Source organism: Oryx dammah, unplaced genomic scaffold, assembly GCF_014754425.2.
Source record: "Oryx dammah isolate SB20612 unplaced genomic scaffold, SCBI_Odam_1.1 HiC_scaffold_9, whole genome shotgun sequence".
NCBI classification, from domain to species: domain Eukaryota; kingdom Metazoa; phylum Chordata; class Mammalia; order Artiodactyla; family Bovidae; genus Oryx; species Oryx dammah.
In genome coordinates, this window is record NW_024070193.1 from 48,081,077 (window position 1) to 48,223,066 (window position 141,990).

At 46.1% G+C, this 141,990-nt stretch overlaps 1 protein-coding gene and 1 non-coding gene across 4 annotated transcripts; one reads left to right on the forward strand and one right to left on the reverse strand.

Moving 5' to 3' along the window:
- The first annotated feature begins 9,955 nt into the window (after positions 1 to 9,955).
- On the forward strand, positions 9,956 to 98,301 carry SCN10A (sodium voltage-gated channel alpha subunit 10). 3 transcript variants are annotated; one of them, XM_040246208.1, is made up of 27 exons: positions 9,956 to 10,225; positions 11,931 to 12,058; positions 16,043 to 16,123; positions 33,852 to 33,980; positions 35,971 to 36,062; positions 38,595 to 38,816; positions 39,203 to 39,266; positions 43,298 to 43,439; positions 43,587 to 43,784; positions 44,516 to 44,686; positions 48,789 to 49,082; positions 51,675 to 51,783; positions 57,072 to 57,310; positions 60,766 to 60,939; positions 69,118 to 69,477; positions 71,551 to 72,003; positions 73,306 to 73,440; positions 75,025 to 75,148; positions 76,131 to 76,285; positions 80,224 to 80,397; positions 84,765 to 84,887; positions 86,102 to 86,386; positions 87,114 to 87,167; positions 88,015 to 88,152; positions 88,407 to 88,511; positions 93,611 to 93,881; positions 96,557 to 98,301. In XM_040246208.1, the coding sequence occupies exons 1-27, from the start codon at positions 9,956 to 9,958 to the stop codon at positions 97,816 to 97,818; spliced, it is 5,952 nt and encodes a 1,983-aa protein (XP_040102142.1). In that variant the 3' UTR covers positions 97,819 to 98,301. The 3 variants fall into 3 exon arrangements, with proteins under 3 accessions (XP_040102142.1, XP_040102143.1, XP_040102144.1); XM_040246209.1 differs by having other exon boundaries at positions 71,551 to 71,997; positions 73,303 to 73,440; XM_040246210.1 differs by lacking the exon at positions 48,789 to 49,082.
- A 32,273-nt stretch (positions 98,302 to 130,574) lies between these two features.
- LOC120868490 lies at positions 130,575 to 130,681 on the reverse strand. The gene has a single exon (XR_005722234.1). It is a non-coding gene; the product is annotated as a U6 spliceosomal RNA (small nuclear RNA).
- Between the last annotated feature and the right edge of the window lie 11,309 nt (positions 130,682 to 141,990).

The window sequence follows — 141,990 nt, forward strand, 5'->3', positions numbered from 1 at the left end:
AGGATTTTAGAGTGGTCTTAAGAAATAATTTATGGGTTCCCTAGCCACTCACTTAGCAATCAAATCATGGTGATAAAAATAATAAATAAGCATTTAATGTGAAACATCAGCATTTTTTTTTTTTTTTGCCCCAGGTATATATAAGAGTGGGTATTTGCAAGGATGGTTTTAAGAAAATCGTCATCAAAAGGAAATGGAAAAAGAGAACGGCCTGTAATGATACATACAGATAAAGAGTGGATAAAGAGTCTTTCACAAATAAATACTGCCAAGGAAATGCTTTTCTAGGAGGAGGAAAAACAGTGATCATTGATCTGGGTGTACATTCCTTTGTGTCAGAACCCAATCACATCAAAAAGACTCCTGAGACCTCAGCTTTTTCACGAGCATCGGCCCATGGATTCCACTGGTCCCTCTGTCTCAGAACAAACCCAGCCTGGGTCCCACATACAAACTAATATCATGAGCTCAGAGTCCATGCCTCCTGAGCCCATGAAAGAATGCTATTCCTTCCCCCTCTGCGATTTCTGTGCCATTTCTGAAACATTCCTCATTACTGGGCTCACCCTTTCTGTGTAATCACTTCCTGCCCAGATCTTACCTGCCCTTCCAAGTCCTGGATAGACCTCATTCTCCCACAAGGCATAATGCCCTGTCTTCCCTTCTCTGCTTCTGCCTCACCACTTCACTTAATGTCTCTTTGTATGACACATGTCCCTACTACAGAGCCCACCAGAGTGTCAGTTTCTGAATGGCAGGATCTCAGCCTCCTTGATTTGCATACCCCCGTCACAACTTCGTACACACTGGCCACTCAGCAAGTGCTTCCTGAGTTAAAAATCATGGCTTGGGGTTCTGGATCATATTGGGAAAAAGATTCAAACACAAAAGCATTCTCTCTCCCACTTCAACCACATGTGTTGTCTCCCTTGCCTGCTGGCATCAATTCTGGGAGCTTAGAGCTGTTTGTCCTTGGGGAAGATGTCACTGTGGTCCATCTTGCTCATTAGACTCCCGTGGTCACTCCTCTTTTCTTGCTACTCATTGTCATGCTTTCCCCTGGGGCTCCAGAGAGGACAAGAGTCATGTTTCACAAACTGGATCAGAAGAGTGGGAAGAGGTCACAGTGACCACAGGTGGGTAGAGAGTACAGGGGCTAAGAGCACAGGCCTGCTGATGGAGCCAGACCTCGGGTAGTATCCCAGCTTTGTTATTTATTAGCACATCAGGCAAACTCTCCCCGCTTCCTTTTGTTTCCTCAACTGTGAAATGGCCATAATAATACCTATTTCACAAGATGATGGTGACGTTTAAACAGCAGAATGTGTAAAGGACTTAGCCTAGCCTATTAGCTACTATTCCTAGAATCATTTAGTCCAGCGCGCTCATTTTATAGATAAAATTCCAGGTCTCCAGTGGGACCTGCAATTTCAGTTTTAGTGACTTCTTCTGAAAGCCCACCCATTAGTCAAGTTTGCATAGCTGGTTACTGGCACGAAGAGCACTGATTGGCTTTGAGAAGAGATACTTTGTTCACGTTCTATAGGGAAGGGCCAAGGCACTCAAGCCGAGCATGCATGCATCAGCAGGTGTAAATCTGACCTTGCCTTAGACACAGAGTGAGTCATGGTATTATTATTAATTGAAAGGCTCCTAGAACTGAGAGGCAGGACAAGTTACAGATGCTACATGAAGAGGAAGGCCTTGAATAGTGGGTGGGCTTTAGATAGATGGAGAAGGGGGCAGTTACTGAGCTTGGGGAGAAGCGGGGAGCAGCAAAGACATAAGCAAAGTGGTGACAGAAGTCAGAGTAGTGGTTACACGGGGAGTCTTCTGGGTCCCAGAAATGTTCTCCATATTGGTCTTGATACTCTTTACACAGGTGTTTGCATATGTTAAAAAAAAAAAAAAAGCATCAAACTGTAAAGTTAAGATCAGTGCCTCTTATTTCCTTCGTATGCTTGTTAAACCTCTATTTTAAAGAGATCAACAAAAATAATACCCCGCAAAAGAATCCGTGTTGGGACTTCCCTGAAGGTCCAGTGGTTAAAACTCCATGCTTCTAATGCAAGGGTCGTGGGTTTGATCTCCAATCAGGGAACTAAGATCCTACATGTCATGCAGTATGGACAAAAAAACCAGAAAGAAACAGTGTTAATACTTCTATTCTTCACCTTCTGGGCAGAACAGATAAGAATAATGACTTAGGTCTCCAATAAGCTCTGATCTTGGCTATGTCAGACTCAAGGCTTTAGTGCCTTATCTGTCGAAATGGGTTAATGATAGGGTCAGCTTGGAATGTCCTGGTTGGCCTGCTAGTTCAGTGCTCATCCAGGCACTGCACATCTTCTGTTCCCATCTATTCCAATCCTAGCTCTGTTGAGCATCAGTATGAGGGCAGGAGAGAGTCTCCTGGGGAGACTGACAGCATGATTGGTGGATATCTGGGTTGTTCTCCCAACACTGCTCCTTTCTAGCTGGAGGACTTGGGCAAGACCTGTTATCCACCTGAGTCTCAGAGTCTTCACCTGTCGACTAGAGATAGTTGTCCTTCGGGGAGATTGTACAGTTTGATATGAAACCAGATGGATTGTGTAGCACTTCTGGGTCAACTACTTAATAATTATGTTCCCTTGGGGAATACTGATATTAACAGCAAAATTAATATATGCTTCCAATGTTTTAGTCATTGCTCTAAGCAACTATAGATAAGTGTTGTTCTAAGCACTTATTTAATTCTTATGATAACCTCATGGTGCTTTTATTAAGCTAGCTTTATAGATGAGAAAACTTAGGACAGAGTAGTCGAGTAACTTTTCCAATGTCCCACAGCTAGTAATTTGTAGACTAGGGATTTAAACCTAGATAGTCTGGCTCCAGAATTTAAGATCTTAACCATTACACATTGCCTCTCTACTTATTGGTTTCTTAACCAATGGAAAATACATAGTGCATTTTGAAATATCTGAAATAACTAAGCATATGTGATATAGGTTTTAAAAGTGACAATTTCACTGAGATCTCGTTTTTATCCAGTGACAATATTTCATGCTGTATACTGTGCCAGGCACTGAGGGGCACAGAACCATGGATGGAATAAATTTGTGTCTGTCCTCACAGGAGTTACAGTCGACTAGGGCAGACAGATATTAAACAAACACATTAATAAATAAAATTATAAGCTATGATAAATGTCAGAAAAGAATAGGATTCTTTGGGAGATCACCTTGAAGTTATCAAATTTAGAAAGGCAACATCACAGAAGGCCTCCCCGAGGAAGTGACATTTAAGCAGTGGCCTAAAAGGAGACATGCCATTTATGTCAGAATTTGCCTTTTGAAAGCAGAATTTGAGGACCAAATCAGAATGTGATTTGTGGACAAAAGATGGATTCATTCAATGTCAAGAGCCACGCAGCAGCACCGGATTTTCTGAACACCTTTCGCTTCCCTGGAATAAACCAATGGGCTGCATTATATTGGTTGGCATTTACATAATATTCACAGTTCTCTTGCCTTAGAAACTTGTCCAAAATCCATTTCTACCTGTCAACATTTGCATATATTTTCTTTAGAAACTTGGCAAAGAAAAAAGGGGATTATTGTTCATGAGAAACATATTTGATTCTAAAATAATTAATGTTTAAGAAGAAGATTGACAGCCATAGAACTGCCTCATGGGAAGGGGCCTCATATAGGTGCCACTGTTTTGGGGAGGTGTTCAACCAAGGCCAGACAAAGGGAGAAAATACTCCAGTGGGGGCTGTCAGCTTGGGTGTGAGTTTGCATATTCTTTACGGTCCCTTAGCCCGGTGTGCACTTGTACCTCTCCCAGCTAGAATATGTGACATTCATATTATAATACAGTCATAAAATTTCTAAAAACAGTAAGTCTTCACCAACTTCTCTCATCTAGGTTTGTCCTGTTCTTCTTCAATACCTTCAGGCGCTTGCCTTTATGATTTAAAACTCCATGGCCAGAACCATATAATTTAGTGCCCCCCCTTTTTTTACAGTCATCTCCTAATTGTTAGGATTCTTTTTTCCCTGAAAATACTCAAAGGCACCCAAAGCAAGAAACATGACCTTTTGTTAGATGGGAAGGTCTGAGTGTATGCTTAGACCAATTACCTCATTGTACAGAGGAGAAAACTGAAATCCAGAAAGAGAAAATACCCCAAGAATGAACAAGGTTTATTATAGACCTGTGACTGGGGCTCCAGTCTTCTAATTTTTGGCCCAGTGTTTTTTCCTCTGTACCACTGTATTATCCACGACACCTTATAGGGCTAAATACACATTAAGCCTTAACAGTTAGCAGTTACTGAGAAAGGAAGAATTTTTGAGTATTTGACAAAATGAGAAAGAGCAAAATCTTCCAGGCTCACCCTGAAACCAGCAGCTCAGTTGAGCACTTCCAGGCTATGGCAATTTCAAGAGAACCCTTGAACCTTAAAGGCACAGGGCAATGTTCATATTTGACTCTAGCCAAGAGATGTGTTGCTTCTCATTCCCTAGAGAGTCAAGAAGCAAAATAAATATGAAGGACCATCATCTTATTCCTCAAACAGTTGCATCCAGAAGGCAACTGAACAGATCAGTCATGTCAGGGAGAAATACTTCTTCCAGGTGCTTGATCAAGCCAATTTCTGATGTTTTCTGCTGCAAAGTTAACTTGTCCTTAACTAGACAAAACCTTAGTTTCCTCACAAGATCACCCTCAGAATGAGTCAAAGCCAGCTTTACTTCCAGATTCATAAGACATCAGCACTCACAAAATCTCTAGCTTATTTAAATGTGCCTGGGCATGTTTTAAAAACTATAAGAACTCACAGTGCTTGCCAATCTCCCTCACCCAAGAATTCTGAGGGTCTGTTAATGATATACTCTGTTAATGATATACTCTGACCCATTGAATAGGATAGGGATTCTGTTGAGGAGAAAAATAGATTCTATATGTTTTTAATAAAAACTCTTATCCACAGCACGGATTCCCTTCAAATTCTTGAGTATATTGTAATATATATTATCTCAGTAAATAAACACTTTTATTTTGGGCAGCTGAACCATATTCAAAAGTATCCATTCACTAAAGGTGGGGGATGGAGAAATAAAGTGGAAACATTATGAGTTTTTAATACTGTGTTTAATTGTAAATGATCTCAAATGTTTCTTTCAATTGTATGCAGAGAACTAGTGGTGCAGAACTGAAATAGACTAAGTGGCTATTGGCTATTAAACCACATGTGTAATGGGAAATATTAAAGTTACATTGTACATTTGCATAGCACTTAGCTTACAAAATGCTTTCACATATATTATTCGATTCTCCCAACAATGGCATCAGATTAGCAGGGCAGATGTTAGCATCTCCAGTTCACAAATCATAGAAATGAGGGTAAGAACAGTTCAAAAAAACCTAGTTAGTGTCAGAATTCAAACTTCTTTCTCCAATTCCAGTGTTGTTTTAACAAAACCACAATACTTCTCTCTCTCTTTTTAGTAACTATAACTTGGAATCTCTAGAACTGACCAAATCCACGACCCTGAGTTTCTGGTTCCATAATACTCCAGATCATGTGATGAGCAACTTGGTTTCTTCCTTACTGTAAAAAAATGTTTCTCTCCTCATTTTATTTTCCATGGGTTCAGGTTGGAAAACGAAGACTCATAAGGAAAGAATATTTTCCTCCTCTTCGACTTTATTTGGATCTCTGTTCTAGTGGGCAGAGATGTTTTGATTAAATGCTTAGTAGGCACTTTCCCTCAAACTTTCAGATTTCTTTCTTCCTTGAATTACTCCTTTCTTCCATTTTATCTCCCACCGAAATTTGATTATTCTCAGCACTATAGGCTGACTCACTCATTGAGCACTACAAACAGGGCAGTTGTTCCCCAAGCCTCATAGAAAACCATTCTCACTCGGCTCTCACCCATCCCCACAGTTCTTTTTCAGCACCGCGGACAGCTCAAGGACATGCTAGGTATTACTTCGCTCTTTCAGCACCAAAGATGGTACACACCATTTTCTCCACACTGTAAATAGTTTTTGTGGTTCTCCATCCCTGGACAACAGATCACCTAGCTATTATCTCTGAATCATTCAGAGATAAATTATACTCAGCAAGGATTCCCATAGCCCTATTCCTTTAGCACCAGGGGCAACTTAGGACTATTCAAGTTCAAAGACAATACTGATATTTTTTCTGATGTCCCAGATATCTGAGGCTCAATCTCTGACTATTGAGCAAGAGCATTCATAATGTGGTCTCACTTTCATTACCACAAACAGCTTATTGCACTTTCCCAGTGGCATTGCTACTTCAAATTCTGTCTCTTCTCTGGATACCTTACTGGCATGTCCTGTTTCCTTGTTGCTCCAATCAGATGCCTAACAATTAAATTTTTCAGGCCAGTGGGCATCTCAGATAGACACTTATCAGTATCACAGCTATCTAAAATGCTGACACTTTAGAGACTACTCTAAATCTTGACTAGTCTGGCCACATCCCTTGAAACAGGAGACATTTAATTCCATGTTCCTATTAGTATGGAGACGCCAGCAATATCTCCAGTGCTAAAGTTAGCTAGGCTGCTCAAGACACTAACAAAGAGCCTCACCACACTCTCAGCACCATGTACAATACAGTTTCACTCAGATGTGTCAATGGCTTAGTTACTACTTCTGAGCACCAGCTTAGCCACATTCACAATCTATCCATGAAATGTCCAACCATCTTTTCTATTCTAGTGACATCCTGATAATATTTTTGTTGTTCTACCAGGCAGCCAAGTCATGGCAGCAGAACCGGAAGCAGCTTATTATCATGGTCCTACTCTTTGGGTAACCTCACCGTTAGTTTAATCATGCCTGTAGTTACACCCATACCCAACTACTCTCGGCAAATCAGGCAATCTAGTCCCATCTTTTATACTCCACTGTACTTACTCATGCTCCCCCTGAGTCCCCATGACTAAAACCATTCCCATCCCCAAACTGAGGTTCAACAGTTCTTAAAACGTCTCTTCCTGCTTTTCTGTGACATTGACAGACCCTTGTTCTTCCCCCTTTCTGGCTGTAGCATCTCTGTAATGTTCAACACCTCCTTGCCCTCACACCCTCCAGTTTTCAGTCCTCACTGTTTTCCTTCAACCTTGGAGAACAAATTTAATCCAAATCAGGATGGACTTTGGGAATGCCTGCCTTAAGTTGTTAATGAACAGAAAAACACTTGCACTGCCCCCCCTACCCCACCGCCACCAGTAACATGGGATATGGTAAAAGTCTACCCATCCTGGTCTTACTGTCCCAGTCCTGGTGCTTTCTCTTCCCTGTTTTCCTAAAACTCAAAACCACTATTAATTTAATAAATATCTACTGAGTGTTTACTAAATGCCAGACACTATGCTACATGCTGGAGAATCAATACTGAACAAGATGAATGTATTCCCTCACTGAGCTTACGATTTGGTGAGAGAAATAGAAAAGCAAATAGCAATTATGAATCAGAGGTTTATAGAGAAAATGCAGCAAGTTAGGCAACATGAAATGGAAAAACCAGCACAGATTTCATATAGGATCAGAAATAGAGGATTTATCCCAAGAGTTAAAGAAGGAGGGGAGATTAATCAGGCAAATCAAGGTGGAGGAGTAATTTTAGGCAAAAGAAACAGAACATGGAAAGGTCATAAAATGGGAAAGAATGTATTAGATTTAAGGGGAAAATAATAAAAATGGTATGCTTGGCAACCACAGTGATGGAGAGGTAAATACACAGTGAGGGTTACCTTGAGTGTTGTAGGGAGCTTTAGAAGGAGTTTAAATAAGAATATAATATAGCCAGATTTTCATTTTAGAAAGATCATTTGGATACAGTTGGAAAATAGATGAAAAAGGACTAAAGAAGAAGAAAAAGGGATACGTAGAAGGTCAGTAATTGGATGACAGTGATTTAACCACAGGTATGACAGAGAGGCTAAAGAGAATGAAGAGAAAATACTAGGCAGGTGGAATTTATAGCACTGGATGTCTGTTTGGATGTGGGAATGAAATAGAAAGGACATTATGGTGATAGCTAAGTTGTGGACAGGCACAGAAATAGGCTCTTGGGTACCATTCACAGAGGCAGAGAGCTTTGAGGAGAGGCAGATACTAGAAAGGGGTGAAGAGATGATAATTTCAGTTTGGGTCATGTTGAGTTTGAGGTGCCCAGTATACATTCAAGTAGAAATACCAAATTAGAGTCTGATCCCCATGGACGTAATAAGAGCTGGAGATAAAGAGTCAGGAGTCATCTGCCTATAGACGAGAACTGAAGCCATAAGTGGCTGAGATGCTCTAAGGAGGTGGTGTCACACAGACCTGGGACTGAGTGCCTGTCCTGCCACTTATTAGCAATGTGGTCTTGGAAAAGTGAACGTTGCCACTCTGGTTTCTCATTTACATGTTAGAGATAATACCCCACAGGGTAAGTGATGGTCAATACGTTAATGCATGCAAATTGCTTAGTTCAGAACCTGAAATACAGTGAATCTCTATCAATGCTATTTGCATTATTATTATCACTATGCAAAAATTTTAAAAGCATAATGTAGACCCTCTAGAGACACAGTCACACATGGGAGAAAGTGTGGAAAGGGAGCCTGAGTGTGTCACAGCAGCTGAGGAGAGACTGTGTTTCCAGAAGGAGGACGTAGGCAAAATGGTCAATAACCTCATCAAGACAAGAACCGAGAAGTTCTGCCTGAATTTATCTAGAAGCAGGTCTCTGCTGTCCTTACAAGGAGGCATGTTAGTGAGGTAGTGGACATAAAGCTGCTAAAACTGAAGAATGGCTGGAGATAGTGAGCAGAACTCAGCAGGGAATGGTAGGAGAGAAGAGGGAAGGACTGGATGGGCTGTGTACAAGGTAAAAAAATTTAAAGTTGAAAGAGACTTGAGCATCTCTAAATGCTGATAGGAAGGAACCAGCAGACAAGTCAGGAGAGAGAGATGAGGTAGTAAGGGAATAAGGTCCAAAGCAGAAGGAAGACTGGTCTCAGCCAGAATGAGAGGTGATGTTCTCCTGACTGTGACAGGAGGGAAGGTAGAAGGGTTCAGATGGTAGGGATGTCAGAGGTTTGGGGGCATGAAATTAAAGGAGTTGCGTGTTCTGAATGAGGGAGGGAATGTGGTTATTGTCTTACTGGAAGGGGAAGTAGGAGGAAGCAGTCGGGGAAGATGAACAGTATTTGAAATATCAGACTAGGAGAAACTGTTGCCTAGGGAAACCATATGACTCCTAAGTGGCGCTGATGTTTCTCATCACTCCTCAACAGTCCTGATTCATGGAAACCTGAGTTAGACTCATCTAGGTTGACCTAGGCTGGATATTTAGCATAGGGACAGGGGAGTGGTTGTTCATGGAATTCTTATCTGGATATGGAGAGAACTGTTCAGTCATGGACAAAAAGAGAAAGCAGTGTGGAGGTCCAGATGGAGTTCAGAGAAGGGGAGAAGCATCAAAATTGTCAGCAGATAAAAGGTGGTGACCAGGAAGTAGGATAAGACTCAAGATAAAGTAAATCATAAACCAAAGTCTTTGATGAGTGCAGCAAAGTGCCTATACTCAGCGGTCATAGAAATGGGGAGAGACGGCAATGTGGCTGGATCTGGTGGTGGTGGGATACAAAAACGATAAACAAACAGTGGCTAGAAGCTCATGAACAGCACAGAGACTACTCTGAGGTACTGGCTGAGAGTGGACTGAACAGCCTCCCTCAAGAACACGGCAGAGCAGTGGAGTCCTGGGGAGCTCAGTGTGAATTAAGGAAAGAACTAGAGAGGTGGGGGGAGGGTGGGGGAAGCTGTTCTAGCAAGCAGGGTTGGAGGGGGTGAGCTAGTAGGCAGCCTGTTACCTCTCTGTGGTTGTGTTCACTCTCATAAGAATACATTCTTCCTAAAGAAGAATGAGAAGATGGAATTCCCCTTTGGGTCCCTGGAAACTACCAACTTCCGTCGATTCACCCCGGAGTCCCTGGTGGAGATTGAAAAAAGAATTGCTGCTAAGCAAGAGTCAAAGAAAGTCAAAGAGAAGTTCAGGAGGCAGAAGGACCAGAAGGAGAAGCCTCGGCCCCAGCTAGACTTGAAAGCCTGCAACCAGTTGCCCAAGTTCTACGGTACGCTCCCGGCTGAGCTGATCGGGGAACCGCTGGAGGATCTGGACCCCTTCTACAGCACACACCGGGTAAGGGCTCCTGGCGGGAACGGCCATTCTCGGCTCTGGGAGAGGAGGCCTCCGTCCCACCCAGTCCAGGAGTCCTCCTGCACCCTGGGTGATGTGGCTGTCAGCTGGACTCAGTTAGCGAAAAATCTCTCTAACGCACCTCCTCAATGTTTCCTTTGAATCCCTATGGTGTTCATGGTGGAGGTTAATTAAATTCAGATCCTCTAAAGACAGCTATTGTGGAGTTTTCAGATAAAGTTGGCCATTCCCTTGGTTGAGTTCTAGCCTCAGATCTCTAGAGGTGTTGGCTGTCTATGCAAGTAGGGAGCAGAGATCTTCAGGCTGGAGTGGGGGCAGTGGGTAGAATCAGGAAGGGGAACCAAAATCAGGATGATTTAAACCAGTGGTCCTCAAAGTAGGGTCTCAAAACCCCTGGGGTTCCCAAAACCCTTCTGGTGGGTTCAGGAGTTCAAAACTTTGCCTTAAAGATCCTTAGAGGTCATTTGTCTTTTCCACTCACATTCTCTTGTGAATATACAATAGTGAATATAGAGGCTATTAATAGAGGATCACATCAGTCTAACAGCTGCAGGAATGTATGTTTGTATACTCTTGTGTTTACACAATTAAAAAAGGCCCTTTTTATTTCTGATATTGTATATAAATATATATATATACACATATATGCATGCACATATACAGACATATGCATGCTTGCTAAGTCGCTTCAGTCATATCCAACTCTTTGTGACCCTATGGACCATAGCCTACCAGAGTCCTCTGTCCATGAGATTCTCCAGACAAGAATACTGGAGTGGGTTGCCATGCCCTCCTCCAGGGGATCTTCCCGACCCAGGGACCAAATGCATGTCTCTTGTGTCTCCTGCATTGCCAGGCAGGTTTTTTACCACTAGTACCACCTGGGAAGCCTGTACCCACACCCACCCACACCCACCCACACCCACCCACACCCACACCCACACACACACACACACACACACACACACATTCACACACATGGTATAAGAAAAAAGTATAAACATTAACAAAATATTTTTAAGGTTCTCAATAATTTTTGAGAATATAAAAGGGCCTTAAAATTAAAGTTTGAGAACATCCAGTTTAAACTAGAACTATCTCAGACATTCTACACTGCTGAAAAAGGAGTGTGCGTTTTGGAGCTGGGAAGGGCAGGAACCAGCCATCTTAAATATGGTTTGTAGAGAAAAATAAGAAGGCACTGGAATGCCTTTCTCTCTCCTCTCAGTTGCCAAGAACCTACATCCTTCCTAGATGTTCAGAGGAGTGAACCAGTAGAAGGTTTGAAAGGGGAGCCCTAGGAGGTAGAGAACAGAAGGACCATTCCAGGGATGTTCGACTAATCAGAAGAGGAATTAAATGCAACCAGAACTCCACCTCCCTGCTGCCAGAATCCTCCCCCTTGTATGATATATCTCACCAGCCCTGGGTCAGTTTCCTATTCACTAGGCAGCCTCCGGGGCCCATCTGATGTACAGTCAGCCACGGGAGCCTGGGGTCTTTCTGGGAGTGAGGATATGGCTTTTAGTTCTTGATCCTCTCTAACTGTCTGCCCCTCCATTTGCCTCTCATTGACTCATGGGTTTCAGAGCCCTTCTCACGCATGAGCCTGAGATAATCTCACTTACGTTGGGTGAGGATGTGTGTTTCTCACTGGAGGTCTGCCTTCTGTTGTGTTTTGTTTTAGACATTTATGGTGCTGAACAAAGGGAGGACCATTTCCCGGTTTAGCGCCACTCGGGCCCTGTGGTTATTCAGTCCTTTCAACCTGATCAGAAGAACAGCCATCAAAGTGTCCGTCCACTCATATCCTTTGCACGGTTGCTTCTTCCACATGTTAGATTCAGATGCTGCCAACTGTGTCCTGTACCTTCTTCAGGGGTTAACAATGGGGCCTTCCTCCAATTGAATCCTCAAACAATGGGATCATTAAATTGAAAAAAATAGTTTGTGGTTTTAATGTGTTCAACACCTGAAAGCAGTCCCAAGACAGAGGAGGTATTCATGTAACCCACAGGTGGGTTGGGGATCATGTAGACCAGTCTGGGCCCACCTGTGGATGTACAACTTGTAAAGGGCACCATATGTGGCCTGCTCTTCCCACAACATAATAACCAGGAAGGCTTTATGGTTTGGGCAGATGAGACAGTGGTAGGTTGGTTCTCTGTGGTCTAACCATTCTGGACAGTGACTGCTTATTTGGCAAAAAGCAGCCCTTCTTAGTGGGTGAAGAGAACAGACTGTAAAGGGCAGAGTGAAGATTGTCTCACTGGGATCCCACTGGTCATGAGGCACTGTCTAGAGCATCAGTTACCACCCAAACTACCAGCAGGTTAAAAATGTCAATAGTCTGAGGTTCATGCCATTGGGGAATGTAGTAGTGATTAGAAACACACTGGTCAAAGGTCTGTAATAAATTAATTGCTTTAGGTATCTTCAGAAGCTGTCTCCAGGTTTTGTTTTCTATTCTTTTTTTTTTTTCAAGGCAAGTCAAACTAGGACAAACGAGATTTTGGCTTGGTTTCCAAGGATCTTCCCTGGTGACTGTCCAAATTGGAAGTTCCTAATAAGGAATTCAGCTGCGTCTTCTAAGAGGTTGATTTGCAAGAACATCCTTGCCTTGACTGGCCTAGCAGATGGTAGCCAGCCTCCTCTGAGTTGGGGGAGGACAGTAAAAGAGCTCTCATATCATACTCTGGGGCAGCTTGTTAGATTGCTGGGTGGCATTCAGTGAGCTGGTAGCACACTACATTACATTTAGCCTTTACGTGTTTCGCCTTTATGGCCAACCTGTGGCAATAAATTTCTTAATTCAGTCTTGCTGTTGTTTAGTTGCTAAGCCCTGTCCAACTCTTTGTGACCCCATGGACTGTAGCCTGCCAGGCTCCTCTGTCCATGGGATTTCCCAGGCAAGGATATTGTACTGGGTTGCCATGCCCTCCTCCAGGGGATCTTCCTGACCTGAGGACCGAAGCTACATCTCCTGCCCTGGCAGGTGACTCTTTACTACTGAGCCATTAGGGAAGCCCAATTCATCCTTAACTTTCCTAATACGATGGAAGGGCTTCACAGGTGGTGATACTGGTAAAGAACTTGCCTGCCAGTGCAGTAGACACAAGAGACACGGGTTCAATCTCTGGGTTGGGAAAATCCCCTAGAGGAGGGCATGGCAACCCACTGCAGTGTTCTTGCCTGGAGAATCCCATGAATAGAGGAGCCTGGTGGGCTACAGTCCACGGGGGTTGCAGAGTTGGACAGGACTGAAGCGACTTCTTAGCACAGCACAGCACACAATGCTGTGAAAGAGTATTTACTGAAAATAACAGCCTCCCACTGCTAAATACTTGCTAAGCATGAACACTGTCGTAGGTACAAGAACCCTTGAAGAAGGGATTAGCATCTCCGTCTTATATCTGATGAAACTGATACTGAGGCGTTAAATTAATTGTGCAAGGCCACATAGCAAGTTAAAAAATCCAGACTGCATCCTGCTTAGAGTAGTGTCAGCAATAAGGAAGTAGGAAGTTAATGGAAATGAATCAGACTAATTTTTTCTCTAAGTATGTCATCTCTATATAGGTGTTTTTAAAAATATAAATTACATAAAAATTACAAATAAAGAAAAGCAGCAAATATGCAAACTCTTTGTCATCCATTCTGGTTGATTTACATCTATTTAAGTAAGAAACAGCTATTTAGAAGTAAAATCCCATTAAGGAACCAAGTGCACTAGTAAATATTCTTTTTATCTTGAGATTTGATGAATTGCTGGGTAGAGTCACAGCTGGACAGAAAAGCTGTTAAGCGTCTCTTTCTCACTAAAGACTGCACTGATATATTTAAATCTCATGAACTTGGTAGCTCCAGCCCCCAAAATATTCTTCCAGGTATGGAATTCTCAAAGTCCTATTATTACTATTTCACCAGAATTATAATTCTAATCAAATTTGCCTTGAGCATTTTCACAAGTAATATTATCAGAATATATCATCATTCTTTTAAAGGTTTGTGGAGTTGGAGATATAATTTTAATTTAATCCTTGGGTTAACATTCTCCCCCCACATGAACACATTTCTTAATTTAATTGCAAGTCAACAGGAAAATGTGGTTTAATTAGTAGAATTTCCTTTTTCGAAATAGATGGGTTCCTGAGTAACTGTAAAACAGAGTACATTAAAGGCATTTACAGAAAACTAAAATAGTTATAGATATTTCTGCTCAAATTGAAATTATGGAAGAAGACTGATTCTCACCCTCTCTGTAAATCAAGCTTCTCCTCAGGTGTTTTTTTGTCTTTAGGAAGTAACTAGTCCCCAGAAAAATGTCCAATGGGAGATATTTATCTTTGGACTTTGCCACCAATATTTCTGCCCCATATATTTACCCTCTTCCACTCACCTTCCTTTTCAGTATCTTTGTCCCTTTCTTGCAATTTATTTGCCCCTTTAATATTCTTTAAAGGGACAAAGATATTTTCTTTGCCTTTAATATTCTTCCCTCTTGCTTACCGGAGTTCTCCTTGATGGCCTAATCCTGTTTGGAATCTTCTCCTTAAGCAAATATTTTACCCACCTGTGCCTGCCTCCACCATTCCTAACCAGATGTCCACTTCCTCAGTATGACTGACCTCAGCTAAGTTAGAAACACAATCTGACTACCCTAATTCCCATGAAAGCATGTGGCCCTCCCCTTATCTCTAGCGTCCTCGGAGTACAGATGTCTCCCCTTCCCCTAATCCATAGGATATACATTCCAAGACCCCCAGTGGATGCCTGAAGTCACGGACAGTACTGAACCCTCTGTGTTTTTTCCTATACATACCTACCTATGATAAAGTTTGATTTATAAATTAGGCACAGTAAGAGAGTAGAGCAGTAATAAAGTAGGAAAATTATAACAAAATACTGTAACAAAAGTTAGGTGAATGTGGTCTCTCTCTAAAAATGTCTTATTGTGCTGTACTCATCCTTCTTGTGATGGTGTGAGATTAAACACCTACAATGATGACATGAAGTGAGGCAAATGATGTAGCCACTGGGACATAGCATTAGGCTACTATTGACCTCCTGATGATGTCAGAGGGAGGCACGTCTGCTTTGGGGGTGACCCTGGATCATGGAGCCATAATGATGTCAATGCTTGGGTGTCGGAAGCAGACAATGTTGATGGTTGGGGATCCCTGGCAGGATGGAGTTAGAAGGCTGAGATGTCACCACGCTAACTGAGACTGGTGGGTAATTTCATGCCTATTTTCAGACTGCCATTGACCACAGGTAACTGAAACTGCAGAAAATGAAACCATGGTTAACAGGGGGTGGGGGTGGGGGCTACTGCATTCTCTCTGTTTTTTAGGGAAAAAAGAGACATTTGCAGATGAAATTTCAAGCCATACTCTGTAGTTAAATGCAGGTGTCAGGGAAGAAGGACGTTTTGGAGAAGGGATTCTGTTTCCTTTCGTCTTGCTCAGTTCTGTTTTCAGATGATTTGAGCCCACATCTCAACACCATCACTGACTAGCTGTATGACTTTGGAAAAATATGTAAGCTTTGTCAGCCCATTTTCTTAGCTCCAGTGTGTAGATAATAATATCCACCTATAGGTTAGTTGTATTAGAAATAATGTGGACGAAGTATTCAGCGAGAGCAGGCACTCAGGGTTAGCTGTTATTATGTGACAAGCCGATAAAGTTGATCCTAGCAAAAGAGTTATTAATTTAATCAATTCAGTGTCAAGGTGATCAGTGGTGACCTCAGGAAGACACGGTGACTTTCAGCTTCTCCTTAACACAGCCCTCTCAGGTGGTTCAGTTTATTTATAACCATCACTATTTTGGTCAATTGTGTGGGCATGACCCGAACAGAACTTCCAGAGAGAATGGAGTGAGTAGATTTTCTGTCATTCTTGTGCCTTTCCTTTCTGTCCTCTCTCTTCCTTCACTGGGTGGCTTCTCTCTCTTATTCATCCTGCTGGGCCTCATTTGGGTAATGTGGAATCCTATTGCCTATCTGACTTTGCCATGGATAGATATCTTCTTCTCTATGGACTCTGTTTCATAAACACACATATGATTTTCAGCTTCAAAGAGCTATAGATGAGTGGTTCTCCCTGGGGAGATTTTAAAAATTCTAATACCTGGGTCCAAGCCCCAGAGGGTCTGATTTCACTGGTCTGGGGTGGCCTGGGTAGATGAGACCCCCTACTTCTCCCTGCCACTGCTACACAGACACTTACCTGCTAGGTGTGCATCTGAATGAAACTGAGGGAAGTCCTACTTGGAAAGAGAGGATGGAGCATAATGAGGCAGAGCTAAGAACAAATGGTCCTGCAACATATTCTAAAAATAGCCATGAATAAAACTGTTTATGTTATCATGGGTCATATAACTCAAAGTGACTATAATATTCCTGAGATTATTCTATCTCCCTAGGTTAATGATGGAATCTGTAGTTTCAGATTTGGGGGCCTTTCTAAAAACATCCTGCACCAACATATCTAGGACAGTTGCCCCTCACCCAGTTCAAACATGACATATTTTTGGTATAATAACAGGAGCTCTGTAGAGTGTTCTCTTTTTCCAACTTTTAGATTTTTGCTTTTTGCTGACTATAAAATTAAATCATGCTACAGTTGAAAATAATTTCTATCTATATTTATCAATTTAAGAAGAAAAATCAAGTGGTCATCTTAATTGATGCTAAAAATAATTTTATATAGTTTGACATCTGTTTATGATTAAAAACTCTTGGAAAAGTAGACGTATAAGGGAATTGCTATACTCTGATAAAGGAAACCACTTGAAAGAAAGAAGCAAACATCATACTTGATGTGAAACATGGCAAACTTTCTCTTCACGATCAGAAAGAAAAAAAGCAAAGATGTCTTTTTCATCAGTTTTATTCAGCTTTGTAAAGGAGAACCTAACCAGTGTAGTAAGGCAAGAAAAAGAAATAAAAAGTATAAGAATAAGAAAAGAAGTATTGAAGATGCCATGATTTTATAGATAATATAATTATGAACATAAAATAGCCATTGTAATCTACAGGTAAATTATTAGAATTAATAAGAAATACAGAAAAGGAGTTAAGTACAAACTGACACACATAAATCAATTATCTATATATTGCAAGAAACAGAGAATAAAATAGTTTTTTAAAATACCATTTACACTGGCAGCTAAAAATAACAAGTTTCAAGAAATAAGATTATCAAAGTACAAGTAAAATCCCTACAAAGAAAAATATAAAAATGTTAAGTAGTATTACAGAAAACCCAATAAATGGAGAGATATATTGTAATCTTAGATTCAAAGTCACAATATTGTAAGACCCCCCAAAATGTTAAATTTAATGTGATTCCAATCAAAACCCCCAACAAGTTTTTTTTATATAACTTGACAAACTGACTCTAAGATTTATATGAAAATACAAAGAACAAATTCCAGCCAAGACACTTTTGAGACAGAAAAATGAGGTGGGAGAGAATAACGGGCTCTACTGGATATCAAGATTTGCTATAAAGCTCCAGTAATTGAAACAGAGTGCCATTGGCATCAGATTAGTCAGACCAGTGGGAGAGAATAGTTGGCCCATAAACAAACCAGTGCACATACAGACCTTGAATTGGTGACAAAAACAGCACTGCAAAACAGCAGGGAAAGGGCAGTCTGGTAAATGATGATGAAGAATTAGGAATCCCAACAGAATAATTATATTGAACATCCAGTTCAGTTCAGTTCAGTTCAGTCGCTCAGTCATGTCCGACTCTTTGCGACCCCATGAATCGCAGCACGCCAGGCCTCCCTGTCCATCACCATCTCCTGGAGTTCACTCAGACTCACGTCTATCGAGTCAGTGATGCCATCCAGCCATCTCATCCTCTGTCGTCCCCTTCTCCTTCTGCCCCCAATCCCTCCCAGCATCAGAGTCTTTTCCAGTGAGTCAACTCTTCGTATGAGGTGGCCAAAGTACTGGCGTTTCTCTACACCAAATACAAGAATCAATTCTAGGTGGATTAAAGCCTAAATTTCTTTGTGAAAGACAAAGACATCAAGCTTTTAGAAGGTTGAGAAAACCCCCAAAGAAGCAAACACAAACAGAAGCACAGAGAAATCTTCATGGCTTCAGGTTAGGGAAAGATTTACTACATGTAATACAAGGCACACTAGCCACAGAGGAAAAAAACAGATACGTTTTAGGATGTTAAAGAATTTCTGTCCATCAGAAGACAACTTTATGAAAGTGAAAAAACAAGCCTAGTAAGTAGAAGATGGAACACATATACCTCAAAAGTGTTTATATCCAGAAAAATGTGCCCCTACAAATCAATTGGAGAAGGAAATGGCAACCCACTCCAGTACTCTTGCCTGGAGAATCCCATGGATGGAGCAGCTTGGTGGGCTACAGTCCATGGGTCACAAAGAGTCGGACACGACTGAGCGACTTCACGTTCACAAATCAATTAGAAATATGTCAGAGCAACCAATTGGAAAAATGAGAAGATAAAGTAGATATTCCATAAAAGTAGAAATCCAAAATGGTCAGTGAGCATACGAAAATATTCTTAACCTTTTTCTTAATCAAGGAGATGTGAATAAAATAAAATCATACAGAGAGATTCTAAATTGTGACTGTACCAAATATTGAGAAAGATATGGAGTAGCAGAAACTCCTGTCTTTTTGGTGGGAATGTAGATTTGTACAACCCCTTTGGATGGCAGTGAATATTAGCAAATAAAGGTGAAAACACACAAACACTATGATCCTCTAAGTATACTGTTAGGTACATACACTTCACAGAAATACGTACTTATGGACATCAGGATACTGCTGCAAGAACTTTCATGAACATTCCCCACAAAAATCAAAAATTGGAAATGACCAAAATGTCCATACATTTTTTTTAATGTGGACCATTTTTTTAAAGTCTACTAAATTTGTAACAATATTGCTTCTGTTTTATGTTTTCATTTTTTGGCCACAAGATCTTAGTTCCCTGACCAGGGATTGAACATTCACCCCTGGCACTGGAAGGCAAAGTCTTAACCACTGGACTGTCAGGGAAGTGCCTTATATAATTTTTAATGTATTAATTATCTCTGTTATTTTCTTAAAAGGGGATAATGTATAGCAATGGATATGAATAAAACTATAATTCCATACAACAGTCTTAAGAACATCAGTCAATTCAGTCACTCAGTCTTGTCTGACTCTGCGACCCCATGGACTACAGCATGCCAGGCTTCCTGGTCCATCACCAACTTCTGGAGCTTGCTCAGACCATTGAGTCGGTGATGCCATCCAACCATCTCATCCTCTGTCGTCCCCTTCTCCTCCCTTCTTCAACCTTTCCCAGCATCAGGGTCTCTAGAACATAATATTAAACAAAAAAAGCCAGACACAAAAGATTCAAATATATGATTTCATTTATACGAAATTCAAAAACAAGCACAACTTAACTACTTTGGATGCGTACTCAGGAGATAAAAATATAAACTAAAAACACAAGAAAAAAGTACCAAAGTTAGGATAGTAGTAACCTCTAGGGCAGAAGAGGGAAGGAACTTGTGGGTGTTCAAAATGTTCCATTGTGTGACATGAGTAGTTGTCATACAGCTGCTATGGACTGAATAGTGTCCCCCGACCTGCATTCATATATTGAAGCCCTAATTGCCCCCACCATGTGACTGTAAAGGAGAAGGAGCCTTTAAGGAAGTGATAACGGTTAAATGAGGTTATAACGGCAGAGCTCTGACCCTGGTGCCTTTGTAGGAGAGGAGTGGACACCACAGCTCTCTACCATGTGAAGACACAGTAAGAAATTTCCATTAGCAAGTCAGGAAGAGGACTCTCACCAGTACCCGGCCACACTGGCACCAGCCCCTTGAACTGTGAGAAGATAAATATTTGTTGTTTAACCATTCAATCTATAGTATTTTGTTGTGGCAGTCTAAGCTGGCAGATACACAAGCATTCATTTTACAGCTAATTTATATTTCAGGTGTGTTTTCATTCTGTATGTTACATATTGGGCTTCCCAGGTGGCATGGTGGGAAAGAATCCACCTGCCAGTGCAGGAGACACAAGAGACTTGGGTTTGATCCCTTGGTCAGGAAGATCCCCTGAAGTAGGAAACGTCAACCCACTCCAGGATTGGTGTCTGGGAAATTGGAGGGCTACAGAGCATGGGGTCGCAACGAGTCAGGCACATATCAAAATGAAAAGCTTTAAAACAAAATAAATTTAAAACAAATAACTGTTGCATTAAATGCAGAATACTGAAAAATAGAAGACAGTAGCTAGGTAGAAAAATTGCGGATAGAATTTTAGTTTATTCTTTCTCTATATATAAAATACATATACATATATACAGAGATGACATAGCATTATAGCATGTAAAATTTCTATCCTTTTTAACTTTTAACGCAAAAGCATTTTCTATCAAAAGTAAGAGTTATTTGGGGATTCTGGTTAAATATGGACGATAGCATGAATATGTTTTACCCCAGCCCTCTGAAAATGCCAGTGGAATGACAGCATGGGAACAGTATAAATATACACGAACAAAAAGAAGTAGAAAAGAAAGCACAGAGGACAAAAGATGTCAAAACACTCCCAGAAAACCAGAAGTGGATGGAGGACGGTAATGACTCAGCAGACCAGGGCTTGTTAAATGACAGTGCCTGCAGAGAAGGATAAAAATGAAGACCAAGGCATTTTACCCTCTAAAACGCCAGAGCCCTGAAAGTGTTGATGTGGTACAGGTGGCAAAAACAGACTGGAATGAGAGAAGAACATGGGAGCAGACAATGTTCGCTTGTTTTTCTAACAGCAAGAAATTAAAGTTGATACATAGGAGTGAAAAATAACTATGTTAAACAGTGCAAAGGTAAAAAGGAAAAAAATATTAAATACAGTCAGATGATGGATAAAACGGAGGGGAAAGAGAATTAATGAGAGAACATAGTAAGGGCACTGTATTGTATAGCTTTATTATAATTATAAACGTATATTTTCAAGCAAGTACTAGAACTGAAATAAAAACTTCTAAATTCAGAATCATACAGAAAAATAAAGCAAATAAAACACATCAGACAATGAAATATTTTAAAAACTATTAAAAACATAACAAAGTAATATAAGTAAACTGAGATCAAATCTATCATGTCAAGAAATATAAATGTATTTGACTCATCTGTTTAAAAAAGTCATATTATATAACAAAGCAGTACTGAATTCTATGCTGACCAAAAATATACCACTCAAAGTGACACAGAAAGGTCAAAATTTAAAAATGGGCAAGGATATAGTGAAGGTAGGTAGAACAGGAAGCAAGATCTTAATATCAGAGAGGGTTTAATTTAGCCCAAAACTTAATAAACAGAATTAAAATGACACTGCTGCTGCTGCTGCTGTCGCTTCAGTCGTGCCCGACTCTGTGCGACTCCACAGATGGCAGCCCACCAGGCCCCCGCATCCCTGGGATTCTCCAGGCAAGAACACTGGAGTGGGGTGCCATTTCTTTCTCCAATGCATGAAAGTGAAAAGTGAAAGTGAAGTCGCTCAGTTGTGTCCGACTCTGCACGAACCCATGGACTGCAGCCTACCAGGCCGTCCATGGGATTTTCCAGGCAAGAGTACTGGAGTGGGGTGCCATTGCCTTCTACATAATGCTAAATAATCCATAAACAATAATGTATATTTCTGCAACAAATAATGTGGCAACAATGTTTGTAAATCAAAAATTATAAGAGTATTAGGGTAAATAGACAAGAACATTGTAAGGGGCATTCCCTGGTGGTCCAGTGGTGAGGATTACGTGCTTACACTGCAGGGGGTTATGGGTTTGATCCCTGTTCAGGGAACTGAGATCACACATGCAGTGCAGAGCTGCCAAACAAACAAACACAAATCCACGTTGTAGGGGATTCCAGTTCCAGTTCAGTCGCTCGGTCATGTCCGACTCTTGGCGACCCCAGGGACTGCAGCACACCAGGCCTCCCTGTCCATCACCAACTCCCAGAGTTTACTCAAACTCATATCCATTGAGTCAGTGACGCCATCCAACCATCTCATCCTCTGTCGTCCCCTTCTCCTCCTGCCTTCACTCTTTCCCAGCATCAGGGTCTTTTCAAATGAGTCACTTCTTTGCATCAGGTGGCCAAAAGATTGGAGTTTCAGCTTCAGCATCAGTCCTTCCGGTGAATATTCAGGACTGATTTCCTTTAGGATGGACTGGTTGGATCTCCTTGCAGTTCAAGAGACTTTCAAGAGTCCTCTCAACACCACAGTTCAAAAGCGTCAATTCTTCATCCCTCAGATTTCTTTATAGTCCAACTCTCACATCCATACATGACTACTGGAGAAACCATAGCCTTGACTAGACAGACCTTTGTCCACAGAGTAATGTCTCTGCTTTTAATATGTTTGGCTGCAGTCACCATCTGTAGTGATTTTGGAGCCCAAAAAATAAAGTCTCTGTTTTCATTGTTTCCCCATCTATTTGCCATGAAGTGATGGGACCAGATGCCATTATCTTAGTTTTCTGAATGTTGAGCTTTAAGCCAACTTTTTCACTCTCCTCTTTCACTTTCATCAAGAAGCTCTTTAGTTCTTCTTCAGTTTCTGCCATAAGGGTGGTCTCACCTGCATATCTGAGGTTATTGATATTTCTCCTGGCAATCTTGATTCCAGCTTGTGCTTCATCCAGTCCAGCATTTCTCATGATGAACACTGCATATAAGTTAAATAAGCAGGGTGACAATATACAGCCTTGACGTACTCCTTCTCCTATTTGGAGCCAGTCTGTTATTCCATGTCCAGTTCTAACTGTTGCTTCTTGACCTGCATACAGATTTCTCAAGAGGCAGGTCAGGTGGTCTGGTATCCCCATCTCTTTGTGTATTTTACACAGTTTATTGTGATCCACATTGTCGAAGGCTTTGGCATAGTCAATAAAGCAGAAGTAGATGTTTTTCTGGAGCGCTCTTCCTTTTTCGATGACCCAGCAGATGTTGGCAATTTGATCTCTGGTTCTTCTGCCTTTCCTAAATCCAACTTGAACATCTGGAAGTTCATGCATGGTTCACGTATTGCTGAAGCCTGGCTTGGAGAATTTTGAGCATTACTTTGCTAGCGTGTGAGATGTCTGCAATTTTGTGGGAGTCTGAGCATTCTTTGGCATTGCCTTTCTTTGGGATTGGAATGAAAACTGACCTTTTCCAGTCCTGTGGCCACTGCTGAGTTTTCCAAATTTGCTGGCATATTGAGTGCAGCACTTTCACAGCATCATCTTTTAGGATTTGAAATAGCTCAACTGGAATTCCATCACCTCCACTTTGTTCGTAGTGGTGTTTCCTAAGACCCACTTGACTTCACGTTCCAGGATGTCTGGCTCTAGGTGAGTGATCAGACCATCATGATTATCTGGGTTGTGAAGATCTTTTTTATATAGTTCTTCTGTGTATTCTTGCCACCTCTTCTTAATATCTTCTGCTTCTGTTAGGTCCATATTATTTCTGTCCTTTATCGAGCCCATCTTTGCATGAAATGTTCTCTTGGTATCTCTAACTTTCTTGAAGAGATCTCTAGTCTTTTCCATTCTATTGCTTTCCTCTATTTCTTTGCACTGATCACTGAGGAAGGCTTTCTTATCTCTCCTTGCCATTCTTTGGAACTCTGCATTCAAATGGGCATATCGTTCCTTTTCTCCTTTGCTTTTTGCTTCTCGTCTTTTCACAGCTATTTCTAAGGCCTTCTCAGACAACAATTTTGACTTTTTGCGTTTGTTTTCCTTGGGGGTGGTCTTGATCACTGCCTCCTGTACAATGTCACAAACCTCTGTCCATAGTTCTTCAGGTAATCTGTCTATCAGATCTAATCCCTTGAATCTATTTGTCACTTCCACTGTATAATCATAAGGGATTTGATCAAGGTCATACCTGAATGGTCTAGTGGTTTTCCCTATTTTCTTCAAGTAGGGAAATTTAAGTCTGAATTTGGCAATAAGGAGTTCATGATCTGAGCCACAATCAGCTCCCAGTCTTGTTTTTGCTGATGTAGAGAGCTTTTCCATCTTTGGCTGCAAAGAATATAATCAATCTGATTTCAGTATTGACCACCTGGTGATGTCCATGTGTAGAGTCTTCTCTTGCGTTGTTGGAAGAGGGTGTTTGCTGTGACCAGTGTGTTCTCTTGGCAGAACTCTATTAGCCTTTCCCCTGCTTCATTCCATACTCCAAGGCCAAATTTCCCTTTTACTCCAGGCATTTCTTGACTTCCTACTTTTGCATTCCTGTCCCCTATAATGAAAAGGACATCTTTTTGGGGTGTTAGTCCTAGAACGTCTTGTAGGTCTTCATAGAACTGTTCAACTTCAGCTTCTTTAGCATTACTGATCGGGGAATAGACTTGGATTACTGTGATATTGAATGGTTTGCCTTGGAAACGAACAGAGATCATTCTGTCCTTTTTGAGATTGCATCCAAATATGCATTTCAGACTCTTTTGTTAACTGTGATGGCTACTCCATTTCTTCTTAGGGATTCTTGCCCACAGTAGTAGATGTAATGGTCATCTGAGTTAAATTCACCCATTCCAGTCTATTTTGGTTAGCTGATTCCTAAAATGTCGATGTTCACTCTTGCCGTCTCCTGTCTGACCACTTCCAATTTGCCTTGATTCATGGACCTAGCATTCCAGGTTCCTATGCAATATTGCTCTTTACAGCATCAGGCTTTACTTCCATCACCAGTCACATCCACAACTGGGTGTTGTTTTTGCTCTGGCTCCGTCTCTTCATTCTTTCCGTAGTTAGTTCTCCACTGATCTTTAGTAGCATATTGGGCACCTACCCACCTGGGGAGTTCATCTTTCAGTGTCCTATCTTTTTGCCTTTTCATACTGTTCATGGGGTTCTCAAGGCAAGAATACTGAAGTGATTTGCCGTTCCCTTCTCCAGTGGACCATGTTTTGTCAGAACTCTCCACCACGACCGGTATGTCTTGGGTGACCTTACACGGCATGGCTCATAGTTTCATTGAGTTAGACAAGGCTGTGGTCCATGTGATCAGATTGGTTAGTTTTCTGTGATTGTGGTTTTCAGTCTGTTTGCCCTCTGATGGAGAAGGATAAGAGGCTTATGGAAGCTTCCTGATGAAAGAGACTGACTTGAGGGGGAACGTGGGTCTTTTTCTGGTGGGCGGGGCCATGCTCAGTAAATCTTTAATCTAATTTTCTGTTGAAGGGCAAGCCTGTGTTGCCTCCCTGTTATTTGACTTGAGGCCAAACTTGTAGGGGATAGGGAAGTGTAATTTATTTCTTTCAGCCCTATGACAAATCAAATATATAAAAAGTATGTAGGGATGCAGATAACCAGAGTAGCACAATTAATAAGATAGATCTAATTAATATATTTCAAACTATATTCCTTGAAAAATAACTGTATAAATTGGCCAAATATTAAGCAACAAAACCTAGACAAGATCCAAAAAGTAGAAATAATAAAGAAAATATTCTCTGATCACACTGCAATAAAATGAGAAAAAACAAAATCAGGGGAAAAAATGATCCTTCCATTTGATAATTTTTAAAACCTTTCTTGGAGAACTCTTAGATGAAAAAAAAAACAGTAAACCAAAATCATATAATTTCTAGGGAAGAAAAAATATTTTTAATAGCACTTTGTATGTATGTATGTATCCATAGCATAATCTGTACTGCTATACAATATTCTATACTATATTCACCTGTATTTCCTTCTTAAAGTCTTCATATTTCTTTCTGTATTTAGATGATTCATCCCCTTAGATGCATGTGTGTGTCTGTGTGTGTGATATGTGATAGGCTTCTAATATTTTCCCATAAAGATTATTCCAACACCATTCTTAGTAGGTTATCATTTCTCTTGTAATTCCTCCTACCACCTCTGTCATACACCTAATTCCCATGCACACTCAAGTCTGTCTCTCTTACTGATCTATACCACATAATCTAAATGCTTTATAGTAGGATTTAATCTGGTTGATCATTTGACCCCTCCTTACTTGTCTTTGGGGCTTCCCTGATAGTTAAAGCATCTGCCTGCAATGCGGGAGACCCAGGTTCAATCCCTGGGTTGGGGAGATCCCCTGAAGATGGAAATGGCAACCCACTCCAGTATTCTTGCCTGAAGAATCCCATGGATGGAGGAGCCTGGTGGGCTGCAGTCCACGGGGTTGCAAAGAGTCGGACACGACTGAGTGACTTCACTTCACCTCACTACTTGTCTTCGTAAAAATTATCTTGGTTCTTCCCATTTCTTTACTTTTCCATATCAATTTAAGGGTCAGATTTTCAAGCTCTTTTCTTACAACTCTTAAAACTTTGTAAGTGCATTGAATTTATCTATTACGACAGGGATTCCCTGGTAGCTCAGATGGTAAAGTGTCTGCCTGCAATGCAGGAGACCCAGGTTCAATCCTTGGGCTGGGAAGATCCCTTGGAGAAGGAAATGGCAACACACTCCAGTACTCTTGCCTGGAAAATTCTATGGACGGAGGAGCCTGGTAGGCTACTGTCCACGGGGTCATAAAGAGTCAGACATGACTGAGCAACTTCACTTTACAGGAAAAATTGCCACTTTTATAACATATATAATTGTATCTTCCAATTTTTATAAGCTTTCTTTTATAGTCTTCCATAAGAGTTAACATCTTCTGTAAAGTTCTTACATATCTTGTCTCTAGGTACATTACCATTTTGTTACCCTTTTGAATATTTCTATTGCTAAAATAAATTGATGTTATTAAATTTATGTATATTGATTTTGCATTCAGCAACCTTGCAGAACTCCTTAACAATTATTATTCAAACAATTATATCATCTGCAAATAATGAGGAAAGTGCTTCTCTCTTTATGATTCTTATACCACTTGTTTCTTTTTCCTGTCTTATTAAACTGGCCAGGACTTTCAGGACAATGCTGAATTGATGCTATAATAGTGACCATATTTCTTTTGTTCTTGGTTCTAAAGAATATGCATTTAATATTTCACTATTATCATGATGACTATGGGATTCTTATCCCATATCAACTTGATACTTCCCTTATCAAGTTATGGAAATTTCTTTTCACTTCTAGTTTAAGAGCTTAATTTTGAATGAGTATTGGTTTTTATCAATATTTCTATTCTTATTATCATATAGTCTTTTATTTATTAATATAGTAGGTTACTGTAATAAATTTGCTAATCTCTTTTAATGGTTCTAGCTTGATCAATGCTGGATTCAGTTTGCCAACATTTCATTTGATCTGTCTAGGTAAATGAGGTTGACTTATAATCTTCTCTCATGAGCCAACTCTTTGGGTTGCTTTTCCATCTCTGCTTCACTGTCTTCCTTCTATATTTGCCCTGAGAATTTCAAATTCTCACTCTGCTCTACAGAACAATTCACCTCTCCATCCCCCCATGGCATTTCTCAATAAGTGATCAAAGAATTTTCACTAAAATTCTCTCAGTAGCTCCTAAAACATTTGACAGATTCAGAAGAAAAAGCAATGTAATCTTTTTACACACAGATCATTTAAAAATCTGAAATGTAAAATTAATTGTCATTTACATAGAATTTCTGACTTTTCGTGTTTTTTAGAGCAGTGTATGAACTTTAAGGACTGACTTAGTTCATACTGGTTAACGTGGAGTTAGTTATGGAATTAATCCTCTATCTTAATTAATGTATTTTATTGTCTTATGACATTACATTTACATTTGTTGTTTACTTTTGTTAAACTTGCATTTGTCATCATTACCATTGCATAGTATCACAGTTCAAAGAATGAACTATCATCGTAAAAGTGGTTTGCAGAAATATAATAATGACGAAAATAGAAAAATAAATCCTATAAGTAATAAATGGACTTCGTCAAAGCAAAAAGCTTGAACCTGTATGTCATAAGTGGACAATCAGTGTGGATAATTGCACAAAAGCAGATAAAAATAAATAAGAAAACAGGGAGATGACAATGATAAATAAATTTTATTGGATCAATGATCCTTTCAGTCAAGTGTGTGTGTATTAGTCCCTCAGTCGTGTCCGACTCTTTGCGACCTCGTGGACTGTAGCCCTCCAGACTCCTCTGTCCCTGGAATTCTCCAGGCAAGAATACTGGAGTGGGTTGCCATTTCCTTCTCCAGGGGATCTTCCCAATCCAGGGGTCAAACCTAGGTCTCCTGCATTGCAGGCAGATTCTTTATTGTCTGAGCCACCAGGGAAGCCCCTTTGTTCTAATATCTAATTTATTATCTCTTAACATTTTATCAAATAATAATAGAAGACTTCCAAAAACTTCCTTACTATATTCTAATTTATCAACCTCACTTTTAAACCAACTGACTGTCCCTAGTACAAACGCAAAAACAAGGATTTCCAGTACAAAATTGTCAAAATTCCATGTTAAAGGTTGAAAGATATAAAAACTATAAAGTCATCATTTGCCTTCATAGCAAAAATAAGCACAATTATACCTTTGCTGATAAGATATAAAACTAGCTTCAAAAATAACAAATATTGTAGTTGGAAAGAAAGCAAGAAATAATCAGTAGAACTCTTTTATCAGAGCTATTGGATTTCTTATAATGTGACTGGCATTTAAAAATTGATGACTGTTATGTATGTAAACAAGCAGACACTGTACTTCATAGCTGAGAAAATGATTGAATAAATCAGTTGTCAGTATAGATTCACCATATATGTGAGAGAGAAGTATTTGATAACTTTTTGTCCTATTTATCATGAAGCTGATTTTAAAAGAAGAGATTTCTGGTTTAATTAAACTTAGTTTGTCAATTATGAAATAGACTTTAAAAAGTACATTAACTCCTACACAAACGTTCATAGCAGCATCATTCACAAGACTTGAAAGGTGGTTTCCAAATATCCCATCAACAGATAAATGGACAAATGTCCAAGAAATAAATGGTAAACAAAATGTCTGTGTATATATGATGAAATATTATTCAGGCTTAAAAATGAATGAGATTCTGATATTTGCCACAACACGGATGAAGCTTTAAAATACTATGCTAAGTTAAATTTGCCAGATACGAAAAAGGACCAGTATTGTATTGATACGATTCCTCTTATACGAGGTACCTAGAATAGGCAAATTTATGGAGACAGGCAAGGTAGAATAGTGGTTTTCAGGGAGCAGGGGAAGGAGAAATGGGGAGTTGCCTAATGAGTTTCTGTTTGAGATGATGAAAAAGTTTTAGAGAGGGATATACTTTGGTGATGTTTGCACAATCTTATGAATGTATTTAATGCTGCTGAATTGTGTACTTTAAAATGGTTATTTAAAGTAGTAAGTTTTTTATTATATGTATTTTACCACAGTGAAAAGAAAAGATAGTTAAATTGGTATTGAAGCTCTAGCTACATGAGCAGCAAGGAAAGGCCTCACTATACCAATGGACGATGTTGCTTCCAAATGCAGTATGGCACTTATTGGTGAAATAGGGGAGCTCTGTCTATAGCATGCCCCCAGACCCTGATCTGCTGTTGAGGGACATCATGGAAGTTGTGATTATAAACTGACTGTGGTTACTTAGTATATGTCTCCTCAGCCAATAGGACTGAAACAAAAAGTGAGTACAGGATACTTTTGCACACTGAATTGCTCTGGCTGGCAAACAACAACAACAAAAGGTTTTACAGTGTTTTCTAATAAGAAATCAAATCTTTTAAAATGAGTATTTCTGTGGCTATGCATGGCATGTCTCAGTAATATATTTAGGATGTTGAATCGTCTCGATCTTTGACTTCAAGGTCTAAATACCAGAACTTTTAAATGATTAAATATCACAACTTCTTAAAACTGAACAGTGGTGCAGATAGCTCAGTGGCTGAGAGTTCGACATTTTCCCAGTACCAATGATTTTCTTCACTCATCAGGAAAAGCACTTAAGGTATGTCTTTGCATATTAAAAATCACATCCAAATGCTGCATCTGAACATGCAAAAATGCCTTGTGAGGCTAATGTCACCAGAGAGAGATGTGACTTCGTCAGCTGCTGTCTGCCCAGCTGAGACCTTTTACCTAGCTTGCAGTGGCACTAAGCTGGGGCTCTTGTCCTCTGGTGAAACTCTGAAAATAGTCTTTAGAGAGAGCTCTCTCCATAATTTCTAGATCTGCATTGGATGTGAAAGGCCAGAAATAATCTGTCAAAGCTTCCCAACAACCTATAATTCTGAGTTAAGATTTTCTAATTTAGAAAACATAAAGAGCGGGGGGAAACCCAACAAGCTTTGGCAGCTGACAGCTCAAGCAGCTCCCCAGCCAGATATAGATTTCTTCGTGAATGATTTCAAACAGCCTTTCTCCTCTCACAGATAGGAAAGGAACATTACTGCTATTCGCTTTTTAATCTGGTTTTTACTTTTAGTTAAGATACACAGATACATGGTTTAAAAGGTCACATAGCTCCATAAAGATTCAAACAAAAACAGCAATTTCACGTTCCTCATCTCCTCACGCCTAATCTGTACTTTTAGAGGCAACCACTGTGTTTCCTTTTTTTTTTTCCCTACTGCTTTCTTTGATACCTCTCATTCTCTAATAATATATTCAGACTACTATTTAAAATTTTTTTTTCCACATTAGATATTATCTATTGGCTTTCTGTTATAGAAAAGAAAGGGATTAAGTCCACATATAAACACTTATTTTCTCTTTCTGTCTCTCCTCTTCCCATTATAGCTATAATTTTTGGTTAGATAATCGGACAATATGTACACTGCCTGACTATATATATGATTATAGAATAGTATTGCTAAGCAAATACTACTCACAGCTGCATCATGCAGTATATATACACATACACATATATATTGCTTTCTCTGGAGTGAATAAGGACTTCATTTCTTCCTTTGCTCAGTTTTCTATATATTTCTCACTAATCTGTACCCAAAGTCTTCTCCAGAGGTTTAATTAGTGCTTAAGTTTACTTGAATGTATCAGATTATCCATGTTTCCATTTTTCTTGGGAAAATCCCTCTTAGAGTCCCTCAACTGCTGCCTCAGTTTGATCTAGATGTTTCCACAGTGTGATGAACAGATCTTTTCCAGAGGTTTTTCTTTCTCCATCCTCTTTTGGATTCCATCTGTCACTTCCCTACATCCCATATTCTCCTCTTTATCAGTTGCTTCCTTGTTTTGGTGGGACATACCATCTAGTAACGTTTTTAGATGGGTTGCTGGGAAATAAATTTTCTGAGACTTGGAATATCTTTATTCTACCCTCATCTAAACAGTTTAGCTGGAGAAGCAATTCTATATTAGAAATTATCTTCCTCAAAAAATTTAAGGCATCATTCCATTGTCTTATAACCTCCAATTTTTGCTATGAAGAAATCTCGCACTATTTTGATTCTCAGTCCTTTGTATGTGACTCCCTCAGGAAAAGTTAGACTCTTTTGTTTGTGTAAAATATTCTCAGATTTTGTGATGTGCCTTGCTATGAACATTTTTCATTCATTTTCCTGAACACTCATGGATATTTTAGCTGACTAGATCCTTCAGTTTAGGGAAATGTTCTTATATTATTTCTTTGATAATTTTCTCCTGTATATGTCCTTCTCTATTTCTTTTTGGATCTCCCATTAATCAGATATTGTACTTATTGGTCTAAGTCTCTAATTTTCATATTTTTAATCACCTCTTATTTATTTCTTTTTGTTCCACTTTCTGTGAGATTTCAACTTTATTTCTAGCCCTTCTATTAATGTTTTAATTTTGCTATCATATTTTTGCTTTCAAGTGTTCACTTTTGTCCTTTGAATGTTCTAGTTTGTAGCCTTCTGTTTGTATTCACTATCTTCTCATCTCCTAACTCTCTAAAAATATTACTGATGGGGATATTTCCTAAATCTACTTCTATCTGCATTCTCTCTTTTTCTTTTTCTTTCCTGTTTCGTTCCTTTAGTCTTTAGTGTTAGAAGTATCCTTCAGATTCCTGATGCTCAGTGGCTGCCTGAATACATTAAAAGTGCAGCATCTTCTGAGCTGTTAACCTGACTGCCAAGCTTCTAGGAACTTGCTGAGGGGAAGAAGTGGGTGGGTGGCAGGGTTGTCTGCCTTTTAGTACATATGTAAATTTTTCTTTCATACCCCTGTGTCAGGATGCAGCTCTCTCCCTCTTATTCAGTTGGTCTATTTCCAGATCAGAGGAGGCAGTTCCTCTCTGAATGGGTGGTGTGGGGTGGTATTTAGAAAGCCCAATTGCTGTTAATAAAGACTTTCAAGCTCTCTTTACAGACCCACTTGCCACTGTCTCCCTGGGCTCCACTTTCAGAGACATTTAGCGTCCCTAAGTCCTAAGCAGCTCTGCTCTCTGGGTTGGCTTGCTTCTGGGAACTCCCGGCTTCCAGCTTTCTAGAGTCCGCTCTGTTAGTTACCATTCATCCATCTTCACTCTAATCTCCAAAATGCTGTTGTGTTCTCCATTATCATTGCCCTAGTGAATGTATACTTTTTTAAAAGTTCCTTTTACAGTCATTTAAGAAGAATTTCCGAAAGGTTGGAGGTAAATACGTGTTCAATATGCCATATTCAATCAAAAGTCTTTTCATTTTTCATACCAGTGTTTACATTTAGAATCTTATAATTTAAAAAAATATAGTGTATCCAAAATTAGGTGTGATTTATGCATGCATCTATGTCCCTTGGGCAGTAGTTCTCAAATGGTAGTTCCTCAGGCCAGCAGCATTAGGCTCAGCTGGGAACTCATTAGAAATGCAAATTCTTGGGCTCTACCCCAGACTTAAGGAATCAGAAACTCTGGGCCGACAGCCTGGAAATCTATGCTTGAACAAGCTTTCCATGGGGTCGGTCAGATCTGTGCTGGAGTCTGAGAACCACTGCTGTCTGTGAGTGAGGCATTCTGAACACTAGAGAAACACTCCCCTACTCTCAACCTCAGCGTTGGAGCCTTCCTCCTCAAATCCAAACCCAAAATGTGTCCAACAGAATAAAAAGGCTCTTTTGAGATGACTTCCTCTAACAGGATCCATCCTCCTGAGAAAATGTGTATGAATTCAGATGTTTTTCTCTTTCATGACACCTAGTTATTTACTGCTTTAGATAGTAAACAGACCAGGATCCCTGAGGCCAGAAATGCCAGCAGGCCAAGCATGGCATGAGAAGAAAAGATAGTGGGAAGCAGAGAAGTCTGGAGAAGGGGGGTGCAGTCAGATCTCCCTCTTCCGTATTTTCAGTCAACAAGTTGAGGGAGGAACTGCCGGCTTCTCTCAGGGCAGAGAGCCTTGAGGAACCTCATGGAACAGGAGGAGCTTTGTTTGGAAGCCTGTGGTGGGTGCGTGCCCTCGCCCTCTGCCCACCTTCAGAGCAGCAGAGGCTGCTAGTCAACCCAGCCACACATGTCCCTCCCCACCCCCCCCCATCTTTGCGATTCCTCTGAGTTCCTCCATCTGCGTCTCATCTCCCTAGCTTCCCCTCGTCTCCTTCCCCACCTTGGTGATGCTCTTTGCATGCTCTCCTTTGGAACAATCACAACCACTCTCCCTTTGAGCTCTCTCCAAGGTGCAGTTAATACTCCCTTTCTACCTTCCCTCCCAGGTATGTGTTCACTGTCATTTATACCTTTGAAGCCTTGATAAAGATATTGGCAAGAGGATTTTGTCTAAATGAGTTCACTTACCTGAGAGATCCTTGGAACTGGCTGGATTTTAGTGTCATCACTCTGGCGTGAGTATTTCTCCACATCGATCTGTGTATGACATTATAGGTGTGTCCAGAAAAACATCTGCTGCTGCTGTTGCTAAGTCGCTTCAGTCGTGTCGGACTCTGTGCGACCCCATAGACGGCAGCCCACCAGGCTCCCCCGTCCCTGGGATTCTCCAGGCAAGAATACTTCTGCTTTATTGATTATGCCAAAGCCTTTGACTGTGTGGATCACAACAAACTGTGGAAAATTCTTTAAGAGATGAGAATATCAGACCACCTTACCTGCCTCCTGAGAAACCTGTATGCAGGTCAAGAAGCATCAGTTAGAACTGGATATGGAACAACAGATTGGTTCCAAATTGGGAAAAAAGTACTCCAAGGCTGTATATTGTCATCCTGGTTATTTAATTTCTTTGAAGAGTTCATCATGTGAAGTGCTGGGCTGGATGAAACACAAGCTGGAATCAAGATTGTCAGGAGAAATATCAATAATCTCAGATACGCAGATGACACCACCCTTACGGCAGAAAGCAAAGAGGAACTGAAGAGCCTCTTGATGAGAGTGCAAGAGGAGAGTGAAAAAGCTGGCTTAAAGCTGAACATTCAAAAAACTGAAGATCATGGCATCTGGTCCCATCACTTCATGGTAGATAGATGGGGAAACAATGGAAACAGTGACAGATTTGTTTTTTGGGGACTCCAAAATCACTGCAGACAGTAATTGGAGCCATGAAATTAAAAGACGCTTTTAATTTTTGCTCCTTGGAAAAAAGCTATGACCAACCTAGACAGCATATTAAAAAGCAGAAACATTACTTTGCCAACAAAGGTCCATCCAGCCAAAGCTGTGGCTTTTCCAGTAGTCATGTATGGATGTGAGAGTTGGACTATAAAGAAAGCTAAAGGATGAAGAATTAATGCTTTTGAACTGTGGTGATGGAGAAGACTCTTGAGAGTCCCTTGAACTGCAAGGAGATCCAACCAGTCAATCCTAAAGAGAGTCGGTCCTGAATATTCATTGGAAGGACTGATGTTGAAGCTGAAACTCCAATACTTTGGCCACCTGATGCAAAGAAGTGACTCATTTGAAAAGTGACTCATTTGTTGGGAAAGATTGAAGGCAGGAGGAGAAGGGGATGACAGAGGATGAGATGATTGGATGGTATCACTGACTCAATGGACATGAGTTTGAGTAAACTCTGGGAGTTGGTGATAATCAGGGAAGCCTGGCGTGCTGCAGTCCATGAGGCTGCAAAGAGTCAGACATGACTGAGTGACTGAAGTGAAACAGGCTGCCATTCTGGGGGTGTTATCCTTATCTCTTTCCAGCTTCCTCATTTGGGACTGTGTGGCCCAGAGTCTCTTTGCCAAAGTCTCTTGCTTTGGGAGTCATTTTCCACGGTTAGTCCCATACCCTCGGGGAGAAGTTGGAGACCTTAAATCTGAGCTGATAACTGGCCTGTCAAAGTGGATCAGCTTTGTACCTCCCAAACATGAAGATCTTTCCTTGAGGAACCAGTGCCCAAGGAGATGGGTTGGCCACACACCATCTGCATGGGTAGTACACAGAATCTTCCAGATCACAATGGTGTGGTGGGGGTTTAGCTGCTAAGTCATGTCCAACTCTTGTTATCCCATGGACTGTAGCCCACCAGGCTCCTCTGTCCATGGGATTTCCCAGATAAGAATACTGGAGTGGGTTGCCATTTCCTTCTCCAGGGGATCTTCCTGACCCAGGGATTGAACCCAGATGTCCTGCATTGCAGGCAGATTCTTTACCACTGAGCCACCAGGGAACTTCTTGCATCTTCTCAAAGAGGCCATTCTGAAAAATATTGCCATAATTAAATCAGGGTTCATGTCAGTCTATGGATGCAAGTGCCAGTAGATTCTCAGTGTCTGTTCTGGGTCCTTCCTAGGCTTGTGTTGCCCCAAATTGTCCTTATTTATGCTGCATAAATTCCCAAGACCCTCTTTATGCAGAGATGCTGACTGATTTCTGGTTCTACAGCTACGCTGGTGAAGTGACAGATCTCCGAGGGATCTCAGGCCTGCGGACATTCAGAGTCCTTAGAGCTTTAAAAACCGTGTCTGTGATCCCGGGTGAGTGGCTTTAACCAGCATATTTACTCATAGAGCTTATGTTGGTTTCCACAGCCTAACATCCCACTTTCATTTTCACAAGAGCCCTATAAATTGCCAGAATATGGACTATTGTCCTCATTTAAGAGATAAAGAAACTGAGGCCCAGAGAATAGAAAACACAATCCCAAATCCTCATCACTAGAGGCAGTTGTGACCTGGAAACCTCATGTCCTGATTCTTAGCCAGCGCTCTGTCCAGAGTAACTCATGGTGTCCATAAAGGACAAAAAGGTCAGGTCCTTGTTTTACATTCTCATTGCGGGATTCAGGCAAGCCTCCAGTCAGATTCTCATTTATACTTGAAACCAAAATGTAAGCTTGGAAACAGCAGGTGAAAGTGAAGGTGAAGTCGCTCAGTCATGTCCGACTCTTTGCGACCCCGTGGACTGTAACCTACTACACTTTTCCGTCCGTGGGATTCTCCAGGCAAGAATACTGGAGTGGATTGCCATTTCCTTCTCCAGGGGATCTTCCCGACCCAGGGATCGAACCCAGGTCTCCTGCATTGGAGGCAGACACTTTAACCTCTGAGCCACCAGGGGAGCAGAGAAGAAGGGAAAAGGCAGTCCTAGGCTCTGGTGGTTGTCTTCCCCATTTTCATCTGAACATTTGAGCCTCAGCCCTGCCTTTGGACCCACAGAAGAGAAAATAATTAGGCAATTCTTGATTACAGACAATCCAGAAATGGAAATAGTCCCCCAGGGCTGATCTTATTGGGCCTCCATGATACTCCTCAACCCCCTCTGGGTGGATGGAGGGGATGGTCAGGCCTGAGACCAGGTAATGGCTTTGAGACGGAACTCAAGTCTTCCCCCTCGTGGCCTAATGGGTCGTCTCCCCTCCCTCACCCCAAAACCCCTGCGCTCACCTGGAAACAGAAATACTTATGCTAGAGTAGAAGTCCCTTTCCACAGTTCTGCGTCTGGCTCTGCAGAAAATGACTGGAAAGGCTTTGCCACCTTCCACTGAACGAAGAAAATCATGAAGAATCATTTTCTTCATGAAGAAAAGTAGTCAGTTCTTCCCCTTAGTATCTCTCTCACCTACTCAGCCAGGAAGACCCTGAGTTTTGTGTACAACACCTGGCCTACGGAGACTCCCCTCCTGCCTCATCTCTCTCCTGTACCCACCTCCAGGATCTTCCTGTGGTTCCACAGATACTCATAGCTTTTGCTCATCACGCAGTCCCAGGCCACGCTGCTCCTCTGTTAGGAAAGTCCCTTCTCCTCTTCACTCAACTCATAGGCATCCTCAGGGTCTGCCATGCTCTGACTTCCTCAAGGAGGCTTCCTGGTGCTTCCCATCTTCCTCAACCCCCCACCCGACCCTACTCCCACCCGCAGGCTTCTGTGATGGACTGTTTCTCTGTGTGCCCACCTACTCACTAATGCTATAGAGTTTCCCCTAACTCGTCAGAGAGCCCCACAACAGGCCAGTGCCTTAACCATTGCTTGGCTCCTGAGAGAGACCCAAGCAGAGCAGAGGGTGCTCAGTGGATTATTCGGCCAAAAAGACAAGGCAAGGCTAGATCACAGCTTGCTTCTCTGCTTAGAGCTCTTTCTGTTACTTAGAAATCTGCTTTTCCAAAGAGGGTGATTTCCTTTGCCAGAGCAATAAATCGTCCTTCCATAAACAAGCAGGGGCCCCATCTTTGCTGCCAGCTATGCTGCTCAGATTCTCTGTTTCTTCCTCAGTGTCTCTCATGGCCTTGCTCTATTGCTATGTTCATCCCTCTGTCTTTGTGTCCCTGTCTTGTTCTATCTCCCTTGCATCTCTCCCTCCCTCCCTCCATTTCTTCCTTCTTCTTTTCTTACACCTCCTCCTCTTTCTTTCCTACTCCTCCTCTTCCTCTTCTTCCTCCTTTTTTCTTTTCTTCTTCTCCTCCTTTCTCTCTCTCACACCAATGTTCCTATGTCCCCAAGCCTCAAGCTGCCTCCCAGGACTGAGATAAGGACAGAATGCTGCTGCTGCTAAGTTGCTTCAGTCATGTCCGACTCTGTGCGACCCCATAGACGGCAGCCCACCAGGCTCCCCCGTCCCTGGGATTCTCCAGGCAAGAACACTGGAGTGGGTTGCCATTGCCTTCTCCAAGGACAGAATAATAGATACCAAATGACTGGAGTGAAATTGGCAGCCTCGTGCTAGGCCTAGTACCTGGAGCACCGCAGGTACTCAATAATTATTTTTTTATCAAATTGCTACTGTCTGGAATTTATTCACTTTAAGAAGATTTTAATAATAATGCATAGTCTGGGTCTCAGTTGCCTCATCTTTACAACTGGACAATATTTTCTTCCTATCTGCCTCTCAGGCTTATGGCAAGGTTCAGATGAGGAACTGGGCTTGAAACTGCCCTAGAGTTTGTAAAATATCTCACACCCGTGTGTAATGAAAGGGTAGGAAGGCTAAGATGCGAGCATGCCAGGCACACGCGTGTGCTCTGTGTGTGCCACACCACCCACGTGGAAGTATCACTGTCATCTTCCCACAGGGTTGAAGGTCATCGTGGGGGCCCTGATCCACTCGGTGAAGAAGCTGGCTGACGTGACCATTCTCACTGTCTTCTGCCTGAGTGTCTTTGCCCTGGTGGGCCTGCAGCTCTTCAAGGGCAACCTCAAGAACAAATGTGTCAAGAACTGCACAGTTGTCAATGAGACGGCCAATTACTCCTCTCACGAAAGACACGAGTGGAATTACTGCCAACAGGACCCAGGTCTGGTTGGTGGGGGGTGTGGCGCCTCTGCATACCTGTGCAGACATATATTTTGATTGAAATTCTTCTCGTGAGTTGTGTTTTACTTTGGGGCCGCCCCCCATTCTCGGTAGTCCAATGTCCCTTTCACAAGGAAATGAGTCCAAAGGCAAGTCATCCTGCCTCTGCTGGAGGATGCTCAAGGCTGAGGCCGCAGCTCAGCTTCTCTCTTCCCAGATGAGACATTTCCCCTTCCCAGCTCCCAGCATACCCACGGAGGGCACGCGGTCAAGTATATTCTCCATGCTCAGGCAGAAGTCTCAGCAGGTGTTGCTTTTACCACTCAAGGCTTGAGTTGAGGGTTGAGAGCCATATGTGAGACTTCTGCTTCTTCCTTTATTTTGCAGATTACTATACCAACAAGGAAGGCACTTCTGACCCCTTACTCTGTGGCAATGGATCTGATGCAGGGTGAGTGTTCAAGCCATAACAAAACACCAATGCCCAGCAGCCCTTTCTCCTTTTTGCCATCAGTTCTTTCTGGGTGAAGCCTAGGTTGAAAGTACTGAGGAAAATGTGGAAATTAATAATCCATGGCCTCTGCAGTCCCAGGCTCACGGGAAGAGAGTTTCTGAGTAAGCTCTTGTTATGAAACAAACATCCCCAAGATTTTTGTGACTTAAAACACCAGCCATTTATTTAGCTCAATATTCTGTGCATCCGCGCCTTGGGCTGAGATCAGCCTGGTGTTCCTCTGACCTTGACTGGACTCATTCATGCATCTGCAGGCAGTGGACAGACTAGCAGAGGTCCAGCTGATCCAGGATGGCCTCAGCCTGGGTGTCTTGTTTCTGTTCCACATGGTTTCTCACCCCTCAGCAGACTAGCCCAGGCTTATTCTCCTATTGGAGGCAGGATTCCAAGAGAAAGAAATGTGCAAGGTCTCTTGAGGCCTAGGCTTAGAACGGGCATAACGTCACTTCTACTGCGTCCTGTTGACTCAAGTTGTAAGTGAGTCCAGATCCAAGAAATGGAGGAACAGACTCACCTCTTGATGGGAAAACTTGCAACATCATATTGAAAGGGGTATGGAGACAGGAAAGAGAATAACTGTGGTCATTTTTGCAAACAATCTGCCCAAGAAAGGAAGTAATATTTATTAAATATGTTTTGTGTCAAATGCTCTTCATTTAGTTGTCACAACTCCATCACATGGGTTTCATTATCCTCACATAATGGAGGAAGAGACACATGCCTCAGACTTTGCAATTTCAAATTCTTACAGAGGCCAGACACAAAACAACATGTGTCTAGAATGTGAGGAATGGGCTGGGTGGGTACCAAGACCATGAGTTCATGCGCCAGCCAAAGTGGTAGCCACTTCCCAGGTCAGCTTTTCATTATCATGTGGAAACATGGACCCACTGCTTCCAGATGATCCAGGTTTTTAAAAGAGAGACAGGAAATTTCGATTTTTATGTAAACTCTGTTAACTATAAACATTGACTACAAATTCCAAAAAATATCTACATATTGTGGGCCAAACACAATATTTTAGCAATGCAAATTCAGCCAGCAATCTGCCAGTTTGTGAGCTCTGATGCATATACATAAAGATGCTGTGCTGTGGAGAACCAGTGTTGTCCTAGAGGCTCCCCGGGCTGGGAAAACATAGCAAGGTGATGGTGTGAGGCAGGGAGGATGTCAAGGAAGGTTTCCCAGAGGTGGTGAGGTTGAAGGGCAAACAGGATGTCTCCAGACTGGATGAACAAGAGATGGATTGAATGGTACCATTCCAGGTGGCAGAATAGAATGTGAGACAAAGCAAAGGCACATGGGACTCCTCAGGTCTGCCTGCTGCTTTGTGGGAACAGGTATGAGTAGAAAGAGATTAGGTAACAGACGAGAAAGGCTCATCCCTGCCCATCTCCATGGCAGGGGTGTCTGGAAGCCCGGGCCCACACAACCCCCTCCCTGAATGTCTGACAGCCCTATATTGCTAAGTAGCACAGGGTGGGGCATGCTGGAGCTCAGCCTTCATCAGTTCCCTAAGAAAACAATCTCATCAAGAGCTGAGGGGTGGGACTAACAGAAGAATTTGAGCAACACAGGCCCCCTGGCCTCTTTCTTCATAAATGCACTTGGCATTTGGTTCTTGAGCTCAGGAAGAGAGTTGTGTTGATGTCAGTTTTCATTTGCCTTTGACTTACTTGAAACCAAGGATTTGTTGGTGTCCTTTTCCCATCTGGATAATGACATTTCTCACGAGGATGGTTCCACAGTAACCCATATACTGACTGTGGTAAAGCTGTGAGGTCCACCCATGAGGCCCCCCTCTGACTTCGAGAGAAACCAACTATCCTGATGGGTAGGTCCTGGCCAGGGGGGAAGGAGTGGAAAGGGCTGGGAAAGGGCTGGGATGTCAAGTAGAGGCCAGCTTAGGTGACGGGCAGAGAGAACCTTGGTGGGCATGCTGTGAACACCAAACCTGGGTTCTGTGCTGAGCCACAGAGAAGTCAGAGACCTGAGCAAAAGCCCACACTGACCAACGGCACCGCAGGGAGAAAGTCTGAGGTCTCAAGGTGGAGAACTAGTACCAGGAAATACTTGATGGTTTTCAGCATTCTTTCACATATATTATTCTAGTCCATGTTTTTGGTAGCTTCTGGTTAAAAACAGCAAGAATTTTAATTCTGCATTTTACATATAATGTTTACTATGCTGAAGGCACCTTGCAAGAGCCTTTGCACCATGGTCTCATTTAATTCTCTTGAGCAGTTAGCTGTTGATGCATAGCAGCTACAGTGGGATTCTACAGGAGGCAGAGATAGGCTGCCCTTAGCATTAACTAGCAAACCTACAGGTAATGGGTTAATTAGCTCCTTGGGAAAGTGAAACCAAGAGAGTGTCTTTATATGTGGGTCTACAGAGCCTGGGAACTTGCAAATCTCCAACCAAAGTTGAAGATAGATAGAATTGGGATTGGGTTACAATCAAGTTGTCAGGCCCTAATCAATTGTATGGGTTCCTGCCTGTTTGTCTGCATGAATGTCTGGAGTAAGAAGATCCCTCAGAGATTGGTGTTGGTGGAGGAATCCTAAAGTAGAATCCCTAACTGAGAAAAAAAGCATTACCATCTCCTCAGCCAGGTCATCCCACATGGTTGGAAAGGATCACTCACATGCTTTGAGCTTAGAGATGCTTCCCGACATCAACTTAGCTGCTTATGATAAGAAAGAGGGATGTGGAGCCTTCCCCACCCCAGGACTCACTAGGCAGTCATCTTCAGTTTGGCCTTTCTTCATAGGTCAGTCTTCATAAGCTACTCCACAATTTTATTTCTCCTTTGAAATAAATCCATTGGCATCTGTGTGGTTTTAGACTGCTGACTTCTTCTCTCTGAACCCCAGCTTCTGCATCTGTTTTTTTTTAAAGGATTATTGAGATGATTAAATTATAGCATTTGTGAAACACTTAGGAGAGGGAGAGGCTCAGTTATTGGGAAGTGGTGTCTTTATTATTACATCTAATTGGTCAGTGAACTTGGCTAATGTGTGTCCTCCTTTGAAAGACAACTCTGCAAGTGATGCCAACTGACTCAGGTTTTACTGACTGTCGCTCTTGCAGTGTGAATTTGCAAAAAGCTTATGAGTTCTTGTCTGGGCCAGCTAGTCTTCTCCAGGCCATTTCTCTCTGCATGAAACTCTGAACTGAAGGTATTATGTTACTGGGGCAAGGCCAGGCTGTGTGTGTTTGGGGATGGGGGGCGGAGGGTGGGCAGGGGGGAGAGCGGGGGGCAGGGCGAGGGAGACGGGCAGAATCCGCTACTAGGGCCAGAAAAGTGGACTCTTGTCTAACACGCAGAAAGAAATTGTCTCAGGAGACACACACATACTGACAAAATGAAAGACTTTTTTTGTGAACGAGTGCTTGAGCAGCGCCTTTTTTTTTTTGGTAAATGGGTGCTCTTCCTATGGCTCCCAGTCTCAGGGTTTATGCAGGTGGTGCTGGTTTTCCAGGTTGCCTCTGGCCAATCATTTTGCTCATGCCCATATTTGGTCTGCTTCAGGGCCCTTCCTGGTGGCTCACACATCTATCAATCAAGATGGATTCCAGAGCAAGGGTTTCTGGGAGGTTTGCAGGATTATTAGGGGCTGGTGTCTGCTCCCTCCTGAATTCTTCTAGCTGGTTTTGGCAGCAGTTTGTAGTTTCCTTAGTAGGACTTGTTGTCGTAACTCATGTAAGAAGTTATTTTTGTGTCTGGCCACGGTGGGCAGTTTTGGTAAGTGGCTTCCTAACATTATTATCCCACTTAACAGGCAAAAGAAACTGAGGCTTAAAGAGGCTGAATGTCCAAGGTCACTCAGCTAATGAGAATAAGGCTAGGCCTTGAACTCCAGTCTTTGACTTCAAACCCTCAGGTCTTCTGGCAGCCCTGGACTGTCTTGGCCCCAGTAAACAGAAGTCTGTGTGATTGACAGCCTTATCTGTTCTTGCCGCAGACACTGCCCTGAAGGTTATTTCTGCCTTAAGACATCTGACAACCCAGATTTTAACTATACCAGCTTTGATTCCTTCGCTTGGGCTTTTCTCTCAATGTTTCGCCTCATGACACAGGATTCCTGGGAACGCCTCTACCAGCAGGTATTGGTCTGCATGTCTCCACACACACTCGGTTGGAGTTTGGAGCGTTTGTTGCATGGCTACGTTTTTTCCTGGAGGACTCTGACCACATCAGGAGGCCATGTTATCCGGGTACACATTTCTCTTTTTTTTCTCTTGACTCTGCAGACCCTGAGGGCTTCTGGGAAAATCTATATGGTTTTTTTCGTGCTTGTTATCTTCCTGGGGTCTTTCTACCTGGTCAATTTGATCTTGGCTGTGGTCACCATGGCATATGAGGAGCAGAACCAGGCAACCATTGATGAAATTGAAGCCAAGGAGAAGAAGTTCCAGGAGGCCCTTGAGATGCTCCGGACAGAGCAGGAGGTCAGTGAGGGCTGGACCTTTGCGAAGTCTGTTGTAGGCCTTTCACAGTTGGGCAGACATCTGGACCAGTCGCTTATGTTAAGGCTGTCATTTTAGGGAACCATAGCAAGATTCATCTTATCTCAGGGACTATCTTAGGTTAGATTTTCTCAAAAAAAGCACCCAAATGAGGAGCCTGTGCAAGTGATTCACTGAGGGGTGCTCTGAGGAGGAGATCAAAGTTAGCAGGATGGAACAAGGGAAGAATTAAATAAGGAAGTGGCCTCTGCTAGAGACTACTTTGACCTGATCCCATGGGGAGCTCCAGGGTATGACTTGTTCCACAGAGGTAGCCCTGCCTGGAGGCAAGAGGACTGGCCCTTCGTACCTCCATGCTTGCTCAAGCCAAATGTACAGTCAAAGGAAATTTTCTGCAGAATCCTACAGCTGTAACCCATTTACTAATGGGTTACTAACATTAGTGATGTTTACTAACATTCAAGCAGCTGGAGATGAGTGTACTGACCTGGTAAGAGAAACCTGGACAGGGCATCCACAGAGTTTACTACAAGGCTATGAATGAGGGAGGTGACCTAGAGGTGGCTCTTTGCTGTGTCTCAATCCAACCACCACTCTGGTCCTGAATCAGACCTCCTCTGGTTGAGAAGCCCTCACCCACTGTCTGGGGGACATGCATTTATGCTGAGCACATCCAGATGCTGTCGGCGATAGCTGCTGTTCTCTCCCCTCAGGTGCTCGCAGCACTGGGGGTTGACACAGCCTCTCTCCAGTCTCACAATGGATCCCCCTTGGCCTCCAAAACTGCCGGTGAAAGAAAACACAGAATGAAGTCAAGGGTGTCAGAGGGCTCCACAGACGACAACAAGTCACTCCGGTCTGAGTCTTACAACCAGCACCGAATGGTAAGGGGCTCAGGCTTGTGCCTGAAAGATAACCCACTTATGCAGCTTCCATGGAAAGCTTTTGAAGTGGAAAGAGGTTGGTAGCAGAGAGATAACTGGAGGCGCAGAGCCTAGGAGGATGTTTTGATAATCCACCCCCTCTTCCCCCACCACTGCCAACGGGGGCCTAAACTAGGGCAGGGACATTATGGATGGGGAAAAGTGTGGATTATAAAGACTTTTATGGGAGCTTGAGGGAATCAACAAGACTAGGACTGTTGCAAAAGAAGGGAGAAGTCCAAAATGACTCCCAGGTTTCCAGGTCGGCCACTTAAGTAGGTAGTGATTCTAAGAGAGGCTCACCAGAGGAAGAAATCTGGATTCTAGATAGGACAGGTGGTTTGAACATGCTGACCATGAGGTGTCTGTGAACCTGTTGGGCGTCAAGGGTCAGCTTCCTTCTGACCCTCTCATCTGCAGTTCTGGAGCAGGAGAGGGGTCCTTGTTCATGGTGCTGAAATCATTTAAAAGCTTCTTTCTAACCTCATGCCTCAGCTCCTCCAGCTCAAGTTCTCACCTACTGTTGGCCCAGGAGATCCTGGCACCTGTCTCGTGGTAACAATCCAGCCTGGGAATACCTTCAGGACCTCATTTCAGACCCAGTAGCAATTTTCCCTCTCGTCATCACCTGCTACCTCCCACTCCAAGAGTCCCGGTACTCACCTGGTTTCCTCCCACCAGCTCCCTCTCCCTTGAAAGTCTTGTGTACCCCGAATGTACCCTTTCAACAGGCCTCAGAGATAATAACCCCTTTGTGGTAGAGTAGGTCCCACACTAGAAGTACGCGAAAGGGGCTTGACATGGTTATTTTTCAGAGCTGCTGGATCTCACTTCCCTCTTGATTTCTTTTCCTTGTGCTCCTCTGAAAGATGTGTCACTTTTTGGAATAGGATCTCGGCAACCCCCAGACTTCTGTGTGCATGTCCATACACAGACACACTGCCACGCACTCTGGCCTCGGTGACACCCACACACCAGCATTTATGAGAGTCTGCTCTGCCTCTTTTGAGCAACACCTGGCATGAACAGGGCACAGTTCAGAAGCTGTTTCAAACTGGGCTTTGTCTGGAGCTCTGACAGCCTCAGGGCAGGATAAATCACAGCTTCTGTGGACATGTCAGTGACACTCTGAACTGGGCTTTAATTTCTCCCATTCAGTCAACTCCACATAGATTAGCCCTTGGATGTCCAATAATTGTCTGGTGTGTGTGTGTGTGTGCTTGTCTCTCTAGCTAGATTTACCTTCAAAGGGCAAAAGAGGAAACATCCCTTTCTAATTCAACAATACTAGGTGCTTGGTATAAAGAGTTGACTAAAGCATGGCCCATTTTTCAAGAACTTCCATTTGGGTGGAGGAGGCAGATATAGAAACAGCTATGTGTTGAATACTATATTAGGGACAGATAGATGTTGTTTGCGGAATAGGAGCAGGAACGTCTATTCTTATGACGGTGAGAGTGTATCAGGAAAGGCTTCATGAAGGAGGGGATAATTGAAGTTCTTAGTAAATAGTGAGTCAGTCCTCCAGTAACTGAGGACAGGGAGGGTTTGAGAAAGAATGTTTTCCAGGCAGAAAGATCACGTTTGTTCTAAGGACAGGGAGACGTTGTTTGGGTACTTCCTTAGTGCTAACTGGTTGGAGTTTCTGTTTGTTAAGGCATTCCCTCCCTTCTTTCCCACGTGTGTTATTGTAGTAAACAGACCATAGGCAGTTTTAATAAAAAGCCATTTTCTGATCAGCGGTAATGAGAGGGAGACTGGGGGTAGCACTTAGCAGAGAGACGCAGCAGGGCTTTCAGGGAACACACAGGAGACCAGTTGATCTGCTTGAATGATTTTAAGGCAAGTCCAATACTTAGATTCAGAGGCCATTGTCCACCATTTGCCAAATAGGTTAATTCTGAAATATGAGGTTGTGGCCAAGGAGACCCTGCTTGATAAATACAGGACCAAAATTTTCTTCTTAGTTTCTTGGTTTGCTCAGTGCCTGAGTGCATATGATTCAGTCGTCACATCTTTAATAAGGACTTGCGAATTTTGCTCCTTTGCTTCAAAAGTGGGAAGGATACATGGATTTTATGAGTTCACAGTCCTTGGACATATATTCTAGACAAAGAGTGCTGTGTTTTTAATACTGAATTACAGTGAAGATTGCTGCACAGGACTAGGCTCCAAATCATCAAGAAAGCAAACTTCAATTCTGAGGGAGATGGGGATAGGTCAAGAGGGCTTTAATTGACAAAGTGTTCCAACTTTAATAATTTAGTAAGTAAAAGAAATTAAGTAAGGGAGGGGAAATTCAGCAATATGATCTGAGTTTGATAGGAAGTCAAAGTTTAGATTTTAGAAACACTTTCTATGAAGAGAAAAACAAATATTATATATTAATACATCTATGTGGAATCTAGAAAAATGTTATGGGTGATCCCATTTGTAAAGCAGAAGTAGAGATACAGATGTAGAGAACAAACCAATTCAGAAGGGTGGTGGGAGGAACTGGGAGATTGGGATGGACATATATACACTGTTGCTAAATTGATAAGTTGCCTCAGTCGTGTCTGACTCTGTGCAACCCCATAGACGGCAGCCCACCAGGCTCCCCCGTCCCTGGGATTCTCCAGGCAAGAACACTGGAGTGGGTTGCCATTTCCTTCTCCAAAGCATGAAAGTGAAAAGTGAAAGTGAAGTCACTCAGTCGTGTCTGACTCTTAGCGACCCCATGGACTGCAGCCCACCAGGCTCCTCCGTCCATGGGATTTTCCAGGCAAGAGTACTAGAGTGGGGTGCAATTGCCTACTATATATAAAATAGATAACTAATGAGAACCTACTCTGTAGCACAGGGAACTCTCCTCAAGGCACTGTGGTGACCTAAATGGGATGGAAATCCAAGAAAGAGGAGATACATGTACATGTATAGTTAACCCTGGTGACTCAGACAGTAAAGAATCCTCCTGTGATGCAGGAGACCTAGGCTCAGTCTCTGGGTTGGGAAGATCCCCTGGAGAAGGGCATGGCAACCCACTCCAGTATTCTTGCCTGGAGAATCCCATGGACAGAGGAGCCTGGCAGGCTACAGTCCATGGAAAGAGTTGGATGCAACTGACAACTAACACTTTTTCTTTCACAGTTGATTCATTTTGCTGTATAGTAGAAAGGAACACAACATTGCAAAGCAACTATACTTCAATAAAAATTAATTTAAAAAAAGAAAGAAGCACTTTCTATGAGCTGAGGACAGAACTGATAAGTTGTCTGGTCATGTTCATGGTTGTGGGAACCAGCCAACCCAGCATACTAACCCTCCAGGGGCTCGAGGCCTATGAATTAGCTCCTTTCCTCTGGCAACTGTACACCACACGATTCCCTTAGAGGAAGATTTTGATGGGAAATGTTTATTGATTTGGAGGAATGGCACTATTCTTCCAGGAAATTAGACTGCAACTCTCCCTACAATCTCCCCATTGTTGACTGTTCAACGCTTGCCTCAAGGGATCCTGGAAGCTCATTATATTACAAAGCTTTTGTCTCCTCCTTTGCAACACAAACTCTCACACCCATGTAGACTGGATCTAATGAATTGTCAGACCTAATTTTCAGAAAATAAAGAGCGCTCGTTCATTCAACAACCCTTTACCAAGCTTATTTCTGTGTTGGTGTACATAACTGTCTCCTGAGGTCACAGCTTTGCACTGAAGCAGGGAACCTAAGATACCTTTGTCCAGCCCCATGGCCAAAGATTGGCAAACAACTGACCCACCTGGGTGACAAGTTTGTCCTCTGACATATCCTTGGCCATGATGACCTATTTGCTGATCTTGAGCACCTTGCAGTCTCTTTTCAGTGTTGGCCTTTTCCCAGACGAGTTAAGAATATTCTTTTCCTCTTTTCCCTCTCTGTATACCTAGAGCACTCCATAGATCTGTCTTTAATTTTCCATAGGAGGGTCATGAGGCTGAGGCAGGGAAGTGGGAGTGGGTGGAGGGAAGTGTTGAGTTCCAGATTTGCCTGCAGGATGATCTTCCAGGCTATCTTCTTTCCTGCTTTTTGGGGGCAATGCCCAGTCTTTCCTAGGCCTCACCACTGGGAGACGCCGGGCTAGCCACGGCAGTGTGTTCCACTTCCAGGCCCCTGGCAGAGACATCTCATTCCCTGATGGGGTCACAGATGATGGAGTCTTTCCTGGAGACCATGAAAGCCGTCATGGCTCTCTGCTGATGCTTAGGGGTGCAGGCCAGCAAGGCCCCCTCCCTAGGAGTCCACTGCCTCAAACCCTCAACCGTGGCTCAGGGTGTGGAGAAGATGGAGCTCCCAAAATGACCACTGGAGAGCTTGCCCCTGGAGTCATCGAAGTCTCGGTGAGTTTGTGAATGCTCCAGGCTCTCTGGGGCTGCTCTGAAGCTAGAGGCCTCAGGCCAAAAAGCCTTGTGTGTTACCCATGGAAGGATCATTTAGACATCCCTCTGCAGCTACCCTCATTCTACAGGCAGGACCGGTGAGACCCAGAGAGAGCAGTTGGATTTACCTGAAATCAAACCTGTCTTCTGGTTTACTCTGTAAAGAATCCACCTGCAATGCAGGAGACCCAGGCTTGATCCCTGGATTGGGAAGATTCCCCTGGAGAAGGAAATGGCAACCTACTCGAGTATTCTCGCCTGGGAAATCCCATGGATGAGGAGCCTAGTGGGCCACAGTCCATGGGGTCACAAAAGAGTCAGACATGACTTAGTGACTAAACAACAAGTGACACAGACTATTTTCCAACTGCTCTGATTTCTTTCCCTGCTGGAGTTTCTCTGTCCCTCTTCCCTATCACTGCTTTAGAGATAGGCCTATTTGGTCCCTAGATGAGTATGAAAAAAAAAAAAAAATGTTCTTCTCTTCTTGCCTGTAACTGTGTGCAAACTATCTTGGGCTTGACAATTAAGACTCAGAGAAATCCTGGGAGATGCCCTGGACAGATCTTAGCAGAAGCAGAGTATCCCTAACTTGACTTGGAGAAGACAGAACTTGCCAAAATGCACAAATTAGGCAACAGTGACTAACTGGCCAACACTCTTAATAGAATAATCATAGAGTTTAATGGCAAATCAGAGACTCCTCATCCAATTGGAGCTGTGATTTAATTAAAATCTCCTTCCAGCTTCAAAACTTGCTTCTCTGTTTTTCTTTTGCCCTCTGGCCAGTCCAGGACACAGAGTGGTCTGCACACAGACTTCTGAGCTGACCATTACATGGTTCTAGTGACTTGGCTAAGTCTCACAGAGTTACCTTAGCTCCATCCCTGACTGGATACATGGATTCAGAGTCCCAGCAAGAAACAGATAAGCCGCTGCAGTGGGCAGCTGGAGTTTATGGAAGTATTGAAGAGGTGTGCTCTGGACTCAAGAACAAAGAAGGGGCAGTGAAGCACTGAAAGACTAGCCACAGTGGGAAGCTGTAACCCACCTAGGCTGCAGGAATGAGGGGAAGAACCAGAGCCCAGCCAGCGCTGCCACTTTATGTGAGAGGCGGCCTAACAGAAGGCGGCCCAGCAACAGCCCAGCAGAGAAGTAGCCAGCTGGCAGATAGTGACTCCTCCCTCCTCTCAGCCTCTGATCTCCTATCTGTGCCTCCCACTGGCCAGACCTGACCAGAACCAGAGGGTGAGGGTGATTCAGTTTGCCCAGGTCACCCTCCCCAAGTATGGAGCAGGGCAGAGATGGTGGAGGGTAGGTCCTCCGAGGATCAACTGAGAATCGCCAACCCAGAGCCCTCAGGTCAACACCAGGCTGCGGGAGGTACTTTAACACTCTAGAAAATGCCTCATTCAAGAAACTTTGTTGTTGTTCTGTGGCTTACCACTTTCCTAATATTCCAGCCTTGATTCATTTCAGTGAAATTATCAGCTAGTGCAAGATGAACTCCTTAAGCCCTTCCACGTTACGTAGACCTGAACTTCATTCACATTGTGCCATTTACCAACTGAGTCACCATTAGCAAGTCCCTTAAATTCTTCAAGCCTCCATGTTTCCTCTTGTAAAAACCTTATTAAAAGGTTTCTAAATGGCTAGAGGGTTAAGTGGAATCACAGAGCCCTTTCGTTTATATATATGTCTGATCAATAATAGCAGTAGATGCTAGAACCTTTTGTTGAGTCCTCACAATTGAGAACTTTCCAAACTTTCTTTGTATGTATGAAGTACTTACTATGAGCCTCACCTACAGCAGGTGCTCAGTAAACACTTGTTGAATTTGTATTCTGAATGGTTTGTGCATCTATGAACCTGGGACTCCCCACATCCAGGGTATGTGTGTGACTAGAGTTAGGGGCCTGGCACAGAACCCAGACAGAACTTCCAATAGAGGCCCAGAGAGGGAAGAATCAAAAGGACTGTGTCAGAAACTAAGAACTAGACAATCAAGACACATAAGCATCCCCTCAGAAAGAGACCATGTAGAATTGGAACCAGGTCATGTACTGGGAAAGATACGGGCCTCTTAGGAGGGAGGGCAAGGAAGCCTATTGTGGTGTAGGGGTTCTGTGTGAATGGTACGTGCACATCCCAGCAGAAGTCCAATAATGACTGCCTGGCCCGATGCCTCTGCATTTCCCACCTCCCTTTGGTAAACACCTCAGAGACCCTTGAGGCAGCTCTATCTCTGCTCTGGTGCTCAGGTACCTATCCTAGAACAAGAGTCAGCAAGGCGTCAGGTGAGCCCAGATCATCTGTCAACTATGAACCCAGGCTCTGGTTGGATCCCAGCTCTGTGTCCTATTCTTCATGTCTGAGCTCTTACCCCAAGTTCATGCAACAGACCCTTTACTCCAAGCGTGACTGCAGAGGATCATAGCTTCACTGGGCAGCTTGCAACCACCCAAGATAGGCCAATAAGAGGCCGAGTGATCAGTCTTTGCCACTGAAAACTTCGATTTGGAGAGTGTCCTGATTCTATTTCTGTTCCAGCAGGCATCTGATGCAGGACAGAAGACATTCCTAACAGCAGACTACTTGAATGAACCTTTCCGAGTCCAAAGGGCAATGAGTGTTGTCAGTATCATGACCTCTGTCCTCGAGGGTAAGTATTTCTCACTGGAACTCCTTTTCAGTATGCCATGATAAGGCCCCTTACATGCAGAAGATGGGATGCCCCAAACTTGTGTCGAAGGGCACTCATCTCTGTGTCCTGGGATCATAAATATTACTCTTTTTATGCTCTCGTTCCATAACCCTTTATCAGTGGTTTTTTATCAAATTTATTTTTAATTGGAGAATAATTGCTTTACAATGTTGTGTTGGTTTCTGCTGTACAACAACATGAATCAGCCTATCAATGTGGTTTTTAAAATGTGGATAAATTTTCAAAAATCATAGAATCCTGTGACTGAAATCCTCTAGTTCCTTTCTTATTCAAATTAACATCTGCTTTATTTTGTTGTTGTTCAGTTGCTAAGTTGTGTTTGACTCTTTGTGACCCCACGGAATGCAAGATGCCAGCTCCTCTGTCCTCCACTATTCCCTGGAGTTTGCTCAGATTCATGTCCATTGAGTTCGTGATACTATCTAACCATCTCATCCTCTGCCACCCCCTTCTCCTTCCGCCGTCAATCCTTCCAAGCAACCGGGTCTTTTCCAATGAGTCAGTTGTTCACATCAAGTGGCCAAATTATTGGAGCTTCACCTTCAGCATCAGTTCTTCCAATGAATATTCAGGGTTGATTTCCTTTAGGATTGACTGCTTTGATCTTGCTGTCCAAGGGACTCTGAAGAGTCTTCTCCAGCACCACACTTCGTAAGCATCAGTTCTTCGATGCTCAGTCTTCTTTATAGTCCAGCTCTCACATCTGGACATGATTACTGGAAAAACCATGACTTTGACTATATGGCGCTTTGTCGGCAAAGTGATGTCTCTGCTTTTTAATATGCTATCTAGTTTTGTCATAGCTTTTCTTCCAAGGAGCAAGCATCTTTTAATTTCATTGTTGCAGTCACCATCTGCAGTGATTTTTGGAACCCAAGAAAATAAAGTCTGTCACTGTTTCCATTTTTTCCCCATCTATTTGCCATGAAGTGATGGGACTGGATGCCATGATTGTAGTTTTCTCAATGTAGAGTTTTAAGCCAGCTTTTTCATCACTCTCCTCTTTCACTTTCATCAAGAGGCTCTTTAGTTCCTCTAAACTTTCTGCCATTACAGTGGTATCATCAGCATATCTGAGGTTGTTGATATTTTTCCCAGCAATCTTAATTCCAGTTTGTGATTCATCCAGCCCAGCATTTTGCATGATATACTCCACATGTAAGTTAAATAAGCCTCGATGTACTCCTTTCCCAGTTTGTAACCAGTCAGTTGTTCCATGGCCAGTTCTAGCTGTCACTTTTCTTGACACACATACAGGTTTCCCAGGGGACATTTAAGATGGTCTGGTATTCCATCTTTTAAAGAATTTTCTACAATTTGTTGTTATCCATATAGTCAAAGACTTTAGCATAGTCAACGAAGCAGAAGTGCATGTTTTTCTAGAATTCTCTTGCTTTCTCCATGATCCAGCGAATATTGACAATTTGATCTCTGGTTCCTCTGTCTTTTCTAAATCCAGCTTGCACATCTGGAAGTTCTTGGTTCATGTACTGCTAAAGCCTAACTTGAAGGATTCTGAGCATAACCTTGCTAGCATGTGAAGTGAGTGCAATTGCATGGTAGTTGGAACATTCTTTAGCATTGCCTTTCTTTGGGATTGGAATGAAAACTGACCTTTTCTCGTCCTGGGGCCACTGCTGAGTTTTCCAAAGTTGCTGCCATATTGAGTGCAACACTTTAACAGCATCATCTTTTAGGATTTTGAATAGCTTAACTGGAATTCCATCACCTCCACTAGCTTTATTTGTAGTGATGCTTCCTAAGGCCCACTTAACTTCACACTCCAGAATGTCCGGCTCTAGGTGAGTGACCACACCTTCATGGTTATCCAGGTCTTAAGACCTTTTTGGTATAGTTCTTCCGTGTATTCTTGCCACCTCTTCTTAACCGCTTCTGCTTCTGTTAGGTCCTTACCATTTCTGTCCTTTATCGTACCCTTTCTTCTATGAAATGTTCCCTTGATATCTCCAGTTTTCTTGACAAGATCTCTAGTCTTTCCCATTCTATTGTTTTCCTCTATTTCTTTGCATTGCTCATTTAAGAAGGCCTTCTTATCTCTCCTTGCTATTCTCTGGAACTCTGCTTTCAATTGGGTATATCTTTGCATTTCTCCTTTGCCTTTCACTTCCCTTCTTCCCTCAGCTATTTGTAAAGCCTCTTTAGACAACCATTTTACCTTCTTGCCTTTCATTTTCTTTGGGATGATTTTGGCCACTGCCTCCTGTACAATGTTACGAACCTCCATCCATAGTTATTCAGACACTCTCTCTACCAGATCTAATCCCTTGAATCTATTTGCCATCTTCACTATATAATTATAAGGGACTTGATTTAGGTCATACCTGAGTGGCCTGGTGGTTTTCCGTACTTTCTTAAGCCTGAATTTTGCAACAAGGAGCTCATGATTTGAGCCACAGTCAGCTCCAGGTCTCATATAGAGCTTCTCCATCTTCAGCTGCAAAGAACGCAGTCAATCTGATTTTGGTATTGACCACCTGGTGATGTCCATGTGTAGAGTCGTTTCTTGGGTTGTTGGGAAGGATGTTTGCTATGACTAGCATGTTCCCTTGACAAAACTCTGTTAGCCTTTGCTCTGCTTCATTTTGTATTTCAAGGCCAAACTTGCCTGTTTTTCTGGGCAGCTCTTGACTTCCTATTTTTGCATTTTAATCCCCTGTGTTGAAAAGGACATCTTTTTTTGGTGTTAGTTCTAGAAGGTGTTGTAGGTCTTCATAAAACTGGTCAACTTCAGCTTCTTTGGCATCAGTGTTTGGGGTATCAACTTGGATTATTGCAATGTTGAGTGTTTGCCTTAGAAACAGAATAAGATCATTCTGTCGTTTTGGGGTGGCACCCAAGTACTGTGCTTTGGACTCTTTTGTTGACTATGAGGGCTGCTCCATTTCTTCTAAGGGATTCTTGCCCACAGTAGTAGATTGAATGGTCATCTGAATTAAATTCTCCCATCCCCATCCATTTTAGTTCACTGATTGCTAAGATGCCAGTGTTCAATCTTGTCAGTCTCCTATTTGACCACGCCCAATTAACCTTGATTTATGAATCTAACATTCCAGGTTCCTATGCAATATTGTTCTTTATCTGCTTCATATGTATTCACAAACTTAGATTTTAAAAAGTGATGCAGAACTTCCCAGGTGGTCCAGTGGTTGAGACTCCGCGCTGCCACTACATGGGAAAGAGAGGCGTGGGTTCAATTCTTGGTTGGGGAATTTCCATCCACCATGCAGAGCAGGGGGAGGAAGTGACCTAACACGCACTGGGGAATTTCAAGCTACCACTCAGGTTTGCAGGAAATTTAACAGTCTTTAGTTTTCAAACATGGAAAAATTGTTCCAGTATATTTCATGGCTATAACTTTTACATCTTATAACTTAATTTCTGTCTCAGGCTCATGCTGAGTGTTAGAAGGTAATTTCAGTAAATTAATTGTTAAGTTTCTGTTCAGTTCAGTCGCTCAGTCGTGTCCGACTCTTTGCAGCCCCATGAATCGCAGCACGCCAGGCCTCCCTGTCCATCACCAACTCCCGGAGTTCACCCAGACTCACGCCCATCGAATCCTTAAGTTTACTAAATCCTTATTAATTCAGAGTTCCATCAATCAGGTAGGAATTCCACTCAGTCTCCCCAAGGATGGATCCAAGTTCTAATTGCTGACAGCAAACCAAGAGGTGGAAAAGAGAGTGGCCACCTGGCACTTGAGTTCCCAAAGAGCATGGCTATATCTTTCTTACTCTGAGTATAAGACCTGTCTTCTTATCCAGCCTTTGTTTTGCCTCAGGGTGTGGAAAGCACGGCCTTAGTCATATCCAGTTATTTATCCCCTGTGGACAATTTTAAAATGTCCTATGCTGGAGGAGGGAGAAGGGAGTTTGGATGTTTGTGTGCCCCTGAGAAGGGGCCCTGGCTCTCCACCCAGTCCTGGGCTGAATTCTCACTGCAGAGGAGGACATGGTGGACAATAGACACCCAAAAAAGAAAGAAAGAAAGAAATCTGAGGGACTTGAAAACGCAGCCGATCCGTGCCTTACTTTCTAGGTGAAGCCAGAGGTAGCAAGTCTTAGAGGGAGACTCACATACCTGGCGCAGCATAACTGTAGGGTAGAGGGGGCCAGTAACATATCTGCATAGAAAGGGCCTGAGGCAGCCTCACAGGTTGCCCTGTGGCCCTGGCATTACAGGAGAGTATTTGGATGATCCCTTTGTTCCCACTTAAGGCTACAGAAGGAGATGAGTGAGAGTTAAACAGGGAACAGCCATCTCCATGGCTCTCCCACCAGCTACCAGATGGGAACATTGATGACTCATGTGAAATACACTTGGCGATGACTAAGGACCAGCTCAACCCTCCGCCAACCTTGAGATCCCCAGAACTCAGACACAACATCAGATAATGAGTAGTAACAGACTTTGAACTAACCAAAATGAATTCCCCTAGTTGGGGACTTGATGCGTAAATTGAATTCAGTTACAGGGGGAAAAAACCTTACGTCACATTTTTTGCATACCTGTGTTTGTGTTTTGAGAAATGTGTACCTATTCCAGTAACAACAGTGTGTATCACTCTCATGTTACCTTTCCTCGTGGATAACTATTTAATAATTACTCATCAGCAGAGAGTGAGAATTAGAGAGGAGGAGGGAGAAGTTGGAGGAGACAGGAGGTAGTGAGAAATGCAGGTCTGGAAGACTGAAGGACTGAAATGGAGAAACACGGCAGGATTTCTGGGCGGTGACAAGCTGGGAGCAGTCAGCATAGTTTTGTTATTTTTTTTCTAACCCAGTTCAGTAGGTTGGGTGCAGGTACAGAGTTGTCTGCATGTTGGGTTTGTTCAGAGTTGGGGTTTTACCAGGAAAGTCAATGGAGGAGCAGCTGGCAAGGGGACTCAGGGTTGCAAGGGAGTATAAGGAGGGGTGGACATGAAATCTGATCTGGGTAAGTTGAGAAGCAAAGACATGACCTCTATGAAGCAAAGCGGTTAAAAAGTGTACAGTCCATGGTTTGAACGACCAAATGGGGACAGAGGTTGGGTTGCACTTGCTAGACAACAGGAAACGGTAATCAGAGGGAGAGAGGGTGAGCGCTGAAGTGGAGGTGGGAGGTGGTAGTTATTAGTAATTACAAGGTCTGGGGGCTGGCCGGCCATGGGGTGGGGTTCTGAGTCCATGCCTGGCTGAAAGTTGTCACTGACCACACCTGTGATGCAGAACTCGAGGAGTCTAAACAGAGGTGCCCACCCTGCTTGACCAGCTTGGCTCAGAAGTATCTTATCTGGGATTGCTGCCCCACATGGGTGAAGCTCAAGACGCTTCTCTTCGCAATTGTGATGGACCCCTTTGCAGAGCTCACCATCACCCTGTGCATCGTGGTGAACACCGTCTTCATGGCCATGGAGCACTATGGCATGAGCCCCGCCTTTGAAGCCATGCTCCAGATTGGCAACATCGTGAGTGAGTGCCCTGGCAGCCGCTGCCCGCGCTGTCAGGGCTGGGGCGGCTCTGGGTAGGGTGGCGGCATGCCCTCAGTCTCCAGAGTGTTGATCTAGCTGGCTGAGAGCAAGGGTACAGTGTGGGAGATGCGTGGACACTGAGCACAGAAAGTCAAGTCTGGAGGACCAGGCTGCACTGGTGGGAATTGTTTTCAGATAAACAAACCCAGAGAGGTGGACTGCGAGAGCCCTGACCTAGGGACAGCAGCTCCCCCTCCCCACTTACAGAACTTAGGAAACCCCACCCCGACCCCGCTGAATTCTCGGGATTGCAGCTGCCTCTACCTTGAAATGACGATAAATGCCATGTTCCCATCTAGAGACAGCCTTCGGACTTGCACATTTCCTTCCAACTCTGTGGCTTTTGTGACTGCAAAACACAGTGGCTGCGGTTTTTCAGTTCTGTCCTTTAAGAGCAGAAAGGGGACGGGAGGGAGGGGAAAATAGAGAGAGGGAGGGAGCCTGGGACTGTGGTTGCTGTCATCACGTAAGCAGGGAGTCCAAACTTTTTTTTAAATCTGGTTTAGACAGGACTCTCCTTTAAATTTTCCTCCGTAACGTTTTAGTATTATTTCCTTTTAATAAGATAAAATCCGTACCAGATTTCTCTACATGCTGAGTAAAGTATCAGACTCAAAGGAGACCTGTCCTCAGCCCGTGCCCCACAGTAACAATAGCCAACTGAATTTGACTTCAGACCCCACATAACCTCAGATGCTTCTCATGGGTTATCTCATTTTATTTTCCCAAAAAACCCTGATATAGTAGGTGCTATTATTATGCCCTTTCACAGATGGAAGAACCGAGGTGCGGGAGGTTAAATAATTTACCCAAGAGGTGAGCAAGTGGTAGCATCAAGGTCTGAACCCAGGCCAACTGGCTCTGAAGCTCACACTTCTCAACTCTTGAGTGCTAATCCCCTTTACAGGACTGCTAGTGTATGTGTGTGTGAGGGAGCAATTGTGCCTGTAAGTGTATGTGTGTGCCTGTGAGTGTATGTGTGTGCATGTGAGTGTATGTGTGTGCGTGTGGGTGTATGTGTGTGCGTGTGGGTGTATGTGTGTGTGTGTGAGTGTGTGTGCGTGTGAGTGTGTGTGTGTGTGAGTGTATGTGTGTGCGTGTGAGTGTGTGTGTGTGTGAGTGTATGTGTGTGCGTGTGAGTGTATGTGTGTGTATGTGAGTGTATGAGAATTGCACCAGAGCAAATGACAGGGAGTGTGTGCATGTGTGTATGGGCACACACATGCACACAGGAAAAGTAGAAGCTGAGAGGTCGGGGTCCTGCCTCCATGTCCCCCCGCCCCAGTGTCCATCCACTGGGTGGCTTACTAGGTCCTTACAGCTCTTCTAGCTCCTTGCAGGCTGCAGACAGGTAGATGGAGGTGTCCCAGAGGAAATGTGACTTCTCTAGAAATCTCTCCTTTCCCCAGAATTCACGGATGTGAAAGGAGGCCAGTCGGTTCTGGGACACTGTGGAGCCAGTGTGCCTTGCGTTTCAGCAGCGAGTGGGCTGCTGCGCTGCGCTGTGCTGTGCTTAGTCACTCCATCGTGTCCGACTCTGCGGCCCCAAGGACTGTAGCCCACCAGGCTAGGATCCTGGAGTGAGTTTCCATGCCCTCCCCCAGGGCATGTTCCCAACCCAGGAACAGAACTGGGGTCTCCTGTGTTGCAGGCAGATTCTTCCAGCTGAACTACCTGGGAAGCCCCAAAACGCAGGCTAAGAAGACATATTCTATTTAAAATTGATCTGAAAAAGGGAAAGGGAAAGAGAAGGGAGAGCTTATTGCCAAGAGTCATCATAGACCCCAAGGGTCCTATGGAAGAGATCTCTGAGCCCACACCTGATTTTACAGTTGGAGAAGTTAAGGCAAGAAAGACCAAAGGCCTTTACTGCTGTGACAGAGCCCAGTGTTGTTTTCAAAAAGAAAGAAAGGCAGGCTGTGTGGTGCTTATTGTAAGTCAGGTGCTATATAAATGTTATCTCAGCGTTGCAACAGTGCCATGAGGTTATCACCATCTCACAGCCCAAAAGAGAGCATTAGACCCAGAGAGGTTAAGTATCTTGCCAAGGTAAAACAGATGGTGAGAGTGGAGCCAGAGGCGACCAAGGTCCCTGTAGGGCACAGGGCCTCACCCCCAACACACCACACCACACTGACTTGCCTACAAAGGACACTCACAGATGCTCTTTGCATCTCACAGGTGTAGTCTTATGGCATCAGGAAAGTCCCTTAAACTCTGTCATTTCCTTCTCTGTAGAAGGGATGTAACTGCCTCTGTTTGCCAGGTTGGCAAGAAGCTCTGATGAGAGCAAATGAAAGAAAACTCCTGGCCCTGGTCTTTGGTTTCTTCCTTACCTGTGTCCTCCTTTCCCTGCTGGTTGTTGTGTGACCTGAGCCTGGCCCTAACCTCTCTCAACATCACAATTCTGTCCTGCCTAAGACCATTAAAGATACTTAGAGCTGAAAGAATCTTAGAGACAACGTATCATTATTGTTCCTGCTAATAGCTATTATTGATTAATGAAGAACTATCTGCTGGGACCTTTGCTAAGAACTGCACATGCATTATCTCACTTAAGCCCATCTCTGACTCTGTGACCCCATGGACTGTAGCCCGCCAGGCTCCTCCATCCATGGGATTTCCCAGGCAAGAACACTGGAGTGGTTTGCCATTCCCTTCTCCAGGGGATCTTCCCAACCCAGGGATCGAACCCAGGTCTCCTGCATTGACAGGTGGATTCTTTGCCAGTGAGCCACCAGGGAAGCCCAAAGCCCATCATACGGATGAGGAAAATGAGTGTAGAGGATGCCTTCCTTGTCCAAGCTCATACAAGCTAGGAATGGCTGAGCTGGTGTTTTTATCTGGGCCTGTGTTGCCCCACAATCCCTGCTTTTAAACACCTGGACCAGACTGACTTCTTGGGTAAAGCGTCTGTCTACAATGTGGGAGACCTGGGTTCGATCCCTGGGTCGGGAAGATTCCCTGGAGAAGGAAATGGCAATCCACTCCAGTACTATTGCCTGGAGAATCCCATGGACAGAGGAGCCTGGTAGGCTACAGTCCATGGGGTCGTAAAGAGTCGGACACAACTGAGAGACTTCACCATATAATAATTATTGTCCTAATGATTATCCACTTACTCTGTGTCCAACACCATTCAGATGGAAACACTGAAGCCTGGAAACACTGATGCATATTACCTGAGCACTGGTCTACGGATTGCTCTATGCTGCCTCACTGAGTGTTCCCATCCCTCATCCTTTAGGAGTCCGCAGATGATACAGAAAGTGAATAAAAATGAAGTAAAGGGATTTGCCACTCTATAAACAAGACATTTCTCCCCTGTCCTGCTTGTCATTGCCCACAACCTCACAGACCCCGCTGAGATGAATCCCTGTTTCTGTCTGCAGGTATTTACCGTGTTTTTTACTGCTGAAATGGTCTTCAAAATCATAGCCTTGGACCCCTACTATTACTTCCAGAAGAAGTGGAACATATTTGACTGCATCATTGTCACCGTGAGCCTGATAGAGCTGGGCGCGGCCCGGAAGGGGAGCCTGACGGTGCTGCGGACCTTCCGCCTGGTAATGTGCTCTCTTGGCGATTTGGGGAACCCCTGCCCTGACATCCAGGCAGGCTCTGTGCTGGAAGCAGACTCTGTCCTTTGGGGACTCCACCTGCCGGCTTCCTCTTCCTCTCCCGTCCCTGTGGGAGGATGTGGGGTGCAGCTCCTGGGAGACTTGGTGCATTCCACTTCTCAGACTGGAGGCGAGCCTTCCCTCTCCTGGGCCCCCTCATCTGCCCCTAGAGGGGAGTACCCAGCACCCCGTTGTTCTCTTATCAAATACAGTAGGTGAGAATCACAGCAGCTACTGTTTCCTGAGCCCTGGCAATAAAAGAAGCACAAAGCTAAAGCCTCGACATAACTCGCCTCATTTTAGGCTTACATCACCCGGACGGAGTTGCTTTTACTATCCCCACAGAGAGATGAGGCAAACTGAGACAGACTGGTTAAGTGCTGACCCAGTCTCCCTGCTGCTGAGTGAGCCTCAGATGTGCATTTCGAAGCCAGGCTGACCAACTTGAGCCCCCCGCCCCCATCTCAAGGAGGTCATCTTCCCTGGTCCCCAGATCACCACCCCAACGTCTCACTCACCTCAAAAACCACCTCCTACTAGTCTCTCATCCAAGCTCTTCTCCCAGCTCAGGCCTGGGACGCCCGCTACTGAAGGGGTTCCCCTATTCCTAACAAAAGAGATGTCCCCATGGCATCTGTATCCGTAAGGCAAGTCACCCACCTTGTTTTATTTCTTCAAGAATATTGTGGCCCCAGGAATTCCCTGATGGTCCAGTGATTAGGATTCTGCCCTTTCACAGCTGGGGGCTAGAGTTCAATTCCTGCTCCAGGAACTAAAGTCCCACAAGCTGCTCTAAGTGCCAAGAAAAGGCTACCATGGCCCCTGCACTTCAAACTGATTTTAGAATCAACTGGCCGAGTTACACACCCACATACACACAAAATTGTTGTTGGTTTTTTTTCTATTGGGATTGTAATAATACCTAGATCAGTTTGGGAAAAAAATGTAACCTTTACATTATGTAGTCTTCTGATCCATGAAAATGGCGCACAATCCATTTATTTTAGCCTTTCAATAGTTTTATAATTTCTCCATGAAGGATTTCCTACATATTTTTTGTTAGATATATTCCTAGATATTCCCTACTTCATTATGCTATTTCAAGTGAAATCTCTTTTTAAATGTTCTTTTTCAGTTGGTTTTTTTTTTTTGCTAACATTTTGCTATTTAATATTTTTATATCAGATAGCTCTTATTAATTCTCATGATTTATCTATGCAGTCTTTTAAATTTGTTAACACAATCGTATCATATGCAAATGATGAGCTTTGTTTCTTTTCTAATCTTTATGCCATTTGGTTCTTTTTATTACATTACTGTGCTGGTTAGGACATCCAGTACACTATTGAAAAGAAGTGTTAATAGCAGACATTCTTGCTGTTTTCCTGATCTCAAAGAAAATGCTTTCAGTATTTCAGCATGTCTGATATTTGTGGCAGATTTTTTTTTTAACAGTTTAGGAGGCTCTCTTTTGTTGAGAATATTAATCATGACTGGATGTTTAATTTTATCCGTTGTTCTGCATGATTAAGGTAATCACATGATTTTCACTAATCTGTTAAAGTGGTGAATTATACTAATTGATTTTCTAATGTTAAATCAACCTTGCATTCCTGGGACAAACCCAACTTGATCCTGATATTTTTTTATATACACATTGGAAAATTCAGGTCACTAATAATTTTTTTAAAAATTTGCATCAATATTGATGAGTAATATTTGGCCTGAAATTTTCTTACTTTCATTGTCCTTGCCAGATCTGAGTATCCAGGTATCAAGGTTATCCTTGTTCAGTCACTCAGCTGTGTCCGACTCTGTGACCCCATGGACTGCAGCATGCCAGGCTTCTCATGTCCGTTGAGTCGGTGATGCCATCCAACCATCTCATCCCCTTCTCCTGCTTTCAATCTTTCCCAGCATCAGGATCTTTTCTAATGAGTTGGCTCTTCACATCATGTGGCCAAAGTACTGGAGCTTCAAGGTTATCCTGCTGCTGCTGCTGCTGAGTCGCTTCAGTCGTGTCCGACTCTGTGTGACCCCACAGATGGCAGCCCACCAGGCTCCCCTGTCCCTGGGATTCTCCAGGCAAGAACACTGGAGTGGGTTGCCATTTTCTTCTCCGATGCATGAAAGTGAAGTTGCTCAGTCGTGTCCGACTCTTAGCTACCCCATGGACTGCAGCCTTCCAGGCTCCTCCATCCATGGGATTTTCCAGACAAGAGTACCGGACTGGGGTGCCATTGCCTTCTCCGTCTTATATGTATAGTAGAATTATGTATAGTAGAATAATGAAACCATCTGGAGGTCGAGATTTTCCCTTACTGATTTAATTTTCTTAATGTCTGTGAAAATAGTCAGATTTTCTGTTTCTCCAATTGGTTTTGGTAAGTTATGTTTTTTCTAAAACTTTTCCCTTCTTATCTGAATTTTCAAGTTTATTGATATAAAGTTGTATATGCTATCCTGTTATCTTTTAATGTTCCATATCATGTGTATTTGCTATCTTTTTCTTTCCTTAAAAATGGTGATTTGTGCTTTCTCTTATCTTTTTTATTAGTCTTGCCAAAGATCATCAATTTTATTAGTCTTTTCCAAGAACCAACTTTCGTCTTGTTGATCCTCTCTACTTCATTGATGTTTTCTATCTCAATTAATCCTGCATAATTGCATCCTCTGTTCTACATATTTTATTTTTTCTAACTTCTTAAGACAGAATTTTCAACCTTTTTTCTTTTCCAATCTATTCATCGAAGACTTCAGTTTCCTTCTAAGAACTACTTTGATAGTAGAATTTTTCATATTTTTGGTTTTAAATATTGCCTAATTTCAAATTTGATTTATTCTGTGATTCAAAGGTTAATTAGAAGCACGGTTCTTAATTTTGAATGTATGTGGTATTTCTTTATGCCATGGAGTTTCAGCTTGATTGTATTGTGCTCAGAGAACATACACTGTATGATTTCAATGCTTTGAAATTTATTAATAATCTTCTTTTGGCTCAGTAAGTGATAATATTCCTTATGCGCTTGAAAAGAGTGTCTTCTGCAGTTGTAGGGTGCAATATTCTGCATATATATCCAGTGGGTAGAGAAAGTTCATTATATCGTCCAGATATTCTACATCCTTGCTTATTTTTGTCTGCTTGTTGTAGCAATTACTGAGATGGTAGTGTGTAAAAATATCTTCCACTGTGATTACAGCATGGTATGTTTCTCCTTATGGTTCTGCCTTAAGGCTATGTTCTTAAATGCATACATATTTTAAGTTATGATATCTTCCCAGCAGAGTAAAATGTTTATCCGAGAGAACGGACCTTCTTTATCCCTAGAAATGCTTTCTGTTTTGATATTAATTAAGCAACTGGCTCAGACAGTAAAGCATCTGTCTGCAACGCAGGAGAACCGGGTTTGATCCCTGGGTTGGGAAGATCCCCTGGAGAAGGAGATGGCAGCCCACTCCAATATTCTTGCCTGGAAAATCCCATGGATCACGGAGCCTGGTAGGCTACCGTCCATGGGGTCGCAAAGAGTCGGACACTGAGCGACTTCACTTTCAGAAGCAACTCTGTTTTCCTTTAGTTTAGAATTTCCATGATGTATCTTTATCCATCCTTTTACTTCCAGCCTTTGTATATCTTTAAGGTTTTTATATGCCTGTTATAAATGGTAGACAGATTTTAGATTCTTATTCAGTTCTGACAATCTACTTTTTGTCTTCTAACCAAAGCATTTAGCCCACTTATTTTATGGTGAATACTGATATATTTGGATATGTGTCTATCATTATATTCTGGGTTTTCTATTTGCTTCCTCTGTTCTAGCATTTTTGTTCTGTCTCTCTTCTTGATTTATTTTGAACTGTTTGTTTTTCCTTGTTCCATTTTTCTCTTTTATTGGTTTGGAAATACTCTGTTTCTATTCTTTGAGTGGTTACCTTAGAAATGAGAGCAGGTATTGTTAACTTAATCAAAGTCAAAAGTTAGCTAAAATCTTCACTTTCCAGGACAACTTTTATTCCAGTTCCCCCTTCCCAGCTTTCTATTTTATTAACTATTTTATTTTATCTTGTTTTTTTAAAAGCTGTATGACTTAATCAATTATAAATTATTCAAGACTTGTGCAAGCAATACCCAAAATACAGTAGCTTAGCCCAATAAAAGTATATCCCTCACTCAAGTTGGAGTCTTATGCAATTCAGTCAGCTCTAGGTGGGACTCCTTCTAGAAGGGACTGCACCATGTATGAAGAAGGCCTGTACAACCTTCAAAACTTGCCTCCTCCTTGTGGAAATGTGACCAACTTAGACAGTCAAAGGCTTTATCAGTCAGGGCTCTTGATTTCTTCTGTAATACAATGTCTTCAAAACTTAGATGAATTCAGACCTCTCTGTGTATCATACACTTAGAGTGCTTTCTTTGGCAAAGTTCTCAATTCTGCTTTGTTTCTTTGCTTTCTTGTCCCCACACCTCTCTCCCTCAAAGGGTGGCCACACCATTAATATGATCTTTGCTAAGATGTGCTTCATTTAATTGAAACCTTTAGCTGGTCTTGAACACATAAAGACTTAATCTCATTGCTTACTCTTTGAGGTCTAAAACAGTGTACTTCCCTAAACCTTCAAGACTCTAAACTGCTGGATTCTTTTTTTTTTAAATTGAAGTATAGTTGATTGGCAATGTTATGTCACTTTCTGCCATACAGCAAAGTGACTCAGTTATACATTAAACTTCTGGATTCTATTTCCTTTTATTTATTATCAATGAGCCAAATATCCCCAGAGTGCATTTATTTCTTATAAAGTCTTTTTAATTAGTCTAGTTAATTTAAGCTGTATTCATCCTAGTTATGGCACACGGGATCTTCCTTGTGCCATGTGGAATCTTTTGTCATAGTGCACAGACTTATACACAGACTCTCTAGCTGTGGCACAGAGTGCACAGGCTTCAGTAGTTGTGGCGTGTGGGCTTGGTTGCTCCGTAGCAGGTGGGACTTTTTAAATTTTTTATTTTTAATTGGAAGATAATTGCTTTCCAATGTTGTGTTGATTTCTGACATACAACATGAATCAGTCATAGGTGCATATATGTCCACTACCTCTTGAACCTCCCCCCGGCCCCCAACCCCATACTAACCTTCTAGATTGTCACAGAGCTCTGGGCTGAGCTCCCTGCATCATACAGCGAATCTCCACTGGCCATCAATTTTACGTATGGCAATGTGTATGTTTCAACGCTACTCTCTCAATTTGTCCCGCCCCCACCTTCGCCCGCTGTGTCCACAAGTCTCTTCTCTATGTCTGGCATGTGGAATCTTAATTGCCCAACCAGGGATCGAGCCTGTGTCCCCCACATTGCAAGGCAGATTCTTAACCACTGGACCACCAGGGAAGTCTGCCTTGTAATGTCTTACAACTGACACATGATACTAAGTTTCTGTTCAACAGACCCATCCCCTAGGGCTGCTAGCTCACGATCCACCCCAGAATTATTACAGGCAGTCATTTTGCCCATGCAACACAAATCAACACTTTCCGAGCCTTCTGTCAGTTTCCTTGCTATCCATCACGTGATCACTAAGCCCGTGCCACACATCTGATGTTGTTGAAATGGTTCTCTTCAACATACAAATTTCTACATTAATCAAGAGAAGTACAACTAGTTGGAGTGACAGTCTCTAAATCTGTGAGTTAGCATAATAGAAGTTTATGTTTATAGCATATTCCATGCTGATTGGGAAACTCTCCTTGTGTGTCTGCTCCAAGCAGTGACTCAAGGATCTGGGACAGTGTGTACCTCCCATCTTCAACGGGGGCCTCCATGGGGGCCATGCAAGAGGAAGAGAAAGTGTGTGGTGTCTCATGGTTCTGCCTGAAAGTGGTGCATATTACTTCTGTCTCCACCTCCATTCCATCAGCTGGAACTCAATAATATGATCTCAACTATTTGCAAGAAAAGCTGGAAAACAGTATTCTTTTGTGGCTGAGAGGAGTAAAAGTGAATAGTGCCATAGAGCCAGTCTCTATGAGACTTTACTGTTGTGTCCATTCAGCGTTTAAGAGTCATTCTCATACTTAGCACTTCCTTGCTCTTTTTCCACTCTTGTATATAATACGTTCCTTCTGGGATCACTTTCTGCCTGACGTACATCATTTAGAATTTCTTTCAGTGAATGCCTCTGGCACTAACCTCTCTCAGTTTTATCTAAAATTTGCCATTCAATTTGCCATTCTCATGAGAGAGATTTATTATGGGACCTTTCCTTAATGATGGGAGAATTCCTGTTATACCATCTACTTTGGGCAGCACTGGGATGTGTTTCCTGCTTGCTATGCCTCATGAGACTATTAAAACTTATGCTCAGATTCACTCAGTTTTACAAATGCCTTTGGGTAAAATTGACTTCAGAAATCTATTATATCTCTGAATTCACATAATTATTTAATTTTTGGTCAAAGAATTACTTTATTGACAGATGATCAATGCATTTAAGATTTTATTATCTAGCATTTTTAGTAACTTTTTGATGGAAAAGGGAACCCAAGGGGGACCCAATATAGTCTTCCATATTGCTGTATCTTCTGATATTCTTCACAAGTTCAAGGCCATTTCCTCACCAAGTGGTGACTTCTTTAGTAGAGGACAGATGTTAGACTTACTTTGCATTCTGTTCCAAAAGAAAAGCATCCTCATTAATGGACGTTCCAGATTAAATCTAAAGTGAAAGTGAAAATGAAAAAGTCTCTCAGTCATGTTTGACTGTTTGCAACCCCATGGACTGGAGTGCGTAGCCTTTTCCTTCTCCAGGGGATCTTCCCAACCCAGGGATTGAACCCAGGTCTCCCACGTTGCAGGCAGATTCTTTACCAGCTGAGCCACAGCTCTAAGGTAAACACAGTGCCCACCCCCATATCACATAGAAAAATAGATATGGAACTCCCTGTGTAAGAGGATTAAACCCACTCCCTCGGGGCTGATTGCTGTGTTGGGTGGTAAAACTGCTGCTGCTCTGTCCAGCACAGCCTCTCAGCACCTTAACCAGACCCTGGCTCTTAGTATTGTATGTTAGTCGCTCAGTCATGTCCTACTCTTTGCGACTCCATGGACTGTATCCCGCCAGGCTCCTCTGTCCGTGGAATTCTCCAGGCAAGAATACTGGAGTGGATTGCCGTTTCCTTCTGCAGGGGATCTTCCCGACCCAGGGATCGAAAACCTGGGTCTCCTGCATTGCAGGCGGATGATTTACCGTCTGAGCTACTCGGGAAGCTACTAGGCTCTTAGTAAGTGCTCCATAAATACCCCCATGAAAGCTGAGCTCACATATTTCTTTCTAACAAATTAGAGAACCACACAAATATATTTTTTTAATGTTTAAACATCTTTATGCACGGCGCTTTGCTCTCTTGTGGGACTTAGCACATTTGGGTTTACGGTGAAGACTTTCTGAGTCTTTGCCTTTATCTTTACAACGAATTCATTGTTTCCACGAGGACGAGAGCCCGCATGCCACTTTCCGTTTACCTCCCAGGCTAGTACAGTGCCTAGTGTATATGTGGCTGGTGTTCAGCAAAGTAGGTAGATTGGTTGGTCAAGTAAATAAACCTCTGAAATCACAGATATTTGCCATTTCAGAGCTGGTGGGGATTAAAGGTGTTGTCCACAGCCTCAGGACAAGAAATGCCCTAAGACAATGGTTAGCCAATACCTATCAAACGCAGTGGATTGTGCGCTACCTGCCGGAGGCTAGCCTCTGTTCTGGTCAAAGGTGAGCTCTTCTCACTCATTTGTGAGCTCCATCATACCCCACTCCACACCATAGAGTAGATCCACATTCAGGAGGCTTGTGGCTACAGAGCAGAGTACAAGTCACAAGACCATGACCCCAGGATGAGACCCCTGACTTGGCCACAATCAGTGGAGCACACTAGTACATAGAGGGTTGGTCATATTTTTGAGTAACAGGTAACATGGGGAGGAGGGTCTCTGAAAGCAGTTTCTGGGATCAGCCCAGGCTAATGGAGTGAGTTGCCATGTGTTTTTCCCAGATCTCTGGTTTCTGACCAAGTCTTGAGAGGAAAGGTGACGGTCAGCTTCCAGGACCTGACACCATCGTCTCTGTTTCTCTGCAGCTGCGGGTCTTCAAGCTGGCCAAGTCCTGGCCAACCTTAAACACGCTCATCAAAATCATCGGCAACTCGGTCGGGGCCCTGGGGAACCTCACCATCATCCTGGCCATCATTGTCTTCGTCTTTGCTCTGGTGGGCAAGCAGCTCCTGGGGGAAAACTACTGCCAAAAGCGGGGAAAAATTTCGGCGCCCAATGAAGATTGGCCACGCTGGCACATGCACGACTTCTTCCACTCCTTCCTCATTGTCTTCCGGATCCTCTGTGGAGAGTGGATTGAGAACATGTGGGCCTGCATGGAAGTGGGCCAGAAGTCTATCTGCCTCATCCTTTTCTTGACAGTGATGGTGCTGGGCAACCTGGTGGTGAGTGCGTGGGCAACGCGGGAGACTTCAGGGTGACCCTAGAAAGCTTTGACGTTGCGCATGTGCTGCCACGTTGCACCTCCCTGACGAAAAAGCCTTCAGACTTTTCAGAGAGGTGTGGGGTACATCATGAGAACTGTCCATTGGGAGGCAGCAGGAATAAGCTTATGTGACAGAGCAGGAAAGACCCGGTTTAGAAGCCCAGCTCCGCCTCTAGTAAAGTTGGGTGATCCCGTGCAAGAGACAACCTCCTGAGTTTTAATTCCCTTAAAATCAAAAAAATAGTGCTTACTCATGGGCTTACCGGGAGAATTAAATTACAGGAACAATATATGCAAATTGCCTAGTGTAGCGTCTGAGCTATGGCAGAAAGTCAATAAATGTTAGCTGTTAGTTGTTGAAGGAAAATTTCCCTTTCCCACTGCAGAGGGTATCAGGAGATTTTTGGAGGGTGGGGAGGGAGTAGGGAATAGGAACTGACTGATATCTCGGAGTTACATGGCTTCTAGCTAAGAGCATGAGGGCAAGCACAATGGGATGGGAGGAAGGAGCTAAGTCATAGATAACATCCAACATCGTGATGACAGTAACAAAATCCTCTCCCAGGTTTGGGGGAAGCCCCTCTAGAGGCCTTTATCCCTACTGGCCCCACCACCCCTTCTCTGTCCCAGCCTGGCTCCTCCCCCTCAGCTTGTGTCCACTCTCTTAAGTTCTGGGGGCCCTTGCTCTCCCAGCTCTGGCCTGGGTAGGGGGAAGGTGTGACTTCTAGGAACCTTTTTCTTTTTCTTTCTTTCTTTTTTTATTGAAGTATAGTTCATTTACAACATTGTATTAGTTTTAGATGTATAGCTTAGCGATTTGGTTTTTTCCCATTATGGGTGATTACAGGATATTAAGTATGATTCCCTGTGCTATACTGTAAATTCTTACTGCTTATCTATTTTATGAATAGTAGTTTGTATCTGTTAATCCCTTACTCCTAATTTATCGCTCCTCCTCCCACCTTTCCCCTTTGGTAACCATAGTTTATTTTCTATGTCTGTGAGTCTGTTTCTGTTTTGTATATTCATATTTATTATTTTTTTAGATTCCACATATACGTGAGATCATATAGTAAGTTTCTTTGTTTGATTTATTTCATTAAGCATTATATCCTTTAGGTCCATGTTGCTAAAAATGGCAAAATATATTCTTTTATGGCTGAGTAAGATTCCATTGTGAATGTGTGTGTGTGTGTGTGTGTGTGTGTGTGTGTGTACACACCGCATCTTCTTGAGCCAATCATCTGCTGATAGACATTTGGGTCACTTCCATGTCTTACAGGAGCCCCTTTCTTATTGCCCTGGAAGTCAACCAACCTGAATTATTTTCCCATAAGAATTTTACAGATAAGGGAAAACTAAACCATAAAAGGGGATGAAAAGACAAATCTAGGCTCTTCAAAGTCTTTCTCACCAGGGTTCCTGAGCCAGAGCAGCCTTCTACCTGCTCTCTGAGTAGGGGGCTGGACAGAACGCCTTTCCTCCCAGCTGGGCTCCCCATCCTTGCAAAGTCACAGGGGCCCCTGACCCTGAGGCAGGAAGTTTGCCGCTCTGAGCATTTTTATAGCCTCATGTCATTTCCTCTTCACAACCACTCTGACAGGTAGGGAATCCCCACTCCCTGCTGTTAGGGGAAGGACATGAAGTTGGAAGCAGAAAGGAGATGTACCCAGGATTCCAGAGTGAGCAGCTGAACCAGGGTTTGGTTGATAAGGGTGGTGCTGGGGCAAGCCCAGGCCTGCTCCTTTTGTTGTCCCTTAATGTCCCTTTGCTCAGCAGGAGTGACCCTCCTCTGTGGCGGAGAATGCTTCCAGGCCCTGTCCATGTGCCATGGGCACGGGTGTCTTAAGGGCATCCCCGAGGCTCCTCTCAGTTGCTGTCAGAATGTCTATTCCCCCATGAAGAAAAGCATCTTGGATGGACAGAAGAGGCCCAGGTGTGGCTGTCCTGCCATCCAGCTGCCAACCGGGTGGGCCGTGGAAGGGCTCAGCTCATCGACTGAGTGATCTTCCCTGATATACCTTCTCTCCAGGTGCTTAACCTCTTCATCGCCCTGCTGCTGAACTCCTTCAGTGCCGACAACCTCACACCACCCGAGGACGACGGCGAGGTGAACAACCTGCAGGTGGCCTTAGCGAGGATCCAGGTGTTCGGCCAGCACACCAAGAGGGCTCTTTGCAGTTTCCTCAGTCGGCCCTGCTTGTTCCCCCAGCCCAAGGCGGAGCCCCAGTTGGTGGTGAAACTCCCACTTTCCACCTCCATAGCCAAGAACCACATTACTGCTGACACAGCCCTGGGGAGCCCCGGACGGCTCCCGGCACTCAGAAGCCCCAGGGACGACCACAGTGACTTCATCACCGATCCTAACATATGGGTCTCTGTGCCCATTGCTGAGGGCGAATCCGACCTGGATGACTTGGAGGAGAATGGTGAGGAGGATGCTCAGAGCACCGGGCAGGAAGTGGTCCCCCAAAGGCAGGTGAGAGTTCTCCCATGGGATAACCACAGGAAGCAGGGAGGGGCCTCAGGGCTGGAGTGACCAGGGCCAGTAGGGAAATTTTAATAAGAGGTTTTCCAACCTCAGGGCTGGTGCAGCCTTGAAGAGCCCCAGACAAGCCAGGTATAAGAGCCCTAGATGTCAGGAAGCACAGGCCATGCCAAGTTCTCTGGAGAAGGTTGCATTTAAGCAGGGCAATCAGAGAGCAGGGGCAGTGTCTGATCCCCAGGCCACCTGGAGATGCTTGAAAGTGTCTTTCCTACAGCTGCCCCATTCATTCCACCCAACAGGGGCTTTGTGCAGGAGATGCTAATAAGATTCCTCTAAGAACAGGATGTTGTCCAAAAGCAAGGCTCCTCTGATCCTCCCCAGCAGCCTACATGATCACTATGTGACTCATTCATCCAACTTTTCCCGACAAGGGGTGTCCCAGGGAAATGACATTTGCTCCTTTGGCACCAAGGAATTTAAAGTACATTTTTGGGTAACATATATTTTTAAATGCTTTGCACAGCTCCTTTCTATCTTAAGGTATAAATCAACCCTTGTTAACCTCTTCTCAACAACTCAGCACATGTACCTCTCCACAACATGGAAAGGCAGGGGTGCCTGTGGGACCTGGGGACAAAGAGTGCTGCTGGCCAGGCCACTAAGTGGCCTCAGACAGCTGTGCTTTGAGTCCACAGCTCTTCCCTAGCCTCCTTCCCTTGCAGCTGTCACTGCTCTTGTGTTCCAGCAGCTGCTGTTATCAGCTGCCATATTTTACATGCCTTTGTCTGGGTGACAGCCGAAGGCAGGGCATCAACATCCCCAGAGTAAAGGACATGAACCCTGTCACAGCCATCTCCACTCAGAGTCATTTTCAATTACTTTGGAGGTTCTAGGGGTCTCCAAAGGGCCAAGTTCATGATCACTCTGACCCCAGGACAAGTGATAATGGTCATGGCTAACATCTATGGAGCCAAGTACTACTTGCTAAGTGCTTTGCAAGTATGAACATATTTAGTCATCAAAATAACCAAATAAAGTAGATCTTGCCTTCTCAAGTTTGCAGATGGGAAAAATGGAAATAAGAGAGGTTAAATAACTTGCCTAATGTTACACAGCTTGTAAGTAATGATGCCAGGAGTCACACACAGATCCATCTGGCTATATGTAAATACATTAATTGTATATATCAAGTCCTTGGCTTTGGCAGTCAGTGCTGTGCAATATCTCTTCAGAGTTAGAAGTGATCAACTGAGGGTGAGCCCAAGTACCCAAGAGAGGACTTTCTCTCACTATCAGGAGCAGCTGCAGCAAGTTGGGAAGTATGAGGACCACCTGCCACCCAGGAGCCCAGGGTCTGGAATATCCTCTGAAGACCTGACTCCATACCTAGGTGAGAAGTGGAAAGACGAGGCTCCTGCTCAGGGCCCTGCAGAGGTAGGTATGTGAGCTTCCTGGAGAGGTTGAAAAGCCTGCCAGACACTGACCAGTGGGATGGTGGGGCCTGGAGGATGGGGCTGGGCATGAGGTATTCCAGACCACAATCAACCAAACCTCATGTTTCATCTTGGGAATTTTTAAAGTCCTTCCGTATAATTTTATCAGGAAGAAAGAGGTTCCATAGACCAGGGGGCCAGGACCCATTCCTCAGCCTCTCTGAGCCTCTGTGCCTCCATCTGGAAGCTGAGTGGTTATGGCTACTTGGTAGGACTCTTTTAAAGCTTCCATGAGATGCTGCTTGTCAAATGTTTAGCTCCTGCCAGAAATGGAATAAGTGCCTGGAAAATGACAGCCAAGAAAAAAGGAAACAAAAAGACAATGCACAGAGAAAGCTGAGTATCTTTCAGAGCCAGCAGATAAAAGTCGGAGCTGCTGTGGGTGAAGAAGTCTTCCCCGTGACCACCTCCGCTTTCTTTTGTCCACACCATCTTCTCTGGTCAAAACCAGACTGGTGCTGGGGAGAGGCTGTCTGTACTGAATGGTGTACTGACGGTCTCACGTAGACGGAACAGGAAGAAGATCTTATAAGCGGTAAAAATAAACTCGGTGGTTTTATTACAAATCTTTAAAGAAAACAAGTTACATTGAAAGAGGTATCTCTAAAGATTTAGCATCTGTAATAGCTCCATATTACATTCAAGAATTTAACTTGACACCTAACCACTGAGTTCCAATGGTGACAGGCACCGGGGAGGCAAAGATAAGGAAGACATAATTCATCCTGAGGCTATCAAGCCCATCAGCTTGAGGAGTGCCGGCCACTGGCTGTGTGCCTCTGGGCAAGGCTGGCCCAGAGGGGTGAGAGAAGAGGGTGGGCTGGGGTGGGATTTGAGGGCCCTGGATGAACACCGGCCTCGTTTCCAGCTGGGTGAGGGGTACTCTCTTCATGTGGACAGCATATTTCTGCTGAGCGTTGTAAGGTTTCCCCTTGGCTAGTCTTCTCAACTCTATGTTTTCAGTGCATTCCTGCTGGGGATTGTTTTTGTTTTTGTTTTGTCCATGACCCCTGCCAGGCAGGGAGGGGCCTGACAATGACAGATGGGACCCACCCACCCCCATTTGGGTCCATTAGCCGAGCGATCAGGTTTACTAATATGAGAGCAGCTTCAGCTCCTAATTGAATTCATCTGAAGGCATTACAGGGCTGAAGCTGCCAGGAGGGCAGCAGGGCCCCTGCAGCATTGCTCCGTGATTAAATATTCAAGCCCAGTGAGCGCTGAGAGTCTTGATGGGCGTAATTACGGTGTCTCGGACCGTCGCCAGCCCTCCATCAGGGGCCTGGAGGTTTAAAGCCTTGCACAGCTGAACCTTTGGGGCTCTGCGGAGAGCACCGCTGTTCTGGGGTTCAGTTGGCGAGGCACCAGAACAGAAGGGGCGCCATGGTGGGTCCAGCCCTGAGGGGCTCTCGCTGTATCTCGGGGCATCTTGGAACTCCAGGCCCGTTGGGCCGATGGTGACCGTGTGCAGATTCACGGGGCCCCGTGGAGAGCTGGGTTCACTGCTGGGGCTTCTGCCCTGCAGGGAGCGGACGACACAAGCTCCTCGGAAGGCAGCACTGTGGACTGCCTGGACCCCGAGGAGATCCTGAGGAAGATCCCTGAGCTGGCAGATGACCTCGATGAGCCAGACGACTGCTTCACGGAAGGTAGAGTGGCAGCCACAGGCCTCCTCCCCTTGACATTCATTAGGGCCAGAATCCAGCTCATCTGGACACTTCTGTGTTCAGGGCTCTGGCCTGGGGTCCACGGGAGACAGACAAGCAGGATCTTTTGCTCCTTACTCTCAGGCTTGAGGGCCCAGCGTCAAACCCGAATGCCAGACTCCCAGAAGTCCAGCAGTGGAATCTGTATCTCCCGCCACATTAGACACAGCAAACAGATGCTTTGCCTTCCTCATCACCTTTGAAAACACCTCTCTGAGTTATAAACCTGCCCTGTTGAGAGTGAAAGGGAAAGGTAGCCACTGCCATAAACTCTTGACTGGGGACGTAAAGGACCCAGAGGAGGGCAGGATCATCTGTGTCCCTCCATCCTTTGTGTGACTCTTACAGGCAGAACCTGCATCTTTTATTCTTCTTTTTCCTCAGTATTTAGAACAGCAAGGCCTGGCATGTCTTCAGTAGATACTTGTGCAATAAATGAATAAACATATATCTCATACGATGAAAGTAATTGTGGCCTAAATAAACAAATGAACCATTTAATTGAGTTTCTACTTTCACATGACCCTGGGCTGGGCTGCCGCCGGGCCCCATCCCAGCTGTTAGGACCTCCCAGTTCAGCACAGGTTCAGGCATGGCCCCTCAGACACCGCCAGGTCCAGGCTCCATGTCTTGTCCAGCTACCAGAGAGGGCGGGGTAAGGAGAGGGGCCATGGCATCGCCTGTAGGGAGGAAGATGCCTGGGAGGAGGTGAGAGTGAGCAAGACCAGTGGTGGAGAGGAGGAAGGGCAGGATGGAAAGGCTGCCTGAAAAGGGACCCAGCTTCTCTCGCATCCCAGGGAAGAACTCTTTTCCAAAGGAGCAGCAAGCGGCTTTCCCAGCAGAGCGGTTTCCTGCCAGGGCTGGAGCCAAATGCACTTCCTTTGCCAGTGGAACATCACTCACCCGCAGTCCCTTCTCCCCACAGGCTGTGTTCACCACTGTCCCTGTTGCAGAGTGAACAGCTCCAGGTTTCCCTGGGCCACAGGCTGGCAGGTACGCAAGGCCTGCTTTCGCATCGTGGAGCACAGCTGGTTTGAAAGTTTCATTGTCTTCATGATCCTGCTCAGCAGTGGAGCGCTGGTAAGGGGAGATGGGGTCCCTGCCCCAGAGTCCGCCAGGTGTGTGATCCCCCACCATCCAGAGGCCCTGGGGCCGCAACGCTGGGCTCCTTTGACTCTGGGCTGGAGTTCCCATCCTGTGACTGAAAGGTGATCTGCAGCCCAGCATGAGGGCTCCTCTTAGCAGAAGTGCATGGTCTGTGCTTGAGGTGCCCAGGTCATGGCCTGCTACACCTGACTGTGTGGATGTGGATTTCAAGCAGTGAGTGTGGAGAGCCCCTTTATAGACAGGGAAACTGACACTCAAAGGCTTTATGGGACTTGTCCAAGGTTACCCAGCTTTTCCGTCATAAAACCTAACTTTGCCCTCATTTGATCCCAAAGGCCCTGATTTTCCACCTTCTGGCCTCCCAAACCCACCGCCCTTTTCTGAGGGCCCAGAACCAAGAGGACCACCCTTCCCTTCCCTATCAGGTTACTTGCAAATACCACAGTCATTCATTCAAAGCTCATGGAATATCATCACAACAGCACTTCTCAAAATTTAATCACCCAGGGAGCTTCTTAAGAGGCAGATTCTGATTCAGTAGATCTGGGATGAGGCCTGAGACTTTGCATTTCCAACAAGCTCCCACATGGTGCTGATGCAGGTCCATAGGCCACAGTTTGAATAACGAGGCCTTACAGTCCGAGAGATTCTGAGTTGAGACACTTCCCACGCCAGCTCAGTGGTAAAGAATCTGCCTGCCTATGCAGGAGATGTAGGTTCGAGTCAGGAAGATCCCCTGGAGGAGGAAATGGCACTTTAGTATTCTCGCCTGGAGAATTCCATGGACTGAGGAGCCTGGCAGGTTGCAAACAGTCCATAGACGTGCGAAGAGTTGAATGCAACTGAACATACACACTCATCCTAAGCCTCTTGCTGAATGCCCAGCTTTGTAGCATACGGAAGGACGTTTCCCTCTGCACCATGGCATAGGCTCCCCACACAATCTCAACTCCTCTTCCCAATGAACCAAGGTAGACATGGACACAGGAAGGGATTTATCATCCTCAGAGGTCCACATTTATGGATGAGGGCATCACAGCCCCAAAAGCCCCCAGCTCATTAGTTAAAGGGAGTACTCACGCCCCAACCTGTTGACTCATAGCCCCAGTGTTTCCACTTGTCTTGCTCCCCGTGTGCCACTTACTCCCTGAAAGCAATATACTGACCATCTGGGCATGCACTCCGAAGCCACATTTCCCAGGAAGGGAGGCCAAACTGCTGAGGGTGTTGTCTCAGCATTCAGGAGGAGCCAAGGAAGGTGAGAAGGTCTGATGAGAAGAAAGCGAAGCCAGCAAGGGCACAGAGCTGAGGGAGGAGAGTCCCGTGCAGCAGGCTGGCCTGCCATCTTGACTGAGTGGAGAGGGGCTGGCAGCATCTGGTGGTGCCCACTGCCCCGGCACAGGGTGGTGAGGTCTCTTTCAAACAGCAGTCTCAGCCCAGTCCTAAGTGCAGAGGCCACACTGCAGGGCAAGGGGAGGCTGGGCAGTACATTCGCCACACCTACCCTTCCCTCTTGGAGACGGCAATGGCACCCCACTCCAGTCCTCTTGCCTGGAAAATCCCCTGGATGGAGGAGCCTGGTGAGCTGCAGTCCATGGGATCGTGAAGAGTCAGACACGACTGAGCGACTTCACTTTCACTTTTCACTTTCATGCTTTGGAGAAGGAAATGGCAACCCACTCCAGTGTTCTTGCCTGGAGAACCCCAGAAACAGCAGAGCCTGGTGGGCTGCCATCTATGGGGTTGCACAGAGTTGGACACAACTGAAGCGACTTAGCAGTAGCAGCACCCTTCCCTCTATCCTGAAAAAGATAACCTCCATCATTTGATGTGATTATAACCACATTTGCTAGGGACTAGGTGCTTTCTTCATCATCTCCTTCCCTTCTCTCTCTACTCCCCTTCTCCACACACCTGAGCTGCTCCCTTGCCCTCCCTCCACGCAGGGAGCACACATCCCACACCAGCATGACCTTGAGTCCACCCGCCCCAGCTTTGCTCTCCTATCCCCCTCTCCTTCCCCAAGGGACTGAACTGGCTGGCACCAAATTTAGTCTTCCTTATGCTTTTACTTTGAGTACATTAAAAAAAAATAGCATGACTTTTTATCTGACAAAGTGCAAAAAAAAAAAAATACTTGGAAATTATGGGAAAATGCAAAGAAAAAATAACACCCATTTTCCTATTACTCGGAGAGAATCTCACTTTGAAAACATTTTGGTGCACTTCCTTCCCATCTTTTTTATGCATGTAATATATAAGTATTACAAAATGAAAGTCACACTTATGCATTTCATAATTTCTCAGTAAATTTTCTTGGTAATTTGGTCTTCCTGTATTATTGACTGGCTGCAGAGTAGCTAATCGCCACACTCACTTCTGATAGCATTGAATCTGCCTTCAATGCTGGAGACACAGGAGACCTGGATTCGATCCCTGGGTTGGGAAGATGCCCTGAAGGAGGGCATGGCAACCCACTCCAGTATTCTTGCCTGGAGAATCCCAAGGACAGAGTAGCCTGGTGGGCTACAGTCCATGGGGTCACAAAAGAGTCAAACATGACTGAGCGAGTGAGAACACACACTCACATCCTTATGTACACTCCTTTGGAGGCGTTGGCTTTTTTCCTGTCTTAGATCCAGCCTTAGAAGCAGAACTGGAAGCAGGAATTCTTGTGCAATTTGTGGAGGGCACCCTCTGGGGCTTCCCTCGTAGATCAGTTGGTAAAGAATCCACCTGCAGTGCAGGAGACCCCGGTTTGATTCCTGGGTTGGGTAGATCCACTGGAGAAGGGATAGGCTACCCCCACCCCCCGTATTCTGGCATGGAGAATTCCATGGACTGTATAGTCCATGGGGTCACAAAGAGTCAGACACGACTGAGCGACTTTCACTTTCCTCTGGGCTGGAGCACGTGAAGGAAGTAGGACAGAACAGGGAAAGGAGCTGGAAAAAGATGTGGTTCCCATGAAGCCCAGCCTCATCCTGATCCCATGGGAGCTCTGAAGCGTAAAGGCCATCACAAGACTGTCCCACCTTGAAGCAAGGGGACAGTCAGACACTGGCTGCAGCTGCCCCCAGAGGGGTGATACAGTCTCCTAAGGTGGAGTCACTTCCCTTCAGCCCAGGGACGTGTTCTCAGGCAACAGACATTACTAGCTGTTAGCAGCCAACATTCACAGTAGCTGGAGATGGTCACACTGGTCCCTTAAACAGGATCTGGGTGGGACGCCAGCAATAGGTAGTGTCCTTAGGATACGTCTTTGAAGGCAGAATTGCCACATTTCTAAAACACTTGAGTCATATTACCAAGTTGGAGGTCCAAAAAAACTCAACTAGTTTTTACTCTACCCAGCTGTGTGTGAAAGGAGCTGCTTCCCCACAGCCAAACTGACTGGGGGTTCCCCTAACCCCATCCACCTGCACCCCATGCCTCTTCCTCTACATCAATCTGATGAAAGAGAAATGGCATCTTTTCCTTCATTTGGATTTCCTTGATTACTGGTGAAATGCAGCATTCTTTTTCAGAGTTCACTGGTGAATCTTACTTTCATTTTCATGAACATCCTTTGTTGCTTTTATTTTTAAACCAAGTCACTGTTAAAAATCCCTTTGGTTCACTTCCAAAATCTAATTCGAGAAGGATTCCTTTCTCACTTGTGTTTGGCTTCCCTGCAAAGTATAAGCAGAACTGTGTGTCCCCGCTGGCTCCAAGGAAGTCCTGGTTTGTATCTCGCAGGGCCTCCTCCACTATCTCATGCTACCTCCCCAGACCAGAGAAAACAAAATGTTGCAGGTGAGCTGCTTTCCAAAGCTCAGGGGCTGTGGCCAGGGCTGGCTAGATCCTTTCCTCTCCTTGGGCCCCACTGCTGTGGGTCTCGGCCACCTATCAACTTGCTTCCTTCCTTCCAGGCCTTTGAAGATTTTTACCTTGACCAGAAGCCCACGGTGAAGGCCTTGCTGGAGTACACTGACAGGGTGTTCACGTTCATCTTTGTGTTTGAGATGCTGCTCAAATGGGTGGCCTACGGCTTTAAGAGTTACTTCACCAATGCCTGGTGCTGGCTGGACTTCCTGATCGTGAACGTGAGTGACCCAGTGGGCACTTGTGGAGTTGGGGGTCCTTTCCTCTGGCTGATGGCTGCAACTAGTGCAAAGAAAGTTTAGCAAGGGGTCTGAGAATAGCTCTGCATCCCTGTGATCCAGGTAAGACCTAAACAGTGCATGATTCCAACACAACAGTGACCTTCGGGTGAGTCTTTAGGTCCTTGGTCTCCATCCAAAAAGACCACTTTCTACTCTCTGTATTTTACATTCAAAGCAAGATAGACATGACCTTGAGTCCACTGGCTTCCAGACCTCGTGATGCTAAAGACTGCCTGGCACAGAGAACCTGCCCTCCCTCTGACTCAGTGATCTCCAGCCCTTGCTATGCTTTAGAATCACTTGGGGAGCTCGTAAGAATACAGTGAACAAACACTCCTCTTCCCAGAGATTCTGGTCTTACTGGCCCTAGATGGAGTCCAGGCCTCAGTGTCTTATAAAAGTTTCTGGGCATGTCCAGTGTGTGGACAGGATAGAGACCCACCGAGCTTGCACCACTGGCATTTCCCGAGTGGCACTAAAAGTAACAGAGGGCCCCACTGGAGAGGTGATGGCCTGGAGCTTGTGTGTTCAGATGAACTTGTGGCCACTGGCCCTGCATTAGGGGATTTACCAAGTGCCTCCCACACATTAAACTTGGGCTTTCTCAAAGCTCTGGGGAGACCATACTCAATAAAGTCTCCTAATAGTCCTTCTAGCCCCCAAAGCCCAGAGAGAGTGCCTCCTCCTCTGAACCATACAGTCCTTCATCTGTCCAGGCTCTTGAAGTCTTGGCTTTTCGGGATGGCTGCCTGAGCTATTTGTTCACTGCTGCATGTCTGAGGGTCCCTGCAGGCAGGGGGAGGCACGTGCTAAGTTTGTCTCTGCTTCCCACACTCCCACAGCCATCGGTGCCAAGGTCTGCACATCAGAGGTGTTAGGAAATGTGTCTGTATTTGGTGCTTGCCTCCTGAAGCTGGATGGGGTCCAGTTCAGAACATTCTGTCCAGCCTCCTGTGTTGGCAGGTCCCCCACAGCAGGTCTGGGCACCCAATTCTCTTCTTTCCTGATACCAATGCATTGGCTGCATCAGGCCACTGTATCACAGGGATTAGCTGTGAGGCCTGAAATCTGAGTCACAGGTGATAATTTTGTAGGTTATCAAATAATTATTCATAGATGAAGGATAAATGTTTAATTCCAGCCACCCACCCTTGTGAGGGGCAGTCACTCCTAAGTAGGTCTCACTAATTTCGGTCCTGCTGCTGCTGCTAAGTCACTTCAGTCGTGTCCTACTCTGTGTGACCCCACAGATGGCAGCCCACCAGGCTCCCGCATCCCTGGGGATTCTCCAGGCAAGAACACTGGAGTGGGTGGCCATTTCCTTCTCCAATGCATGAAACTGAAAAGTGAAAGTGAAGTCGCTCAGTCGTGTCCGACTGTTCACGACCCCATGGACTGCAGCCTACCAGGCCGTCCATGGGATTTTTCCAGGCAAGAGTACTGGAGTGGAGTTCCATTGCCTTCTCCAAATTTCAGTCCTAATAACCTGAAATGGTCACCCACTCATCCACCCATTTTCCTACTAATTCGCCTTCTGACCACCCATCCCTTCTTCCATGTATCCGACCATTCACCCTTCCCTTCTTCCTTCCTTCCAAACATCCGTTCACGTTTACGTCTCCTATTTATTCTCTCTCAGTCCTCTCCCTCCCTTCATCCATCCTCATTCTTCTTCCTCTCGTCCCTTCTGTCCCTCTGTTCACCCTAAGTTTCTGTCCATCCATCAATTGATTCTTAACCCTTCTCTTTCTATCCTTTGATTCCTCTATCAGACTGTCCAGCTATCTAACTTTCTATTCATTCATTCAAGCACCTTCCATCCAAATGGAAGCTTCTATCTTTCTAGTCTTCCTTTAATCTTCCTCATCCACCTGCCCTTCCTTTCTTCCACCCATCTGTCCATTCATCCCCTTTTCTTCCATTTATCCGTCCTGTCAACCTTCCAGCCATTCTCTCAGCTCTCCCATTCCTCTATCCATCTGTCTTTTCATTCATCCATCAGTCATTTTACCCAGCCAGCCATCCTTCCCCAACCCACCCACCCCATTTATCCACTGTGTCAATTCTTCTTTGCCTTCTTTCTTCCATCCTCTCTTTCAATTCTATCATATCCATCCTTGTATCATTTAATCCATTCTTCTATCCAGTCATCCTTCAACTTTCTATCAATATATCTTCCTTTCCTTCCTTCCATCCACCCATCCCAACATACTTCTGTCTTTCTTTCAGTTTGTCAAAATGCTTATTTATAACTATAGAATATAAGATTGTCTTATGAAGTGTTCTAGGAGAGATAGAAGCCAAGAAATAAAAATTCCCTATCTCCAGAAGTTTATACTTTAATCCTCCAGCAGATAGGACACACAGAGAGAAATAAACATATGATGATTGAGGATGCTGTGAGCACTGCTGGAAATAATTAGTGTCTTAGGGACATAGAGATAAAAACCTGCATCTGCTCTGGGGGTGGCATAGCTGGGAAGGCTTCACATAGAAGTTGGCATTAGATATAGAACTTAAAATGAGTGGGAGCAACAAGGTACAAAAAGGGGTGGGGTAGCCAATTTAATTAAAAGATGACCCTGGGCAGAGGTACAGACACAGGTACATTTAGGGAATGATTTGATTTGGGTAGGACATATGGATAATATATGACTGGAAAAGCAGGCTGTGGCCATATCATATAGCCTAAGGAGTCTGGAGCTTGTCCTGCAATGATAAACCATCAGGGAAGATTGGGAGTAAGGGAGAAACATGATCATAATCAAATTTGCAGTGGAGAATGGATGGGATGGATTCAGCAGCGGGGCCTAGAGATCAGTTGGGAGGCTTGTGGCCTGAGCTGTAGGAATGGAGATGGACTTGAGCAGGAGAGCTTTGATGGAGAGGCCCCAGCTCCTGATTGCCCCAACTGCAGATTTTGCAGCCCTCCTGGGGACTGAGCAAAAGACCGAACAGGGTCCAGGATGGAACTGGCCCCAAACCTCCTGCTCTCAGTCAGCCAGGTAGCTGGGTGCCACCTGCTAACGTCTGGAGAGTTGCCTGGATGAAGGAAGAGGGTCCTTCCCATTCCAGTTTTTCGTCCTAGTGGAATAAGCTACAATTCAGAGAACAGGCATTATCTGGGGCTCTAGCACCCAAGTGTAAACCCTTTCTTTTCTGACACACCTACCCAGCTATCAAGACAAGCTGAGCCTGAATTCAGCCCACCAGTCATGGTGCAGTTGGGGTCTCCCAGGATTGGGTCACAGTCTCTGGCGAGCTCATGCCAATGCATAAGTTATCTCTCTGGAACCTTCAAATTTCCTGGGGAGTGTGACCATTTTTCCATGTCAGTTTGCATCATTTGCAGTCCTTGGTCCAACACTTTAAAAATGCAAAACTGACTGACCAACAGGGACTCACAACTCAAGTCATTGTACTTCAGCTGTCTGTCAAAGCTGAATCTCCCGACCCCATGCCAGTCATCATTCCTGAAAAATTGCAGAGCTGTGAGGGCCTCAGAGTTCTCTTAATCTGACTCCTCACTTTACAAAGGGTAACAACTTTTGTACACCTGGACTAACAAGGCACTGACCAAAGGTCGCAAAAAAAATCAGTGTTGAAAGGGAACTAGACCCCACCCAGCTTCTCCAGTGGCTCAGCGGTAAAAGAAATCTGCCTGCCAATGCAGGAGACACAGGAAAATCCCCTAGGTCAGGAGGATCCCCTGGAGAAGGAAATGGCAACCCACTCCAGTATTCTTTTCTGGGAAATCCCATGGACAGGGGAGCCTGTCAGGCTACAGTCCATGGGGTCAGATGCATCTGAGTGACTAAAAAACAACAGCCCTCACCCAGCCCAGGACTCTCTCCTTCCCTCTTTTCTGAGCACATACAATTGAGACTCGCTTTATATTCCTCAAGATAGACTTTCAGCATCACCCCCATGAAGGGCCAGCATCTCTCCAAGCGTCTGAAAGTCAATCAAATGTTAAAGGCTGTTGGGACCTGGCTAATGCCCCTAGAGGGGAAAGGGAAGGCTGATTTACTCCACCAGGAGCTTGACCACCTACAACCAGAGGGTGGCAATGTGAGAGACTGAGATTTCCTTGAACAACGGTTCAGATTAATGTTGAATGAAAGCTTTAATGAAAGTGAAGAGATGGGACTCTTGCTATACCTCTCATTAGAGTTCAGAATAAGGTGGAAGCCAGGATGACGGCTCCTACAGAGTAGGGAGTGGCAGGGATTTCCCGTCTTCTTCCACCAGGGCCAACTGCGGAAACTTAGGGTGATGCTTTTGCTCTCTGCCTGCTCTCTTGTCAGATCTCACTGACAAGCCTCATAGCGAAGGCGCTGCAGTATTCTGATATGGCGTCCATCAAAGCCCTTCGGACCCTCCGCGCCCTGCGGCCACTGCGGGCTCTGTCTCGATTTGAAGGCATGCGGGTAAGACTTATCTCCTAACTGCTCTGGTCTGCGGCGTTTGGTTTCCCCGCCACCTTCACGCTCTGTGCGCCACTGACCCTGAGCGCTGGGCCTCGCCCCCACAGGTCCCCACTCTCTGCTGGCGCACTGGTGGTGCGGCAGTGTCCCAACTCTCCTGGTTCTCCTTCAAGGTCCTCTGTAAGCGCTCTTTGCTTCTCACATCCAACAGGACCCAGACCTTACTCTCTCTTGCGCTCAGTGAGGTGACCCTGCTTCATGCCTTTGCAAGTATCTCTGACCTCAGTCTTCCATTCTGCCTTTTGTCCTTATTGTAGAAATCTTCACAACATCCCAAGCTCTTCATCTTTCCATGACAAATAAGCCTTGCCTCTGACATTCCATTTAAATGCAGTGACACACAGCAGCTTAGCCACCACCCACCAGCAGGGATCATTTCTCCAACCCAGCCCAATCATTTGTCCTATGGATTCTCTCCTTTGATCCATCCCTCTCCTCATCCATGGCTTCGGCCTACACCTTGCCCTCCCTGTCCTCCTCAGAAAGAAATGCTCATAAGCCTGACCCTTGTCTCACAGGGGGACAAGGGACTGCTCATTTCTGCCCCCGCTTCCTCATAATCATGAAAGTCTCCTGGTACAGAAAGCAAGGTTTGCTTTCTTCCTCCACCATTGCCTCAAAAAATACACACTACTTTCAAAACAACTGTGGACTTTTAAAATTAACTTGTATCTTTACCAACACTAGGAACTTACGATTGAAATATTTTGATATTTATTTTATCTCCAGGTTGCTGATTTACAAATCAGCAAGTTTGTGAATATGATTTTGGGTTCTCACCAATCATTGACCAAAGTACACTATATATCTTATAAAAATATACTTTATAAAATAAAGTTCTAGAAGTCTGTGTGTGCAAGTACAAAACACACTTGCACCCCCAACTGAGCATGTATGTACTTATAAATGTGTCCTCAATTTTGAGGAGAGACAGTGAGCCTCCCTGAATGACCTTGAGAGAGAAGGTATAAACCCATCTTCAGCTGCCCAGTGCCTCTGTCTTCTGAGTGTAAATTTTGGCTCTGATTAACCCACTTCTCTTCCTTCCAAAGGCCACTGGCTTGTGACACAACCTGAATAAATGTAGAAAGAATTGGAATTTAGCCAGAAGAGTGGCACAGTGGTGGGGCTCCAGGTCTTTTTGCCTTTCTCCCCAGGTGGTGGTAGACGCCCTGGTGGGTGCCATCCCGTCCATCATGAACGTCCTCCTCGTCTGCCTCATCTTCTGGCTTATCTTCAGCATCATGGGCGTGAACCTCTTCGCGGGGAAATTTCAGAAATGCATCAACAAGACCAATGAAGGCTTTCTTCTTGTGCCTTGGTCTACTGTGAATAACATGTCTGACTGTGAGCGTCAAAACCACACTGGAAGCTTATTTTGGGTCAATGTGAAGGTCAACTTTGATAATGTTGCAATGGGCTACCTCGCACTTCTGCAGGTGGTGAGTCAACCTGAGATCAACCTTGTCTCTTCCTTTGGCTGCTCAGTAATGTGGACAGTCTGGGGTCTCCAGAAGATGCTATGTGGAGACTCTGCAAGGGATAGCACTCAGCGTGAACTGAGATTATCCCCTATTCCTACAGAGGACACTGTGAGGCTAGAGGAGCTTATCAGTGAGTGTGACCTCGTAGTGGTGCAGTTAGACCGATGTGGGCTAACAGAATAAAGGGATGGGCTTGCCATGGGACTGTATCAGGTGATAACTTAGAATTCCCTACTTTTAAAAAATAGGCCTGATACAGTCACATAGACTAAACAGTCTTCTACTGCAAATCATCTCCTAGAGGGTAATAAACTATGTTCCAGGTCTGTTGTAATGACAAGTAATGCTGGCTTGTGAATGTCAGTGACAGTCACACTTCCATTCATTCATCCATTAATCCCTTGCCTTCATCCACTTGTCATTCAATGTTGCTGCAATTACTTATATGTTTGTCACGCAATTACCCACAACTTCCTGCACGCCACCATTTGTTCACAGATTTGTTCCACAGCTAGTCCCTAAGTAGCTATGGCATGCCAGGCTCTGAAATCAGAGACGTGCCAGAACTGGCTCCAGGGAGTGGCGGGGGGTGGGGGGGAATGCTCTATGAGAAAAACAGACAAATAAGTGAATCAAAATAGAGGCCAATGGAGATCACTGAGTGGCCTCTGCTCCTTGTTTCCAGGCAACCTTTAAAGGCTGGATGGACATCATGTATGCGGCTGTCGATTCCCGGGATGTGAGTCTCAGCCTGGAGTGCCTCCTGCCTCTCCCTCTGTGCATCCCACCCACACTAGTCTATTTGAAATGGACTGAAAGTGGCCTTGGTGCTGAGAGAGGCGATCACCTAGCAGTCTGGCACTATCCCACAACCCGGAACAGGAGCCAGCGGGCCCTCTGTTGGATATTTAAACCAACCTAGTCTTCTAGGCTTCTCAGGTTCTTCCTCTGTTCACTATTGAGGAAATTATCAGAGAACCTCTAAAAGACTGTGTGTGAGGGTACTCCCTGGGCAGAGGGGGGCCAAGGGCAGCGTAGCTAGAACAGTGGCATTTCAGACACCATCATGGCAGCTGATGGGTGGAGATGGGTGCTGTTGGGGAAAGACCCTTTCCTGCTGGGGCAAAAGACACTACTGACAGTCGGTCCCATGTCCCCTCGGCCACCTCTGAGTTTGCTCTCATGCTCTGTTTCTGGTTTTATCTGAGATTTGATTTCCTTCAGTGCCTCAGAGTTTGCTCAGCAGCTCCTCCTGCAAGCGCAGAGGACTGCAAGTCCGCAGGGGTGACCCTCACATGTCAGCTGTGGGAGTCTGTAGACACACGCCCTTGCTTCCTTGTCCCTTCGAAGTACAGTTCTGAGGCGTGTTCTGCAGTCCTTAGAGGGTGGACGCCGCTTGCCTGTGATGATGGTGCTGCCTTTATCCTGTTCCTCCTTCCCCTCCCCCGCCCTCACTTCTGCTTCCTGGGATCACCTCCCGAATAAGCTCTCTGCACCCAGGTACTTGTCTGGGGCTCAGGGTTCTTTGGGGTCACCACAAGCTAAGATGTCCCCTTGTTCCCATGCCACCACTTGTCTGCTCACAGGTGAACTTGCAGCCCAAGTGGGAGGACAACGTGTACATGTACTTTTACTTTGTCATCTTCATCATTTTTGGAGGCTTCTTCACGCTCAATCTCTTTGTTGGTGTCATCATTGACAACTTCAACCAACAGAAAAAAAAGATAAGTGGGGCTCAAGTGTTTCTGCGGGAGTGGCAAATCTTAGACTTCCCGTCTGTCCCCTGGCCTCGTGACTGAGGCACCACGAGTCACAGCCCCCATGCCTGACCAGGAGCCCAATCTTGGCCTGTAGCACCAACACCGACCCTGGCCCCCTGATGTCAGCCTTCATCTCTGTCTGGAGTCTGGGCCCAGAAAGGGCTGAAGGCTGCGCTGGGGGCAGTAACAGTGGTGTGTATTATCCTGTCTCTCTGCACTTAGGAGGCCAGGACATCTTCATGACAGAGGAGCAGAAGAAGTACTACAATGCCATGAAGAAGCTGGGCTCCAAGAAGCCCCAGAAGCCCATCCCACGGCCTCTGGTGAGCCCCAAATCCCTCCGCCCCCTCTAGCAGAGCATGTCTAGAACTCCAACCTGGCAGCCCGTGCCTGTGCTGGTAGTGGTCTGACCAGAATTCTCTGTGGAGGAGGACATCTAGTTGAGTTTGGGGATGAGCTAATGAGAGTTTCCAGGCCCCAGGGAAAAAAGTCTGCAAAAAGCAACTCTGGTCTTCTGGAGTGAACATACTCCTGTAGATGTTCCAAATAGACTCGTGTAGGGAAGTAGTGAATTGCCCAACAGGCTTAGGGTTCCAGCACCAGATCAGAAACAGATTAGGCTAAATGATGTTAAGGATGGTTTGAGACCTGAGATAAAACATTTGTGATTATGAGTCATGATGTAGGTTGCAGTGTATCTCCAGGCTCACCGCCACATTCCACCCTATGCTTACAGGTAGACAGAGAGGAAATGGCCAAACCCAGCCCACCTGGGATCCTGGACCCAGCCCACCTGGGATCCTGGGCCCAGCCATGGTCATGGTCAGGGGACACAATAGGAACCAAAAATTATCCCACTTTAGTGTTTAAAGACTGACCAAAGCTTAGCACCATACTCCCCTTTGATTCCTTTGTTCACTAAGAGCCATGGCTCAAGCCCATTAGCCCTTCCCCACACAAGGGCAAAGCCTAAGGACCTTCAGCAAAGGTACAGGCCTTTTCCAAAATGAATCAGGGAAACATACATTCTGTTGGTCAAGGAGTTAGGATTTCTAAGTCAAGGCATGGGGTTTGCATAAGTTACTAAAAACTTCATGAGCACAAAGTCTTAAAAACACTTACAGGAGGGGGAAAATGCTGTGACCTCTCACACATTTTACTTGGAAACTGTGATCACAAATGTATTACTACTCTCAATTCTGATAAGATGTGTTACGGTGGGGAGTGAGAGGACATTTAGATCTCTGTAGGGGCAGAGGTTTCCTTCCAAATCCAGTGTAAGATCAAGATAACTGGGGTTGAATTAGCCTGAAGTGAGTCCCTAAGTTTCAGCGAGTATCCCTCCAATGTCCAATGAACAAGAAAATGTAGATGAAAGGCTGAGCCCAGCCAATCATACTCAAGTAGGGATTACGGGAGAAGGCTCCTAAGACCTACTGAGAAGCAAGCAGCTGAGTCCCTGCTAGTCTATCCTGATGGCTGGACTGGTTTTGGATCCATGTTTGAACAGACAGCAAGGTGTTCTCTGCTAGAGGCAACCCTTGGCAAAATCATGAGAGTTTGGGGTACCTCTCCCTACATACTTGCTCCATCTCTTGATAACATCTCAGCTTCTCCCCTCTCATCAACCAATCCCACATGTCATCACAGCTTTCTCCTCTCAAGGAGGACAATTTCCTTGGGACAGAGTGGGTTGCATTTCCAAAAGGGACCATGGAGAGGGTGCTATCTCAGTACAAACGTAGAAATCTAGTATTGAAATTCCAGACAGTACAATAGGGGTAGAAGTCAGTGGTTGAGCAGGAAGACCTACAACAAAATTATCATGTTTCCTAATTGTGTGCACCATCCCCAAGGTCCTCCAAGGTGGGCACTGGAGGAGGCCTTCCATGTGGGTGAGAAAAGTAAGGCCTCATAGCCCAGCTGAGTTCCTGACATTAGTCATCCCTTTGGATGGGATGGGGGTGTAGCATTAACTATCAGCACTAATAGCTCTAGTGGAGGAACGTGACTCTCTCCTTAATATTCTGGTCCAGGAATGGCCAACATTCTTTCCTTTGTTCCGTTCAACATAGCTGAGGCAGGGTTGGAACATTTAAACAAGACTTTGAGGCTTAGGGATGCCAAAAGGGAAACTAGCAGAGCAGGACCCGAACAGCAGTTGCATCTGGCTGGTCTCCAGGACCCACAAGCCTTGGCCCGTCCCAGCTCCTGGCTGGCATCCATATGGCAGGCGACATCTTGGCACCCACTACCCACTGGGACAAAGACGATCATCTGCCCTCCACAATGTCCAGAGCCAAGAAAGAAGCCCAAGCCCAAAGAGAAATGCCTGCTCCCATCTAAGACTCACCTTCCCAGGTCCGGTCTCCTCCTCATCAGATCACTGGCACTGGAATGGCCACCTTCTTCCCTAAGGGGTCCCAACAGGTGGAGCTGGTCAGGTAAGGTGAGCATTGGCATAGGACTCTGCTCCACAGGTGCATGTGTGCCAGTTCATAGCAGGGCCAAGCTCGGACGACGTACAGACCTCCAACATGCAGGTACATAGTACTCTTGCCTCAGGGGAAGCCCGAGTTCTAAATCTTATGCTTCATTATAGCAAAGACAAAACCTTCCACAAGACTGGTAAATTTTATTCTGCAACATTCCCTACTACAGAAATCACTAAAAGTAGGTTTCATATACTCCACTTTATAAGGAAATAATAGGCTCCAGAATATCACATCATCAGTCACCCACTTCATCATCTCTGAGAGCACTGAGGGTTGCAAAGAGGAGATCTCTGCCCACAAGCTAAGCCAAGAGCAGCTAGAAAGCTGCATCATTCCCCAGCAGCTGAGTATCTAGGACAAACATGATGTCCAGAACTTAGTAATGTTGCCTGCTCTGTTTCATTAGAAGTCATGAATGGGCCTGTATTTTTTTTTTCACCATTTTCAGTGATGAAATAAAAGCTACTAGTGGCTCAGCATCCCAGAAAAGACATGAGCCAGCAGCTATGCCTGGAGCCAGGCCCACTTGGGTCTGATTCTTTGCTCAAACCCTGCAGGGCAGCATCGCATCCCCACTGTGAAGCAGAAAGCAGGAACCAGCCTCTATCACAGCCCTTCTCCCCTCTGCCTGCTTCGCAGCTCCTGGGAGCTCCCTTGTGAGACTCACAACAGGTTCCTTTCTCCCTCACAGCCACTCATGCAGAGCCCTGCATATACTATGCACTCAGGAAGTCCTTGTACAGAATTAAATGTAATCAACCTAGTGGAGTGACTTTATAATTCTATTTGAAGGGTAATTCAGTTGTCCATTTGGTCATCCATTCATTCAGCTATCTATTGATCATCTATTGCATGCTAGATACTACGCAGTCACTGGGGATAGAGCAGTGAGATGTTCCTGCCCTCACAGAGATGGCAGTCCAATGACGCAGGAAAACAATTAGCAAAAATCATGCACATATTAATTTACAGGCTGGAGAAATTGCCAGGAAAGAAAGAACGGGTTGAAGAGCAAAGGGTACCTAAGACTGAGCCTGGAGGAACTCTAACATCTCAAGGTTGAGTAAAGAAGACTCAAAAAAGAACAGCCAGAAAGGCAAGAAAAGAATTGGGGAAGTAAGGCCTGCTAGGAACCAAGTAAGGAGCGTTTCAAGGTGGAGGATGTGCTAAATGATGTCAAACAAGTGTTTTGGGATTTTGGAGCTTATGAGATCTTAACAAGAGACATTTTAGTGACAGGATGGGGACAAAAGCTATGTTGGAGGAAGCTGAGGAGTGCATGGGAAACAATGACTACGCACAACTCTTTCAAGAAATTTAACTGTGAAAGTGGGGAGAGAAGAGGTCTGGTAGCTGGAGAGAGACAAGAGGTTCAAATTTTTTTCTAAGGAAAACCTAGATCATTAGAGATTTAGCTAAGGAACTGAGAGCAAATAGCCAAGAGTGGTCAATTATGGCCAAGAGTCTCACTCATGAGTAATAAAGCAGAGGAACCAGGATGTAGGTAAGTGGTAGCAAAGAAGAGAGGGCGAAGCTGGGCTAACTTGATGACTCAGGTGTCAGAGGAGGTGAGGTTTTATGAGACACAGGAGGAGCAAAGGTCTGGGAGCAACAGTGAGGAATTAGAGGGGCTTCACCTCTATCCCCAGCCCTGGGGTCTATGGGAGTGGGGAAAATAAGCAGCTGGTGAGTAAGAGAAGTTTGCAGATCAAGGCAGGTGAGTTCCAGAGAGCTCAGAAGTGTCCAAGACAAGGTGAGGGAGGAGAGTAAAGTTGGAATCAAGCACTCACAGAGCAGTAAGATGTTAACAGCACAGGAAAGACTAGAAGGCCACACAAGGAGAAGAAAAAGTTTTTTAATGCCATAAAAACAGCCCCTACCCAAAGTGATCTCTTGGTTGTCCAGGCCACTCTGCCTCCCTCTAAGAAAGCCAACAACCAAGACCTGATTCCGTGCCCTGCTTAGACATCTACCCAGGAATAAAAAGAGCATTTATAAGAATCAGTTGTACCACTGCACTTGACTTTGTGTGCGTGTGCACTACTCGACTTGACTCTCAAATAATTTTTCAAGAAGTTCTTGAACTCTTGCTCTATGCAGGGCACTGCAGGAACACAAAATTAAATAAGACATGACCCCATCCTCAAAGAGCTCATTTTCTAGTAGAAAAGAGAGGTATACATGAAACACTAGAACTCTAGACCGACTGTAAAGGCTGTTCAGTTCAGTTGCTCTGAACTGAGTTGTGTCTGACTCTTTGCGACCCCATGGATTGTCCATCACCAACTGCCAGAGCTTGCTCAAACTCATGTCCATTGAATCGGTGATGCCATCCAACCATCTCATCCTCTGTCATCTCCTTCTCCTCCTGCCTTCAATCTTGCCCAGCATCAGGGTCTTTTCTAATGAGTCATTTCTTCAGGTTGCCAAAGTATTGGAGTTTCAGCTTCAGCATCAGTCCTTCCAGTGAATATTCAGGACTGATTTCCTTTAGGACTGACTGGTTTGATCTCCTTGTAAAGGCTAGGGGAGCCCAAAGAAGGGATGAAGCAATGCGGTATGGTGTGACTGAAGAAGATTCCCTGAAGGAAGTGGGGATTAAGAGAGATAGATCACTCAAGGGGATGTAGATGGCCAAGAGAAGGGACTGGAAGGGCACTGTAAGTGGAGGGAAGAGCACAGACAAGGACAAAGTGCCTGGTGGTTTTATGGTGCCAGGGGTGGCAACCAGGACTTGAACTGAGGCACTGAGTTAGAATCAACTACGAGTGAGATTTTGGAAGATCAAGACTTGGCTTCTGTCAGGATGTGGAGTGTGAGGGAGACAAGAGACAGCCTTTAAAAACCCTTCTGTAAAGAACACTGCGTCTCCAGATGCCTGGTTTATGTTGCCCAAAGGCCTGATGCCCCATCTCTTGTTTCCTCAGAATAAGTACCAGGGTTTCGTCTTTGACATCGTGACCAGGCAGACTTTTGACATCGTTATCATGGTCCTCATCTGCCTCAACATGATCACCATGATGGTGGAGACTGATGAGCAGAGTGAAGAAAAGACGAAAGTCCTGAATAAAATCAACCAGTTCTTTGTGGCCGTCTTCACGGGAGAGTGCGTCATGAAGATGTTTGCCCTGAGGCATTACTACTTCACCAACGGCTGGAATGTGTTTGACTTCGTCGTCGTGGTCCTCTCCATCGGGAGTAAGTGGACATTGCGTGTGGTTGTGCCACCCAGCCTCTGCTTGGGGTCGTTTTGACTGACCTTTTAAAGCCAAAGGGACAACTAACAAACTTCTAAAAACCTATGTTGTATATTAGAGGAGTCCAGTATTTGCTGCTTTGCAAGAGCAGCGGATTTAAAATGCCCTGCGCCTCCCAGTGAAAGGGAGAGGTTCCACTGGCTTTCTCCATACTGCCATGAAGGGTATTCCAGCGCGAGCTGTGTGCACCGCCATCGTCAGAACGTTGGGGGCTGGGGGCAGTAGGGAAGCTAAGATGACAGAATTTCCAGTGGGTCTTATCTTTATGGCCTTCAAAGCAGAGAGTGGGTGGTGTGGTATGAGGTGAGTCATAAAATACTTTCTGGAAAAGGAGGTGGTTGCCAGAGGAGTGCAGAAAGACTAGAAGGAGATTGTTCAAAGGAGATTCTTAAGTCAAGGGTCTGGAATTAACTCTCTGTATAACTATCCACTTAGGGAATATGAGTGACAGAAAAGTCAAGGGACCAATGCCAAGAGATCAATGCTGTTATGAGCTAGTCTGGGTGTTGTTAAATGACAGGCCCAGTATTTGGGGGTCAATGGTGTTTGGAGAAAACGAATGGAATCAGAGGCTCAAGTGGGTAATGCAGCCACCATATAATTGAGTGCTTGCTGAGTTCTGAGAACTGGGCTGGGATCCATAGATCTCCACAGCAGCCCTGGGAAGGAGTTGACTATAGTCATCTTATACATTTAATATGGAACTTCAGAATTAAGGAAGTTATACAAGGTCATATAGTTTGTGAAAGGTGGAGCTGAATTTAGACCAGGCTAATGTTCTTTTTAATAAACTAACAGCCTCCTACCAACAACCAAGAGACTGTCCCTAGCCTTCATGTGATTTGCCAAAGTTCGGCCCTATAAAGGCCAAATCCCAGCACAGCAGCTTTACTTTGCATTATAAATATATCCTGACCTGTTATATCATGACCTGCTTACTTTTCATGTCACAGCATAGCTATAGATTTAATTTCCCATTGATTTACCATCAAGAGCTAATAGCCTCTAAATACAACCTGGCAGCACTTAATCAATCTCTCTTTCCTGGTGCTGAAACACAGCCTTGGGTTGTGTTTGGGGAGTTGAAATTTATTTTTGTTGTTTTGTTTTGTTTTGTTTTTCCTATTGCTGCTGGGTTTTCTGGGGCTGGGAGGGTTGCTTTGTTTGTTTTCCTTCCAAAGTGAGAGACTCTGAAAGCCATTTTTTATTTTATATTAGAGAAGGGAGCTTGCTTATGTGACTTCCCATATCAGTACTATAGCAATAAAAGATACACAAAGTGCTCCATTCTATCTTGGGGACACCTTAACTACTAGTTCCTTTGACCTACATAGCAACACCCATCACTGGCAGAAAAGACAGCTTGAAAACACGTGCAAGAACCCGTCAGCCATGCTTCTGTCCTCTCTGCCTTTCTTTCTTCCCACCGATAAGACATGTTTGGAGTATTTAATTCTTACAAGTATGAAGACTCAGTTTCCCTTGTAGAGGTAGACTAGTTTATTGGCAGAATCTTAGTAGATTATAAAAACACATAATGTACCTCACACCATGGGAGAATGCCCCAGTTTAACTGGACTTTAAGAGAGGGGCTTTCATAAAGATTTCATAGTACAAAATTATAATTATTTCCCAGTTCTCCTCCCATTTCCTTCTTCCTTCCAACATACTACCATAACTATCCATATTCATATGACAAAAGACAAGTAGGAGAATTGGATCAGGGGCACCCTGGCAAGGAGAGCGAGCTTCTACCATACCCCCTCACCATTTCTCCTGAGAGGTTTTGAATCCTGTATGACCTAAAGGCCTTGCCTAAACTTTGGTGGTCTTAACTAGCCTCTTCATGTCCCCAAGACAAATCTTCGAGTTGGATATCACATAAGGAGACATGCAAACTCTAGTTCATAGTTTGGATTGAGGTGCTGTAATCGACCCTAAACAAACTCATCTCAGGGCCATAACACATAGTTCAAACACAGCTGGAAATGAAAGAAACAAATAAAAGCCATTATGCAGACAGCTGGCCATTCAGAGCCATTCTGCTTTAGCTGTCAGCAAGCTGCCCAACTCCTCAGGCCCCTTATAATTTATTCCAGGCTCTGTACAATTATCCATAGGACCACGTGCCGGGAACGGAGTCAATCTTCGCAGTAGGAGATAAGGATATGAATCATAGAGGACCCCGGCTCTCACAGAGCATGGGACCAGGGTGGAAGAACAGGCATGACCTGAGGGCTGAATGTTCAGGGGAGAGCCAGGTCTGTGTCACAGACAAAGGACAGTCAGCATGTGGCGCAGATGCAGTCACGTCCAGCTGAACAGGCAGCAGAACCATGGAGGCTGACTAGCAAGGTATCTGGATGTAGGGAAAGAGAAGAACATGGTAGGAAGGGCGAGCCTGACTCAAAGGAGACAGATTTATGCAATGGACACTTACCGAGCCCCTACTTTAGGCCAAGCACTGTGCCAGGCTCAGGGGGCCCAGAGTGCTCGAATGTAGATGTTCACATGAAAGTCCACACGGGGCAGACACGAGGGGGTGTGATCACAGCCAACTTTGACAGGGCTCATGGTTGGAAGTACTAATCAGACCATCTCCCCTCACTTTTAAAGGCCTGGTCTTCTCTGCAATTGTTACATCACTTGGAAGTTTCTTCTCGCCCACGCTCTTCCGCGTCATCCGCCTGGCCCGCATCGGCCGCATCCTCAGGCTGATCCGCGGGGCCAAGGGCATCCGCACGCTGCTCTTCGCCCTCATGATGTCCCTGCCCGCCCTCTTCAACATCGGGCTGCTGCTCTTCCTCGTCATGTTCATCTACTCCATCTTCGGCATGGCCAGCTTCGCCAACGTCAAGTGGGAGGCCGGCATCGACGACATGTTCAACTTCCAGACCTTCGCCAACAGCATGCTGTGCCTCTTCCAGATCACCACGTCGGCGGGCTGGGACGGGCTCCTCAGCCCCATCCTCAACACAGGGCCCCCCTACTGCGACCCCAACTTGACCATCAACAACAGCACCAGAGGGGACTGCGGGAGTCCCATCGTGGGCATCGTCTTCTTCACCACCTACATCATCATCTCCTTCCTCATCGTGGTCAACATGTACATCGCAGTGATTCTGGAGAACTTCAATGTGGCCACGGAGGAGAGCACGGAGCCCCTGAGTGAGGACGACTTCGACATGTTCTATGAGACGTGGGAGAAATTTGACCCAGAGGCCACTCAGTTCATCACCTTCTCTGCCCTCTCAGATTTTGCAGACACCCTGTCTGGCCCCCTGAGAATCCCGAAACCCAATCGGAATGTATTAATCCAGATGGACCTGCCCTTGGTCCCTGGAGATAAGATCCACTGTTTGGACATCCTGTTTGCCTTCACCAAGAATGTCCTTGGAGAATCTGGGGAGTTGGATTCCCTGAAGGCAAATATGGAGGAGAAATTTATGGCAACTAATCTTTCAAAAGCATCCTATGAACCAATAGCAACCACCCTCCGATGGAAGCAAGAAGACATCTCAGCCACTGTCATCCAAAAGGCCTATCGGAGCTACCTACGGCACCGCTCCAGGACGATCACCAGCCCTGCGGGGGTGCCCAGGGCTGAGGAGGGGGCAGCATCACTCCCCAATGAAGGCTTTGCTGCGCTCATAGCCAATGAAAACTGTGCGCTCCCAGACAAATTTGAAACGGCTTCCACCACATCTTTCCCACCATCCTACGACAGCGTCACTAAAGGCCTTAGTGATCAAGTCAACTTGAGCACATCCAGCTCAATGCACAATGAAGGGGAGGCTGTCAGTAAAGAAGCTGCTGGGCCCTCATGTGGACCCTCCAGCAAGGGCACGTCCAGTTCTGATGTGTCTGCTGCTCTGTGATAACTTACCACCACCGACTCACCAATGCATGCCACTAGTCACAGTGTCACAACTGGGCAGGGAATGCAGTTGGTACCCACCTTTGGAGAAACCCTCACACAGCAACAGGAGTCAGAAACCAAGGGCATCTCCACAGTGACTTCCTTTTTCAATTTCAGTATCAGATGGTGGGTTCCCTTACTTTCCAGAAAATGTCCCTGGTCCTTTCATTTTGATGGTGACTAGAGCTTATCTTTACCAAGACAAACATCTCAGGACCAGAACTTTCAAAGATATATGGCAAGGATACTGCTGAAGGGCCAAGGTTGTCCTCTGTGAAACAGCACATAGAGATTGGCAGTGTTATTTAGGATTTTGCATGACTGCATGTTGAGAGCTGCCAGACAACGACTCTGGCCTAAGATAGTACCCGTGGTATTATCAGGCCTTTTCAAAGAAAGGCCTCTGAGCTATCCATTAAAATTAATATTTTTAAAGTTACGTCAAAACCAATGTTATAACTTAAAGCATCATTTAAAAAAAATTATGTGTCACTGATGTGTCATAAATCATGTCTCATTCACTTTCAAGTTTCCTGATATCTTGCAATTTGCAGCTAAAGCTGGGCAGACAGGAAGGAGCACTGTCCTGGGAGCTTGTTCTCACCCTAGCCAATTCTTCCACTGCCCGCCTGGCTGACCTGGGCCAAACTCTTTCACTTCTGAACCTCCTTCCCCATGGCGGCAGGAGGCAGAATGGATAGTCCTGTAGTCCTTGCATTCCAAGTTGTAGAACTCAGTGATGCCCTGTCCCAGTTGAGATGAAGAAAACACTCTTCTGAGGCAGCAATGGTCAGACCTTTCTGCTGTCTAGCCAAAAGGCAGCTTTTGAATATATTCCAGAGCCTATTTGACATCTCATAGACTTTAAGGAGGAAGGTTTTCACATTCACCCTCCAGCCAGGAGTCCATAATTAGTATAAGTGAAAGAAAAGAGACATTTTGAGAAAGATGATCTGGCAGATAAAAGGTAAGGCCAATGCTTTGTTTAATTCATCCTACAAATGATATTAAGTACCTATTATTTGACAGGCCCTGCTCTAAGCACAAGGCATAATGGGAATTAATCCCCCAAAGATTCATTGGATTTATGCAGTGGATGGAGTAAGGGTTGTCAGAGGATGATATTCAGGTCAAGGGCACATGGCAGGTCTTGAGATGAAAGAGAGTAAGAAGTCTGTGTGAGAGCATAGGACATACAGGCTCTAATGACAGCTGTGATCGTCTATTAATTCTTGGGACATTCTCTGTCATGATGAGACAAGGGTCAGGTCAATTCATTGATATACGCTTGATCATTTCATAAAATTTCCCATGTATTCAGTTACAAAACCTAAAGACTGGTCCAGCTTACATGCTTCACAGACACAGATTTCCTGGGGCCTCACTCTCCTTTCCCTGTCACAGTTGACCCATCAGAGACCAAAGAGGCTTTCCAAATGCTTGTTGGGGTTTGCAAGCACCAACAGAAGCAGATTAGTAAGATGATTATTAATAAAAGAGCACACAACCTAATTAGTAATCAGGGAAATGCAAATTAAAACCATACTGCTATATCACTATACATCTATCAAATCTGTAAAACTTTTAGAATCTATAACAAATATCAAGTGTCAGCAAAGATATAGAGCAACAGGAAGCTTAATGCACTGCTGGAGCACGCGAATTGGCATAAGCACTTTGGAAAACAGTTTAACTTTACTAAGAGTTTACAATGTACTTTACTAAAGTACATGTACTCATCATTTGGGTTTTCCACTGGTAGGTATGAAACCTCAAAAAACCCATGCACACAAGCTCTAGGAGACATGAACAAGATTTCTTATTATCATTGTTCATAATAGACCCAAATTAGACACAGCCCAATGTCCATCAGCAGTAGAATAAATTAATAAATTTTGGTGTGTTCTTTAAATGTAATTTTATGCAGTAATGAGAATGAATGAGATACAGCCCTGTACAAGTCTATAGATGAATCTTAAAGACACAATACTTAGTGAAAGAAGCCAGACACCAGACTATATATACTATATGATTTTATGAGGTTCAAATCAGGCAAAATTAAATATACTGTTTGGGGATGAATAAAGAAAAGCAGGAATTAGTCCATGAAAGTCGGGGTAGAGGTTACTGAAGAGGGGAAGGAGGCATTTGTGACTAAGTCTGGCAACGTTCTAATTTCCCACCTAGCTGGTTCTCTTTACAAGTATTGTCTTTATAACCATGTGTCAAGTTAAATATATGTATCTAATGCACTTTTCTGTGTGTATACAGCTCACAAGTTAAATTTTTTTAATATCTTGGGTTTGATTCTCCTCCCTCTTCACAGAAGTATTTACTATCTGCTGCTTTGAATTGTGGAGTTTCTATCTTGGACTTGGATTATCTGTGCTGATTTTTAAAAGGATTAGGAGTTCTATCTTAGGTAACAGAAAAGAAAATTCTAGAGAAAGGAAACTTTCAATTACCAACTTATTCAAGGAACCATCATCTCTTACAAGTATTATTTCAATAGCCTTCCAACTGGTCTCCCATTTCTACTCTTGTCCCCAGCAGTCTATTCTCAAACAGCTGCCAGAGCTCAAAATCCACCTATGGCTTCTATGTTCTCCAAGTAAACATAATTACCATGTTTTACATAATCTGACCCTTATTCCTCTCTGACCTCATCTTCACCCCAACTCTCAATGCTTCTGCCACACTGTCTTCCTTGCTTTTCCTTAAATACACTGGGCATAGTCTTCCCTCAGGACAAAGACCCTTGGAACTTGCTTTTCCTTCAGCCATTATATCCACATTGTACACTCCCATACTTTCTTCAGTTCTTCCCTTACCAACCCATCTAATTACCAGCCCAATCCAGCATTTACCAACTTCTGAGATATTATATCGGAGAAGGCAATGGCACCCCACTCCAGTACTCTTGCCTGGAAAATCCCATGGATGGAGGAGCCGGTGGGCTGCAGTCCATAGGGTCGCTAAGAGTCGGACATGACTGAGCGACTTCACTTTCACTTTTCACTTTCATGCATTGGAGAAGGAAACGGCAACCCACTCCAGTGTTCTTGCCTGGAGAATCCCAGGGACAGGGGAGCCTGGTGGCAGTCTATGGGGTCGCACAGAGTCGGACACGACTGAAGCGACTTAGCAGCAGCAGCAGCAGAGATTTTATATATGTACTTGCTCATTGCCTGTCTCCCCCACTAGAATGTAAGCCCTGTGAGGGCATGGACTCTACTTGCTCATGGATGTATCCGCAGCACTGAGAACAATGTCAAAGTAAATTAACACTATTAGTCTAACTTTGTTCTTCTTAAACAGTCCAAAGTTAGCTCCTCTTGGCTCAGTCCCCAAAGGCTAGCCATCCCACAGACAAGGCGTGCTTGCTAAGTTGTTTCATTCAGGTCCAACTTTTTGCCGCCCTATGGACCGTAGCAGAGAAGGCGCTGGCAACCCACTCCAGTGCTCTTGCCTGGAGAATCCCAGGGATGGGGGAGCCTGGTGGCTGCCATCTATGGAGTCCCACAGAATTGGACACGACTGAAGCGACTTAGCAGCAGCAGCAGCAGCATGAACCATAGCCCACCAGGCTCCTCTGTCCATGGGATTCTCCAAGCAAGAATACTGGAGTGGGTTGCCATGCCCTCCTCCAGGGAATTTTCCCGACCCAGGGATCAAACCTGTCTCATGTCACTGGCACCACTTGGAAAGCCCTCACATAGACAATAGTATAGGATAAATATGTTAACTTCAATAACAATCTCTATTAAGAAAAAGAGAAACCAGATCCAGAAGTGCCAGCCCACAGTGTACCCGGAGCATGTACTGCTGGCCTTGACAGTGGAATGACTTCTTGGTCCTGCTTCTGGGAGCCTTCCTTATCCTCTCTCCTGCTCCCTCGAGACAGGAGCACCGGGAAGCAATTTCTTCTAAGGAACAGAGAGCATATTGTACTTTCTGTTGGTTATCAGTGAGCCCTGCATGCTGTCTTAAGGTTTGAGCAATCATGGGCCATTATTTCCCTGGACTGAAGTTTCTGCGGCAATACAACTCCCTCAAAGCACTAGTATGATTTCTATCTCTTGCATTTTGCCAACTCATTAGATCTTGTCGGGTTATGGTCTTTCAATCTAAAATTGGGACTGGACATTACTGCCTTTTAGCAATAGATGATTTGCCCTTCTTCACCCCTCAGCTGAATTGCGTGCATCCTGTCTGCAGGCAGCCACCATACAGAGATATTGTTAACAAAAAAGTTGGCTTGGGTGGCGAGGTACAGAGGAAGCTTACCTTCCCCTATCCCAGTCTGTATTCCATGGGCAGCTCTTTAGACTGGAGTAATAATCTCCTTTGCCTGGTAAGAGTACAGGGACTGGATCCTTAGAAGGAGGTGGGAGGAGGGGAGAGTGTTAGGCTTCTCCAAGCTCCCTTCTTGCCTCTGTCTCTAATTTTCCAATCATCAGTATGCTGGTAAATATTAAACAGGTAGATCTTCAGGAGTAAAAAGAAATCCCTTATTTGTAGCATTTTCTGTTTTATCTGATGTAAACACTCCCACCACGGGCCCATGTCAAGCTACCGATGTGACATCCCTGAAGGCAGAATTGGGAAACGATGTCGGCCTGAGTCAGTATGAGCTGGCTCTAGCATAGCACTGCTTCCAATTCTCCCTGCCTTTTCTCCACCAATATTAGCTTGGGACAGAAAGCTGGATTTTTTTCACTCTCCAAGGCATGATTATAAGATCTTGGGCTGCTGGCCATAGTTAGAGAAGGCCTCCCTTTCTGTTTTCTTATTGGCCACTTGAGGCAAAGTTTGTTTTTGTGTGTGTACCTTTACTAAACCTTCAAGAAGTAGCCCACACCTTTCCAAATTCTACAGATCTTTCTATCAAGGTCCTTCAACTCCTGCTGCACGAGGTAGGTGGTCTGAGTCTCCAGTTATAACAGATTACAGCATGACCGAAATTTCTAGATTCAGACCAGGGGGGTGGGAGATTCTCAGTGCTAGCCTAGCTCATCTTAGCCAATGCCACACTTTAAGGTCTATTAATAACACCCATCTCCACATATCAGTTTCTATGTCTGTAGGAGTTATTTGGTTACAAGCAACAGAAACCCATTGCAGCATAAAATGTACTGGATGACTGCAGGGAAACTCAGAATGGAAATAAAAAGCTGAACACAGCAAGGAAAGCCGCCAAGACTGGGCAGGTTTCTGGGTATTAGGCACCAATAGACAATCTCTTCATGGGGTCAGGACCAGTCAGTATCTACTTTTCTTTTTTTGGTTAGTGTCCAGTTAGGATTCAGATTTCAAGGAGAGAGCATCTGATTGGCCACCTCCAGCAAGAAAAGGGAGGGGCATTTTGATTGATAGCTCCAGCGTAGAAGAAGAAAGCTAGGCAGACAAAAATGCCTGAGGAGTATTCAACCTAAGAGTTAAATTCATGTTTCCTAAAGATCTCTCTGGTAACCATGACAGGTTACAGAAATTTTGAATTTGGGGGCAGAGATTAAGGACGGGGTTGTGCCAAATGGGGACCTGAGCATGGATTTGTGAGTGTCTCTTGTACATTGACTGCTGGTCACCAAATCTACTCAAAAAGAATGTCCCCACCCCACCCCCGCACCCGACCCTCTGCCCCCACCCCCACACCATAGACGAGGATGCCAGCTTCCATCTACATCTCTGGTGACAGTTCCCAGTCCCTTTCCTCCAGATAAATGCTCCCTAGGACCCAAATATCAGCAATGTTACTATGGAAAATCACTCATATATTGCCTAAAGTGGAAATATGTTGCAAGCATCTTCCCCTGAGAAGCCCCAGATGACTTATCATCCAAGTGAGTTCAGGCAGAGAAAAGCTGGATTTGCCTGTGGGCATCGAATCTATACCAAGGAAAGTTCATGGCTACTGTTGGCCCTTTAAAACACCAGTCAAACCAACAACCACAGCAAAGCTTGGTCAATATGATTCATTGTGCAAAGAACTAATTCTAAAGGGGTATGCATGAAGAGGACTCATTACTTTATTTTCCCCTGAGCAGAACTGAGTTAATTGATTATTAGAAATGCAGCTGCTCTTGCTTACAGACTTAATCATATTACAAAGTAACATAAAGGCATGTGTGTGTGTGCCTGTTGAATAATGATGCTTCTTGTAGTTAGAACAGGGAGCCCAAGCACCACTTGGAAGCTGAAGATGTCTGCAAATGATCCACACAGAAATACTCAACTCATCAGCTAAGTAATCTGGTGCTCCGGACCAAGTTCTGGATGAGGCCAGAAGGTCCCACTTTGATTCCAGACCTTCTCTTGCTCACGTATCATAACTTCTCTGAACAACCTTCTTTGTCTCTACAGCAGGAATAAAGATTCCTCACCAAGGAAGTTTAACAGAGATAAAAATGCCCTCTCTGCCCACTGAAAGAAGCAGAAAGAGAAAGGGGGAGAAAATGAGAGAACCCATTCTGCTGCACTATATCCCAGGGTGTCCTCATTGCAGTGCTGCACCCCACCCCCACTGAGTACGAGCCGGGTGGGAAGCACTGTGCTTCATGTGCAAAGAAACATCTCACCACACATGGGGTCCTCTCTGGACACGACCAGCACTTTGAGGGTCAGAATAGAAGGTAGCTCCTCCAAAGTCCACTGTGGGAGGCCACACTTGGGTCCTACTGTTTCCACTCCACTGTGATTGTTGCCCAGTTGCTCAGTCGCATCTGACTCTGTGACCCCCTGGACTGCAGCATGCCAAGCTTCCCTGTCCATCATCAACTCCTGGAGCTTGCTCAAACACACATCCATTGAGTCAGTGATGCCATCCAACCATCTTATCCTCTGTCATCCCCTTTTCCTCCTGCCCTCAATCTTTCCCAGTATGAGGGTCTTTTCCAATGAGTCAGTTCTTCGCGTTAAGTGGCCAAAGTATTGAAGCTTCAGCTTCAACATCAGTCCTTCCAATGATTATTCAGGATTGACTTCCTTTAGGATTGACTGATTTGATCTCTCGGCAGTCCAAGGGACTCTCAAGACTCTTCTCCAACACCACAGTTCAAAAGCATCAGTTCTCTGGCACTCAGCCTTCTTTATGGTCCAGCTTTCACATCCATACATGACTACTGGAAAAACCATAACTTTGACTAGATGGACCTTTGTTGGCAAAGTAACATCTCTGATTTTTAATACGCTGTCTAGGTTTGTCATAGCTTTTCTTCCAAGGAGCAAGCATCTTTTATTTCATGGCAGCAGTCACCATCTGCAGTGATTTTGGAGCTCAGGAAAATAAAGTCTGTCACTGTTTCCATTGTTTCCCCATCTATTTGCCAGGAAGTGGTAGGACTGGATGCCGGTCTTCATTTTTTGAATGTTGAGTTTTAAGCCAGCTTTTTCACTCTCCTCTTTCACCTTCATCAAGAGGCTCTTTAGTTCCTCTTTGCTTTCTTCCATAAGGGTGGTGTCATCTGTATATCTAAGGTTATTGATATTTCTCCTAGCAGTCTTGATTCCAGCCTGTGCTTCATCCAGTCCAGCATTTCTCATTATGTACTCTGCATATAAGTTAAACAAGCAAGGTGACAATATGTAGCCTTGATGTACTCCATTCCCAATTTGGAACTAGTTCATTGTTCCATGTCTGGTTCTAACTGTTGCCTCTGTAGTGGGTCCTATTTGTGCCCCACACCACATCCCTTGCCTCATCTGACTTTGAATAGAAATCTGCAGCTTTTTGTCTTCAGGGCCTTCTCCAAAGCCACTTTTCCCCACACAGACATGGCAGCCCAGAAGTGCAGAGGGAAGGGGAGTTGTTGACAACCTCGAGGACAATCCTCAACCAATGCAAGAATGCAGGATTTGGAAGATAAATTAATATCCTAGTCTCCGAAGCTGTGGAAGAACAATTCTGAACCAAGTTTCTCAGAGAGTCGATAGAAAGTCTGAGTCCTCATGTAGGGCCAGTCTTTCGCAATCCTGAAAGTAAGGGCCTCCTTACCTTTCCACTTAGGTGACTGTGGTCTCACCCTGACCCTGCCCTGCCCAGTTGCCCACAGCTCTAACCAGCTTTGAGGGGAGTTTCTCCCTTCCTTAGCTAATTCTCTCTCTGCTTCTTTACTTTTGACTCCCAGAATCACCTTGGAAATAAACCTGCCTCCTAAGCAAAGCACTCCAGTATCCTTGCCTAGAGAATCCCATGGAAGGAAGAGCATGGCGGGCTACAGTCCATGGAGTCGCAAAGAGTCGGACACGACTGAGTGACTAACACACACACCCAAATCCTTGTCTCAGCTCCTGATTTGGGGGAATACAAATTAAGACAAACTCCCAGATAGCCCCCTGCTCAGAGTTAGGAAGCTGTTTTCTCATGCTGTCCACACATCCATCATCCCATCTGCAGGCTTTTTATATATTGCTGCTGGACCAAGGTCTGCAGGAAAGGAATCACTTCCCCAAGGTTATATGAGGTGTGCAAAGTGTCCCACCCAGAAGTGAGATTGTCATCTCCTCTCATAGCTCTCTACCCATCACCCAGCTGCTTCTGACTGATGAGACAGTTAAAGCTCCTATCCCCTATTCGATAGTGCTCTCAAGCACAATTGAAGATTTGATTTTGGTGATAACCGTCCTAAGACCAAGTAGATCCTTGCCTCTGCTTCAAAATTGTTCTATGATGAATAAAAGTTTAATTACAAGCTTGAGTTTCAGTTTCCCACCACATCTTATAAACGGACAAAGATTCTTGACAAGTCCACAACCTTCTATAGCCCCCTTTTCCATCAGTTTATTGTATTGGGCTACTTTGCTGCTGCTAAGTCACTTCAGTCATGTCTGACTCTGTGCAACCCCATAGATGGCAGCCCACCAGGCTCCCCCGTCCCTGGGATTCTCCAGGCAAGAACACTGGAGTGGGTTGCCATTTCCCACTCCACTATTTGCAATAAGACTCTCCAAACTGGGACTTTGCCCAGAAGTTGTCATGGTGCCTTTTTCTGGCACACAGCATTATACTAAGTGACCGTCAGTTAACAAGGAACTTGGCTGGTGCCACTCAGAGCAGCATAGAGAGGACTATGGGAGAAACTTCCTGGCTTCCCCCTTGTTGTCTGCCCCAGAAAGAAATCAATGAGCAGCCAAAGCTGTCTACAGAACACTGACAAATAAGGGGTCAAACCGGTGGCTTCATTCCAGTGGCGGCCTGTATGTGGACTGTGGTGCTCACCTGAGTCGCCCACTGTGCACTGTGGACTGGGTGACTTCTTTGGACTGAGTCTGCACCATGTTTTACATTGGTCTGAATCTCTCTGGATAGAGATCTCTTCGAGGATAATAGTGAGCAATTCTAGATATGTTTATTCTGCCAGTTGCAACACTTCCTGCAGCCACTAGTTCTCAAAATCCCTCCCAGGATCTCTCCCAAAGAGAACTTACAGGCTAAGACAAACTTCACCCACAACACCCTGCCATGGTGTGGAAAGGACTACTGTGCCCATCCTGGCCCCCCGAGAGCTGATGTCCAGTCAGAACTAGATGTGCAAGGGATTTATCAGGAGACGCATTAATGAGGAATAAGGGAAGGAGCAGGAGTCAGCAGAGAGAGCCTTAGTCTGTGATGCAGGTCTCCCACTGAGAAAGGAGAGAGGGAAGGCAGGAAGATGAGACAGGAAGAACCTCAGACCATACTGCAGCTCTGAGAAAGTCAGTCAAGTTGGTGGAGATTGCCCGGAAAAAGACTGCCCGGTGGAGGACTTTGTTGGGCAAGAATGACCCAGCTGTTGTTCCCGCCTACCTATCTTTAGTCATGGGTGGGAGCAGCACAGGAGGAGCATAGCTTCTGCATGGACATTGCCATAGATCGCAAAGATGCTACAGTTGGAGGTCACTAGAGCACATGTTCCAAATACATTGTCTAAGAATCCTGAGCTATCTTAGACCATAAGAGATGTTTTCTGGTTAGGTCTAGCAGCACCTCCTCCCTGAGTCCCCACGGTCATCATGGATTGCTCTGAAGCAGAGGCCCCATTCAAGAAGACTCCATACAGTAATTTTTATATTTTCCAGATCAGTACAGAGGAGGATGCTTACCTCCTCCCCTCTTGCAGGGTGGTCCCTTATCTTCTAGTACCGTCTACCAGGGCAGGGACTAGAGTGAGGAAAGCAAGGTGTCCTGGGCAGAAAATTTCAGGAAAGCATTCATTTTCAAGTGCTGATCTTGCACTTGCATAAAGCCAAGAGTTAAATTTTGCATCCTGACACCTTTCTGGCCTCATCTGGGTTCGCTCCATGACCACTGCTTCTAATTCATCCACTGAACTCTGGGGTGTCATCAGCAATATCATCAGCCAGAGGTTATTCTCCACCACTCAGCCATGCCACAGCCTCTAGCTCACTGTCCACAACCCTATTCCTGTCCTCAGCTGCAGAGTGATTGGCCCAATACACAGGTTTCTCAGATCCAGTGATCATATCCCTCACCCTGCATTCGCTCCTGAGACAGTGGTCTATCCTGAACCTTGTCATCACTATCAACACCACCAATCTTATACTTTGGCCAACTATCCCCTCACCAGTACACTTACCTTATTCAGTTCAGTTCAGTTCAGTCTCTCAGTCATGTCTGACTCTTTGCAACCCCATGAATTCCAGCACGCCAGGCCTCCCTGTCCATCACCAACTCCCAGAGTTCACTCAAACTCACGTCCACCGAGTCCGTGATGCCATCCAGCCATCTCATCTTCTGTTGTCCCCTTCTCCTCCTGCCCTCAATCTCTCCCAGCGTAAGAGTCTTTTCCAGTGAGTCAACTCTTTGCATGAGGTGGCCAAAGTACTGGAGTTTCAGCTTTAGCATCAGTCCTTCCAAAGAACCCCCAGGACTGATTTCCTTTAGAATGGACTGGTTGGATCTCCTTGTAGCCCAAGGGACTCTCAAGAGTCTTCTCCAACACCACAGTTCAAAAACATCAATTCTTCGATGCTCAGCTTTCTTCACGGTCCAACTCTCACATCCATACATGACCACAGGAAAAACCATAGCCTTGACTAGACAGACCTTTGTTGGCAAAGTAATGTCTCTGCTTTTCAATATGCTATCTAGGTTGGTCATAACTTTCCTTCCAAGGAGTGAGCATCTTTTAATTTCACGGCTGCAATCACCATCTGCAGTGATTTTGGAGCCCCCAAAAATAAAGTCTGACACTGTTTCCACTGTTTCTCCATCTATTTCCCATGAAGTGATGGGACCAGATGCCATGATCTTCGTTTTCTGAATGTTGAGCTTTAAGCCAACTTTTTCACTCTCCTCTTTCACTTTCATCAAAAGGCTTTTTAGTTCCTCTTCACTTTCTGCCATAAGGGTGGTGTCATCTGCATATCTGAGGTTCTTGATATTTCTCCCGGCAGTCTTGATTCCAGCTTGTGTTTCTTCCAGCCCAGCATTTCTCATGATGTACTCTGCATATAAGTTAAATAAGCAGGGTGACAATAAATAGCCTTGATGTACTCCTTTTCCTATTTGGAACCAGTCTGTTGTTCCATGTCCAGTTCTAACTGTTGCTTCCTGACCTGCATATAGGTTTCTCAAGAGGCAGGTCAGGTGGTCTGGTATTCCCATCTCTTTCAGAATTTTCCACAGTTTATTGTGATCCACACAGTCAAAGGCTTTGACATAGTCAACAAAGCAGAAATAGATGTTTTTCTGGAACTCTCTTGCTTTTTTGATAATCCAGCAGATGTTGGCAATTTGATCTCTGGTTCCTCTGCCTTTTCTAAAACCAGCTTGAACATCTGGAAGTTCACGGTTCACATATTGCTGAAGCCTGGCTTGGAGAATTACCTCCACTGAAATATAATTCTCCAAAGGCTGTAGGTCTTCCATCCTTTGCCTTTTCATCACTCCCACTCTCCCCTTGCCCACTCGGATGTCATGGTCTAGCTTGGTAATCACATGCTTCAAAACACTTTCAAAGCTTTTCCCGCCTTCCCCTTGAATCCTACACGTCCAGTAAAACCTTAAACAGACTTCCCTGGTGGCTCAGACGGTAAAGCATCTGCCTACAATGCGGGAGACCAGGGTTCAATCCTTGGGCAGGAAGATCCCCTGGAGAAGGAAATGGCAACCCACTCCAGTATTTTTGCTTGGAAAATCCCATGGTCGGAGGAGCTCAAAGAGTCAGACACGACTGACCAACTTCAATTTCATTTTCACTTTCACTCCAATTAAACCCAAATCTCTACCCTCTCTGCTCCTACTCCAGACAGTTGCTGGCCTTACTTCAGTTTCATAATCACAAACCTTAGATGGGCTCTAAATACTGTCCAATGACCCTGTTGCACTTCCCTAGAAAGTTCATTTTCCTACCCACCCAAATGACACTTTTGTGCCTCTTCTCAAACCTCCAACCCTTCTCACCCCTGACTTCTCCGCTCAGTGATTCTCAGTCTGTGCTCCCAACTCTTACTTCTCTGTTCAGTGATGCAACTTCATTTTTGCCATTCACTGTTTCTTAAATTTTTATTTTTTATTGAAGTGTAGTTGATGCACAATATTATATGTTAGAGGTATAAAATATAGTGATTCAAAAATTTTAAGGGTTTATCCTCCATTTATATTTACTGTAAGATATTGGCTCTATCCCCTGTGTTGTACAATATATCCTTATACTTTATTTTATACATAATAGTTTGCACCTCTTAATCCCCCACCCTTATATTTCCCCTCTTCCCTTAACTCTGTCTACTGGTAACCACTAGTTTGTTTTCTATATCTGGTGAGTCTGCTTCTTTTTTGTTAGATTCACTAATTTGTTGTAATTTTTAGACTCCATAGATAAGAGATATTACACAGTCTTTGTCTGACTTCTTTCACATAGCATAATAACCTTCCATGTTGCTCCAAATGAGAAAATTTCATTCCTTTCCTTATGGCTGAGTAGTAGTCCAATGTGTGTGTGTGTGTGTGCATGCACACACACACACACACCACATCTTCTTTATCCTTTCACCTATTGAGAGAGACTTGGTTGCTCCCATATCTTGGCATTTGTAAATAATGTTGCTATGAACATGGAATACATGTATGTTTTTGAATATGTGTTTTTTTCTTTTTCACATACACACCCAGAAGTGGAATTGCTGGGTCATATAGTAGTTCTACTTTTAGTTTTTTGAGAAACCTCCATACTATTTTCCACAGTGGTCACATCAATTTACAACCCCAGCAACAGTGTACGAGATCGCGACATCCTCGCCAACATTCTTTGTGTTCTTTTTGATGACAGCCATTCTGACAGGAGTGTGATGATATCTCACTGTGGTTTTGATTTGCATTTCCTTGACTGTTAGCGATGTTGAACATCTTTCCAAGCACCCATTGGCTATCTGTATTTCCTCTTGGGGATACAAGTTGTAACACTTCTGAATGAAATCTTGGATTATCCCAGAACTTTTCTAACTACTCTTGTGTAATAAGAAGTCCGTTGGTCACTTTAAGTCCCCAGTTGATGTGATATTTAGTGTGTCAGTCCTGTGTAACAGCCAAAGTTTCCAACTTCATTCAAGGTTCTGGCTCTTCCTCCTCTTGGCTAAGGCGGGCTGCAGCAGGCTGCCGGCTTCGCCGTGTTGATTGCTTTCTCCCTCACTTGCCTGCTCCTGCTCTCCTAGGTGCTGTCTCTGATTCCAACAGGGTTTGGGGGTTGGAGAGAGAAGGGCACTGGAAAATTCTCCTGCTTTCTGAGCCAGGCCAACATTTAAAGATAACTCTGGGAGTTTTTGTGAATTCATAAAAGCTCTGATTCCTGAGATCACTCACCTGCAGGTCCTTTGTTTGGAGTAATACCCTCCCCTCTGGCTCATCCTCGTACTCACTTCCTTCTGTAGCCCTGAGAAGCCCTGAGGTCCACCTCCAGGTGCTGTCTGCTGAGGGGCCCTGATAGATTCATAGACTCGCTCTCTTTTTCTCTCTCTCTCATACCCCACATCTGATGCCTGGGAACAGTCACAGGTCTGACAAATACTCTGCCAAATTCTGGGAGGGCATCTCCATCACAACAAAGCCACCTCTCCTTTAGCTTCTCTGCCAACAGCTAGGACAGCCCACTTTTAGCTGATTAGTGTCCCAGGCAGGAGCAAACACCAACCTCTGCATCTCCCATTTGCAAGGATCCCAAAGCTGGCCTCTTAAAATCCTCCTTACAGGGTTCCTATATAAAGGCAGGCATCCCACTCACAATACCTCGCCAGTGGATGTGGGGATGGGTCTCTGTACACTGTCTCAGCCCACTCTTGCCCCTCCCATCAAGAATCATCCTTAAACATCCTTCCACCTTCAGGCAGATTGCCTATCTCCACTTCTCTTAGTTGTCTTCTGGATTTCGCCTTGTTCCTTCCTCTGAAATATATTTTTACGGTGTCTAACCTTCTGTGTTTGCGGTCTCCACCTTCAGGCTACAGGACAACAGCTCCTCTCACTTCAGGTGTCTGCCCTCAGGTGGGTGGCGTTGGTTCAGGGGCCTGTGCAGGCTTCCTGGTGGGAGGGCCAGTTGCCCTCTGGAGGGTAGAGCTGGATTTGTCTTTCTGGTGGGCAAGGCCATGTCAAGGGGTGTATCTGTTTAGAGGTGGTGTGGGCAGACTGTCTGCTGGTGGGTGGGCCTGCATTCCACCCTGTTGGCTGTTTGGCCTGAGAGGTCCCAATACTGGAGCTTGCAGGCTATTGGGTGGGGTCAAGTCTTGGCACCAAAATGGCAGCCTTCGGGAGAGCTTGCAAAGAGGACTATTCTCTGAGGCTTCCACCACCAGTGTCCTTGCCCCCAGTGAGAGCTACAGCCACCCCCCACCTTCCCAGGAGACCCACCAAGACACGCAGGTCGGTCTGGTCCAGGCTCCTACAGAGTCACTGCCCTGCCCTGAGTCCCAGTGCCCATGACATCTCATGTGCGCCCTCCAGCAGTGGTTCACCATTTCTCCCAGTCCTGAGCAGCTCCTGCACTCAAGCCCCGCTGGCCTCCAAAGCCAGATGCTCTGGGGGCTCCTCCTCCCTATGCCAGACCCCCAGGCCAGGGAGCCTGACGTAGGGTTCAGAACTCTCACTCCTGTGGGAGAACCTCTGTGACAGAATTACGTACCAGTTTGTGGGAGACAGTGGATATGGAATTTGATTATACACCAAAAGCTGCCATCCTACCATCTCATTGTGGCTTCTTCTTTAACTTCGAATGTATGATATCTTTTTTGGTAGGTTCAAGTCTTTTTTGTCAATAGTTGTTCAGCAGTTAGTTGTGATTTTGGTGTTTTCGAGAGAGACAGTAAGCTCAAACCCTTCTACTCTGCCCTCTTGTCTCTTTTGTCTCTGAAGTGTTGGCATAGGTCTGTTCAACAATACATTCAACTTTTAGGGTAGTTGCAGGGCTTCCAGAAAAAAAAAAAAAAAAGCATGTCTCATAGCATATAGAGGTGATCCACGGTTTCAGGATTCCTCTAGCCCCAAGGAATCCTGCAAGACTCTCACCCAGGATCCAGGTGGCCCTTTCTCACCTGGACCTCGAAAAATTCTTCCATCATCATCCCGACAGCCTTACTCCTTCATCCCTCAGTGTAGGTGGAGTTTTAAGAGTCATGTCAGTATTTCTTCAAAAATTTGCATCTTGGTCTAGCACCTTACTTTAACGTGTCAGATGTATTATATTTTGGTGTCTCAATCAACACTTACAATTTAACATCCTTTTACACTTCATTGAAAGAATAAAGTTATCAGACAACTTCCCACCAGCAAATAGACCAATTCACCCGCCTCAATGAGCATATTCTCTGTTCCTTCCTCCTCAAATGGAAAAAAGTTTCTGCTGAAATCAAAAGTCAGTCTGTGCTCCAGACCACATACATCCTCATCCACCCTCCTTCTTCATCAACGTCTTCATTCCCATCAGCCTTCAAACATATTCTTTATCCCCCACCTTAAAACACACGAACTTCCTTTCCCCTTCTCCTGAGGTCTTCCTCCTATCCGTCTCCCTGCTCTCCTTCACAGCAAAACTTGACTGAACAATGATGCAGACTCTGTCCACTCACTCAACTCTTGTTTGTTAATTTATTTGGCTTGGATAGAATTTCTTTCTTGCTAATTTTTATTCTAACTTTAAAATAGAAAAGTAGAAAAGGACAATTCCACAAGCAAACCCTCATTGACCCATTACCTAGTGGTTAAGGGTATTGAACATCTTTTCTTATCCTTATTTGTCATCTGTAAATCCTCTTCAGTGAAACATCTGTTCATGTCTTTGGTCCATTTTTCAATTTGATTGTTTGGGTTAGTGTTACTGTTGAGATTAGAGAATTTTGTATATATTCTAGATAGGAGTCTTTTGTCAGGTATGTGAGCTGCAAGTATCTTGTCCCTGACTGTAGCTTGTCTTTCCATCCTCTTAACAGGATCTTTTGCAGAGCAAAAGTTTTTAATTTTGGTGAGATGCAATTTGCCAAGTTTTCCTTTTATGGATCATATTTTTGATGTCAAGTTTAAGTAAGTCCTGAAATCTTTCACCTACATATTTTTCTAAAAGTTTTTTAGTTTTACATTTACATTTAAGTATGTGATCTGTTTTGAGTTAACTTTGAGATTTGGGTTTTGGTTCATATTTTTGCCTAGAGATATCCAATTGCTCCTACACCATTTATTCAAAAGTCTTGGACTTCCCTGGTGGCTCAGCTGTTAAAGAATCTGCCAGCAGTGCAGGAGACCTGGGTTCGATCCCTGGGTTGGGAAGATCCCCTGGAGAAGGGAAAGACTACCCACTCCAGTATTCTGGCATGGAGAATTCCACAGACTGTATAGTCCATGGGGTCACAAAGAGTCAGACACGACTGAGCAAGTTTCATTTCACTTTCATCTTTACTCCATTGAATTGCTTTTGCACCTCTGTCAAAAATCAGTTGGACATTTTGTGTGGGTTTTTTCTGAGTTCTATCATCTTCCATTCCAGGGACTTTTGTGCTTAGCCCCTCACCGGTGCTCCACTGTCTTGATTGCTGTGGATATGTAGTAAGCCTGAACACTGAGGAGAGTGATTCCTCCCACTTTTTATTTTCAAAATTATTTTAGCTATTGTAAATCCTGGGCCTTTCCATATAGAATTTAGAATAAACTTGTCAATGTCTACAAAAACTATTGCTGAGATTTTGGACAAGAATTGCAATAACTCTGTAGGTTAATTTGGGAAGAATTGACATAATCGCTATAATGAGTCTTACAATTCATTAACATGGTATGTATCTCTATTTATTTAGATATTCTTGAATTTTTTTAATCCACATCTTATAATTTTTAGCATTTAGATCCTATACATGTTTTACTAGCTTTATATGTAAGCATTTCATTTTCCTTGGAGTAATTATAACGATAGCTGTGTTTTAATTTCAGCTCACTGTTAGTATATAGAAACGTGGTTATATTTTGTGTGTTGATCTTGTATCCTGGGCTCTTGCTCAACTCGTCGATTAGTTATAGGAGTTTGCTTTTGTAGATTCCTTGGGATTTTCTAATAGATACTGTTATCTGCGGATAGGGAGCTTTCTTTCTTTTTAATATGTATGCCTTTACTTCTTCTTCTTCTTGCCTGGCTAGAACTTCCAGTACTATGGTGAATAAGACTGATGAGAATAGTCATCCTTGCCTTGCTTCCCAGTCTTAGAGGGAAAGCATCCTGTTTTTCACCATTAAATATGATGTCAGTTGTAGGTTTTTTATGGATGCTCTTTCTCAAGTTGAGGAAGTTCCCCTCTATTCCTAACCAAGTGAGAGGTTGTATCATGAATAGGTGTTGGGTTTTGCCAAATGCTTTATTCTGTATCAGTTAATATGGGCTGAATATAGCATTGGCTCCTATAGCAGAGGCTTAGACAGTCAGAGGTTCACATAAAAGTCCAGATGAGACGTCTAGGACTGAAAAGCAGCTCCAGAACCATCCTTCGATTGAGCTACTCACCATGAAGCTTCTATCTCGCTTCCCTGACTCCCACAGCTGTACCCGTATTCTAGCCAGTAGGGAGTGGGGAAGGGGAGGGCGCATTCTTTCTTTCTGAAGGCATGAGCGGAAGTTGCCCACATTTCTTTTCTCACAGTCCCCCTCATGACTAGGTGTTGCCATGTGACTAAGTTCTAACAAGAACACAACCCCTTCTAGGTTCTGGTCCTCCACACTAACTATTCACACCGCTTTGGCTGCACCCTCAGGGAATGGCACACCACCCACCATGGAAAGGGTTCTCTTTACACCTTTTCAGTTACCTAATTGACAACTTAATACCTCATTAACAATCTTTATATTAAATTACTCTCTATCTAAATAAGTGGTAAGGAGTTCTAGCTTCAGCTTGAAGATGCAGATAGCTGAAAGCTGAAGCCAAGCTCCCTGGGAAGCAAGGCTGATCTGGTGCCCGACACTCCTTTCCAGTATGGGGGCCTCAGGGATCCTGTTCTCTGCACCTCTCAGAAATTACGAGTCCAGAGCAGCTCCATACTCCCACAGTGCACATTGAAGATGCCAGGGCCCGAGATTCACCCCTAGGGTGAGGCAGGCCACTCCTTGTCCCGGGACCATCCCTTCCCTTGAGAGCAGTGATGGAGCTGGCATGGTTGATGTCCCCGCCCCGGCAGCCCCGATGCTATGAGCGGGTGAGAGTGGGAGGCAGCTCCTCTGTTCTCCTGTCAGCCTTCTCTTGAGAAGCCTGCACTCCAGCCCCTGCCTCTTATCTCTTCAAAAGCTGATATACTCGCAGACAAGAGGCGGCTTTTGTCAGCTGCTGCCAGTTCTGAGCATTTTCTGGCCCAAAGCAATGACTTGCAGTGAAAAAACCAATTTCCCTACAAAGTCTTCTGAAGTCTCTTGTCAGGCCTGGGCACCCTGGCTCACCCTCTTCTCTCAGGAGTGTGGAGGTGGGGGAGAGGGGGTTGGGTGATCTGCCAGCCATGGCGCCCCAGGACACCTGTCAGCGTGTGGACAGAGTCCTTCCTTGGGTGCCTGTGGGCTTGTGGGCTTCCTTCCTTTGTTGTTATAGCACTCTTGCGAAATGTCAGAGAATTTCATAATCCCCACAGGCTTTTTGTCTTAGAGATGGGGAAACTGAGGCCCAGAGGATTCTGGGAGTTGGTCTGCCCAGCACCAGGGCTTGAGTCACTGGGGCTGCTGACCGCATATTCTTTTTCTGTATCTGTGAAGCTTTTACTCTTAGGATGCTGTGGATGCTGGAGAAGGGCAGGTGCTGAGAACGCTCAGAGGTTCTCTCGGTGTGGAGCCAGGAGGACTCAATCACTGACTCCCTCCCTTGCTCTCCACCACTGCAGCACTAGGGAGGAAGTGTCTGGGGTGGGGGGGGAAGAACCAACAAGCAAACCGAAAAAAAATCCAGGCTTTCATTTTAATGTCCACAACCCCTGTTTCTGGGCAACCAGAGCCTTCGGTTCAAGCTCATGTACAGAGCAGTGGAGATTGAATGCCTGCAGTCCACAGACCCTGTTCCAGCTCTCTGGGGCTTGAAACAGCAGCTCTGGCCATTGTCTCTTCAAGAACCACACACACCTCTTCTTTCTCTTCCACACACACCCACACGCTCACACATTCCTGAAGGAAATACCACTTCTGTTCAAAAAGGTAAAGATGCCTCCTTTTTTCTTTTTAAATTTTGTATTTATATTTTAATTTACATTCAGGCAAACTCATCCTTTTTAGTGTACAGTTCTGAGTTTTTGTCAAGTGCCGAGTCATGTAACCACCACCATGGTCATGACCCAGACCTTAAAACGCTCCCCGCCTGATGCTGCCCTCCACCGCCCCACTTCCCTCCACACCAGCCCCTGGCGCCCAACGATCTGCCTCCTGTTCCCTTAATTTTGCCTTCTCCAGAATGCCATATAGATGGAATCTTCCAGTATATGTAACCTCGTGAGGCTGACTCCCTTCACCCAGCGTGACACATTTGAGATTCACTCAAGTTATGTGTATCAATAAAAATGCTTCACAAAAGCAGAAAAATCAAACTGTGATAGGCGCTCTGTGACTAAGCACAGTGCGCATCTGATGGGGGCCTCTAGCTCTGAGCATAGCTCCCCAGCTCCCCTGTAACCAGCCTCACCCTCCATCAGCCTCAATTCCATTCCTGCCCCAAACTGCTTCCCTACCCAGAGCCCAGCATTTCCATCCCTCCCATCAGCACCCACCTACTTCTGATCCTCGTTCACATGACCACATGGGGTGCTCCAGAGTCCTCCTGGGGTGCTGGGCCCTCATCCAGAAGAAGAGAACCCAAACACTCACATAATACATACTACAACGTAAAACATGATAGAGAAAGAAATGATGGGAAGCAGAGAGGACAGTGTGTGTCCTCCCTAAAGACATCTGTAGCGCTACAAACTGGCAGGCACACTGGGGCTGCCCCTCAACATCCGCTCCCACAAGCACATCTGTGGCCTGCACTCAGGAGCCCAGACTCTGGTTCCCAGCCTCTGAGTCTCTCATATTGAACCTCTTCCTTGAATCCACAAATGTGCTGATACAAGCTATGACACAGGGCAACCACGTCACAGTTATGAAGATGGCAGGACCCGGGGTGACCACGTGTCCTTTGTGGAGTGGGACAGAACAGGAAGCAGGTTGCCCTATGTGGACCTGGGATGCGTCTATGGAATATGCTTCACACAGGCGAAGCTGGGAGCAAGGGCAGCTGAGTGGAAGAAATGAAGCCCAGGAGATCTGACCCTGGCCACAGCAGGGTAGTGCTTCTTATTCTACAAAACCCAGACCCAGGACGGTTCTTCTGTGCACAGAATCCATCTTTGGCTCTTTTCCAACACCTGCCATATCACATCTGCTGAGACCAACACCCTCCCCCACAGATACGACCCAGGGAAGGGGGATGCTGCAGCAAACTGCCCAGAGCCCTTCTTAGGACTGAGGTACTGTTGTCCCTCCCGCTGCCAGGAGTATGGTTGCTGACAGCTCAAAGCTGCACCTACTCTGAGCACTGCCCCTGCCTTGCAGGAGCTGCCTCACCATTATACCACCGATGACTGAAGTTCAGGCAGAAAAGGTTGCCCACTCTCCTCAGTCTCAACTGGGGACAACTCTGCGGGATCACCCCACTCCAGAGTCTCCTGTGGCCTTTGGCTGAAGCCTCTGTTGCAGTTCCATTGGAGATCAACGTCTCCTCTGCCCAACCCTGCTCCCTCACATCGTCACGGACATTGAACCCCAATCCACTCCCTAGAAACCTCATACATGAAAACCTCCATCTCAGAGTGTTTCCAGGGAACCCAACCGAAGGCAAAGGGTGAACAGGCTTCAGTCAGTACGAATGCCAAGTTCAGCCTGTAAAATATTTATTGTAGTTCTCACGTGTTATTTCATTTGATCCTCCCAACGACTCAGGTGGGTAGATAGTTATTCCACTCTGTATATGAGTAAAGTCTGGAAAGGTTGTATGTGTCATCCAAGTTCACATGGACAATGAGCTTCCCACCCTCCAAGCCTGGATCTCTAGTTCACTACACTGGTCAGAGCTGATGTGTGAGGGACAACAGTTTATGAGGAAGAGATGGTGGAGGTGGAGGCAGGAGCAGTTGGCCACATACAGTTGTGCTTAACACAGTTTGGGGGCAAAATGCACATTCTTAGCCATCAGAGATTTACGTCTATTTTCTCTCAACTCTCCAGCAGATGGCAGTCGAGTGTCTGGAGGAAGGGTCTTCATTTGAAGACCGGCATCATTTGGGCTGGGAGCTGGCAGAGGTAAGGGGTTGGGTGTGACTAGGGCTGAAGGTACATGTAGGACACAGCAGGTCCCAGCTGGCAGTGGTCCCTCAATAATTGTTAGCCTGTCCTTCATCAAGGTATAAAGGGGGCATCAGGTCACCATCCCCTGGTAGCTCAGCTGGGTAAAGAATCTGCCTGCAATGCAGGAGACCCCAGTTTGACTTCTGGATCAGGAAGATTCCCTGGAGAAGGGATAGGCTACCCACTCCTGTATTCTTGGGCTTCTCTGGTGGCTAAGATGGTAAAGAATCTCCCTGCAATGTGGTAGACCTGGGTTCGATCCTTGGGTCGGGAAGACCCCCTGGAGAAAGGAACAGCAAGCCACTCCAGTATTCTTGCCTGGAGAATCCCCATGAACAGAGGAGCCTGGTGGGCTGCAGTCCATGGAGTTGCAAAGTGTCAGACATGACTGAGCTACTTGCCCTTGACCATGAGCAAAGCCCGTTCCAAGAAGAATGCTGGCAACCCACAAAGGTACCATGTGATTGCTACTTAAATTTATCTGGAGGAGAAACTGATATGGAGGACTTCCTTCAAAATATAGTGGGCTGAAGACACCTGTTAAAATTTCAATAAAATTATACCGAAACAATCTTAAAAGACATAAACCCTCCCTACAAGGACAAAACATCCGGAAGAGGAAGCAACAGCAGATATGATGACAACTTTTTGAAAGTTTGAATGGGAACTGACTTCAGGGCGGGGAAGGTTGAATTCAAAGAGCATGCCAAAGGAGGTGTGCCAAGGAGTGCAAAGAACTCCTCCACCTCAAACCCCCGGGGACATTTCTGGAACTCAGACACTGGGTACCTCTGGAAGTGGGGAGGAGAGGTGAGGCCAAAAACAAGAGAGCTGGTGTATACAGTTTGTATTAAGAGCACCTGGGTTTCCAGACCCCTCCCCGTCCAACACAACCTGGTTGCAAATAACAGAGAATCTGGTTTCGTCTGTTTACACAAGGGGTGAAAGGAAGTAATGAGGGGTGGGCTCTGGGGATCTTGGTCATTGGGGCCAACGGCTCCAAATCTCCTGGCCTTCCCTGCATGGCCACATGATGGCTTCATCAGCTCCAAGCATCATGCCCTCGTTCAAGGCAGGAGGAAGGGGAAGAAGCAAGACAGCTCACCCCACTGCTCCTGTCCTCTTTTATCAGGAGAGGAAATGCTTTCCCAGAATCCATCCTTCCCCAGCAAAGCTTTGCTTATGACTCCAGGCCGTTAGAGAAGCACGTGACCAGCCCCAGCTACAGGGAAAACGGGACAGGCAAATGCTCAGCTTGTCCAGCCTCCAGAGGGGAGACAGGCAAAGGAGAAAGAAGATGGCAATGCATGTGGAGGGAGCACAGCTCTCAGGCGGCAGGGCTTCCAGTGGACGAGACTGGGTAGGTGCCCAGGATCAGAGGTCTTTTCTCTTGTGCTGGTCATTCTCTCAATGCGGAATTCCTCGGTCTTTTGCCAGAGTTATGGCACCTGCAGAGAGAACCAGAGCTCTCAGTAGATCCCTTTACTCACAGGAAGGCTTCCTACTCCTGCCAGATGCCCGCCCCCAGAGCCAGAGGCAGTTGAGTGGATGGGGAAGAACCGGCCCTTAGCTTGGGGAGGTAGGGAGGAGGCATCTGCCTGGGGCTGTGGGTTTTTGTGTGCCGTTTTCCCCCACACCTCCTGTTTTTAGCCCCAACCTGCACCTCCACCTTCTAAGATGCCTAGTGCTAAGTGCCAGTGGATTCTGAACCCTGGATCAGCTTGCTTCTTCACCTCCCCCCACCCCGCCTCAGGCATCAGCAGAATGAAGCCAACAGAAACACAAGCCAGTTACTACTCTTCCATCCTCAACCCTACCTAGCATCCCTCTCGAGGGGACTGGATAAATAAAACTCGGTGGGTGCATAACACAGAACATGCTGCAGCTATCAGAAGCCAAGAACTAGCTGCCCACACCAAAACATGGATAGAGCTCAAAATCACAGCGTTAAGGGAGAAACATAAGAAAAAGAATGAAAGTTAGAACAATGCCCATTTTATACAAATGGAAAGCACATACACACAAATGGCCAATAAACCATGAAAAACGCTCCATTTCATTAGTCATCAGGGGAATGCCAATTAAAACCACAATGTGAAACCTCTTCCCACCCACTCAAGTGGCTAAAATGAAAAAGACAAAAATACCAAGTGCTAGAGGATGCAGATGAACCAGAATTTTCTATACATTCACCACTGGTGGAGTATGTTGGTAGAACCACTTTGGAAAACTATTTGGCCGCGTCTCCTAAAAGTGAGCACACTCACAGGTATGCCCCTGGCAGAAATGCACACAGATGGCCACTGAAATTCACACCCCGGAATGTTCATAGCATTGCTAGTCGTGGTAACCCCCAGCTAGAACCACCAAATGCCCGTCAGCCAAAGAGTAGATAAAGTGTGGGGTATTCACACAGTGGAATTCTATGCAATGAGAACAAATGAACTATATATATGACTACAAGCAGCCACAGGGATGAAGCTCACAAACCTAATCAGAATAACCAGACACAAGCATTTGTACTATCTGATGCTAGTTAAATAAATATCAGAACTCACCTAGGGAATTGGCTGTGAGTATAGCAGTTAATCCCAGGGGAGAAATGCTGGTGACAGGAAGAGGGCAGGAAGGGGAGATCTGGGGTGCTGTTGCCGTTTGGTTTCTTGACCTGTGTGCTGGCTATAGGGATGGGTTCAACTAACAGGGGCAAACAACTCTTGCACTGAACACTTCGGGTTTGTGCCCTTTTCTGTATGTAGTTTCAATAGAAGTAATGATGCTAAAGCTGAAACTCCAGTACTCTGGCCACCTCATGCAAAGAGATGACTCACTGGAAAAGACTGATGCTGGGAGGGATTGGGGGCAGGAGGAAAAGGGGATGACAGAGGATAAGATGGCTGGATGGCATCGGCAACTCGATGGACGTGAGTTTGAGTGAACTCCGGGAGTTGGTGATGGACAGGGAGGCCTGGCGTGCTGCGATTCGTGGGGTCGCAAAGAGTCGGACACGACTGAGCGACTGAACTGAACTGAACTGAAAACAACAACAACAAAATGCTGGGGCAGTAAACACACATATGAAAATCCATAGGCACAAACAACAATACTGCATATTTTACAAAGATGTGTACATATTTAAAGACCTACCTATAAGGAAGGGCTCCTGTGTGGGAAGAGAGCTGACAGCAAGGTGGTGGTAGCAGGGAGGAGAAATAAAAGGAAGTAATACAAGAGGGGAAGGAATCCTCTGTGGATGCACAACGACAAAGCCCTTAACCCAACTGTGAACCTCAGTTAGGGGGAAGAGCAGAAAAAAGGCAACAGTTTTTAAAACCTTGGATGTTCCTGCTTTCATTAAATGGGGCCTGGCAAAGAGAAGGGAGTCTCCCAGATCTTGACAAGGGCTCCTTGTGGGAGATGCCCTTTCTCTGGTCCATTAACCTTTCCTGCCCTCTGCCGCCACTCTCAGACCACCAGATATGTTTGCTGAATCTCTGAATCCGAACCAAATAAGAGCTTTTGTTCCTTCTTCTAATGAGCTTCTTTGCTCTTGTTTAAATCTGGGGTGCATACCTCTCCTGCGAGCAAAATCCAGGTGCCCACCATAAAGAGGAGTGCGAGAAGCTCACCCCTGCTAGACGTAGATGAAGCAGTCTCTCTGAGCCCACCCCCACCCCCAGCAGCCTCCTTTCTGAGTCTCCTTCTTGGCCCGACGTTCGTTTGCAAGTTTGAATCTTCATTCTGGGGCTCCAGAAGCCTGGTGGAAAACCTCAAGGAGAACCTAGGTTCTGGTGCCCTCTCCTCCCACCTAGGAGGCATGGGGTCAGGTGGTGCTAAAAATTGACATTGCCTGCACTTCCTTCTCCGGCCGCTAGTGGGAGATGCTGGCCTACCTGAGACCCATCAGGGGACCAGAAGCAGGAGGCGGAACGTGGTTTATCTGGCGCCAGCCACCCTATCAGACCCAGGGCCAGAAAGGGTCCTGTGCCCTGAACTTTCCTACAGACTGACTTTCTGTAGGGACAGATAGCTCCTCAGTATATAGGTAAGGCACCCAGTGATCCCTGGAGTGCCACACCCAGGTCCCAAATGGAGGATGGCCCCCTGGTGATGTCTCCAAGATCCCGAAAATGGAGAGGCAAGTCACAGCTTCTAAACTCCCAAACACAGCACCTGGGTGCCCTCTGAAAGCGCTATTTACATTTAGGAACGTTGAAAAAAAATGTCAGGAGAGATTAGAAGGCTGCTGGGGAAGAAGACAAAGGCTATGTATCTCTGTGTGTATTTACGTGCATGCTCCGGTGTTGACTCTGGGCAATAACCCGTCCCTTCCAAAGATGTTTCTTGCCTGTGGGCAAAAACTGGTGGCCTGTTTCTTTTGAACAAGGATGTGTGTTCCTGGGTATGTCTCCCAGTGGGTCAGCCTGTGTGTGTGAATGACTGCACTAGTCAGTGTGCAGGTCTTTGCATGCATGTGTGAGAGACCGTCTGTCTCAGTGCCAGCACGTGAGTGCCTACGGGTGTCTCAAGGTGTACGTCTCCTGTAGAGCAACAGGGTGGAGTGAGTGTGCAGGTTTCAGTGTGGGTGACCCCGTGCTGGTTGTGTCTGTTGTGTTGGTTGTTTCTGGTCTGGGCGTGTTTCTGTCAGTACCAACGTGTCAGTGTAAGTGTCCACCATTGTGCAGACTTCTGTGCTGTGGGTGTGCATGCGTCTCTAGGAGACTGTGGCTTTCCATGTGTGTGTCTCTGTGTCAGTGTGTCAGTGGATGTGTGTCTCTGAGTCACGTAGGTGTCCCTGAGTTTGTCACAGTATGTCTGCCTGTGTCCGTGTGGGTGTCTGTGTGTGTCTATGACAGCGGGTGTCTGCGAATGTCAGTGTTCGTCCGTGTCCACAGAGGTGAGGGCTGTGGTAGGGTCCCCAAGTCAGTGAGCATGTGTGAGTGTGTACCTCGCGTGTGCCAGGGTGTTTGCCTGTCCGCGTAGGCGTAGGTGGCTGTAGCAAAGCGTCTCCGGGTGGCTATGTGTGTACCCTCGCGTGTGCCGGGTCTGCGCGCGTCTGTCGTGTCCGCGTGGGCCGCTTTCTGTGGCGGGGCGCCCCCAGGTCAGCGCGGGGGTGTGCGCCCCGGCCGGTGCCCAGGACTTCACCCTGAGAGCGGGCGGAGCGCCACGTGCGGAGTCCGGAGCTCGTCGCTCTGGGGCGGAGCCAGCCTGGGGCCCCAAGCCCCAGGCCGAGCCCAGGCGGGGCCCGCCCCCGACCCCGCCCCCAGCCCGAGCCCGCGCCGCCCGCCGAGCCCCGGAGCCCGAGCCGAGCGGCGGAGCCGAGACGGCGGCGGCGCCCGTGGGATGCGGGGATCGCGCCCCCGGGGCCGCTGAGCCTGCGCCCGGTGCCCGGAGCCCCGCGCCGAGCCAGTCCGTGCCGAGCCGCTGCCGCCCATCCCGGGACCCGGGCCGGGGGACCAGCAGGTGAGCGAGCGCTTCCTCCAGCAGCCCCGGCCGGGCCGGAATCCCCTCTGCCTGCCGCCGCCCAACTTTCCTCCCCGAGGGTTGGAGCCTCCAACCCCTGCGCGCCCCTCCCCAACCCAGGGTTCACCGGCAGGCTCCCTCCCCCATCTCTGCCCCCGAGGGTAGGGGAGGGAGAAGAAGGGGCGCAGAGCAGCCTGGCTGGAGGGTATCCCCGGGAGGGGGGGCGTCTCTAGCCGGCGCGCGCCCCCTCCCCTTCCCTTTCCTTCCGGGTTTCCCAGTTCGCTGTCGAGGGCCGGGGGAGGGGGAGCTGCGGCCCCGGCTTCCCGGCCGATCCTGGCGCAGAGTCGGGGAGGGTCTGGGATTGGGACCCGGATTTCGGAGGCCGGAGACCCCAAGGTCAGAACAGCGACTAGGAGCGCAGTGAGTGTGACTCCAGAGAGCAGGGGAACTGACCGAGCAGGGCTGGGAATGAAGGGGCCATGCACCCTCCTTCTGGGCCCTGCGGAGCAGTCCGCCGGGGCTGTCCTCTCTGGGTGAGATCTCTGCGTGTCCTGACCGGGGATAGATCTCTGTGCACCCCGAAAGGAAAAGGTGTATGTCGTGTGTCCTATCTCTGCGCGCTCCGACCATAAAGAGAGCTCTGTGCCTTCTTGACGCCCTAACGGGGACACATCTGGTCTCTGTGAGCCCTGGCTGCGGAGGGATCTCCGTGGGCTCTCTCCAGGGGAGACTGTGCGCTGGAATCGGGCGAGTTCTTTGCCCTCTTCGCTCTGACAGGGCAGATCCAAGCGCCCTGACGGAAGGCCGTTTTCTACTTGTTATTTGATCACCTTTGGTGGCGCCCTGGGAGGAAGCAGAGGTTCCTAACCTTGTGGGGGCTAGATATGTGGAGAGTGCTCGTGGTGAGGGGAATGCTGGGGACCAGGCGCTGGCCTTAGGCCCGCCTTGCAAACACCTGTTGGAGGTCAGCGCACAGCCGAATCCGGAAGCCATGGCCGAGGTTGTGGCAGGAGTCATCTTCTCTCCTTAGTGCTTAAGACCAGTGGGGGTGATGGGATCAGTCTCCTCTTGGGGTTCTGGGCTGGTATTCCATTCCCCCAGCTGTCTCCTCCCATCCCGCTGAGACCCCAGGCACCTCCACAGACAGCTTAGACATTCTGGTGGAGACGGGCACGACATATAAGCCCACCATGCCGCACCACGTCTCCCCCTCCCTGATTCCCACAGCCCTTCAGGATCCACAGGGCCCCTGAGTGGCAGAGTCCCCCGCCATCAGAAGCCCAGGCCCCTCCTGCCTCCATCAGCCTTTCCCCGTTAGAACTGGGCAGGTGCAGGAGAGTGGGCGGTAATGGAGCTGGAAAGTGGGATGAGAGTGGCATAGGCTGATAGCTCAAGCATTGCTGCAGTCACAGAAGTGAGGGTCGGGTCGGGTCAGAGAACTGCCAGAGTCAGGAACATAGCTTTTATACCAGAATGTCCAGTCCTGTGCTGAAATGAGCCTCAGTGAACTTTTAATCCAACCCTATCATCATCACCGCATTGTGCCAGAGTGGGGAGAAACTGAGGCCGAGAGTGGGTCAAGGACTAATCCAAGGTCACCTGGGAAGTCAGTGGATTGAGGGCCCCACTCAGGGTGAAGATGCCTTGAGATCTACTTTCTGAGAGCCGAATTGACCTAGGACTGATCCCAGAGAATCTGAGCAGAAAGGGAACTGGCCCTGGGGTACTAAGAGCCAGCATTCAGTCCAGTGTGGTGCAGCCAGCTGCTGTGCCTTTGGGGGACTTGGTACTGACTCTGTGGTGCTTGAAGGTCCTCTGGAAGATTTCTGGGATTGACTCACTCAACATGAAGATGGAACTTGGAGTCAGTGGTGGGAAGCGCCAGAGAGGCTGGGAGTTGGGGAGCACAGGAGCTGGTGTTTAGGGAATCCAAGGAGAAAGGAATTCTGGGGCCAGCCTGGGACAGTGGTAAACAGCAGTCTCGGTTCTGTTCATAGGAAGCTGATTCCTGCTGACCCTTGGGAAGCTTATTGGAAAAATGTGCAGCCATAGAAGTGTATCCCCACTCCACTCAAAAGAGGAGTGATTATCTTTGGCCAGGAAAGTCAAGGGTATCTATCTAACAAAAATAACTTTCCAGCTGGATTTTGAAGGATGAATAGGAGTTTTCTAGGTGGGGAAGGTGCAGCTTAGCCATAGAGATGTGAAACAGTACAATTGTTCAGTGACCCGATGGGTCCCATGGTATGAGGAAGAGAAGAGTGGAAGCTAAAGCCAAGGTCACAGTCACGGGGGCCCTTGTGAGCTCCGCTCAGGAATTGGGAATTTATCCTCAGTAATGGTACTAAAAATAGCTAACATTCACTGAGTGCTTTCTGCCAGCCAGGCACAGCACTAAGCACTTTATAAGACTCATCTTGCTGAATCGTTGAATCAACCCTGGAGGCAGAGACCATAATAAGGACCAATTTGCAGATGGTGAAACTGAAGGCCCAGAAAGGTTAAGTAACGTGCACATCATCACACACCTACCAAGTAGCGGGACTTGAGTGTGAGCCCAGGTGTCAATCTAACAGCTTTGCATTGTACTACCTGTCCAGTGCAGACCATGGCTCTGCCAAAAGTTTTTCAGCTGAAGGAGAGGGACAAGGAGATGACCGCAGGTGATAGAACTTGTGGTGTTCCAACTTCCTTCCCTGTTAAATAAAGGATATGCCACTCTCCCACCCCTAGCTTCAGTTGCTCACTAATGAGGTTCGCTGCTGCCATATCACACTGTGAGGGGAGGATGGACGAGTGGAATTTGGGTTGATCAGCTTGATGTAGAACCAAGGAGAAGGTGATAAATGTTTCAGGGTCCTGATCTGAACCTGTAGTACCTCCAGGGAGATGCCAACACCCTACAGTCAGTTGGAGGGTCTAGGAAGGAGATTTGGGCTGGAGGCAGAAACTTGGAATCATCCGCAGAAGCTGGTCGTTGGGGCCGTGGCAGTATTAATTAGATTTTGTTCAGTGAGAATGCAGACCAGTGGTTCTCAACCCTGATGATATTAGCATCACTTTGAAAGCTTTTTAAACAAAATCAATCTATGCCTAGGCTCCACCCCCAGAAATTTTAGTTCATTCGACTTAGAGGTGAGGCCCAGGCATCAGTAGTTTTGGAAGTACCAGGGAAATCCTAATGTGGAGAAGAGGGTGGGAGAAAAGAGTTGAGTCCAGAGAGCCCTGAGACACTGCAACAGTTGAGGCTGGAGAAGTCTGCAGAGGAGGCTGGGACAGAGCAGTCAGAGAGGTGGGAGGAGAGCCAGCAGTGGGAGGTGTCACAGAAAGCATGGAGGGCACATGTCCCGGGAGTCTTCTGATTCTGCCAGGGAGAGTTAAGATACATTCTGAGAAGCTCGTGGATAGATGAAAAAGAATGCATAATTTAAAAACGAGTGTCCATTGGATTGAGAGACTGTGAGGGTGCTGGTGACCTTGAACACAGAAATTTCCCTCTTGGCACCCACCGAATGTGGTGCTGGGTCTGTTGTTGAATGAATGAATGAATGAATGAATGAATTGGTGAGAATGGAATTTCAGTCTGGAGTAGGTTGAGGAGCAAGCAGAAGGTGAGGACGTGCAGAGAGCATGTGTAGACAGCTCTTTCAAAGAGTTTGATGGTTTAAGAGGGAGGAGATAGAGGGGAGCTGGCCGGGGGGAGGTGGGCTCGAGGTGGGGCTGTAGGAGGGCCTGGGGTGGGCGGGCAGGCGTGTGTGTCCGTGCGATATGCCCACATGCGCGAGCTTATGGGGAAGATGCTTCTCCCTCCCAGGGAGGGCAGGAGATCTGTGAGGTGAAAGCATGCCCATGGTGTTCTCAGTTGCTTGGTTTGTCCAGTGGGCTGGTCAGGAAGGCCTAGGGTGAAGTGACTCTTCCCATGCAGCTCTGAGAGGGTGATTTTGATGGCAGGAACTGTGATTCCTGCTGGGGGCAAGGGACAGGAAGGAGAGAAAGATTTGCTCTGAGGAGAGAAAAGGGTTCCAGCAAGCTGATGTCTGGGGGATAAGATGCGGTTGTCGAGAGCAGGTTTCCAGAAGTAGAGGGGCTGGGCTAAAAGTCCTATGGCTAAATATACAAAGGAGACAGAGTCGAGAAGATGAAGCCAGGGCAGCCCGTGGAGAGAGGCCAGACGATGCAGGGCACAGTCACGGGAGGGTGGGGCTTCAAAGTGAGCCTGGGCTTCAATGCCCACTGCCCTCCGCCAGCCCACACTTGCCTGTGGTGGTGGTCTGAGGGTGAATTCAGCCTTTGGTGGTCGGAGAGCACCTGGTTTGGGTGTCCAACACATAATCTCTGCCAGGGAACATTCTAGAAGCAGTACAATTCAGATATAATACCTGCTCTCATAAAATTTACATACTGTTGGAAAAGACAGGCTGGGTACCATGAAACAAATAGATACCAAAGACAATTTTAGATTTTGACCGGTGCTCTATGTATATGTGTTAGTCACTCAGTTGTGTCCAATTCTTTGCAACCCAAGGGTCAGTTGTTCAGTTGTGTCTGACTTTTTTGTGACCCCATGGAGCCTGCCAGGCTCCTCTGTCCGTGGAATTCTCTAGGCGAGAATACTGGAGTGGGGAGTCATTCCCTTTTCCAGGGGATCTTCCCAACCCAAGGATCGAACCCAGGTCTCCTGCATTGCAGGCAGATTCTTTACTGTCTGAGCCACCAGGGAAGCCCAACCAGTGCTGTAAAGGAAATAACACAGGATGAGGTGGTGGAGAGATGGGAGTGACTCTAGACTGGCTGGTCAGGGAAGGCATCTTGAAGGACGAGACTAAACTGAGACCTGAGTAACACGAAAGAAGCAATCCTGAGGAGATCTGGGGCAGCAGTGTCTTGTAAAGAGAAGACTCCCAGTGCAAAGGCCTGGGGGCAGGACCAAACTTCTGAGCAGGGTTGGCTGCTGTGCTGGAGCAGAGGGACTAGTGTGGGGATGGAGAGGTCCCTTGTGTCTGTACCCCCACCTCCCAGTTCTCAGCCCCCTCAGACCACCCCTTTGCTTAGGTGCTGCTTATACCACTCACCTCGGACAGGCAGCAGTTCCTGGGGATGACACTATATTTAGACTTTTCTCCTCTCTGTGGGCCTGGAACATACTGTATGTTTTTAAGATGATCAATATGGGATGGGTGCTATTTATAGAGACCCCAAGTCAATTCCTAGGACCTGGGGCCCTTAAATGGTGGAGGAAATCCAGAACTAGGCTTTGTGGGGGCAGCCACCACAGCTGGCAGAGTGTTGGAGCCATCTGACTCACGGACTCTGAAAGTGGTATCACCTCTCCTGGCAGGCCCACTTCACCCATCTCTGCAGAGTCACCACAGCCTTGGTGTGGGGAGCTTGGATGTCCATAGCCTATCCATCTCCAACTCTGTTTTCTTTAAAAAAAAAAAAAAAGGAACGCTTCATGAATTTGGGTGTCATCCTTGGGCAGGGGCCGTGCTAATCTTCTCTGTAGCCTTCCAATTTTAGTATATGTGCTGCCGAAGCGAGCACTCCAACTCTATTTTCTGGAGGAGTACCTGGTGTGCCCCAGGCCCAACAGAAAATTTCACTGTGATTGTCGAAACCAGAGTCTGGTGGGACAGCCTGTCAATCTCTTGTTCATTCCTCGCTCTGTTTACTACTCTGGGTGAGCAGAAAAGGACCTTCAGGGCCTCCCAGGTTCACCCCACAAGCCAGAGAGAAGTCTGCCCAGGAGTAAATGCGAGGTTGGACTTGGGAGCTTAGCCTCTCCAGGTGGAGGTCAGTGTGGCCAGGAACAGCCAGGGGAGGCTGCTTGGAGAAGGTGGAATGGGAGTCCAGCCATGGAAAGCGCACAGCATTTGGAGAGGCAAAAGAGAGCAGGTCAAGTTTTCAGCCTGTTTTCGGAAGAATGTTTATGATCTGAGGCTGGAGTTCTTTCTCTTTCTCTCCTCTTCGGTTCTTCTCCTGATTAAATCTCCCAGGGAGACAGTGGAAAGTCACATCCCCACAGAGATATTAGCTGAGTGGAAGGACGAAGCTGCTCTCACGGAGTCTGTGTGGGCTCGAGAAGATGCCTCACCCACTTGGAGATCCCGCTGCCCGTCATCTCCAAGGGCATTCACTTCCCTCCTGAGAGCCCCAGGAAGCCAGGGCCGCTGCTGGTTGCCCCCTAGACTCAAGGTCACACAGGCACGCATGTGGCACTAGGCCCAGAGCGGTGTCTCCCTGGCCCCACCCAGGCCTTGCGCAGGCAGTCCCCGTGCTTTCTGGGAATGGATTTTGAACAGCAGAAAGGCTCTTGCTGGCATCAGGAGGGTAGTAAACACCTTTCTGGCTGGTATTGATTCCTCGAAGGCCTGTGTGAAGGAAGAACCTGGCTCAGGAGGCCGTTTTCCGAGGGACAGCAGGGTGGGGGGCAGGGTGATCTGGCTTGAAGTACCAACTCAGTTCTCAGGCTGCATTAGCATCCTTCCATCTGGACTGGGAGGTGCCCGGGAGGATCTAAGATGGGGGCAGGGGGAGATCAGACCATGGGAGGGACCAGCCCATCCCGGTCAATACCTCTTGCGTGGCCATCAAAGCCCCAGCCTCATCGACCTGGGCCGAGAGCAGGGAAGTGGTCCAGAGAGCATCTAAGAGCCAAGGTGCCTGCTCTCTGCTGCCCGGCACTGCTGCCTGCTTCTGGACATCTTCCTGGGGAAAATCCCAGCCCTGGGCCCATTCCCTTTAGGGCCCAGGGTGCCCCCCAGGGGACACCCAACTGGTATAGCGGTGCAGAGAGGGTGAGCGATAGAGGCCTGCCCACCATGGCCAGACTTGAGCAGGAGAAGTCCCAGGAGCTCAGAAGCCCATTCCAGTGCCAACCCTGCCTTTGTGCTGGGTCACGGGCAGTGCAGACTGCCAGTTAATAAAGCAACAGCTAGTTGATAACGAAACTGGAAATGCAGGGGAAAGCCCCCACTCACTTGCTGGGCCTGGGTGCTTATTAGATGTATAATCGCTGAGCTTCCATTTCAGGAAATGTCTGAGGGTAAAAGGGGGAAAAAAAAAAAAAAACAAACCTCCATAAGAATCCCCCGGGGCCGATTGTCCCCAGAGACGGCTGGACTTTGGGTCCCTTCCAGCCCTTGTGCTTTATGATTGAATTAAGGACTTGTCCCCAGATGGGTCACTTGTGTTCCTGTGAATTGCACAAGTAATTTAAATGGCACTCACCAGCAAATAAAACATAGACGCCTCAAAAGTGTTATGTTAAGCAAGAACACAACACACAAGAGCCCATACGTTGTGATTCCATGTATAAGAGGTTCTAGAACAGGCAAAGCTAATCTGCGGTGATAGAAGTCAGAGAATTTGACTGGAAAGGGACAGTGAGGAGCCATCTTAATTGGGGTAGTAGTTACATGCTCATGCCTGCTGACTCTCTTCAGTCCTGTCTGACTTTACGACTCTATGGACCGTAGCCCGCCAGGCTCCTCTGTTCATGGGATTCTCCAGGCAAGACTCCAGGAGTGGGTTGCCATTTCCTTCTCCAAGGGATCAAACCCAGGTCTCCTGCATTGGAGAAAGATTCTTTACCACTAGCGCCACCTGGGAAGCCCCAGTAGTTACACAGACATGTATTGAGTTGAGTTAAAACTCAACCAACTGTACACCTAAAATCTATGCATTTTTGGCTGTATATGATGCCTCAGTTTAAAAGAGTGTCAAGGCTCAAGGGCCGCACATTTGGCTCTGCTGTGTTCTGGACACTTTTGCGGCGTGAACTTTGTGGATTAGTGGATTGGCCTCTCCCTCTGGGGACTCCTAGGTTTCTCTGGGGGATTTGTGTCTTCTCCAGTGCACACAGTAGGTGCCCCCATAAATGCCTTGGTTGCCATGGCATCTGTATACAGTTCCCCTGTGGAGGCTTTTATTGACCCAGGTATTGAGGAAAGTGAGTTGGAAGGAACCAGGTCAGAGAAAGACTTGGGATGCTGATTCCTGTCTCAGGGGCACCTCTATGCCAGGAGGGTGTTTCCTGAGCCACAGTTGGCCACCTTTCTGGCCCGGTTGTATGTATTGTGTGGAGATAGCTGCTACAGGGTCTGGGGCCGAAGTGCCCAGAGTGACTGAGCCAGCTCTCCAGCTTCTGGTCTCTGATTAGGGGATGATCCAAGTCTCCACCCAGGAGACCCAGGGCCAGAGGCAGTGCTGGGCCTTGACTGACAGCTCAGAGCTGCTCAGCACATTATAGATCCTTAGTCATGGGCATTGGAGGGGAGCGGGAGGAGGAGACTTGAGCTTGGGGCGAAGGGGTGCTGTATGCCCCATGGAGGGTTTGCGCTTCCCCTGACCTGCCATCGAAACACCACAGGACACTCAGATGAGATGACCTGCCACTTCCTAGCCCCCAGGCCCCACCCTTGCTGTGGGGAAGCGGGGATGAAAAGGCAGGAGGCTTGGGCTGAATCCAGGGCTCGGCTCAAAAGTGCCCCTTTTGGACCTGAGCTCTCCCCACAGCTCCCAGTCCAGAAGGGGGCCTAGTCTCAAGGATCCCCTTTTCATCCCTGCCTGGGGAATCACTTGGGCAGAGCAAGCCAGTGAGGTTTTGCTGTCAGCTGAATTAGCCTCAGCTTCTGCCTGAGTGTTGGAATAAATGAGATGCAAATGCATGTAAATGAGGGCATCCCCGGCTTCTGGGGTGGGCGTGTTCACCTCAGAGAGAGATGAGGATGATTCTGCAGGACTTCCCCAGATTGCTGGGGGCTGGGAGGGCAGCTGGATAAGAAAAGCCCCTTCGTGACACGGCCCCCCCTTCCCAAGGACCCGGCTCCAGACTGGACAGAGTTAATGCCTGTGCAGCCTCAAAGGAATGGAGCCTGCAGGGAGCCGGTTAGCTGAAGCCCCTGCACACACAAGGACATGCCAATGTCCCTTTGATCTGGGAGCAGGGACCTGAATGCACAGGCCACGAGCACCAGCTGACACCCCCGCTGAGCCTTTGTCCAGGCTGTTACCCTGGGAGAGCCAGGACTGTGCAGATAATTGCCTAGGCAGGAGGGCTGGCCCGAAACACGCTGTTGACCCCTCCCCTTCCCCCCGCCCCCCTCCCATCCCAACCTGTGGCTGGAGCCAGCACAGCCCCCCACAGCCAAGACCAGAAACCCGGGTGGCCACTTTCTAGTCCGCTGAGGATGGCTCGATTCCCACCCATCCCCCGCCCCTCCATCTCTCCTCCCCTTCATTTTCTGCTCCCTCCCCTCCCCCACCCCCAGGCCAGCCAGAGGTCCAGCCCCGCAGCAGGTGGAGTTCTATAAGGGTTTAGGGTCCAGTGGCTGGAACTCTAAGACAGTGCCACCCAAGAGAGATATATAATTTGAGCTACAAATGCGAAGTCCCAGAGGCAATTAAAAATGTTCTAGTAGCCACATTTTCAAGAGTAAACAAGTGAAATTAATTTTAATATGTTTTACTTCCCCCAGTACATATATGCAGAATATGGTCAGTTTAAGTTGTAATCGATGTTTTAAAGTTAGTAATGAAATAGTTGGCATTCTTTATCGTGCCAAGCAGCTTTCCGCACCGGAGTGGAGGTAAGAACAGCACATCTGGACTGGCACCAGCCGCATACCAGCCACGAGCCACGAGCCGCAGGGCGCGGTGGCTTCCCCCTGGGACCAAGCAGCTCCACTGGGCCTGAGCTGGAGAGAAAATCGCTGTCAGAGAAAATGCTGACTCTGGGCAGGGGCAGAAATCAGCCAGGTCTCCCTGGCCACGCATGGGCACCTGGGGGTGGTCCTGGCCAGCTGGGCTGTGCCGGAGGAGGACCAGCCTCCATGGAGGCTGATGGGCTGGCTCTTAGCTTTGGAGCCAGGATCACAGACATGCTCAGTCCAGAAGGGCAGGCCACAGGTAACCCTGACCCTTCCTCCTTGCTTTCCGTGCCGTCAGAGGCGGGAGGCAATGTCGTACAATGGTTAGTCTCCCTCGCCTGGCTTCACCATGGATGGTGGCAGCAGGTCTCCCATCTGTAAAATGGGCATAATAACCTCCCCTCGTCCTAGGATTGTTGTGTGAAATTACTCCCAGGCAGATAATGAGCAGGTGATGCTGCTGGGATGACCCACCTCAGCTCATGGCTGGGGAGACTGAGGTCCAGAAAGGATGAGGTGGGTGGTCATAACATTGTCCAAGGTCACGGTGTGGTTAGTGGCTGAGCAATAGGAAGGTTAATCTGGCACTTCCATTCACGCATCCATTCCTTCCTTCACCAGGCCCTTATAGGCTCCTCTTGGGGGCCAGACTGTGCTTTGGGCGAGGGAGAGGCAGATGTGGAAGCAAATTATTCCACCTTGTGATAAAGCCAAGTATGGGAATGCAGTATGCCAGGAACACAGGGAAGGGAAGGACCAGCCAGGCAGGGAGGACAGGTGTGGGCCACAAGAAGGTTTTTCCAAGAAGGGTCTTCTGGACTTCCTGGGAGAAAAAAGAATGGCAACAATAACCACAATGATTATAGCAAATGACACTCACTGAATGCTTTCTGTGTGCTGAGCATGTGCAAATGTTAATATACTTATGCCTCAGAACAGCCCCATGAAATAGGTACTGTTATTAACCCCATTTTACCTGTGGGAAAAGTGAGGTAGAGAACCATCAATTGATGGTTGCCCAAGAACTTGCCCAGGAACATTCAAGTGGCCAGGACCCGGGATCACACAGGCAGTCTTGCTTCCAAGCCACAGCCCTGACTTTGCCGCTGTCCCGCATTGGACTTGGAAGCCTTTCAGAGACGGAGAGGCACGCAGACCCGGACACAAGGCTGGGTTCTCTGGTCCAGGGCATTCCTCATGCCAGTCTCAACAACACCCGGTGGAAATATCCTCACAAGCTACCACAGTCTCTTTGCTGGTGGCTCGTCTCCCTTTCCTATCATTGCACCTGTTGATTTGGAATCCGTCACCTAAGGAAGAAGAGTATTCTAAGAAGTCATTTGTAGGGCTGTGTGCAGTGGGTGCTGACTAAATGTTCACTGAGTCATTCAGTTAATAAAATCAGTCTATGTGTTGAGGTATTGGTTAGTCCCAACGGATTCTCCTCAAGGAAGAAATGAAGTGGCTCCTGGTGCCCTTGCCTCTGCCTACGGGGAGTGAGCGCCTACTTCCCAAGCTCTCTGAGCCCCCGGGACTGAGGGGGCAGGGGTAGAGCAGGGGTGAAACCAGTGCCCAGGGCAATGGGTGCTCTGGCCTGAGGCCACCTGGGCTGCAGGGCAGAAAGGAGGCGCCCAGAGCCAAGGAAGCCAGCGGAGATTTTCTAGGAAGCCAGGGAACCACTTCCACAGAGCGCTTTGCATAAATTTACATGGCAAAGAATACTCTTTGCCTGTTGTGTTCCAGAGGCTCCAATTCCAAGGCGACCAAAATGCCAGACGTGACTCAGGAACTGCCTTCAGGATCTGGGAGGAGAGTGGGCAGGAAGGGGCCGCAAGGAGGGGTTAGGCTGGAGTCGGGTCCCTCCTTACCCCAGGGCATGGCCAGCTGGCCTACTTTTCCCAGGACTGACGGGCATTTGGGGATTCAGGAATTTCATTGCTGACACCGGGATGTGTGCGTGTCCCTCCTCCACCCTGACACTACACGGCTGCACTGTGGGCTGCCAGGCTGTCGTGCCCCATGTCCCGGCATCATAACCACCGCCGTTGACCGAGCACCAGATGTGTGCCCTGTGCATTCAGGGAATCTTCTTTCAGGAAGATGTAAAAAGATGAGACAGTCTAAGGAGGTCCAGTTTCTGGTGTGAACTGTCAATACTCTCCCCCTACAGCATCTCCGCCCTGATGTGAATTCCTGTACCTACCGGCCAGTGACTCAGAGGAGGGAGGGACCCAGCCTTGCCCTAAGAAGAGGTTTCCCACATGTCTGGGGAGACCAGACCCACTCCACCAACTGTCAGAGGGCAGCTGAGGCCAGAAAGGGATCCAGGACGAGATGCAGGCTCAGCCTCCTGGCCCAGAGGAGGGAAGTCAGTGTGGGCGGGGGCAGTCAGAGAGGGTCTCCTGGAGGAGGTGGGGCAGTGAGAGGAGCAAGTGGGGACTCATGCTCAGGCCATCAGCACAGGCCAGCGGCAATGCTGGGAACTTCTGAGCCAGGGAGTGGTGGGAGCCGAACGTGGCAGATGGAAGGAACGAGGGAGGAGGCAGTGGCAGTGGGATCAGACTAGTCCCAGTTGGAGCCAGGAAACCCATCCCAGGGCAGTGGCTGTGGAGATGGAGGCCTGATGTTTGGTGGAGTGGGGGGATTGTGGCCAGTGTCCGAGGAAGCGATGTCAGGAGGAGCCGGTTTGAAAAGGAGGGCTCACTGTTTGCTCCCAAGAACTCTCAGGAGCCAGCTGAACTTAGGGAGAGATGCACGTGGTAATCCGCTGATGGACTTGGGACAGGATGGAGTGAGGGTTCCTTAGAGCTTAAGTGACAGAACAGGGGAAACTAGCCCAGGAAGAGGGATCAGCTGGAAGAAGCTGACCCAGCCCAGGGGGCCGGTGAAGATGCTGGTGCAGATGGAGAATTTGGTACAAGTGGAGAAGCCGGTATAAACGGAGTTGTTATTGTTTAGTTGCTCGGCCATGTCCGACTCTTTGAGACCCCATGAACTGCAGCATGGCAGGCCTCCCTGTCCTTTACCATCTCCCAGAGTTTGCTCAAACTCATGCCCATTGACTTGGTGATGCCATCCAGCCATCTCACCCTCTGTCGTCGTCCCCTTCTCCTCTTGCCTTCAGTCTTTCCCAGCATCAGGGTCTTTTCCAGTTGAGTCGGCTCTTTACATTGGGTGGCCAAAGTATTGGAGCTTTGTCTTTGGTCCTTCCAATGAATATTCAGGATTGATTTCCTTTAGGATTGACTGATTTGATCTCCTGGCAGTCCAAAATGGAGAGACTGGTTCCAATAGAGAGACTGGTACAGGTGGAGAGACTGTTGCCAGTGGAGAAGTTGGTACAGATGGAGAGGCCGTCCTGGGTGAGGGTGAGAGTCATGAAATGCTGGCAAGAGTATGATCTTTGTGTGATCTCTGAATCAAATCTGGCACCGGCTCCCCGATGTGATGGACTTGTGAGAGACAGAGGCTCCCTGTACTTCCCCAGCCAGAGGTGGGTTCTTCCCACAGAGCTGAGGGCCTGTGCACCTATGCCAGAAGGGTATGGAGTCTGGAGTGTCCTCAGATCTACGCTGACGTCTCCTTACCCCGCTGTCACCGGAAAGCTTGCAGCCAGGGCTCAGCCAGTCTCAGCCTCAGCCTCAGCAGGGCGTGGGCCCCGAGCTTCTGAGGGAAGGGCAGGGCCAGAGCCAGGCGCAGGCAGCGGAGAACAAGGGAGAAAACGGATCCCACTCGCCCACAGTGGGCCACCTGTGGGGACCCAGAGACAAAGCACGCTCTTGGCAGGTTTACTTTGGAACCTGAAGCTGCCCTACTGCTGGGGAGCCGGGAACTTCCTCTGGAATCTGGTTTCACAAACCACCAAGCCCCAGGGGTTTGGTTCCCTGCTGGAAGCCAGCTGCAGAAAGACCCTTCCCAGGACCCAGGGCCCCATTGTTGGGGCTTCGTGATTACTTTATTAGATAATATCTAACAGTGGTTCTCAGAGAAGGCAATGGCACCCCACTCCAGTTCTCTTGCCTGGAAAATCCCATGGACGGAGGAGCCTAGTGGGCTGCTATGGGGTCTCGCAGAGTCGGACACGACTGAGCGACTTCACTTTCACTTTGCACTTTCATGCATTGGAGAAGGAAATGGCAACCCACTCCAGTGTTCTTGCCTGGAGAATCCCAGGGACAGCGGAGCCTGGTGGGCTGCCGTCTATGGGGTCACACAGAGTCGGACACGACTGAAGCGACTTAGCAGCAGCAGCAGCAGCAGCAGCAGCAACAATGGTTCTAATACATGTGCACGCTCAGTTGCTCAGTCGTGTCTGACTCTCTGCGACCCCATGGACTGTAGCCCACCAGGCTTTCTGTCCATGGCATTGCCCAAGCAAGAATACTAGAGTGGATTGCCATATCCTCCTCCAGGGGATCTTCCTGACCCAGGGATCGAACCCGTGTTTCTTACATTGCAGGTGAATTCTTTACCACCAAACCACCTGGGAAGCCCCAGTTTTAAAGTAGCCATGGCATTAATGGCATTCAAGATATTGCAGCCCCTCTCATGGGACAGGGAAATAGCTGCATTTCTGTTGGTCACCGGTAATGCTGGCCCTTCCATTTTGCTGCCTACATTCATAATGGATGGAGATGTTAAGTTTCAGGTAGAGGATAATTTGAGAATGAGATGCAATCCCCTCCCCCAAATTTTTTTCCCATCACTCCAAGAGGTCTGTTGCTGTTGCTGCTGCTGCTAAGTCGCTTCAGTCGTGTCTGACTCTGCGCCACTCCATACACAGCAACCCACCAGGCTCCCCCGTCCCTGGGATTCTCAAGGGAAGAACACTAGGTTGGGTTGCCGTTTCCTTCTCCAGTGCATGAAAGTGAAGAGTGAAAGTGAAGTCGCTCAGTCGTGTCTGACTCTTAGCAACCCCGTGGACTGCAGCCTACCAGGCTCCTGCGTCCATGGGATTTTCCAGGCAAAAGTATTGGAGTGGGGTGCCATTGCCTTTAGGTGCCTCTGAATTGCAGAGACAGAGCTGGTCTCCTGACTGTTAGCAGTCAGGAGAATGGTTATTCAGTTGGGGAGTGAAGGGGAACTAGAAATTACCTATTTCAGAGAAACTGGAAATTACCTATTTCCTGACCTGGATGCTAGATACTGGGTGAGTTCAGTTTGGAAATTCATCCATATATGTGTACACTTAGGATATGGGCACCAATCTGTAGGAAAAGTTGATTTCAGTACAAATTTTACAAACACTTTTACTGGAACAGATGTATATGCAGGTGCAAGCTTGCACGCGCGCACACACACACACACACACACACGGGTATGTACCAGTAAAGATTCCATAGGTCCATGGGCATCCACGTGTCTCCAGAAACCTTGCAGGCGTGTGGACACAGATGGATACAGTGAGACAGAGAACACTATTTTTAGGAAATAATTCCAAGCAAAAGAGGAGGTTTCCTGATATACGGGACTAGCGATTGCTCAGAGTGAAGAGGATTGCCCTGCAAGGAAGGGGCTGCTGGCATCCAGGCTGGCTTCTTTTTTAAAAAGAATAAAAAGAATGAGTTTATTGTTTTTGTAAAAGTAACATAAAATCATCATAAATAATTCAAGAACTGAAGAAGAGTACAAAGAAGAAAGTTTAAGATACCTAAATTCCTAGCCTGGGGAAAGAAAAATCGCCATTCACATTTGGTGATAAGTATTACAGTTGCCTGTCTTTGTGCATGCAAAGATGGAGGCAGAGAGGGACAGCCTTTGATTAAAGGGGGACCTACTCCTTCACCTGCTGTTTTCAACAAGGATGTTCCTTTCACTTTACTGAAGGGAAAGAGAAGAGCAAGTGGCTGAAGGACGGGTGGTTCTGACAGTGTCCTGGGACCTCTTCTCCTCTGGCTTCCCTTCACACATTCCGCGCCATGCCTCCCTTGGGACCAGAGGCGCCCTTTTGAGACCTGGCTGTGTTGTGTTTGCTCACTGTTTACCTGTCACCTGGCCAGGTGCCTACTTCAAGGTGCTTGGGACCCCAGCCCTCGGTGGGGTATGCACAGGGGTCAGGATGGCAGCCGCTTGTTGGGGTTAGCAGTGACGTGTGTCAGGAGTCAGATCAAGGCCAAGCTGATCTTTGACGGAAAGGGATTTTGTCCTGGCAGAGACCTCCAACAGGTGCCCGGCCCTGCCTGGGTTTGATGTGGTAATTAGCAACGCAGCCTTCCCCTCCCATTGGCTGAGGTGTCCCACTGGGGAGCTGGGCTGACCACATCCTGTTTTGGTGGGGCAGTCAGGCACACATTCTCCAGCTTCCGTGTCAGAGTCAGAGCCTGTTCACACCAGGTCCTGGATCATCTTAGGCCACTGGGGGCCACATTCTCCCCATATGGCGTCATGCGCAGGCGCCTGGCTGGACGTCCTAGCGGAGGCGGGGTCACCGTTTTCTGGTTCTACTGTCTCTCAGGGTTTGTTCAGACTCAAGGGGAGGGGAGCGAGTGGAGGCGTGGGGGAGTCTGGGATGATCCGTCAGCATTTCCCATCTCTGGAACGCTGTCTCCCTCGGGGATTTCCTTGAGATCCTCGGGGTGGGCTCTGAGGCAGCTGTGTACACCAGGTTGCCAGCATCTGGATGGCAGCTGCCAAATCGTTACCCAGCTGTTTCCCCAAACCTGCAGGACTTTCCTGGGCCTCGGTCAGCAGATCCAGATGCCCCAGCCATTGCCAGATGTTGGCACCTCTGTGCCCCAGGTGAAGTCTGGGCACCCTCCCCCGCACAGGTACACGGTGGGAAGACCAGACAGACTGTCCCCCGCCCTCTGGTCCCACCACTCAGGCCAGAGAGCTGCCTGGAAAAAAAGCCCAGAGTTGGTACATTGGCCTGGGAGGCCTCTGATCACCCTCCTCGGGTCCCAGGGTGTCCTGTAGAGGAGGCAAGCTGAGAGGAAGGGCAGAACCGGCTACCTTCTAATGCGCCTGCCCCTCGCCTACATATTCACCCATTCATTCCCTCACTCATTCGTTCAGGACCAGCCCTGCCAGGGATCTAGGATGAAAAGACGACCAGCCCCTTCCCTGCCCCTTCCCGTCGAGTGTCCCCATCAGCCCAGACAGAGTGTTGGGGGGACAGCAGTTGTGAGAAGTGTGTCAAAGTGGGCTTGGTCAGGAAACCCACAGGTGTGAGGGTTTCCTTTTGTATTGGATAGGGTAGAATGA

Bases quoted from the DNA above. Each gene is read 5' to 3' on its own strand.
- SCN10A (XM_040246208.1), top strand. From the start codon at position 9,956: ATGGAATTCCCCTTTGGGTCCCTGGAAACTACCAACTTCCGTCGATTC. The intron at 10,226-11,930 runs GTAAGGGCTCCT...GTTTTGTTTTAG, and splicing joins CCTTCTACAGCACACACCGG to ACATTTATGGTGCTGAACAA. The intron at 57,311-60,765 runs GTGAGTGAGTGC...TTCTGTCTGCAG, and splicing joins TGCTCCAGATTGGCAACATC to GTATTTACCGTGTTTTTTAC.